Here is a 144,179-nt window from a genome sequence, read left to right as displayed (position 1 = left end):
TGTAGTACACTTCACCTCTTGCCTGATCTCACACTCATGCTTTTTCTCACATCATTGTTCTAAAAAAGATGCTCCTACCTATCAACATCTAATTACCACATATAAAACCAAAAACATCCTCATTCTGTTTCTGTATCTAGAGACTGGGACATTTCAGAATCTGCTTGCTAAAATTAAAACAGTAATCAGATACTATTTTCATGCAAAAGATTGACAAACCAAACAAAAATTCAGAAGGGAATGCTCCTGCACTGTTGCTGGGACTGTAAGTTAGTACAACCACCATGGAAAATAGTATGGAGTATTACATCCAGTGCCAGTGAGGATGAGTAGAAATTGTCATTCTTGTACAATGCTGATGTGTGAGCTGCTAGAAACTTCTGGGAAAATAATCAGAAAGTATCTGTTAAAATTATAAAAGCATACATACATATATATATATATATATATGTTATTCTCTTCTAGAACCTACTCTGCAGCAAAAAATGTATCAGTATATAAAAATGTGTGCAAGACTATTTACATGTATTTTTTGTAATGACAAAAATCTGGAAATAATCTGAATGTTTATCAGAAGGAGGATGCATGAATACATCATAATTTACATGGATTATTATGAACTTATTAAACAGAATGAGTTAGAACTTTATTGATGTCTAGAAAGGTGTTCAAATATTATTATTATGTGAAAAAAGCCAGGTACATACATGTGATTTTTTAAAAAATGTATGTTTTTGTATAAACATGAGAAAATATAAAGGGAGGTGGGTGTCAAAGTGTTGGGGCAAATCCTCTTAGAAGGGGCTCTGAGCACAAGAGGGCACCTTGATTGGTGGGTGCCATCTTGCACTGCAGTAAAGGCTCTTGGCTCTGCTGTCCTTTCTTCTAAAAATGGATCTCCTAGTTTTGTACCTGGTGTTAAATTAGGAAATGGATTTTGTACCTGGAGGGATGCTGGTAATGTATTTTCAGAATTTCAGGATATGGTTGTGATGGAAACTAAAGTTTAGCAAGCCACTCATACCAGATGAGATTAGCTATTTGCAGAAGCAACACCATTTCCTAATGGACTGAAGATGCAATGATTGTCCTACCTCTCTAGCTGGGCCGTATTCTCAGAAGGACATGTCTGGCATTAAGTAACGATCAATTACAGTTCATTCCACCTTTCACTCAGTCACTCATTCTACACCTGTGGGGCACCCACCAAGTCTAACAGGGGGTGGAAGACAGCCCTGTGGCTGGCTCAGGTAATTCACTAAAAAGGGAGTTAGAAAATAAACACCTGTCTGTTTTTATTCAGCCCAATACAGGAGAGAGAGAGAGAGAGAGATTGAGAGACAGAGGTCTGAACATTGATGTATCAATGATGTACCAATGTCTGGTAATTATTGTTGGTCATCAATAATCAATATGACGATTAGAAATTAGTTAGCAAGTAATGTGGTTTTGATGTTATGTGGCCTTATATTTAAAAGTGAATCATAATTCCTGGGGGATTTCATAAGAATTAGAGAAAATAGATGTCTGGCTTGGTGCCTGGGTGCTATTGCTTTTAGGCAGCATTTTCCCTGGAGTGGAAAGTGGCAATTCATTCTGTTCCTTTTGCTCTTACTTTATGTTCATTAAGCAACTTTCTGACACCTAATTTGCTTCTTTAAGGTAATCGTTCCAGGAGAGAGTGTTCTGAATGACCAATGTGAATTATCCTGCAAGATATATCTCCCACAGTCAATTGATAAATCAATGAACATATCAGTGTTCTGGTTGGTAAATTAGGCTTCTGCTGATTTGGTTACATGAGTAAGTTCCCCAAGGATGGCCTATTCCAAGTGAACTGGTTCAATCACATTTTAGGATTCCCAAATTTGAGGACTGGAGTAGTAACTAACACCTGCTGGGCACTGTCAATCCCAAGGGTCAATCTGAGCAGGCTGCCTGCCTAGCTCTGGTGTTACTACCTGAAAAGGGACAATTGTGTATGTGACTTATGCTAGGCTGGTTGAAACAGGGAGGTCCTGGATACAGATGCCCATATTAGGCCTCTTGCAATAGACCAGGTAAGAGGTAAAACTGGCCTGAACTAAGGTGGTAGCAATGGGCATGGAAACAAGGGAAGGAACTGGGGAAGATTTGATAGAGTTTAGAATCATAACTTTGTAAAACTTCTCAATGAGAGATGATGCAGGTCATCCCCCTGGTGTGCTCAGGCTCTGCATCAAGTACCTGTGGTCCAGGTAGCCGTCAGGTATCTGTGGTCCCATCCACCGCTCAGGGCCCTGGTGGACATACTGCATTGCCTGCCTCCTAAATGGTCCTATTATAGCCTCGAGTGTTTTGATCAAACACATCCCACAATAGCTATCTCAAGTATGCCCAGGCATGGCTTGAGCTATGGATATGTATGCTGGGTGTATTAATCAAGTTTAATAGACCCCAATGTTTGAAACAATGCCTTAAATTTTTTTTTCAGAGACTGCACAGAAGTGTGGCATTGTACAGCAAATAAAAGTGTTGCTACAATGCCTGTAAATCAGAGCTTTAAACTATGTTTCAATTATCCTTCTATTATCCAGCTGGTATTTAAGCATGTTTATTATTCAAATCAGCAGTGCATGTGCTGCTGTTGTGTAAACAACTGTCAATTGCTGAAACAATGATTAGGAGGCACCATTCCTTTCAGGTGTACTTAGCAGTACTTATACCCCGGCCACTTGTATTTAAATATCATGTAAACACAATGCTTGAGTGACTGCTTTCACTCCCATTCCCAATGCCTCATGCCAATTCTATTACATTAAGAGGGAAATCTATTAAATTTTTCATTTATACACATCCGTACACTGTTTTTACCCATTGTATCATTAAGGCTTGTATTAATATAATAGATATGCTGAGAGATACAGTGTGCATTGAAAAAGCCTGTTCAGAATAAAAGCCAATTTCTCTGCATTATTTGGGGGTGTTGGAAAGCTTTTGTGAAAACAATGCAAAGAAAATTATTTTCTGAATAAAAAGCATGACATGGAGAAAAGAAAAATTTGGCCCCCAGAAAGAGCAATCTTGAACTTTTATTAGCTCCATTACCAATTCAGTACAGAAAAAAGATGGAGAGCCAGAAAATAGGACATTTGTAGAAAGAATTTGTATCTCTTTTGAAGGTTCTCTGCTGTTTCTGGGAAGGAGTGTGTGTGTGTGTGTGTGTGTGTGTGTGTGTTGGGACACGGGTCTGTGGTGGTGGTTGTGGACAGAGCTTGGGTTTGCTATTAGACTATGCTCTCAATGGGTTTTTTGTCTTTTCTTAAGCCTCAGTTTCCACATATAAACCAGGAAGACATAATTTCAAGGGCAAGGGCATTGTAAACGGTGAGGAATCGTTATCTGATCAAATGATTGATACTACCAGTGTTTTTGCCTCATCTCGGGTATGTTTTTGGGGACTCAATAAGTTCTCACTGGCTGAGCCCAGTTGCTAACCTGCAGATGATATCTAGTGTGTTTAGGGAAGCACTGACAGACAGGGGTGGATGCTAAAGGCAGGCATGTAATGGGAAGATTTTGATTTGGGATTGGAAATGCAAACTCAGCAAATTCCTGGATGGAGATTTCGGTACCTGGTAAAACCTTCCAAGTGCATTGCAAAAAAGCTGTGACTTCATCGTTGGGGATAATGTGAATAATGCCCAAAATACTGCCTTCTAATTGATTTCAAAATACAATAAATTCATAGTTATTTATAACCTGTAACATGTAGGGTAGCCATATAATTTAGTATACAACTTGGGATATTTTGAGAGTGAGTGTTTAATAATTACATGAAGACATTAGGTGTAAACCAGCACTGTCCTGGACAAACCAGTACATAGATCAACCTAAAATCACATGGCTAAAGACCAAATCTGGCCAAGACTTAAAGCAAGGAAGGAGAATGAAAGAGTAGAGACTTGGGAATCTGTTTATACCCTTCTTTTGAGGTTGGTCAATGTTTTATCTTTAAAGAAAGACAGTTAAATTTTTGTTTTTGAGTAATTAGAACCCACAAAGGCAAGTAAACTCTATTTTCAGAAAACAGAATAAGTGAAAACCCATTTTTACACATTAGACAAATGATGGTTGTTCAATTTTCAAAATAATTACTCCATAATGAAAAGACTCACCAGAATCTTAGCCTGCAACCATTTTTGTATGTGATTTAATTTAGTCGCACCTTTCCTAGAGGATATCTGTTGCAAAAATGTGAAGTTTTTACATTTCACACAGGGACTTGGGCTCAAGTGTCGAATAACGACACTTGGAATCGGCGCATATGGTATCAAACCAATAGATACCAATTCTTAGGTGTTACAGGGCAAGCAGTCCCTTTACTAATGGATTTTATGATGTTCTTCCTGCAGCAGACATCACCCAGACATCACAAACTTTAATGCTGGCATGTAAAAATCTTCTTCGTCCCTTAGATAACCGATTTCTATTCTGATGCCCTATGATTCCTGCAGCCGTTTTTAGCTCTTTTATTATGTCCATAGGTGTATTTCTTCTATTGAAGCACGTGCTCTGAAATTTTTTTTTCATTGATGGAAGATGAATGTCAGTAAGTTTGTTGTGTTACACATTAATCAAACAGCAGAATATCTGGTCTCTTTCCCATCTGGGCAGACTGATTCTCACAATTCTATCTCTAAAATTTTGGGAGGCTTCTTTACTAACAACTTCTCGGGCTCCGACTTACGATAGGGTGTTAATTAATTTACTGGAGGGCTAATTGCCAAGGTAACATGCAACAGCATTGTTACACCTCTTGGTATAAATGCACAGCAACCAAGGTAATGCCCCCTTCAATTACACGACCTGTTGTCTCCTGAGCCGCATACATTACCTGCACATGTCCATAAGCAAGTTTTCCTTCATTATTTACTTGTGGTAATTCCTAGTGCCAATCACCAGCTCCTGAAGACCTACAACAACCCCTTCAGCATCCCCAAATGCCTGACTTTTTAAATTCTAAAGTTAAACACACTTTCTTATTGTCATGTAAGCTCATTTGATGGAGGCAAGTACTGTGCAGTTTGTTTTTGTTGTTGATAGAACACTGACAGAATTTCTGCTGAGGTATATGCTACACTCCCTAACTTCATGTTGTGAAACTCCAGGCCGGGTTCACTGGCCAAATCATAGGCTTTCACAGGCTGGTTGTAAAAATAACTCCTTGGTTTTGCAATCACTGAGCAATACAAATTGTAGCTGTCAATTATTCTATATGTCCCTCTGTAATGGAGTATTGAGGCTCTGTGAGTCTGGTTTGACCCTGCTCATTCCTTCAAGGCCTCCATACAAGTTCACGTCCTTTTTTCTTTAGGAAACCATTCCACTGTTTGACCCCATCCAGTTCCACCCTGAATTCATAGGAGCCAGAGTTTGTAATGTCCAATTCCTGTGCTTAACTATATGCTACCATTATTTGATGCTATTTCACAGACTTCCCTTATCTACCAAATACGTTATTAGCTTCTATGTGCACGTAGGGGCTCACCTTTTACTTTGACTGCTTCGGTTCCCAGCACACAGCTGACGTCATAGGGAATTAACAAATTAATTTAGCCAGTGTTGATCGAGTACTTACCATGTGCAAAGTGTGGTGCTCACTATTGGAGAAAGAACATATTCTCTTCTGCTAGAGTAGTTTCCAAAATAGAATAAACACAAATGAGAGGTGAGAAAAGAATCCAAACTTTAAAGTCATACAGCTAGACTTCAAAGGAATAGTATGCTCATGGAAAATGGAGCTTTGAGAGATGTAACTAAAGAAAAATCTAGGATTGTAGGATAAGTAAGTCCATTAGAAATTTTAAAATGTCGGGGGATGTCTTTTTTTAGAAATAATAATGGTTTGCTAGCCTGGCACCATGACCAAAAGCTGGAGGAGCCATTTTCTTGGGAGGCTATGACAGTCTATGTCGAAGCTGTGTGCCTTTGGGAACCGGCTGTGGAAGGGCAGGATTGGGCAGGGAAGACCATACCTGCATGGCTCTGCTCTGGCAAGCTGGGGCCAGCCATCCAGGAGCCTCGGGAGCAGCAGCCTGGCCAGGCATTGGCATTTTCGCCTAGGTCATTGATGGTGGAGGTAGGGACAGGTGTCTTGATGAGGAGGGTTTGTTCCATGGAAGAACCAGCCAACTTGTAGGCATTGTTTTGGGTTCCCTGAAGCAGGTAGGGAGACTTGAGATGTAGGGATGGCATTCCTTGACTCCTCTGCTCCAAGTCCTCCAGCAGCTCTTCATTCCTCTTGGAAGAAAGGCCAGAGTTTCTGTAATACCCTATAAGACCCATAGAGTCCAGTCGCCTCTTATTCTTATGTCTTCATCTACTACTCTCCCTTCTCCAGCTACACGGAAGTCCTTACTTTTCGGGAATAAGCTAGATACTGCCCTGCCTCCAGACCTTTGCACTAGTAGCTGTTGCTTATCTCTGGGTTTCATTCTGGCTCATTCTCTCACCTTCCTCAAGCCTTTGTTTAAATGTCACCTTCCCCAGAAGGTGTCCCTTCACTACTTCCCCGCCCCCCCCAGCATTCCTCATTTCCCTTTCCTTGCTCTATCTTCTTCCATGCACTTGACACGACACCTTCTAATATATAACTTACTTGTTTTGTTTCTTTTCAGTCTGTCCACTCATGTTAGCTCCATAAGGTGTGGAGTTTTGCCCATCTGTTCTCTGGTGCACTGCCTTGGCTAGACAGCACCCATGTGTGCTCAGTAAGTATTTTGAAGGAGTGGGTGAGGAGGTGGGGCCTTGATTAGGGATAGTGATAGTGATAGTCAATTTTTAATGTTACCCTGACTTTATTTGCACTCTTAGCTGGTTGTGCTTGGGACATTCATGTGACAATTTTAATGTGGCTCTGTCTTCATGTCTGATTGATTTTTAAAGAGTATGTCTTAAGATTCCATTAAAAAATTTCTCTATTACTTGTCACGCTGGAAGCAATTTCTGGTTTGTAAACAACCTTTAAATGCCCAAAGGAAGAACCTGGCAGAAAACTTCAGAGTGAATATTTTTAAAAAGGGAGAGCTCCTTTACTATTTTGAACAATTACTGCCTGCACACATGGAGCCAAATAAATCAACTTTTAGGGGATAACATTCTTGCCCCAATTTAGGGTCTTTTATAAAGCGAGAAGACTCCACTCATTTTCAGTGCTGTAACTAGAGCCACACAGCTCCCCCAGCCTGCTACTTAAGAAGCTGCTGATCGCTGGCTTATTAGCCCATTAGCAGCTGCTTGAGCCCATTAGTAGACATGTGAGTGGTACAAACTGCTGGAATTCCAGCAGGACTAGGGCTGGTTGACTTCAGTGCTGTGATTCCTTGCTTGGCAAATTATCTATGTGGGTGAGGGCAGATTTCCTCATGCAGCATTTACCCCTAATGAGGCATACCTGCCCTTCATTTTCCATTTGGGGTGGAATTTTTATAGTGATTATTTGAAAAGGAGTAGTTTTGTCCCTGTAAACTACAAGAACCTCAAGTGCCAATGGCCTGACCATTAGCCACCATCTCTAGTTACCAACTCCTTCTCTCTCTAGTCACTCTCCCCACCCACCTACCCTGACCAGGACATAAGAATTGGTTCAAAATCCTGGTGATTACCAGAGATCTGCCCGAATTTGGAAGGGTGACCTGTATGTGGACTGCAAGGAGTTAGCCCACATTGATTCTTGGATCTGATTGTACCTATGATAGGCAGAATAATGCCTGCCCTGCCTCCACAAAGATGAGCATGTCCTAATCCCCGGAACATGTGAATATGTCACCTTACATGGCAAAAGGGACTTTGTGGTTGGGATCGGATAAGAACCTTGAAACGGGGAGATTTTCCTGGATTATCCCAGTGGGCCCAATGTCATCAAGGGTCCTAAAGTGTGGAAGAGGGAAGCAGAAGAGGAGGTCAGAGTGATGCAATGTGATAAGACCATCTTGCTATTGCTGGCTTTGAAGATGTAGGAGAAGAGCTGTGGGCCAAGGAACATGGGCAGACTCTTCCTTCTCCAAGAAAGGGCAAGGGAAAGACTCCACCTACAGAGCCTCTAAAAAGGAACACAGCCTGCTGACACCTTGATTTTAGCTCAGCAAGACCCTCTTCTGACTTCTGACCTCTAGGACTGTAAGATAATACATTTATGTTGTTTTAAAGCAACCGCATTTGTGATAATTTGTTATAGCAGCAAGAGGAAACTAATACAACACCCAAGGTGGTCAGGGGACTATGTGGTCAGGCAGTTGAAGAAACAGAGAACGTAGTCCTTTCCCTTAAGGTGTTGGGTAGCAGAAAATAGGCACAAAAAGCAGGTGTTCTACACACTCTTTGGAGAGGACAAACTTTAGTCTCCACCCCCATCTAATCCTTTTCTCAATGTGTTGCTTTAGCAGGAGTTAAAAAGAAAACAAATCCCAAACCAAAAGCAGCACACGCACGCAAACCCCAAACTTTCCACCTGAGTGCCTGGTGTACACAGCATTTTAATGGGGAAGGATAAATACATTTACACCTAAAATAGCTTGGAACACACAGATACACGATCAAAAGCAACTATCATGAGAACAAGATAATAGTGCACAAGGTACGTGAAAAAGTGACACAATGATACAAAGTGACACTGATGAGCAGCTTTATCAGTATGATGCGCACATTCCAGCTGTCTTAACAGCCATCGGTAAAATAGATTCTGCCATGGCTTTGCAAGCCCGGTATCTGGTGCTGCAGTGCCCACATCTGCTGCAGGTGCTGTGTTCTCTGTGCTGCTATGGCTTATTGATTGTTCTCACCCAGCACATCACCTGGTTAGTCCTGTGCTGTTTCACTCATCTTCTCATTTCCAGCCATTCTTCACTTTCTTTCCTGTTCTCCAAAGACCTTTGGTGTCTGGGGGTTTATTTTGGTTTTAGAATCATTTTGACAAATCCTAAGATATTTCTTTTATGACTTCTCAGCATTCTTATACCTAATTCACCAATTTCAAATCAAACTTTTAACCTCCAATTAATAAGTAAATACTGAGGAAGGCATAATCATTATAACTAGTCTTTGGCATTGTATTAAGTTCAAAATTAGTGATAAGTACCTGACATTACACATATAAAAATTCTAAATTTTATAAAACCTTCAGAACAGCGTATGTTGTCATTGTAGTGAATTGAATGGTGACCCCCTAAGATATGTGTGCATGTCTCCTTGAACCTGTGAATATGACTTAAAGAGTTTTTGCAGACGTAATTAAGTGAAGGTTCTGAAGATAAGTTTATTCCGGATTATCCAGTGGGTTCTATACCCAATGGCAAGTGTCCTCATAAGGGAGAGAAGAGGAGAAAACACAGACAGGGAGTGGTAAACCATGTGAAGAGGGAGGTAGAGGTTGGAGTTATTCAGCTACAGGACAAGGAGCCCTGGGGCCACCAGAAGAGGCAAGAAAGGAGCCTCCACTAGAGCCTTTGCAGGAGCGTGACCCTGCTGACACATCGATTTCAGACTTTTGGCCTCCAGACAGAGAATGAGTTTCTATTGTTTTAAGTCACCAATTTTGTGGCGATTTGTTATGGCAGGTACTGGAAACTAACACAGTCATAAAACATTCAGTACCTACCTGTTACCTGTTAATGTCAACATTTATAAATTATCAGGCATGGTTTTCATGAGATCGTTGAATTACTTACTACTAGACCACACTCGTTGACTGGAATAATTATATGAAAAACCTCACCCAGCTGAACCTTTCATAAATACGCTTAAGTGTTATGCATATATAGGTGGCGGATACCAGTAAATGTAATAGTGTTTCTTCACCTATGTGTACCCATGTGAGGCCATGGAGTGGGGGTGGGGTTATAAAGAAAAGGGCGATTGCAGGTGAACTGTGAATAAGACCTACATGCCTATATCCCAGAGGGAGAAAAGTAGGAGGGGTGTCCCAGCTGATCCATTCATTTTGTAAGAAAATTTAATTACTGGCTCCAGGAAGCATTTTCTCTGAATTTTGCATAACAACTGCATTCTCAGCAGATCGAGGGAGGTAGACCTTGGGGGCAAGCAAACGGGAAAACAACCTATAAACTGTGTTCACAAAATATGACTGTTATTCCATCCTGGAACTTAATAGAAATCCTTTGACTGTTTTTCTGCATCAACAAGACTCATCTAATTGGTGACCATGGTAACAAAATCAGGTCATACGGACGTTCATGCTGAGATCAAGCATATGTAGATCTCCTAGTTCAAATATACACAAAGATAAGAACCTGTTGGTAAGAGGCTGTAATGTTAGGCTGAAGATGGGCTCTTCTCTGTTAGGCCCATCACACTGAGAAAATCATCGCTGGTTTGCAGTAGCCATACGTTTTGCAGAAAAGGAAGAGGCTTTTCAAATTCACTGGGGGGAAGAGATAATTCAGAAATGTGAGACAAGGATGAGTGCATAGATGTTGCTTCATAGATCTGTGTAATTTACTCCCTGGGGTTTGTAGTGTGTCTGACTTATATTTTAGACATAATTAAGTAATCAGCAGTGTACATTGTAAAATGAATGTTTAGGCTGCTTGAGGTTAAATTTTCACAGCCACAGCAGCTGCGTGGTACTAGCGACCACCCCTCCTCACAGCCAAATCCTCTCCCCTGCATACAGTCAGTTATTTAAAATCTGTGAATGGGCCTAAAATTATTTCCACAGTCACCATTTTTTCAGCAGATCTAAAGAGCAGCCTCATGGTAACCACTGGATACCGGATGACTGCACTTCATGCCAGTGAGCATTGTCTGCTCTGGCTCAGGAACTGCAGTGACAATCATAATATCAATTATAGTGTGAATGATACTTTTATTTATGTAGGGTCTCATTTGATCCTCACAAGACTGTGTGCTAGGAAACTTCCCCATGATACAGATGAGAATACTGAGGTGATGAAAGGTTGCAGTTTTGAGAGGTCACACAGCTTCTGCCTTTTAAAATGCAGAATGAAGGATTAAAACCCTTATTTTGAGCTAACATATATAAAAGTTCCAAACCAAGGGTTGGCATATGATAACAGGAGTTATGATCATTGCTGCAGCTCTTATCATTCTGGGTCCAAACTCTGTGCTGTTCTGTCCATCTCACTGGCGCATGCACTTTCTACCTGGCGGATTCCCTTCCTTTCCTCTGCTGATGACCCTTCCTCAGCCACCCTAGGGGACATATGGGGAAGAAAGGGACATAGAAGGGCTCCTTTTCTTTTTCCTTTTTTCCTCCCTTCAATCTTCCCTCCTGTTTCCCTACCTTCTTTTCTTTAGTTCCTTTCTTTTTTTTTTTTTTTTTTTCATCAAACTTGACTCATATTCTCTTTCCCCACCAAATTCAAGAGGAGATGAAGCAGGAGTGGGGACAGGTGGGAGGTGAGAGATGATTTAGAACGGTTGCAACTTTCTCAAAGGAAGCACAAGCCTAGGATTAATTAGGTTTATTGGAGGATTTTCAAGGAGATGGGTGAGTGCTCTCTCTCTTAAGACAAAACAAAATATAACATTTATTCATTTTTTTAATTGCCAAAGAAATAGTTGTTGCTTGTAAGAAATGTTCAAACAATACAGACACATAGTAAGAAAAACATAAGAGTCCTCCCTTTCCTTGCCTGCTCGCTAGAGTTACTGTCATTAGCAGTTTGATGTGTGTAGTCTTAGGTTTCTTTCTATATTTGGTGCATTGTGTATAATACATATAATATTCAATATGGGTATGCATTTAAAAGGTAAATTGTCTTTATTCTCCATATTCTGTTCTGCAATTTACTTTTTTCACTTAGTTTTGGATCATTCCCTATTAGTACACATAAATCTACCTCTCTGTTCTTTAATAGCTGAATAGTATTCCACTGCAAGAGATGTACCAAGATTTAATGAACAAAGTACAAACGTGTTCCAAATTTTCAAGCTTCAGTGAAAATCTTTGTGTGTGTGTGTGTGCACATTTGACTTTGCAGATTCATGAAAGGATCAATTCTTAGAATGAAACTGCTAGGTCAGAAAAATGCACACATTAAAACATTTTCATAAGACCTTCTCGTCTGGCTCCCCTATGCAGTCCCATCCTGCATCATGCTCCCTCTTGCCATCAGTAATTCCTTTATTCTGGCCTATAACAGACCATGAGCTTGTCCCATTCCCTGCCACTGTGGAGACTGCACAGTCCCTTCTTCCCCGTTTGGAACACTCTTCTTTCTTCTTTGCACTGTTAGCACCTCCTTCTTTAGGTGTCAGCCCTGATTGCTCCAACCAGGGTAAATCACCCCACTCTCATGGCACTGTGCACTTCCCTTTCACAGCACTTTTCACAGTTATAACTTTATGTGATTTGTGTCATTAACTGATTAATATCTGTCCTTTCCAGAGAACCATAAGCTCCAGGAAGGCAAAACTTGCACCTGATTTTGCTCACTGATGTGGTCCCAATGTCGAGTTCCTAATGCCTGGTCCATAGTCAAAACTCTCTGTGTGTATATAACTTGAATGAGTGAATGAATGAATGAATGCTTTGATTTAATTATATTCCTATCACCAGTGGACTTTCCAAGGGAGTTCTAAAGGCTAATGGGTAATCAGCACCCAAAGTTTTTTCTGTCAACACTTCCATAAACCAGAGCCACTGTGTTTTCTTTGTTGTTCATACTTCTCAGGCATGGGGCTATTGAGAGGACCCAGGGCAAAAGCCTGTCCAGGACTCAGGGTGTGGGCCCGGATGAGCCACAGAAGTCAGGGCTGATGTCATCAAGCCAACCTCCTCATACTATAAATGAGGCTACTGGGGCATGGAAAGAGGGAAAACGCTACAGTGAATGGTAAAAGCAGAATGAGGACTCATGTTTCTCAATTTGGAGCCAATGGTCTTTCTACTCTTTTTTCCCCAATGTCAAGATCACATCAAAGGGGTCTGAAGCTAGGTCATGATTTGCAAAATGGGAAGGTTCTGGGAATTCTGTCCAGTTTCTGCAGAGCACTCCCCACCTAATCCAATAGGGTATAAGTTTCCTTAGTACTATGCCACCTACCCACTGGTTGCGTGCCCAAAGTCTGGGTTCTAGTCCCATTGTGGCCACAAATTTCAGGAGGTCAAGGAAAGATGGTAGGTCTGGGAAGCAGGCTTTGTCACTTACTGGCCCCAGGCCCCTGGCCAAGCCACAGTTTTGCTGTTTTGTAAAGTAGGATAAACATGTCTGTTATATATACGGTTGACCTTTCAACAATGCGGGGGTTCCATTGACCTTTGTGCAGTGGAAAAATTTACTGTATACCCTGCCCCCCTTAAGTAGTTAAATACTTAAGTATTTGGCCCTGTGGAACCGCTCATATGAAAAGTCAGCCCTCCATATATGCGGGGTCTGCATCCCATAAGTACTCTATATTCTATATTGCATACTGTGTATTGGTTAAATATGTGAATGCTGAACCCATGCATATAGAGGGCGGACTGTATTTATTGAAAAAAATCCACATATATGCGGACCCACACAGTTCAAATCTATGTTGTTCAAGGGTTGACTGTATTAGCAGATTATTGCAAAGAATGAACCATGATTTAAAGTGGTTTGTAAACTGTAAAATACTGCAAATTGTAAGGTATCAGCAGGAGCAAAACCTGACCCATCTCTTAATTAGCTTTCTCCTCTGCGTGTGTGACTGGGCAAAGTAAGTTAAAGAGACGTAGTTCCAGACCTCTAAGGAGCTTTGCAAATGCAGACTTTCAAAATATTCATTAGATTTTGAGCTTCTCAGATTTTGGGACCAAGTCTTATACATATTTAGGGCACCCTCCCACTTTACCCCAATAACTTGCCCAAGGCATCTCTTTTGGATGAATGGGGTGAAGCAGAGAATGGATGTCAATTAAATGACCAGTGAGGTATCCAGGAACCAGGAACCCTCAGGATGCTAGTATAAATTAAAGAAACATACAGAATGCAATGTTGATTATATTTAAGAGCAAACAGTAACTTAAATTGGGCTAATCAAGTATTTCCAAGCAGAGCTTTTGCCTCAGTTTCATAAATTACCTTCACGTCCACCATCTCACTCCCATAACTGTCCTGTGGGGTGGACTATAACTCCCATTTTATAGATGTGGAAGTGGGGCTCAGGGATTAGAGGTGGCGTAGGCACACACAGTTGTAATGGAAGAGCCAGAACTGGAACGTGGAGTTTGCATTGCTGTGTCAGGACTATTTCTAAGTTTTCCTTCTTTCTGTACCTACAGATTTCATTCTTTGAGCACACATGCCTTCATCTTCCTCACCCCGGTCTCCCTCCATTATGTCTGCCTGGCAAAATCCTAGCCCCAGTTCAATTCAGCTCCCTTCCCTCCTATGCTTCACCCAGACAGCTACACCTCGCTGGAGAGAACCTCCAGCATGCTGACTGCCTCACTTTAAGTCATGACTGACCACTCTCACAGGGGCCTCCTGTCTACAATGCTTGCCTCGTCCAGCACCCTCCCTGTCTCCAAGCTTTCCACCTTCCAGCACCCTCTTGACTCTCTGATGATGGGCTTGCTTCACTGAGAAAATGATGCAAATAGAAGAGAACAGGTAAACATTCAGTTTAACACACCTTTCAGCCCAGCTGCATTTTGCCCCAGCCCATCTGCACCCTCCTCTCTTGCTCACTTTTGGCCATCACTCCTACAGTCACCCTTTCATTCTCCTGCCATTTTCCCTCTCAATCAGACTATTTTTGCCAGTGATCAAACATGCTGTAAAATTTCTGTTAAAAAAAAAAAAAAAAGGCAAACTAAGACCTTCCCTGGACCCTGCGTCTCCCTCCAGGAAGACCTCATTCTTTCTCCCCATTAGCAGCACAGTTCCTTCAAGATGTCATCCACTCCCACTGTTTCCACTTTCTGTCCTTGTGTTTTCTCTTGAACCCACTCTATTCCACTCCACCAAATAAAACTCTTTCAAAGGAACCAGTGACCTCACATGCCAAGTGCAATGCCAGGCCTCAGTCATCGTCTTACTAGGACAGCAGCCCCGCACTTGCTGCAGTTGACAACAGCCCCCTCTGCCAGGGAGCCCTGGCTTCATTTGTCACCTAAGACAGCGATTGCTCTCTGTTCTCCTGCTACCACTTTGGCCGCTCCTTTTTGTTTTTCTTGGTGGGTTTCTGTCCAGCTTCTGATTTCTAAGTATGGGAGAGTCCAGAGGCTCAGTCTTGGGACCTTTTCTCTCTCTCCACTCCAGTCTCTAATAATCTCATCTAAACCCTCTGGCTTTCAATTCAGATTTATATCCCCAGCTGGTACCTCTCTCTGAACTCCAGACATTTACATACCTGCTTACTTACGGTTCCTAACATCGGGAACTCCTGATTTCCTCTCTATACCTGTCTCATCCCTAGTCAGTAAATGGAAACTTCATCCTTCCGGTTGCTGAGCCTTGTACTTCGGGGTTATCCCTAACTCCTCTCTTTCTCTTTCACCCCCCACAGCTGATCTTTCAGTAAATACCCTCTCTCTACCTTCAAAATATGTCCAGAATCCAAGCGCTTCTCTCCACTTGTGCTGCCCTGACCTGAGCACCCTCCTTTGCCTGGCTTACCACAGAGCACTTCCATTGGTTTCTCTGTTTCCACTCTGCCCCAGGAGCCAGAGTGATCTTTTTATAACCCAAGTTAAGATAATCATTATTATCATCGCAAACATTTCCTGGATGTCAGGAACTTCACAGATACTAACCCATTTAATCTTCGTGACAACCCTTCAACAGAGGATTTAGTAAATCCACATTTTGGAGATGAGGAAACTGAGGCAGAAAGTGGTTATGTCACTCACCCAAGGCCACACAACTACTAATTTAGGAAATGATCTGGTGAGAAGCAATTCTGAGAGGCTCCAAGTGGGGGTGGTTAGCTCCGCCTTTCTAAAGTGGTTGATTTCCCCTTGCCCAGTGTGGCTCAAACAGCCATGCTCTCGACCCTTTATTGAGCACATGTGCTGCATGAAGAGCTTTGCACACATTATCCATCTCTCATCCTCTTGGGATAGCCCTGTGAGTAAGTAGCATGAGCGCCATGTTACAGATGAGAATGCGTCTTAGCATTCTGAGGCTTCACAGTAAGTGGCAGGGATGGGATTTGTACCTTGGCCTTTGAGACCCTGCAGCTGGTACTTTTCCCACTGGGCAGATAGACACTCAATGGGGGAGGTTGGGGATCTGAGGACCTCAGAGGAAGCTTGGAGGAAAAGTCTTGTGTTGCTTCTCAGGCCACAGTTCTCTCAGAAGGAAGGTTAGTGGATCTGCTGAGCTGGAGACTCATGCTGCAGGGCTGGGCCTGGGGCTGGGGCTGAAGCTGGCTTCTCCTTTTGGGGAAGTAGGTGACTTGGCTGATGAGATCCATGTGACCCTGTCTGAGAAAAGCGAGAACATTGCAGAGCTGACTGGTCTGGGCGGGGTCGGGACTGGGCTTCCTGGGCGATGGTGAGGATCAGGGAGGGAAACAGAGTTCCTTTTCTTCTGGGGCTGGCAGCATGCCTGGGCTCTGCTGGCACTTATGGGGCTCACCAGTTCCAGATCATGGTAGAGTCACGTTGGGTGTCTCCAGCAGCCATCAGCCTACTATGGGCAGAGAAGCTGGTTCTCCCAAGTCTTTTTTCCACTTTATTCCGACATGATGAGGACCATAGTTCAGCCTTTTCTTGCCTCCTGGGACTTCCTGTTTCAGTCTTGTGCTCTTGGGGAGTCATCAACAATCCTTTGGGATCAACTTTTAGCTATGACTTTGGACTTGCCTCAGGGACTTTACACAAGCAATCTCCTCTGCCTGGAACACCTGTCTCGCCCACCCACTCATACCCCCGTGCCAGGGCTAGTGCCCAGGCAGCTCTCAGTTCTCAGCCCTAAGTCCATTTCCTCAGTGAAGCCCTTTCTGATCCCACTGACTAGGTCAGGACCCCAGGTTTTCACTCTCACAGCACCGTGAGTGACTTTTGCTTACGGAGCTGCTATGGTTTGAATGCTTGTCCTGTTTGGAACTCATGTTGAGACTTAGTTGAGGTGCGGCCTTTGGGAGGTAATTAGGATTAGATAAGGTCACCAGGGTGAGGCTCCATGATGGGACTGGTGGCTTTATAAGAAGAGGAAGAGAGACCTGAGCTGACACACATGCTCTCACCCTTTTGCCACGTGACACCTCCCTATGTAATAATGCAGCAAGAAAGCTGCACCAGATGCAGCCCACCCTCAGGACTGTAGGAAATAGATTTCTGTTCATTATAAATTATCCACTCTGTGGTATTCTGTTATAGTGACAGAAAACAGACTAACATGGGTGCTTATCACTTACCACTTATCAGCTCGAAATTATTTTCTGTACCTATCTTTGATTAATCTCTGCCGGCCCCCCAAACTTTGAAACTAATAATAAAAAATAATAATCATGGTAAGTATAACAGTGACAACCACCACAACAATAGCAGCTAGCATTCATTGAGCCCGTGTTCTGAGCACCCTGCTAAGCTTTTTCGTGTATAACCAGACCTAATTCTTACAATAACCCTTTAAATCATGTATTCCTTTTATTCCCATTTCACAGCTGGGTAAATTGAGCTTACACGACTTGTCTGGGCTCACCCAGCTCCTCTGTGGAGTTGCTAGGCTCTGAGTTCAGGCGTCTTCACTCCAGGGCTTGCTTTAAGCTCCATGAGAGTCAGGACTGTGTGTGTTTTAGCTCACCGTTGATCCCCGGCACAAACTCACAATAGGAACATACTAAATGTTTTGTGAATTGAATTGAGTAATTCCTGGTGGGCCAATCCTCCTCCAGGTCTCCTGCAGACATGAAAGCTAGATTTTGCTTGAGACTGGGAGATCCATCCCACCTACTCTATTTTAGGACCTTTTGTACCCCTTGGAGATACAAGGGCCCGCACTCAATGAATGTCCTGAAAGTCTAAGAACAGCTCTTACACAAATTTTTCTCTACTTCCAAGACTGACTCCTCCATTTTTATCCCCTGGCCCATCCCAAATCTCTTCTTTCCCCAACTCACTTGCCTTAAGTGAGCAGGATCTCCCCTGGGTTTTCTTCCAGTGTTTTGCTGCTCTTTCTTTCCGTCTTTCCTACCTTATCTGGTACTTAGCGCAGCTCCTCGGGGGAAATCCCCTGGGCATCGCTGGCATATCTGAGTTGCCTCTTGGGCTTTCAGCTATGGACTTATGATCCTATTCCTACACATGGCATGCCAGCTTCCAGATCTGTTCTCAGTTATGTCACTCAACCTTCAAATCCAATGGGCCACCATTAATGTAGCTCCACGAAACCAGATGGGTCAGAACAGCTGCCCAAATCGGCTTTTCATGCCTGTCTTGTTTTCTAATGCCAACAAGGCTCTTAGGGTCAATGAGTGCATCACAAGCACGCCCCCCTTGCTGGAATGCACATGGTTCTCCTCTCAGGGCCTCATGGTGGGAGGCAGGCCTGGCTGATGAGGTCGGCGCATGAGCACTGACCAAACGTGGAGGGCAAAGACAAGAGAAAGTCATGTTTCCTGAGCTCTTTGTATCATTTTAGTTGGAGCTTCAATCCAGCCTGGCCTGTTTAAGGGCTATTTGAGCTTCCTTCTTCCTCCTGGGCTGAAAGCCTGAGGAGCAGGACAAGGCACACCTGTGTCACCTTTACTCTGCCCAGCACTGCTGTTGGTGCTTTACAGACACTGTGATATATGATCAAGAGAATGTCTAGGATTTGGTGTAGGAATGTCTCTTGTGTATGCAGATTGGACACTTAGATGATGAGAACTGGCTATATATTTTCCTTGCTAATTTTTATTTTTGTAAGCAGCCATGGTGGAGGAGTTGGAATGAAAGAGTAGGAAGATATTGGTGAGCTGAGCTGGGGACTGAGTTCAGACCGTGAGCAGTTACTGGAAAGAGGCTGTATCAGTCTGTTTCTGCTGCTACAACAGACTACCTGAGACTGGGCAATTTATAAAGAACAGAGGTTTATTTGCTTATGATTCAGGGACAGCTGCATCTGGCACAAGCCTCAGGCTGCTTCTACCCATGGCGGAAAGCGGCAGGCAACCGGCGGGTACAAGCAGATCACATGGTGAGAGGAAGCAAGGGGGGGGAGGTGCCAAAGTCCTTTAAACAATGAGCTTTCAGGGAAACTAATAAAGTGAGAACTCACTCACTACCCCCGCCCCCGGGGAGTTAATCTATTCATAAGGGATCCACGCCTAAAACCCAGACTACTCCTGACATTACCAAGTTGGGGATCAGATTTTGACATGAGTTTTGGGTGGACAACACACCCAAACTCTATCAGAGGCACTGACGTGGGAATGCAGAGATGGAAGGGGGCCTCTTAGAAAGGCAACCCTGGGGCCCTCCTCTCCTGTTTCTATTTTTCTTTCTCCTCCTTCCTCTCCCCTACTGTCTTTACTTTGGAATCTCTTCTGCTGTTTACTCCCAATGACTTATTCCTAGACTGACATCTATAATCTCGTTTGGCTCCTGAAGCATCTTTCCTGTTTGGAATGGAGAATGAAGGAAGACAGGGCAGGGCAGGGAAGGAGACTCTGATGTAACAAGCACCTACTGTGTGTCAGGCACCACCCTGGGCACTTATGTTGTCTAATTTCATTCTCTTGATGATCCAATCAGATAGGTGTGGTTACCCATTTTAGAGATGAGGAGCCTGAGGCTCAGGCAAGGTCATAACTTGCTCGAGGTCAATTGGTCAGTAAGTGGTGATGAGCTATAAAACCAGGTCTGTCTGGCTCTGGAGCTGGGCTCACGTCCTAGCTAGAAAACAGCAATTCTCCAAGACAGGAGGACAAGTGAAGAAGCAGAAGCCTCCAGGTAAGTTGGACGTGTCTCATCAGGGTTCTAAGCATCAGGCTATCAGTGGAAAGTACTTTCCTACACTCAGCCTGGCCTTCTCTTGGCTTCTCTTCTTTGGCTTGGAGATAAGGTCGTGTCTGTGCTGAACTGTACCTGTGCTGCAGGCCTCCAGCTGGGCACCTTTTCCTGAGTGAGTGCAGACTAGTTTTAGAGGACAAAGCCACAGAGCAATTCCAGTGCCAGGCACAGGCATGGTTCTGAGCCTGACTGACCAAACCCCTCTAGGTTGTGGTTGTCCATAAGGAAACCCAAGGAGGATGGTGCTCTGGGAGCGTCCTCTCTCCTGCCCTTGTCCCCAGCTCAAGCATGCTCTTCTTGGCACTGGAGAGTCAACAGGTGTGAACAAGTGTACGGAGACTGGGCATGCCAGGCCTGGCACCGCTCATAGCCTTCACTCATGAGAGATGGCAATTGCCACCCTCTGCAGGCTGCCCATCAAAACACATTGTTGCCTGGCACCTCCATGGGCTCCAACCAACTTGTGAGCAGGCACCATGCCATCCCAGCAGATGGGCAGAAGGGGTGGGGAACGGCCAAAGCAGACCCATCCTGGAGGTGCATAAAGTGGAGGTGGCGAGGGTTTGATTTCCAACTGAGAATGTGCTAGGATAACTCTTTCTACCTTAGATTTATAGGGCAGGAGTTAAGGGAGGAAGGAGCCTGTGGTGAAGCTTGCACCCAGCTGGCTGGGAGATTTTTTTTTTTTTTAAGGAAAAAAAAGTTACTTGGAACCCATCAGAATACTGTGGCTTTGACTTTAGTGACCTTAAAAGGAATTTGGGAAATCAGGGAACAATACTGAAGGTAGTAGTAGATAAATAAGGACAAGAGAGGGTTCTAAAGAGGTTTCTACCTACTGTGACCCCTCTGCCAACCTCTTTCCCACTGCACCCCAGTATCCTAACAGCAGACTGGCAGAGTCCACACTGCTATCAGGCCAGACCAATCGGGGTTAGGGGTGCTTCTGGAGGAGCCCTTGCCTGGTGGTTGGTAGCACAGGAAAGGGGATGTCTCAGAGGCAGGAGCAGCTCTTGCAGGCCTTCAGAAGGAGGCCTACAGGGCTCCCACTGCCCATGCAATGGTGCCATGGATTTTGGGATGCAAGGGGGTGACTGTTAGCCTGTGAAAACATCTTGAAGGAGTCACCCATGCCTGGCCTACAGACTCTGTGCGGAAGCTGCCGAGGTGAGAAATAGCCATGCAGAGGCTCCGGGAGGGGAGAGTGTGTCCCAGGAGTAGTTCAGAGCTCAGGAGCAGCTCGGGGGCCATCTGGGGAGAGAAGAGGGTGAAGGCAGTGGCAGCCGGTAGAGCCGGCCTTCACGGGCAGCTGTGGGAGCCTGGGAGCGCTTCAGTAGAGAAGCACTTGCATCTTGCATCAGAGCTTCCCTGAGAAGTCAGTGGGAGGGGAGCACGCGGGAGAGCAGAAGCAAGGGGTCCAGGCCAGTGACTGCCCTGATGGTTCATAAGCAAGTGAGGTCAGTGGCAAGCGGATGACATGAAAAGAGGGAGCAAGCCTTCACCAGGACGTGCTGGTGATGGGTGAGCATGTGTGGAGGGGGGATGAAAGAAGCCTTCTGAGTGACTGAGAGAACAGTGGGGTGTGACAGAGAGGGGACATCAGGAGGCTCTGGCTGGGTGGAAGGTCTATCATCTGGGCCATTGCAGTCAATATAGTAAGTGTTACTTTGTCTTGTTTGTGGATTCTCATGATCCAGGGTATTCCTTTCCTTCCAGAACATGGGTAACTACAACTTTCTGTAGTTTATGATTCTCACAAGGAAACTAAGGTTCCTGGTAAATGAGAACACACAGACCTCTCCCAGGCCTGAGCTCCAGCTGCCCTGTTGTATTTCTGCTCCAATATGTTCTTCCCTTTTATAGAAGGTTTTCTGGACTACCCTCGCTTGAAAGCCAGCCTCTTGTTTCCCTGAAACGTTCTCTCCCCTTCGACATGTTGCTGTAATCTTTTGGTTATCATGTGGAATAATTTACCATCTCTGCCAGTCTGAAATCACACGTGGGGTTGTTCTGTTTGAGGCCTTCCCGGCAATTAGCCACACACCATTCCATCACTGTAGTTACACTGCAAAGGGAGAACACAGTCAAGCCATCATCCCGGGGAAGATCTGAGGAACAGCAAAGTCTCAAAGGTCTGTGTCTGGAGGGGGTCAGTCGATCGCAATGGGACCCAGGATGGCACTGAGGGTCTCAGACAGATAGACTCCCTTCCTTTCTGTGACCTCACTACCCTTTCCTGCATCTGTTCATTGACAAGCACAGAATCTTTAAGGTGATCTCTTCCCAGGACAGCAGATAGATTTCATGTCTTCCATTGAGTCTGAAAAACTAGTAGTGGCTGCCTGGAGTATCGCCCTGGGAAAGATTTTAAGGCTATGACTGGACTCAGTGGGAGAGTGCGGTGATCAGTTAGTGGTGTCTGTCTTGCGCAGAAAATGAGAAGGCAGGGATGAATGCTGTGTATCTCACATCTCTCATTCAGTCCAAACCTGACTCTCCAGCAATCAGAGATTAAGGCCTAGAACTACATGGCAACTTATTAAAGATAATGAAAGCTAACCGGAATGTATAGTGTGTGCTAGGGAGTTACACACAGGTATACACGTTATGCATAGGTATACATGTTATGCAAAGGTATACACGTTATGCACAGGTATACACGTTATGCACACATTTACCTTGTTTTATTGAACTTCACTTTAATGTGCTTCACAGATATTGTGTTTTGTTTTTTTTTTTCTTGTTTTACAAATTGAAGGTTTGGGGCAACCCTCCATTGAGCAAGTTTGCCAGCACGTGCTCACTTCCTGTCTCTGCATCACATTTTGGTAATTCTCACAGCATTTCAAAATTTTTCACTGTCATCATATCTGTTATGGGGACCAGTGATCTCTGATGCTACTATTGCAGTTGTTTTGGGGTGCCATGAACTGTGTGCATGTGAGATGGCAAACTTAATTCATGAATGTTGTGTGTGTTCTGACCATCCACTGACTGGCAGCTCCTGCATCTCTCTCTCCCCTCAGGCTTCCTTCTCTGGGACACAATAAAATTAAAATCAGGCCAGTTAACAACCACACAGTGGTCTCAAGTGAAAGGAAGAGTCGCACATTCTCACCTTAAATCAAAAGCTAGAAATGGTTGCACTTAGTGAGGAAGGCGTGTCGAAAGCCAAGATAGGCCAAAAACAAGGTCTCTTGCTTCAAACAGTTAGCCAAGATGTGAACACAAAGGAAAAGTTCTCAAAGGGAATTAAAAGTGCTGCTCCAGTGATGACACACATGGTAAGAAGTGAAGCAGCCTTACCGCTGATGTGGAGAAAGCGTCAGGGTCTGGAGAGAAGGTGAAACCAGCCACCGCACTCTCTTAAGCCAAAGCCTGATCCAGAGCAAGGCCCTCGCTCTCTGCAGTTCTCTGAAGGCTGAGAGAGGTGAGGAAGCTGCAGAAGGAAAGTCTGAAGCCAGCAGAGGTTGGCTCCTGAGGGTTGAGGAAAGAAGCCGTCTCCATGACATCAAAGTGCAGGTGAGGCAGCGAGTGCTGATGGAGAAGCCGCAGCGAGTTACCCAGGAGATCCAGCTGAGATCACACACGGAGGTGGCTATACTAACAGATTTTCGGTGTAGACGAAACAGCCTTACGTTGGAATAAGATGCCATCTAGAACCTTCATACCTAGAGAGGAAAAGTCAATACCTGGCTTCAGTGCTTCAAAGGCCAGGCTGACTCTCTTGCTAGGAACAAATGCAGGTGGTGAATTTAAGTTGAAGCCAGTGCTTATTTATTATCTTGAAAATCCTAGGACCCTTGTCTACTCCACTTGTGCTCTATAAGTAGAACAGCAAAGTCTGGATGAGGGCACATTTGTTTACAGAATGGTTTACTGAATATTTGAAGCCAACTGTTGAAACTTACTGCTCAGAAAAAAAGATTCCTTTCAAAATATTGCTGCTCATTGACAATGCATCTGGTCATCACCCAAGAGCTCTGATGGAGATTTACAAGAAGATAAATGCTTTCATGCCTGCTCACACAACATCCAGTCTGCAGCTCATGGATCAAGGAGGCATTTTGACTTTCAAGTCTTATTATTTAAGAAATATATATTGTAAGGCTACGGCTGCCATAGATAGGGATTCCTCTGATGGATCTGGGCAAAGTCTATTGAAAACCTTCTGAAAAGGAATCTCCATTCTAGATGCCATTAAGAACATTGGTGGTTCACGGAAGGAGATCAAACTATCAACATTAACTGGAGGAGTTGGGAAGAAGTTGATTTCAACCCTCATGGATAACTTTGAGGGGTTCAAGATGTCAGTGGAGGAAGTAAAGGCAGGTATGGTGGAAATAGCAAGAGAACTAGCATTAGAAGTGGAACCTGAAGATATGACTGAAGTACTGCAATTTCATGGTCAAACTTGAACAGATGAGGAGTTGCTCCTTATGGATGAGCAAAGAAAGTGGTGTCTAGAGATGGAATCTGCTCCAGGTGAAGATGATCTGAACATTGTTGAATTGACAACAAAGAACTTAGATTATTATATAAACTTAGTTGATAAATCAGCAGCAGGTTTTGAGATGATTGATTCCAGTTTTGAAAGAAATTCTACTGTGGGTAAAATGCTAATAGCATCACATGCTACAGAGAAACCTTCCGTGAAAGGAAGAGTCAATCAAAGTGGCAAACTTCATTGTTGTCTTCTTTGAAGAAATTTCCATAATCACCCCAGCCTTCAGCAGTCACCACCCTGATCAGTCAGTGGCTGCCAACATGGAGGCAAGACCCCCCACCAGCAAAAGATTACGACTCACTGAAGACTCAGATGATCGTTAACATTTTTAGAAATAAGGTATTTTTTAATTAAGGTCTGTACATTTTTAAAGATATAATGCTATCACATATTTAATAGAGTACAGTATAGTGTAACACGACTTTATTTGCCCCAGGAAACCAAAAATTTGTGTGACTCTCTTTATGGCGGTATTTGCTTTATTGTGGTGGTCAGGAGCTCAACCTGCAGTCTCTCTAAGACATGCCTATTTAGTAAGTCAATACGCACAACGCTCCACAGGCGTTTACCCTCATTTTATGGAGGAGGAAATACATGAAGCACAGAAAAGTTAAAAGATTACCTAAAGACATAGCAGGAAGAGGAGTCAGTGTTCAAATAGAGATGATTTGACTTAACCCACTTCCTTCAACCGCCACTCTTCTGTCTGTGTGCAAATCACACAGCTCCTTAGCAGACAGGCCCAGAGCCCAGTGCTCCTGATTTCCAGCCCAGAGTTCTTTTCTCCTGTGGAAACATAAACCGATATCCTTTCCCTTGTTCATAGTTGTATGCCTCAAAATTGGAAAGAAAACAAAGAATAGCACTGAGAAAAATTTACTGAGTATTTAGGGTGTGCCAGGCATTTTGGTAGAAGTTGAGGAGTCAAAAATAAATAAGCACTACTCACCATCCTCAAGAAGCTCATACTTCAGAATGGAAAAGGCTCATCTGAAGACCCACTTAACTCATGAAGTCTTTGCTTGCTACAGCCTACCTTGATTGCAGGTCAGTCTGCATTCCTGGGCCTGCTGATCACGTTCTCCTCTCCTGCACTCTCAGAGTCACTGCCACCTCCTTCTCCCCCCATCATGGCTAATTTTATGATTAACTTCGCACTGAGGACACACATGTCAACACCGAGTAGAGTTCTAAGCATAATCCTCCATCCTACTGACCCTGAAAACTATCTAGTGGCTTGACATCATGGGGATTTGTGCATTTTGCTTTGAGAAAGCTGATCAGTTTAGGTCATCAGGCTCCATCTGGAGGTTTGTTTTATTAATTTCTGTTTAGATGCTGGTCTGATGGCTATGTTATCAGTTCATTTGTTCATGCCTCATCTCTTTTTCAGGAAGAACCTAAAGTGGCCATGCACAGTAAGATGAGTGGAACAGAAAAAAATAGAAAATCTTGGTTGAGACAACAAAGAGAAAACAAATATTGCCAATTGTGTGGGTTAACACTGTTCTGACACAGCAACAGGTCTGGTCGTGTGCTTCCTGGCGGCCAGAGAAGGATGGAAAGCAGCTTTCATTCTTGGGAAGAAGAAAACGTATGACTCTTCAGGGGGCTCCACTTCATCAAAGTCAAGACAGATGCATTTATCTTATGTTGTCTGCTAGGTTTGGGTCATATAGTCATTACTGAACCAATCAGGAATGGGATGCCACCAATCCCAGGAGCTGGGGTGGGTGATGAGAGGCTCCTGGCTGCTTCTGGTTGGAGGAAGCAAGGACAAAGTGAGGTTCTGTTAGCATGGAAGAGAAGGGGAAGTGGATGCTGAAAAGGAACCAGTAGTGCTCACCCACTTGTCAAGTAATATGCACATTTGTTTTTCAGTCTGTGTGCTTTCAGAGGCATCTGCTAGAGGCATAGGTGAGATAAAGTCAAAGAATCTGGCAGATAGTTCAGAATATTCCTATCAAATTCAGGGTGATCAAAAATGATACAGGGTGTTTCCACCCTTCAAGTCTGTTTGTACTATATAAAACTGATTAAATAAATTGAAGGTGGGGGGGGGGGTAAGGATGCTTTTAATGGGAAAAAGCCCAAAAAGAAGATTGAAAAAGAAGGTATCTCTGGAGCAGAGAAACATTTTGAAGGCTATGATAAGTAATACCTCCTGGGAACTCAGAGTCGTTCTGGGGACTGGAGTGACAGTGGTGGGAAAGACAGTATCCTTTCCATTATGGAACTTAGACATTGGGAGGGTGGGGGTGGGGGGCAGACAATCAGCAAACAAGTAAATGAGCAATATAATTTAAATAATGATAATGAATATAAGCTGCATGAGGGCTTTTGTCTGGTTTGTGTGCCATGGTCTCTGGTGCCTAGGACAATGCTGGGGGTATAGTGAGGCTTCAGCCAATGCTGAATAAACAAATGAGTGAAAATGCTATGAGAAGAATAGGACAGGGAAGGCAGGGCAGTGCATCCCACCTTGGTAAAGGTGCACAGTCTGAGTGTGAGTGAGTGTACCTGGGGCCTGGGAGCCTGGAACATTATGTGAGAGCTGATTGAAAGCCTAAGAGACAGCATTGTCAGTGTTCAACTTGCAAGCTGGCATCTCCTTTCCTCCTTGACATGTGCCACTTTTGCCTTCCTCTGTCCCACTGCACACGATGTTGGTTTATATCATTGGAAGGGGGTTAGATTTGAGAGTTTGAACGGATACTGGCTGCAGCCGTAATCTCTGCATACCAGCTGTGTGCCTTGGGCCATTTCTCTGAGCCTCAGTTTACCTGTGACCCATGTCACAGGTGTGTTATGAAGATTCAATGAAACACATTATGTGACAGTGCCTGTTGTTTGACACAGAAGCCCTAAAAAATGGTGCTTTTTTCCCTTCACCTGTCAGGGGTCTGAGCTGGAGTCCCAAGTCAACCACTTTCCTCTTAATACTCTAGAAACCTCCACAGCCCAGAGATAGTTACACGGAATTCTAACCCCACAGGGAAGGTGGGCACGCGAGTTTGTGTTCAAACTGGCTGCAGTGTTTGAGGGCAATTAGATACTTACTTCTGGGAACTTGCCACAGCTTTCATGCTTAAGGACATTTTCACTACCTGAGATGTTCATATAATTCATGATCTGCAAAACAAGGTGCTAGTTGCTCTGCATAAATGTATCAGCTCCCACAAACCTGGTAACTGGTTGGTTTTACTATTTGTTAGAAGAGGTTAAGTATGAGGAGTAACAGGGTTGGGATCACCCTATGTGAGAGAGGGCTGAGTCTTTGATTTGGGGTGGATCCACCTGAAGCAAGGGAGTTCGAGGGGGTTGGGAGGATGGCCACACAGGGGGATTTTAACTCCCAGGAGCCTTTCCCTGCAGGATGACCATTAACGGGGAAGGTCAGCTCCCTACCAGGGCCTTAGCAGGAAGGAATTCATTCCTTTGCGAAAATCCTTGGTTCCCAGGTTTAGTGGGGTAAGAAACACCCATGTGGTGAGATAACTGAGCAGGAAGGAAGGTTGACTCTTTGCAAGCTGGCAGAATAAGCACCGGGCTGGGCATTTTCTTTAACCTGGAGTACTTCAGGATTTTTGATAATGACCCTTTCATTCTAGGACATACTCTCTTGTTCTTTGTGTGAGAAATCTATCTCTTATTGAGTAATACTCACAGAATCAGAGCTGGGCCGAGCACTTCATTGGGTTGAGGAGGACAGAAATCTGTCAAATGACCCCATCCATGCCAAGTGAGCACGTGAGTGAGTTGTGACCGTGGCTGCACATGGTGTGCATGGTAGTGAAGAGCTGCCCAGCAAAAGGGAGATTTTAAGGAGGAGTGAGAAAATACTTTTGTGGATTTGAAGTGACCCTACCAGGAAGATTAGGATTTGGATTACTGTAAAGATGAGGGGACGGTGTCTCTGGAGCGGAGCATCCACCTGCACAGAGCCTGTAGGTAGGAATGAGCATGTCTTGAGGAGGGATCATAGGAAGATGGCAGGACCCACCAAAGATGAGTTTGTTTGGAGGATTGGGCACTGTTCCGGATTCTCGCCTTTAGAAGGCCTGCATTCTACTGAGACTCCGCCAGTCACGTCATCTGCAAATAGGGAAAGTTTGACTTCATCTTTTCCAGTATGGATTCCCTTTGCTTCCTTCTCTTGCCTGATTGCTCTAGCTAGTACCTCCAGTACTATGTTGAATAGAAGTGGTGAGAGTGGACATCCTTGTCTTGTTCCTGTCCTTAAGGGGAAGGCCTTCGATTTTTCCCTATTCAGAATAATACTGGTGGTGGGCTTGTCATAAATAGCTTTTATTGTGTTAAGATATTTTCCTTCTATACCTAATTTGTTGAGAGTCTTTATCATGAAGGAATGTTGAATTTTGTCAAATGCTTTTTCAGCATCTATTGAGATAATCATATGGTCTTTGTCCTTGAGCCTGTTGATGTGATGTATCACATTTATTGAATTTCGTATGTTAAACCATCCTTGCATCCTTGGGATGAATCCCACTTGATCATAGCATATAATTTTTTTAATATGTTGCTGTATTCTGATTGCTAATATTTTGTAGAGGATTTTAGCATGTAGGTTCTTCAAGGATATTGACCTATAATTTTCTTTCTTTGTTGTGTCTTTATCTGGTTTTGGTATCAGAGTTACGTTGGCCGCATAGAATGAGTTTGGAAGAGTAGCATCTGTTTCAATTATTTGGAATAGTTTGAGGAGAATTGGTATAATTTTTCTTTAAAAGTTTGATAGAATTTAGCTGTAAAGCCATCCGGACGTGGACGTTTTTTGTTGGAAGATTGCTAATTACCGCTTCCATGTCCTTGCTTGTTATTGGTCTGTTCATGTTTTCTATCTCTTCTTGGTAATTTATATGTGTCTAGAAACATCCATATCTTCTAGATTTTCATATTTGTTGTCATACAGTTGTTTATAATAGTCTCTAATGATTCTTTGTATTTCTGTGGTACCAGTTGCAATGTTTCCCTTTTCATTTCTAATTTTTGTTATTTGGGTCTTCTCTCTCCTTTTTTTCGTTAATCTAGGTAATGGTGTGTCTATTTTGTTTATCTTCTTGAAAAAAACAACTTTTAGTTTTGTTGATCTTTTCTATTGATTTTTGGGTCTCTGTTTCATTTAGTTCTGCTCTGATCTTAATTATTTCTTTTTGCCCACTGCCTTTAGGTTTGGATTGTTGTTTTTCAAGTTCTTTGAGGCATAGTGTTAGGTTGTTTATTTGAAGTCTCCATTTTTTTGATATAAGCATTTACTGCAATAAATTTGCCTCTTAGTACTGCTTTTGCAGTATCCCAGAGGTTTTGGTATGATGTATCTTTATTTTCATTAGTTTCTAGGAATTTTTTGATTTCCTGTTTAATTTCTTCTTGGACCCATAGGTCATTCAGGAGCCTATTATTTAGTTTCCATGTATTTGTATAGCTTCCAGTGTTTTGCTTATTGTTTATTCCAGTTTTAGTCCATTGTGGTCTGAAAAGATTGTTGGAATGATTTCAATTTTTTAAAATTTGCTGAGACTAGATTTGTGAACTAATATGTGGTCTATCCTGGAGAATGTACCATGAGCTGATGAGAGGAAAGTGTATTCTCTAGCTGTTGGGTGAAATGTTCTGTATAAATCTGCCAAGTCCAGTTGGTCTAGAGTTTAGATTAAATCCTGTATCTCTTTGTTGACTTGTTGCCTGGACTTCCTGTCCCATACCGAGAAAGGGGTGTTCAGATCACCCACTATTAATGTATTAGGTCCTATCTCCTTCTTTGGGTCTAAGAGTGTTTGCTTGATATATCTGGGTGCTCTGGTATTGGGTGCATCCATGTTTATGATTGTTATGTCTTCTATCTGGATAGTTCCCTTTATCATTAAATAATGGCCTACTTTGTCTTTTTAAATGTTTCTTGGGTTAAAGTCTATTTTGTCTGATATAAGAATAGCTACTCCTGCTCATTTTTGGTTTCCATTTGCATGGTATATCATTTTCCATCCCTTCACTTTTAGTCTATGTGTGTCCTTACAGGTGAGGTGGGTCTCTTGAAGGCAGCCTGTACTTGGGTCTAGCTTTTTAATCCAGTCAGTTAGTCTGTGTCTTTTGAATGGGGAGTTTAGTCCATTCACATTTAGAGTAGTTGTTGAGAAGTGTTGTTTAATTCCTGTCATTTAGTTGCTACTTGTTTAGGTGGTTTAATTATCTTTTGATTATTATTTCTCCATTTATTTCTCTTCTTCAATGTGAGTTGAGAATTTAAGGTGGAATGATTTAGCTTCTTTCTCTTTCTTGATGGCATTTTTGTTTTAACTGTGGGTTTTGCCCTTTCTTGTGTATTTGTGATGATGGTCACCATTATTTAGATTCCAGATGAATGACTCCCTTGAGAATTTCTTGCAGGGCTGGTCGTGTGGTGGTGAACTCCCACAACTTTTGTTTGTCTGGGAAATACACTATTTCTCCCTCATTGCTTTGCTGGGTAAAGAATTCTTGGCTGGCAGTTATTTTTTTTTCTTTTTGTATTTTGAATATATCATTCCACTTTCTTCTGGCCTGTAGGGTTTTGGTTGAGAAGTCTGCTGTTAGTTTGATGGGGGTTCCTCTATGAGTGACCTGATGCTTTTCTCTTGCTGCTTGTAGAATTCTCTGTTTGTCTTTGAGCTTTGCGAATTTAACTATACTAGATCAAGGATTGAAACAGCGTGCAAATCTGAATGTGTGTGTATGCCGGGCAAAGAGGCTGAGGCGGGAGAGGCAGAGGCAGAGGCAGCAGCTGCTACGGGAAAGCAGAGCTCTATGGTGCCTTGAGTTACTCCTCAGAAAACATGTTTCCGACAGTTTCAAGATGGCGGCGGCTGCGGCGGCTGGTGCGGAGTAGCTGAGGTGGAAAAGGTGGCCACTGGGCCTCAGGCAGCCGGGAAACTTGTGGACCTTCCTCTGGCCATCTCTTAAGGGAGGACTGCTGTTGCTGGCCGGTCGTGGGGGCTCAACGCCACTTTGCCCCCGGCAGGAGAGGCTGCCTCATTTACAGGCAACAGCTTTGAAGTGTGGAGCAGGAAAAGAACTGTTTCTTAGCTGCAAAAGCGAGTCTCGAAACAGGGAACACGGCACCAGGGCTGCTGTGGATGCAGCCAGGATCCCGGAGGCTGGGGCCGCACTGAAGGCGGCCAGCTGCCCTATTCAGGATTCGAGGTTTCAGGCCGGCATTAAAGAAGATTCCTGGGAGCGCCTGAGCGGCGCCGCGACTGAACAGCCCGAGGCGGCAGCGCCGAGAACACGGAAGGCAACAAACCAGAGACAGAGCGAGCGCCCGACCTGGCACAGCACTGTGAGTGATCCCTGGCACAGCTCTGTTCGGGGGGTGGATGCTCACGCGGCTCCCGCCTGCACCACCAGGCCACTCACTGCCCCGGTGCTGCCTCCATTTTCCCAGGTGCGGGCAGCTCCGCCCTGCTCGGCCATCACTGAGCCCATTTGCTTGGCCTGGCGCGGGGCTTTCCGGACCCTGCGGGCCGGCCTCCTCTCCCACTCCCTCCGCGGTTCTCTGGCGGGGCTGGGGGTGTGGGGCGTCCCGACCAGTGTTGGGAGGGCTAGGAAGTACTGGCGGGCCGACTGTCACTCCACCACACCCTGGACTCCGGCCCCAGTAAACTTCCTGTTACTGGGAGGCAGATACCATCTCTGCGACCACCAGTTTGGAAAAAAGCCTAACGAATTTCTGGTTGGGAATAGTGTGGTAGGAGAGTTCCCAGGTCCGCTTGAACCTGCCGGAGAGCAGGCTGCAGGCGGGCACTAGACTCGGTTTATACCGGGGGGATACAAAGGTGAACAAGACCCAAGAAAGATCTACACAGTGCTACAAAGGCACCCAGAGAGACCGGTCGTCTGTGCCTAGCAGAAACCTGGTAGACTTCGTGGGCGAGGCGGTGCTGAGCAGGGTCTTGAAGGCCCAGCTGATAGACGAGGGGTGCAGAAGACACGCCCCAGCCCAGCACAGTGTGCACAGAGGGGGGAGACGTGCGGCCAGGGAGGCGGAGACTCGACAGAAACCACACACCCGGTGGAGTCGCCACTGCACGATCTAACAGCCTGGGCCAGAGCACACGGAAAGGGGAGAAGTCCTGTACAGAAAGTGAAAGCTCAACAGAGATCACACACCCTGTGGTACGGGATCCACCAGCCCAGCAGAGTACAAGCTGACCAGAAAGGTGGATCCCCGGAGAAGCCCAAGACCCGAGGCAACCACACACACAAGACACTAGAGGCCAACTGAGCAGTCACGGTGGGAGCCATACCAAATTGGCAACCACAGCAACATCCTAGTTAGTCATTAGTCTCAAACCGGTGGACTGTGAAACCCCCTGCCACAATGAATAAACATCAAAAAAAAGACACCAGAAATACAAAAAATCAAGAAAGTACACCACCAAAAGTTAATAAATCTCATACTCTAGATCCTATAGAACAAGAAGCCCTTGAAATAACTGACAAGGAATTTCGAGTGATAATTCTAAGGAAACTGAATGAGATACAAGAAAACTCAGCTAGACATCATGATGAAATGAGGAAAAGTATACAGGATCTGAAAGAGGAAATATACAAGGAAATCAATGTCCTGAAAAAAAATGTAGCAGAACTTGCTGAACTGAGGAAGTTATTCAGCGAAATAAAAAACACAACGGAGAGTTTAACCAGCAGGCTTGTCGAAGTTGAAGAGAGAACCTCTGAACTTGAAGATGGGCTGTTTGAAATAACACAAGCAAACAAAAAGAAAGAAAAAAGAATCAAGGACATGGAAGAAAATCTGAGAGAGATATCAGACAACCTCAAGCGCTCAAATATCCGAGTCATGGGTATTCCAGAAGGGGAGGAAAATGGAGATTCCATAGAAAACATATTCAACAAAATAGTGGCAGAAAACTTCCCAGGTATACGAATTTAACTATACTATGTCTTGGGGAGGATGTTTTTGGGTTGAATCTGTTTGGGGACCTTTGAGCTTCCTGGATCTGAAGGTCTGTATCCTGCCCTATACCTGGGAGATTTTCTGTTACTATTTCCTTGAGTAGGTTTTTGATACCTTTTCCTTTCTCCCGCCCTTCAGGAATACCCACAATTTGGATGTTAGAGTGCTTGAGGTTGTCTGCTATCTCTCTTAGATTTTCCTCATTATTTTAAAATCTTTTTTCCTTTTTTTGTCTGCCTGACTTATTTCAAAAAGACCATCTTCAAACTCTGAACTTCTTTCTTCTGCTTGCTCTACCCTGCTGCTCAAGCTCTCAGTTTTTTAAAAATTTCATTGAGTGAGTCTTTCATTTCTAGACATTCTGCTATACTCTTTTTTATGGTATTAATCTCTTTGTAGATTTCCTCCTTCATATTCTGGATGTTTTTTCTTCTTTCATTGTGTTCTCTAACTGAGTCTTCCTTTTTCCTTCAAGTTTTCTTAAGATCATTGCTTGAAATTCTTTTCCAGACATTTCAAGGATTCCCTGTTCCGTGGAGTCTGACTTTAGAGCATTACTGTACCCTTTTGTTGGTGTCATTTCTTCTTGATTGTTTGTACTTCTGGTATTTTTTTTGCTGACACTTGGTCATTTGGTAGGTGGTTTGCTTCTTCTATTACTCTGAGGTTGGCTGTGGAGTGGCCCTGTTGGTACTGTGGGGGGTGAATCATATTTGCTTGACAGTAGGTGTGGTGGTGGTTTTGTTAAACCACCTTGGTTCCTGTTCTAGACTCTGTGGTCATAGAATGAGCCCCTAGTGCTGTGGAATTCTGCTGGGCCAAACTCAGTGGGTTGGATCCATAGGCTGGTGCTCCCCGCTGGGTCTGAGATGGGTAGAGGAGCTGCATCCAGCCACACAGTTCCTCTGGCTGGTGCTGCTGCTGACTGCCTCCAGCAAGCTCACCTTCGCGTTGCTGGTTCAGGGCATGGGGGCAGGGCCTAGATCTCCCACCCCCTGTCTGGGTCCGAGGTGGCGGGGTGAGGGGGCCACGTGAAGCCGTGTGGTTCCGCTGGCTGGTACCGCTCTAGAACAGCTTTAGATTTACAGAAATATTGACCTGATAGTACAGGAGCTCCTATGTCCCCCACCACCCCCTCCACACCATTTCTCCTACTATTAACATCTCGCATCAGTATGGTACATTTGTTACAACTGGTAAACCAATATTGATACATTTTTATTAATAAAGTCCATAATTTATTCCAATTTCTACTGGATCAGTTATTTAGACCTTTGGCATGGCCATGGAATGCACACACGGCTCCAGCTGATGCACTTCTACTATTCCAGGGTCCCATCTAGGATGCTACATTACATTTATTTGTCATGTCTCTGTAGGTTTCTCTTGGCTATGACAGTTTTCCAGACTTTCCTGTTTTTAATGACTCTGACAGTTTTGAGAAGGTGTGGTCAGGTATATGGTAGTATGCCCCTCTGTTGGAGTTTGTCTGTTGTTTTTTTCATTAGACTAGGGTTATGGGTTTTGGGAGGAAGACCACAGAGGTGAAGTGCCATTTTGTTTTATCATGTCATATTAAGGATACCTGTTATCAACTTGATGTATGACTGTTGATGTTGATCTAAGCCATGCTATTTTAATAAATAAAATAACATATCCAGCTATATTTTACATGTGAGTTTGACTTTTAAGCTTTACGGATTTATTTTCCTGAATATAGGTGTTTCCCCTTTTATTTTTAACATATTTAAATGTTTCTACCTATAAACTTCTGCCACAGGCAGTACCAAATGCTGACAAGAATGTGGAGCAAGAGAAACTCTTACACAATGCTCCTGGGGGTCTAAAATGTTACTACTATTTTAGAAAACCGTTTTGACATTATCCAGAAAAGTTGAAGGTGCTCTATCCCAGTAACAAAAAGATTCACTCTAGGGATGTACCCAAGAAAAGTGTCAACATATGTACACCAAGACACGTGTACGAGAGTAGTCATAGAAGTGTTGTTGGTATGGTAAGTGCCAAAAAATAAGGATCGTCTCAAATATCAACCAGAAATAGAATACATAAAAAATATTGTGGTATATTTATATGATACAAAGTTACATAGCAGTAAAAATGAATGAACTATAGCTACTTTTAGTATGATTGAATCTTACAGATATGATGTTGAGCAAAAACTATAAAAAAACAAGTTATAAGGGAAGACTTCTGTATGTCCCATTTATAGACAGGTGAAAGAATTAGGCAAACCCAAATAACATATTTAGTAGTGATACGTGTGTGTGTGTGGTAAAACTATAAAGAAAAGCAAAGGAGTGGTTAATATAAAACATGGAAACTGGTGTGGGGTAGGATTGAGGTGAGGAGGGTCGCACATGTGTTAGTAATGTCTTATTACTTAACGTAGGTGACGAGGGTCATAAATTGATGGGAGATCAATTTATTACAATTCTTTGAACTGTACAGATATGTTTTATATACTTTATTGCATATGGTGATGTATTTTATAATTTTTAGAAACTGCAGACCACATGGGAGTTGTCAGTTAAAGTTCACTAGAAATAAAATCTCTTCAGAGAAAACTAATGCAATTCTGTTTATGGGGGACAACTCCCGTGGACTATAATTCCCTGAGCCCGTATCGGTCTTGCTTGCTCTGTGTAGAGTCTCATCCAATTCCTCTCACTAAACATGGCTGAAAACATGCTTCTGATGGCTCTGATTCCCAAGGTGGGAGTCCCCCAGTGCCACTGGGCCTGAGGAGACAGAACGTGCCTGTGTATGCACCACGGTGGGGAATGCGGATCTGAGTGGAGCACTGCCTCTGCTGGGGTAGCTCTCAGTCTGGGTGGAGATGGGGGCCCTAAGGCAGGGACATTTGAAGATGTCCCTCAAGTAGTGAATGACCTGGGCCAAGAGTGTCTCAGGTGGTGAAGGAAGGTCCTCAGAAGAAAAGTGACTCCAGAATAGACTAGCCAGGGAGGCTTCCTGGAGGAGTAAGGGTTTAAGCTGGCTTGTGAGCAATTGGTTAGTTTAGATAAACAGAGGATTGAAGCATCGAAATCCTTTCAATATTGTTTAATTCTTTGTTTTCTCTTTTGGGTTCTACCCCTTGCTGAGGTCAATAATTGTCTTCAGAAGGAGTATAGAGAAGGACCAAATATGAATGTTCTCTTCTACCTTTCAACTCATCAGAGTAGGACAGGAAAGGGGCAGGGGTCTTATTTTAAATTTTTTTCAGTAGGCAGGGGTGTTAGGGGAGGAAGAATGCCTCCAACAGCATCACCTCCCCATCCTCTGTGTGGGTTTCGGCAGCAGCAATAGGAGTGCAACCTGGGCCAGCTACACTGCCACCTCAGTCTTCTCATCTGAAACAGGAGGTAACAACATGCTTCCTGGGCCTGTCGTGAGTGCCACCCAGCACCAGTGGCTGTTTCAATTGTCATCTGACAAAACACTTGAATATGCCTGGAGCCATCACCGGCTTCACAGAGGCAGGCACCATACCCAGGCTGGCTTCTCCTTTAACTTCTGGGGCATTCAGGCCAGAACAGACAGCATCGTGGGGAGGGGGACAGCAGGAGATAAGCAGGACGGGGTGCAGAGCAGACACACAGGAGCCTGAAAATCATGGTTGTTCTCCTGTTGAAATGATCACAATTGTGTGCTAAAGTCATCATTTAATAAACAGGTCTCATTTACTGAAGTTCCATTCTAGGATCTATGGTACCAAAGCCCTATGTTGTACAGTTTAGAGTCTTGGCACACAGCAGTGGCAAGCAGAGGCGTGGGTGTTATGCAGTACCAGACACCAGGCGAAGAAACGCTATATATTTTTTTGTTTCTTATGAAATCCGCTCGTAAGAGATCTTTCTCAAGCAGGTAAGCACATTATCTTTCTAACAGATATTTTTTTTCCTTGTTGGTAATGATCATTCACTATGGAGACGTTCTCCTCTTTGAAGAAAAGTGCTAAAGGACATTAATTGAGATCATTTCAATATGTTAATCCATCGATTCCTTTCCCCAGTACGTCCGAGGCTGCAGGCTGAAGCTTGCCTCTGCTCTGTACGCACCCGAGCTCCACGCCCGAGGCTTATCACAAGCAATTATCTTACCCAAATAAAAAATGAAAATGGAAAAGTTAAATAAATAACAGGACATCTTGATGGAATCGCAGTAATGCTCATCTTGGTTAACATTAGCCCTGACTTTTGGACAGCTAGATTTGTTAATACGCTTGTCCTTTGTTTAGGCATCTGCAAATCTCGTGAGTTTCCAAAATGATGGATGGCAGCCATCTCTGCTCTCCCCTAAAGATGCATTCTCCAGGAAACTGGAAGATGCAAAATGGACACTGGAACCCTGACCTGAGTATTGCTTAGATTGGAGAAAACCCTCAAAGCAGAATTCACCTAAAAATTATTGCAATTTTCTCCACAACAGGTTCAGCCTTCTGTTGTTCCCCGTTTTCCTGCTGAGTAAGAGAGCTCTGTGTACCTGCACCAGTCAGGACTCAATGAATTTGAAGTAGAAACTGTAGCTTAGGGTGGCAGGGAGGATGGGCCAGGCTGGGTTCTGGCAGCAAACAACCCTAAACGTCAGGGGGTAACATAGCAGTTTTTATTTCTTCTTTATGCCAAGCTGGCTGTAGGTGCTGCCAGTTCGAATAATATTCTACTGTCTGGACTTTTGACCACTGATGGTTATTTCGTTATGAAGTCACCTTTTATATACATATGTATGTATGTATGCATATGTATATCTATGGTTTTTTAGAACAATTTTAGGTTCACAATAAAATCGAGCAGAAAGCACAGGGAGTTCCCATATACCCTACTCCCACACAGGCACAGCCTCCCCTACTGTCAGCACCCCCATCAGAGTGATCCAACTGTTCCAACTGGTGAACCCACACTGACACGTCGTGATCACCCAAAGTCCATAGTTCACATTGGGGTTCACTCTTGGTGATGTTCATTCTATTGGTTTGGACAAATGGGTAATGGCATGTATCTATCTTTATAGTATTAAATGGAGTATTTTCATTACCCCAAAAATCCTGTTCATCCCTCTTCCCCTCAAACCCGGGCAAGCTCTGATCTTTTCACTGTCTTCACAGTTTTGCCTTTTCCGTAATGTCATATAGTTGGCATCATACAGTATGCAGACTTTTCAGATGAGTTTCTTTCACTTAGTAACATGCATTTAAAGTTCCTCCGTGTCTTTTCATGGCTTGATGGCTCATTCTTTTTAGCGCTGAATAATATTCCTTTGTCTGGTGATACCACAGTTTATTTATCCATTCACCTACTGGTTGCTTCCAAGTTTTGGTAATTATTAATAAAGCTGCTATAAACATTCTGTGTGCAGGTTTTTTGGTGAATATAAGTTTTCAGTTCCTTTGGGTAAGTGATGTACTTGCTGGATCATGTGGTAAAAGTATGTTTAATTTTGTAAGAAACTGTCAAAATGTCCTCACGGTGGCTGTACCATTTTGCATTCCCACCAGGAATGAATGAGAATTCCTGTTGCTCCACATCCTTGCCAGCATGTGGTGTTGTCAACGTTTTGGATCTTGGCCATTTTAGTAGGTGTACAGCAGTATCTCATTGTTGTTTTAATTTGCAATTCCCTAATAACATATGACGTTGAAATTTTTTTGTAGTTTATTTGCCATCATGTTTGTTATTTGGTCAGCTGCCTGTTTGTTTTTTGATCAGGTTGTTTGTTTTCTTATTGTTGAGTTTGAAGAGTTCTTTGTCATTTGGGGTAGAGTCCTTTATCAGATATGTCTTTTGCAAATATTTTCTCCCAGGTTGTGTCTTGTGTCTTGAATTTTATAATTTTTAAACTAACTCAAAGTCTCAATCTCTAGGTGTCACCCAATATTCTCATCAATGCCTCTGAAGATTCTGGGAAGTAGAGGGGCTTATATATTTCTTAGTCACCTCTAGCTAAGATTTTCTGTGTCTGGTGGATTTTTGATCTCCACTCTGAGAAGAGCAGACGCAAACATGAAATGTAGCCTTTTCCTTGTAATTCTTTTCCTCTCTAATACCCTTCACCCCCTCCTGCCTCCAGCACCACTGATCCACCGAAGGTTTGGGGCATAAGAGAGAGGTGACAGCATGGCTCCATGTGACGATTTAAGTGTAATATCACCATTCTTCAAAGTGTCTCAGCCGCACTCAGCACCTGACATTCTAAATGGCCACTTTTCTTCCCCCTCCATGCTGCGTGCTGCTTCTCTCCTACCTGCTTCCTGTCCCCCTGGTCTTCTTCACATCTCCAGCATGGTCTCCAGTCTCTGAACCTCTTGTCTAACCCTAACCCCCTTTTGATTGTAGATACAAAAAAAAAAAAAAAGATATTCATTCAATTCTTCCTTTGCTTTTGACTCTTCTTCTAGGATGTACTCTAGGGTCTATCTTTTTATACCCAAATGTTTTATTAGGCATTTTGTCAAATCATAATAAGTTTTGATGTTTTCTCCCATTCAAAATTTTTACTGCTGACTTTTGAAATACCCCCTCCCTCACCTGTATAGGATAATCTTGTTAAATGAGATATAGGGATAGGGTAAAAAAAAAAAGTGTAAAATGTAGAAATAACCCACCCAAGCAAGGCTGCGTGAGCCCTATGTGTCCGGCTTTGGGAGTAGAAGTGGTATTTTATCCATGATGGCCATTCACAAGCACACTTGTTCACAGGAGAACACTCTCATCAGCTGCTCAGCTTTCTTTCTTTTTATTACTCAAATGCTTAACTTTATTTTTTACCTCTTTGATATATACATTTTTAAAATTAATATTATTATTTTTTATATTCTATAATGTTGCGGAGCAGTTGGGAAGGAGAGGGAGAGGGGCAAGGGCAAGAAATGGGATGGAAGAAGGAGGAAGGAGAAGGGGTGGGATTGAGGCCTATGGCACCCCCTCATTCCCACAGGGGAGACCAGGGGGATCCATAGTTGCCTTGGTCATTGCTGGGCTGGGTGCAGATGTCAAGGGGATGTGGCTGAAACTCTTGGCCCCCACCACTCCTGCTTGGGAGAGCCCAGGACCCCTCCTGCAGTGGCTCAATTGTTGTCACTGGGGTGGTTGTATGTGTTGAGGGGGGTGTTTCTGAGGCCTGAGGTCCCCACCCTCGAGACTGGCTTGGTCGCCCAGGGGACTTCTGGTCCTTCTAGGTGTTATAGGTGTTCTTTGGTGAAACTTTGTCTCTGGTTGTGGGTACTCTGTTTTTTCTTGTAGTTCTGTGTTGGATTATTTGCTGTTCCTACCACTTAAACTCTGCACTGAAACTAATTTGTTGTCTTTTGCTTACTTCTAAAGTGGAGGAACTTCCTATGGGGACCAGTACTTGAGCCCTGTGGTTGAGCTAAATTGCTGCTTTGCTGTGGATTCCCTGGGGAAGGCTTTTTGTGCAGTTCAGGTTTTAATTGTTGACTTTATAGGTACTTCCAGGTTTGATGAGATCCAGTGCACCTGGGTTGTGTAGAAACTGTGGTCTCGGCCTGAGTCTTTTCATTAAACTGTACCCTATGCAATTCTATATTCCTAAGTCTCTTCTGAGTGGTCCTACACTGATTGGGGTGCAGATCAGCTGTCCTTGCTGTGCCCCAGTGTTCTCCTGGTGGGCTTGTCTCCTCACTGCACATGCTCCAAACACTTCCCATGGGATGGGCCCTGTGCACTGGTCCTTTGCGATGACTCACTGGCCTCTGAGTGGGTCCTTTTTTTCAGTTGTTGTGGCTCTTCGCTCCTATGTGGGTTCATGGAAACCCTTTTAGTGGTCTTGCTGGCCTGGGAGCCACCAAGGCCTTCTTCTCCCCTGCCACCTCCAAGCAACTTCATCCGAAGGGCACAGCTGCAGCTTTTTGCTAGCTTTTGCTCCATGTGCTCAGCAGCTCCAGCCTTGAAGTGGCTGGGATTTGAAATTGTCAGAGCAGTTTTTTCTTTCTCTCATTGTGGCTTCTCCCATCTTAATGCACTCTGTAGGACTCTCCTCCTCTTCCCGGGATCTCTAGCAGCCCCAGCTTGGCTGTCATTGCTTTTTTATAGTTGTAAATTGATTGATTTGTGGGAGACAGTGATGCTGGTGGCTATCTATTCTGCCATCTTGACTAGAAGTCTCAGCTTGTTTTTAGGACAGTTTATCCAGGAAATCTTGCTAAGATCCTCCATGAGGCTGCTACAAAGAAAAGATATTTGAAATGTTGCAACCTGAAAATGTCATTGAAGAGTTAAAATGGACTGGGGGCCCATTACTTCCATGCCCACCCTCCTCCCTGGCAGCAGTGCCTTTGGCAGTAGACAACACTAGCAAGAGCAACACATGATGAAGTTTTAGGTAGTGCTGCCGAGGCACCCATCTGTTGAGAATGGGCATACCATGCCATTTTATACACTTCAGAACACTGGGAAACTCTAGAGATTGTGTGAATGTTTCTTAGTTGCTGTTTCTTATTAATGTTTACCAACAGTTGATTGGTTTGTAATTACGAATAGTGACATTTCTCTTTTTCTATCTTTCAACAAGTTGTAGTGCTGTGCTGGATACTGTGAAATGTGGTTACTCCTAAGTGTATTTGGAAATCCAAGAAGATTACTATTTTGGATTTTATGTAAACTTATTCCCCTCAATTCTCTCCAAGTAAAATCAATAGTTTCATTCTCCTCTACCACAACTTGAACTATTTTCTCTTCTAGCCCTTTCCCTGGCTCCCTTCCCTCCATCTAAGAAAGCTTGGGAGAGTTGGCAATAGGGCTTCCTCACCACTGTGGTCAGAATGAGCTACCAGACTCCATGTCTTCAGTCTTCTCAGAACTTAATCTCCTTCAAAAGTCAGAGCCACTACCTGGAATTATGTAAAGTTCTCATCACATGTGACATTATTTAAGACATTTTGGTAAAAGAATTCGGTTATTTGATACCTTTTAGTTGAAAGACTCAATAAGTAATTCAGATAATTTATTGGATGCTTTCATGTCTGGGGTAAATATTTTGTCTTTAGCCAGATTTCATTTGAGATTTTAAGAAAAGAGCAGAGTATATGATTTTCCCGTTCTCCTTGCCCTGCCCTGGAATATGTGGGGAGGATAAGGAAGGGGACACAGAGCAGGATGACAAAATTCAGAGAAACATGTAAAGAATACGAGTTATCTGTATTTATTTATTTTTTGCTTTTTAAACCTCTTAATGAAAAGTGGAACAAAATAAGTGATAATAATAATAATAAAGTATTTAAGAGTCTATTATGTAGCAAGCACAGTGTTAGTCACTTTGTACTGGTTACCACATAAAATTTGAACAGTTAAGGAATGAAGGCTATTTCTTTTTGCAGAGGGAGCAGGCTGGTTTCGTCTGCTGCTGCAAGGAACAGAAGAAATGCATCAGTGGATGGAAACTACAATAGGGAAAATATTAAGAATATAAAGAAAATTTTAAGCAGTTGTCCTGGTCTGATCATTGCTGTGCTGCCCTGGAGCAAAGTGATTTTTCTGGCTGCAGATTTAGAGATTTGTCCTAAGGACTGTTCACAAGACAGGCCAGACATCGTCACCATCTAAAAAAAACCTATCTATCTTCTATACTTTTATAATCAGAAAAAAAATTATTTTAAAAGGCATTAAGTTTCCTTGTTCACCTTGAGCTATGATAGAGAATGTGCTGTGGGAAAGCCCCAAGCACGAAGGCCTTTGCCCTCTGGAAACTGTCAGGTCAGGAGGCTAACAGGATGGACAGGACGTCATTCCTTATTGCTTTTAATACCTCCATTTCAGACTCAGGGACCAGTAATGGAGCTCAGGTTTGTCAGGGGGGATGGGGACGAGTGGAGGTTATTTCCTCTCCCAGAGTCGGGACACTCTTCCTGGGCCTGAACAGTAGTAGCATGCTTGGGGGTAAATGGAGAGGTAGAGGCGTGAGGGTCCATCTTGAGAGGAGGCCCCAGGGCTGCAAATAAGAGGGTGAGATCAGCACCGCCCTTAGGCCCAGACTAGAGGCATCCTTGCCCTGGCCCTGCTTTTAGGACCCTGCTTTGGCCTTCGTCTGCCTGTGCTCCTCTACTCAAGGCGAAGGATCTGTGGCACTAAGGACATGTGTCCACTCGGAGCACATGCCTTTCCATCCCACTCTCCAGATCATGGTTTGGGGTTAGAAACTCAGAATCCCTTGGGTTTTGGAGGCACTTTCCTGGGTCAGGCCTGCAGAGAACAGAAGGTGATGCTCTTGAGCACACAGGAGGCCTGCAGGCTTGGCAAGGGGCAGCTGTTTGTGGAGGAAATGTTTGGAGCTCGGGTGTGTGGGCTGGGATGGCTACACATGTGGGAGGCTCGTGCTGTGCAGGACGTAGCCATGATGGGAAGGGCAGAGGAAGCATGAAGGAACCCTGGGATCGCCTCTTGACATAACTCCATGTCCAGTGCAGAAATCTCAGGAGCCTGAGAGCTCTAAATGTGAGACTGGCCTTCCAGCTTGATCTGTGTTGGTAAGGTATGAGAATAGAAAATATTTTATTTAACATGTTGGTATTTAAAAAATGTCAGCTTGAGCATATTAGACTTGGAGAATTTGGTCTCCATTTGTATGCCTGCCCTGGGCATGCCAATGTTATCTCTTGTCCTCAAGATTATTTTTGAGAATTTTCCTTTAGAAGGAATTGTTCATGCAGCAGAGGACAAAGCAGCAGAGATCTGGCTGCCTCTTCCCCCTGAGCCAATCAGATGCACTGTGGTCAAGATGCCATATGAGTCCTAACAAGTAAGGCTAAGTCATGAGCTCCTTTCTCTGTGTGTTCGGCTTGTCGCAAGGGGCCAGTCATCGTTTTGTGATAACTGTGTGAGAGTGGTATGCCGCGAGTTCCCTAATTCCTCCAACACTTTCTGATGGAGAAGAAAAACTTTTTAGAAGGATGAATTGCAAGAGAGATCTGCCGGTCTGCATCCTCCTGTGTTGCACACACACACGCACATGTACACACACATGTACACACACCTTGGGGAGCTTCCTTTCCTACCCTTTCCCTATTTAAACTTGGGAGGCTTTACAGAGGCTTTTCTCCCACCTGTTTGCATCGGCTACAAAAGGAGCTTGCAAAGAGAGTTGCTATGGCACATCTTTGCAGATAACAGGAGTTGGCAGATGTTTTTTAATTAAAGAAATTCAGGTTATGAAAAAGATGTCATGGGTAGAGAGTGGGAACTTGCCAGCCGCAAACCCCTGCTCGCATTCACTCAGCCCCAGCTTGCGGCATCTGCCTCTGGATTCTACAAAATGCCACTGTCAGGAGAGGAAGGGAGTGGGGAGCAGATGTAAGTGTCGGGACGCTGCCAGCTCTTGATTATCTACCGTTTGGGGGACGGGGCCAAAACTGGAATGATCTACATCCGTAGAGAACACAAAGCAACACTGTAGCCAAATGTTTTGACTTCCTTCTTTGACAAACTACCCATCGGAGCTTTTTAGGACCTAAGAGTCTTCTTCTTGTCTCTCTTTCCTTTCCTTTCTGTCCAATTACAGCAAGGGAAATAAGGTGCAAACAGCAGAGAAGCAATATCTTCAAGTCCTACCCTTCCCTGATTGATTTAGCCAGCAAAACCATCAAACTGAAATATTTAGAGGGGACTTGGATGCCTTCGAGCTCCATGCTGCACTTTGCCATTGAGGAAACAGCGCCCACTGACTTGCTCAAGGTCTCCCGTTGCTCAGTGACAGAGCTTGGTCTAGAACCAGGTCTCCTGACTCATGGCCACCACACTGCCTAGTGAGGACCCCTTTGTTTTGAAACTCTCCTACAGCCCTTTGGAGCTGTGCAAGTTAACATTTGATTAAATGCTATCCTTTCATAGCCCTCCTGTGTTAGTATCTTTTCATATGCCCAATGAAAGTGTAAGTGTGACTCTAAGGGCCACAAAATTGAAATGCTTGCAGAAGCCAGGTAGGTAAAATAAATGTGTAAGTGAGCCAGATGAAAGACAGTGGGGAATGGTGAGGCCTGTGGCATACTGCAGTATGTATGCTCCACCTAAAGGCATTTAAATAATAGCAAAATCTGGACATCGTGTTTGCCAAACAAAACATTTGGATAACACAGTTGGCTCTCGTGCTGCTGGACTACAACCCCTGCCCTAGGTCCTAGGACTTCAGTATTACCTGGGCATATGGACCAGCACTGTTAGAAATGTAATGCAAACTTCTTCCGTATGTAATTTAAACATTTTCTAGTAACCACATTAAACAATAAAATAATTGGGTAAAATTAATTTTAATAATACATCTTACTTAACCCAATATTCTAAAATATTGTCATTTCAGCATGTAATATATATACTAAGCCTTTTTTTCATACTAAGTCTTCAAAATCCAGTGTGTATTTTATGGCAGGTCTGAGATTTGATTTTACCCTTCTTGTAAGCTACCCTCATTCTTTCACAGATGCTGGCAGAAGGGGTGAAACTCTTGGGTCAGGGATAAGGGACTTCATTACTCATGACGCAGTAAGCAGCAGGAGCATCAGCGTTGTTTGTGTTAGTTCTCCTGTACCCTATGATAGGCAGAATTCCAAGATTGCCCCAGTGATCCCAGGCCCTGACATGCACACAGTGGCAAAAAATGCAGGTGGCCTCTATCAGCTGTGAGTGGACCCTGCTGGAAGCCAGCAAGGAAAATGAGGACTTCAGTTATACAATCACAAAGAATTAAATTCTGCCAGCAACCTGGATTGCTTTGAGACCCCGATCAGAGAACTCTGCCTGGCCTCGTGACTGACAGAGCTATAAGCTAATACATGGGTATTATTTTAAGCTGCCACTTTTGTGATAATTTGTTACTCTGTGATAGAAAACTAATACAAGTCCTGAATCTCGTAAGGGTGATGTGAGGGCCCAGACGGAGGCTGCACGTGTAGTGGATTTGTGCTGCACCGAGGAACACTGAGCCCAGGGAACTCACCCTCTTACTGCAAGTGGCAGGCAAACCTGCTTTTTGTCTCAGAGGGAGATCTTATCCCTCCAGGTCTCTCGCTGTAAATAGATCTCTGACAAATGCCCCAGGTAAAAAGCAGTCAGAGCCTTAAATTATTGGCATACCAAACAAAACATGTGGCAGCAAGAGAGAACCACGAAGTGTCTCTCAACATTTAATACAACCAGCACATCTCTATTCAGACCAGCCGTGTTTCAAGCCACAATATGCTACCATATTGTACAGCACAGATGTAGAAAGTGTCAAGTAAGTATTTGATGAGGGGTCGACTAGAAAATTGAGAGCTGAGTTCTATGGCCCTTTATTAATATGACTGATGCCTTTTCTTGAAATCTAAAATCTGGTAATGAAGGAGAAGTTAGTTAACAAGACTGGCCACTGACTAGGTGTAGGATTACATTGGAAACGGGCTGGTCACTGGACTCAAATGTACCTGTCTACTTGGGTATTACCCCCTAGAGCAGCATTCCTCAATCTTTTTTTCCCATTATTGTCCCCTTATGGAGTCATTTAGACTCTTTTTTTTTCTAATTTTCTTCCCTCCCCAATGTAATTTTATACGACAGATGTATTGTATATCTATTTATTTGTTGTGATACTTTGGAAAGCCACAAACCATTGTCATATCTGAGTTTTCTTGCTGTCTCTTGGACCAAAGTTTGCTTCCCTTGGGACAATATTACCCCATTGAGAATGTATGCTCTAAAGAACCAAAGTTATATTTACTGAACTCACCAGAGGCAGACTGATAAATTGGGTTGCAGGTATATTTCATTTAAGGTGGAATAGCTTCCTCTGCCATGTGTACAAGGATGCCCTCGTGGTGGGTCAGGTGCTCAAGCAAGAAGATGCTGGGTGTGTGCAGATTAGGACACAGGGAGCTGGGCTCCCTTACTATCGGTGCCCTGAGTCCATGTTCTCTTCTCTCTTTTCTGGGATCAGGGCCCTCTTCTTTAGGGACAGCTCTGGAAAAACATGGAAGCATTTTAATTCTTAGGGTCCCCCTGACCCATCAGCTAACACATCCCAGTCTCAGTAAGCAGCCCCTTTTATCACAAGTATTTTGGAGAGCAGATAGACCAGATTAGTTCTGAGAGATTTACTTTGTCTTTTGGGACAGTGGGAGGAAAACCTTCTACCTGGATGTGTGTCAGCCCCAGCAAAAATATGATAAGCCAATCTTTTTAGGTGAAAGTACTTTTAAACTTCTGGAAGTCAATTGTTGTGGGTAACAAGCCCAGTGGAGTCAAGGTTGCACACTCAGTAATCTCAGAGGCCAGGTTCCTTCCCTCTGTTCTGGTATGACTGATGTCCTCTTTGACCTTGGGCAGTCATCTACAAAATGCTAGCTGCTAGTGAATGAGGAACTGGGCTTGGTGGTGTCAATGAGGTGGATGAAAACTAGCACTGTTGAAGCTCATATGCTCTGTCAGGAGACGTGTTATGCACTTTACTTAGGAATATGCTTTTAAAATCTTCAAAAACTTTTTGTAATTAACTTATGACTTATTTGTATAATGGTTAGGGTATTTAGTCTCTATGAGTATAATTTTTAGTATTTATTGAAATTTATTTTGCAGCCTAGTGAATGACCAAGTTTTATTAATGTTCTATGTGTTCTTTAAAGGAATATATTCTATAGAATTGCCTGAAAAATTCTTTACAGATTTTAAAGTTTGTTAATTGTGTTGTTGAATCTTTTATATCTTCACTAATTTTTCTGTCTGCTCGATTTACTACTTTGAAAGAAGTATATTATCATCTCTCACCATGATGTTGAATTTGTTGATTTCTCTTTGAAAGTCTATTACTTTCTGTTTTATATATTTCAAAATTGTTATTTATATACATAGACATTTATAATTGTCTTATTTTCCTGATGAATTGTTTTATTTTGTCACTATAAAGTGCCACTCTTTATCTCTAACAATTCTTAAGGTCTTTTTCATCTGATATCAATATGGTGACACCAGCTTTCTATTAGTTGATATTTATCTAGTATGTCTTTTTCCATTCTTTTACTTTTAATATTTCTGTGCTCTTCTACTTTAGCCATGTCTTTTGGACAGATTATACTCTTGTAGCTGATATTTTAAAAGAAAATAAGAAAATCTCTGTTTCTTACTTAGGAAGTTTAGATCATTTATATTTTTTGGAATTGATAAATTTAGATTTATTTCTCCCAAAGATTTTTGTGTTTTGCACTTGTGATTTAAAAAAAATTTCTTTCTTTTCTCTTCCTACTTTACTTTGAGTTGATCAAACTTTCTTTATTCTCTCTTCTCTATTCTACTGATTTTAAGGTTGTTTATTCTCTTTCTGTTCTTTAAAGGAAAACCTAGCATTATAGCATATATACCTGACTTAGGTAGTGTCATCCAGGATTGTGTTGTACACTGCCAGTAAGTATCAATTACATTGTTTTCTGGATTGTGAAGTGGTAAGGCCTTGATCTCTACCTGCTGTCAAAAATATAAGGAGTATAAAACCTTTTAACTCTGATCATTTCTTCCCATTTCCATATGGTTGTCTAATATTTTAATTACCCTTTACTTTTATACTCCAAATTAGTTATTTTCATCATTATTGATTCATACTGTCATTTCTTATTTATAATTATAAGTTACCAATTTTTTGTTTACCATTTATTTATCCATAAGTTTACAAATTCCTTTGTTTATCAGTTTTGTTTTGCTGTTGTTTATTTTTTTGCATTTTACTTTTTCTTTCTTTCTGTATTCCGTTTTCTCCTTCTTGAGGGGAAGCACTTTAGTAGTTCTTGCGCTGATAATCTGTTAGTCAGTATTGTGCCTTCATTCTTAAGTGATAGTTTAAGTGGGTATAAAACTCTAAATTCATAGGTATATTTTTTTCTCAGCACTTTGAAGATATTTGTGTCTGTTATTAATTTATTGCCTCACAGCTTTGAAACCACCCTTCCTCGCCATACTTTATGATATGGGATCTGAACACTGTAGATTACATCTCTTCCTTGCTAGATGGCTCCATGTTAGGCTCTGCCAACAGAGGGCACAAGAGGGACGCTGCAAGGCTGGAAAAGGAAGAAGGAAAAAGGAACATTTTTCCTTCTGGTGATCTATGTTTTAGCTGGTCAGTGAGCAGGTCAGGGTGTAGGGCTTCTTGTTCATTTGTGGTGTCCTCCAGTCATTTTCTTTGTTACCACATTGAGGGATGGCTCTCAGCTCTCGTGGCTTATCAGTGGCCAGTGTCTTTGTCACCACATCAAGAGGTACCATGTTCCTGTGGCAACCTTGCCCTGTCTCAGAGGCCTGAATTTCAGCTTTGCAGTATCCCCTCCCTGAGATTTTAATTTTCATTCTTTTTCACTTTCCTCTGAGCCTAAAGAGTAGTAGTTTCTATAGTTCGTACTTCTCTGTACCTTACAGCTTGCTTTGCACATTTTGGTGGCTAACCACCATTTATTAGTTAAATTTTTCCTGTTTAAATTATTGGTGTGGTTTCAGTCTCCTGACTCGACTCTGACTGATGAAATATTATTCTATTGTCTTCTGTTTCATTTTGTTGCTATTCAAAAGTGTGTTGTCAGCAGATGATTCGATTAGATGCTTCATAAAAGAAGATATATGACTGGCCAATAAATCCATAAAAAAGCATTTAACATTATTAGTCATCAGAGAAATGCAAATTAAAACTACAATGTAATACCACTACACATCCACCAGAATGACCAGAATTAAAAAGATCAGCAACAGTAAATGTCAACAAAGATGTGTAACAACTGGAACTCTCATATATTGCTGGGAATGTAAAAGTGTACAACAAATTCAGAGAAAGGGCTGGCAGTCTGTATGACCTGGTGATTCCAGTCTCACATATCTACCAAGAGAAATAAAGACATGCATTCACAAAAATGTTTATAGCAGCTTTATTCATAGTATCCCCAAAATGCAGAGGCCAGGTGTCCATCAATAAGGGGATGGATAAATAAACTGGTGTATTTATATAATGGAAAACTATTTAGCAATAAAAAAGGAATGAACTACTGATACATGCAACACTGTGGATGAACCTCAAATCTGTATGCTATGTGAAAGAAGCCTTGTACAAAAATGTAGGATTCCACTTATGTGCAACTCTAGAACAAGTAAAGCTAATCTATAGTAAAAAGATATCAGAAAAGTGGTTGACTTTGAGGGGATAAGAGTGGATTTTGACTGGAAAAGGACACAAGGGAACTCTCTAGGGGGATGGCACTGTTTTATATTTGACAGATGTTTTGGTTACACAGCAATATACAATATATGATTTATGCACTTCATTTTATGTAAATGTTACATCAAAAGATAGCACCTATAAACAAATATTGAACTCTATTAATGTATTAATGATATCCTTGCTGAAGCATTTGGGGGAAGTATAGTAATGTCTATAATTTGCTTTGAAATGCACACACACACCCCCAAACAAAATAGCAACAACAGAAATCAAATGAGGGATTGGTGGATGAATCCAAAGATGGATAGATATGTCCAATAAAGCAAATACAGTAAAATTGAGGAAGATGTTAATGGTAGAGTCTACGTGGTGGTAATACAGGTGTTCGCTATTAATTTCCATTAACTCTGTTCTGTGCTTGAAAATTTTATAACAAAATGTTGGAAGAGGATCTGCCGTCAGTCTAATAATTATTTTTTTAAAGTAATCTGTATTTTCTCTGTGGTTTTAGCATGTATTCTTTGTTTTTGTGTGTTCTGCACTTCCACTGCCATGTGCTTAGGAATGAATGAACATTTATTGCACTCAGGGCTCATGAACTTACATCTTTTCTCAATTCTTGAAAATTCTCTGCCCTTATTTCTTTGAATATTACTTTTATTCTCTTCCTCTGGAACTCCCATTAGATCTGTGTTGAAATTTCTTGTCCTAACATCCTCACATCTCAGCCTCTTTTCCACATTCCTTCATCTTTCAGTGCTGCAATTCGGGTACCCTCAATTTGGTATTGCAACTTGGGTGCCTTTAGATCTTTCATGCTCAGATTTGTTTTACAGTTTTCTCTCTTTAGCTGTGTCTAGTCTGCTGATTTGACTATGTTTTCTATTTCAAGAAATTTCTTTTAATTCTTTTCTCTATATAATTTTCATTTTATTGTGTCTTGTCTTTTTGATTCTCTTGTGTTTAATCATTTTAAACATACTTCGTTTTTAGCTTCATTCTGATAGTTTATTTAAGTAGATGTTACCAGGGGTTAAATTCTGCTATTGCTGTGCCTGCTGACTCTTGATCACTGTGGATTTTTCCTCCTTGTGTGCTTCTTCATAAGTTGGAATCGTAACTTATGGTCAATGGACATTTATCTGAGAGACTCTTCCAGCTTGAGGAAGGTTACGTCTCTCCAGAGCAATTTTTTCATTTGTTTCTGCCAGGCACACATGGTCATAGGCCCTAGTCACTTTTTATATTAATTTTCTGTATCATGCATCCAGAGTAAAGTTGAACCAAAATCCACATGAAGGCAGGTCTGTGCTCATGAGTTGTCAGAGGAGACCATTTCTTTTCTTCATCCAGAGCCTAGTATGTGACACTAAGCTTCTTCATCATCTTCCCGAGTCTGAGTGTTGGTTGTGTTTATTTCATCCTATAACTAAGGTAGCACTTCAAGGCTTCTGGCTTTATCATGGGGGTAGGAGAGGGGGGAATTTCATTTCACTTCTTTGCATCATGTGGATTCAAGGGCTAATCTCCTGCCCTAATGTGGGCATTTACACCCATGCCCTTTCATTACTAAATCTGGCAGCCCTCCCATGGGCAGCGCAGTATCAGCTCAGGGTTCTTACTATGGTTTTTAGGTCTCCCATCGTTTTGAGTTTCTGGAAATTGCCCTTACTTTCTTATAAACCCAGTTAATGCTTTTAAAAGAATGTTTATTATAATCTATTCCGCATTTTTTAGGTTTTTCATATTGGGAGGGTCTTTAAGTAATCTGATCTCCCATAATACCAGAAATGAAAGCTGTGTTAGGCATTTTGTACAGATTAATGTATTAATTCTTTACAACAACCTTATATTATATGTATTGTTATTGCAGGAAACCCAGGCATAGAGGGATTAGCAGCTTCTCCAGGTCTTACAAGCGAGTAAATGTGCCAGAGTTGGAATTCTCCCAATGTTTGAATGATTCCAATGTCCAGGCTTTCTCTCTCTCTCTCTCTCTCTCTTTTTTTTCTTTCTTTTTTTCAAGGGTAGAGAAACCCACCCCTGGCCTGGGAAGGTAACTTTCCTGTGTCAGCAATGTCAGTAGATTAGTTCTGTAACAGCCTCACTTCTGGGTGTTCATTCGCTCTCTTCTCATTCAGCAGCCGGACCTGAAGAGTGTTCTTTGTGCCATAACCAACAGGTGCCTTTTGGAATCTTCTCACTGCCCCTCATGGTCAGTGTGTGGACTGGCTGGAAGAACAGCATTGGAGGTCCCATATGAGAACCTCCCAAGTGACCCTCTGTTGCCTGACAGGGACATGGAGCCACAAGAGCATGGGAATCCTGTGTCTCATGTGCATTTTTGACTCAGTTTTATTTAAGTCACTTGCTCTTATTCGCAAATCGGACAAGAGATGGGCTTTTTGTTTGGCTGAGAAGACAAAAAGGTGGTCAATTCCCTGGTTTGCCTGGGATGATATGTTTCCTGGGACATGGTACTTTCAGTGCTAGCACTGGGAGAATTCTGGGTAAACCATGAGGTTAGTCACTCTACAGATTGCTCTCAAGTGTTGTTAACCAGATCAGTGCCAGTCCTTTCCATGAGAGGCTATACTTTCCTCTGGTTTCCAGATTTCCCCCGAGATGAAAGGAGGTAGGTTTAATAGTGAGAAGAGGAGAGCAGAGGACAGAAGATTCATTTCAAGGACATATGGAATGAAGTAAAACTTCATCAGGTATTTCCCAGCTGTTCCTAGTTATTCCCAACAGAAGACGGAACAGCTTCGTGGGACAAAGAGTGAGGGCGACAGGTAAAGGAACAGAGATTTATAGAGCATGTTCTTTTGTGCCAGGTATTTGGTTAGGTTCTTAGTCTATGTCTGATCATTTAGTCCTGACTATAACTCTATGAGGCAGACCATAGTATGCCCATTTTAAAGAGAAGGAAACAGAAACTCTGAATGATTAAGTCACTTGCCCAATATCATAGGTTTGCAAATAATGATGCCTGGATTCAAATCCTGGTGGGCCTGGCTCTGAAGCAGGGCTTTTCCTACTTGACAATGTGCAGGGATGTGGACCAGCACTCTTTACACAAGCACTGAGTTTGGTAATTGTGAGTCAAGGGGGAAAGATGGAAAAGAGGCAGGCTCTGCAAACTGTCACAGGCCTTGCAAACAACCACTGCTCATGAGGAGTGGCAGATGTGGCCACGGTTCCAGTGGCACCATCAGGCCTGAGAGACTCAGGGAAAAGGCAGGAGAGCATGGGGCAGTCTCTGCCAGTACTCAACTCCCTTTTTACTCTCCCTTCCCCAGCATACTTCTCCCTACTGTAGGGGTTGTGTGGAATGGTCGGGGACATAGGCATGGAGATGAAGTTTTCCTTTCGCTTTGTCTGAGATGTTCCTAGGCCCTTTGGCACCGGGGTCTTTTCTCCTTACTCTTGGGGCCTTGCTGCCTGGTCTGAAGTTGTGAGCTTGGACGATCATGTACCCACATGCTTATCTTCAGAAAAGCAGCATTCCTATTACCTGTCTGTTGCATTGTAAATGCTGTATGAACAGTAAGCATTATAAGGACATCCTTGCCTAACAAACACATCCTAAGGATCCAGTGATCAAGGCTGCTTTTAAAGGCCTCTCCTAATATTTACCTAACCAGCTTCCTTCTATGCTCTTAGCTGTGTTTTTCTGAAACAGCTGCCTCCAGAACAGAAGGTTCTTTTGTGTAAACTCATAAGTCACCTGTACTTATTTTGTGTATCCAGGGCTGTTATGGTTTGCAGCAAGTATTTTTTTTTTTTTCAAACAGGAGTTGGGTATTTGATATAATAGATTATTACATGTTCAGCATATAAATTACTAGATCTTAGGAGCAAGAAATGAGTAATTTTGCCCTGAGGTAATATAACAGCTACTGTGGAGTCACTAAAATCAATTAAATAGATCATCTGTGGTCAGGGCAGAAGGGTGGAATTACTACCTGAAGGGCATTCAGCAGTCATTCCCTCATTTAATCATTCAACAAACAGGTACTGAGAACTCGAGGTGAGTTTGAGACATTATCTAAGAGATGGGCAGGGCTACAAAGAAATAGAAAGCATACTGCCTCAAACAGACTAAAGATTTTATCCAAATCCTTTCCATAGGAAGTTAATTGAAGTCATTATTCTCTTTGATTGATAAATTAAGTGTGAGGGAAGCGGGCTTTCTTAGAAAGCAATTGGACTTGGAACCAGATTGTGAGGGTACCCCTCATGGTTTTGTTTAGGAGGCACGGAGTGAGGAAGAGGAGGTAGCATTGACCAGGTGCTGGAGACTGTGCCTTGAGGACAGTTGTAACGCAGCAGGTACAAGTATTTGTGGCCCAGGGGTCTGGGTGTGAAGTCCAGCTCTGTCGCTTATTGGCTGAATGATTTAGGGCAAGTTGCTTAAGCTCCTTACATTCTGGTTTTCTCACCCTTCAAAAGGGATAATGATAGTATTTACGTCAGAGTTATTGTCAGGATGAAATGTGATATTGTACATGAAATGCCTGGCACATAGTAGGCACTCAAAAAGGAAAGTGACCCTGATGTGTGTAATGCAGGCCCACATGAAAGAGTTGGGTGCCACTCTCACCTGCTTAGCAGACCAGGGCTCCAGGGTCTAATTCTGCCCTTGTTAATGAGCTGAGTCCCAAGTGAAAAGGAGACCCCAGTTTTCTCACAATCTCAAAAGAAGAATCCACTTTTTCATGACAGTCATGGAAACGGTAGCATCCTCTGTCCAGGACAGGAGACCATTTGCTACTGGTTTGTTTTTTTTGTCCCCCCTGGGAAACACTTCATTCTTTGCCACTGAGGGATTTTTATTTGCCTCTGTAATTGGAATGGGACCTCTGGGTCACTGGGTAAGTATCATCTGGCCTGTGAGTCACCCAGGGCAGTTGTCCACTTTTTATCAAGTGAGTCAAGAATGTATTGACTCAGGTCAAATGGCATAGAGGGGTGAGAACTTATCTAATGAATCTGAGCAATCTAGCCCCACTCCTGCACCACTTTAGGGGGCAAACACCCTTCAACATTGATCCCACCCACGCTTCCTTGTCACTGTAAAATCAGCCTAATGAGAATGGGCAAACCAAATTGGACTTTTATTAAAGCACCAACAAGGGACACACACTGCAACTCTTTATGTCAGAAACCAAAGTTAAAATAATGTCATACTCTGATAATTAATACTATCAGCCTTGACGGCAGAATATGCTAAATAAATTAGTCTTTAAATGCTTATGTGTCTTCCAATTATAGGTTTTTGGTCTAATAATTGCTTCAGCAAAGAGATGAATCGCCTCAGCATTCTGCTTACTTTCGCCTGTGAAGATGTAGCCTTTATAGACGAATATGAAATAGAAATACCTTTTCTTCCCTGCCTCCATCTGTAAAATGGAGGGCTTTTTTGAAAGAAATTTAAAGAAATTTGTGAGAATGACTCTGATTCAACCAACTGATTTTTATTGGATGTCTTCTCAGCATAAGGAACAGGGCCAGCCACTGGAGAGGACATGGAGATAGCGATGCCAGTCCCTGTCCTTAGGGAACTTGTGTCAGAAAAGGGAAGGGGCTTTGGGTGGAGTAAGAGGCAGAACGGGCCTTGAGGTGTGCGAGCAAAGCAGCATTTCCAAAATGCCTTGTAGACGGCTGGACCTTGGGAAGCAGAGAGGAGGGCAGGGCAGAGTTTTCTGAGTCAAGGACACGGCGTGGACGTGGGAGGATGGAGGGTAGCAGGGCCTCAAAGAAGGCCGTCCCCCCGCTCTGTGAGAGGCTGGAATGTAGACATTTCCCTGAATATTTAGAACCTCCGTGTCCCCTTAGCTCATTTCTCACCAGCTCACGGCCATCAGCCAAAATTGCCACCTTGATCTGTCTGGCTCCAAAGCTGATGCTTCTGCATCACATCCCCGGTCCTCAGACTTGGGCAGAGCAGAATCACCTGGGGGCACTTATGAGAAATGGAATCCAGGATGTCACTTTAGGCCATCTGTAGAAGCTCAGAGTTGGAGCCTGGGCAGTGCTTGGAACATTCTGTGCACCCCAGTCCCCCTTATTAAAATGTAGGTTTGGATTCAATGGGTTTGGGCAGGGCTTGAGATTCTGCATTTCCTACAAGCTTCCTGGTGATGCTGAACCTGCTGGTCCCTGACCGCTCTTAAGCCAGCAGGATCCTGGGGTCTCTGAATCTCCCTCAAAGTTGAGAATCATTGTCCTGGTCTCTATGGTTTCCTGTTTAGCCTTCTCTAGATATAGATAACGTCCATATCCAGAGGAGGCAAAGAAGCAAGGAGGAAAGCAGGATGGAGCTGGGCGTGGAGTCCAAGCCAGTAGTGCGTTTCAAGGTGGAGGGACGGGCAGTCAAAGCTGCCTGCTTCAGAGAGGTCTGGAGGCCAAGCTCTGTGGAAGGCAGGGCCGGAGCTATGATTCTGTCGCTGATAGATCCCACACGCAAGACCCTCAGAAGGACCCACTGATTAAATAAATGTGTTCCCAATGCGGGAGGAAAATCCCAGGTTTATAACTAATTTCCTTCTGAGGGGCTCTTCCTCCCTTCTCCAGGAGAGACACACACAGACATTTTCAGAGGAAATAACCTGGAGCTTTAAAACAAACCCACATGAAGGAAACACATACGGACGTTGATAGAAAGATGGTTCTCCTGATTTTCTCTGGTTCCCAGGCTGGGGAAATATTATTGTGTTCCAGTTACGTTGAAATGAAACACATTTTAAAGTTGTGTTTTTTTAATAATGGAAAAAAGCAGGTAATCTGAAGCAAATATAATTCCTTTAAACAGTCTTAAAAATAAATGAATTTAGTTTGTTTTAAAATCAGGAAATAGCTTCATGGTTTGAGTTTAGCTATAATTAAACTATTGATCTGGCCTCATTAGAAAGTGAATCTTTATCAAAGAAGCAGGGACACTGAGATGGGGTATGGATTGGGGGGAGACAAAGGCTTTATCCAGGTACATAGTGTTAATTTCTTTATAAAAAGATAAAAATTGGGATTAGAGTGTGGCCTCAAAAGGAGGTGTAGCGAATGCCTTCTCATTTTCCTAAAAGCCCCTATCTTGGCAATATTGTGTTGCTTAGAAACTAACAAAAACATGTCTCTCTGTGTGTGTTTCTCTCTTTCTCTCTTTCTTTTTTTTAATGGTCCCTTTGTGCCCTGATATTTTTCCAAGTTGGCAGCTGTGAGAAAAAAACAATGTGATTTGGTTAGATGCAGGCTCCCGCTCTCAAGTCTGGAGCAGAATAGATAAGAACTTGTATGTCAGAATACAAAGTTTACTCAGCACCCGTCAAAAGCTTTTGATGTTGCCTGCCCAATCTGGCCTCCCATCTTTGAAGTTCTATTACACATGCTAGGGTTCCGTCAATAAGAAACAGACCTTTCTTTCCCCTGCTAGTTAAAACATCTGCCTCCTGGAAACGCCCCACATTAAAGCAGGCCACAATAGTCGCAGGGCTAATGGACACCGGGGCTTTGCCACATTAGTAATGAGAAGAGAAACATTTAAGGAATTGAAGACATATAAGAAAACCCTCAAGGACATGTGGGTGATGATATTTTCCCATTCCAAGATTTTATAGAAAAAGATTCGGCTTGGTTGGAGCTCTCATAGCCAGAGCGACTGACCAGGGCCGCCTTTTCCTGAGGCTGTTTATACAGTGCTGTGTATTCATGTTATAAGTCACATGTGATCTGCACTCTTTATCTGAGGCATTAGCTGTTTCTCAGTGAAAAGAAGCAGGGAAAACAAGCTCATCAGTTTGTAGTGTCACTTTTTGCAATGTCATTTAAACTGCTCAGCAAATGGCTTATTTGTCAAAGAATATTGCTTTTTCCTGGAACAAACCCCAGGTACTGATTGCTAAAGCCTATGGATAAAAATGGTATCAAGATGTGCTTCACTTGATACACGGTGGTGCCCTTTGAAGGGACAGAGGTGGGGGAGGAGAGACTTTGTTCCTGGAAGTGAAAGCATCTAAACAATAGACCATATGAAGGACCTCAGATGCCAGGCTCCGTGTCCCAATCTCTAGCTTGAAACCAAAGCCTTCCTCTAAGAGAGTCTTGTTCTGGAAATGTCAGAGGTGGTGGTGATGGGAAGGTGGGGCAGACAGGCAGGTAGACTGCAGGTTGATAGTCCCAGTGTGAGTCCTGACCTTATGGCTCTAGATCTGCTTCATCATCTGCTAGAAGAGTGGGGAGTGAAAATCAGAAGGAAAAAGTACCCTAACCCATGCCCCAGCAAATCTTTGCCAAAATGCTGAGCTCAATATGCAAGTGGCAGAAACAGGGCATATTGGTGTGTCACAGAGCAACAAAATCATCGGGCAGATAAGTTGTTCTGGGGCAGCACTAGCGTCCCCTGTCGATGCTCTTTTCCTCCCTTGATTGTGTCTTTCATCTGTCTCAATCCCTAAGTTTGGTGCCCTTATGCTCCTCTGTTCTCCTCCTTTCTCTGCCTCCTCTAAACCCTGATGTCAGGTTAGGATCCTATCAGCTTATCCATTCTAAGAATAAATAACTGGAAGTACTTGAATGGTTAGTTCTCCTAAAAGCATTTTCATTTTAAGAGAAGACAAAAATAAGTCAAAGAAATGAATCTCTAATGACAGAATTTTAGGCATCAATGGGCCAGACTTTCATTGCCCTGGAACTACTGAGGGAAGACATACAGCCCTTTCCTTCTGTAAGCTTGCAATCTAATCAGGAAGAAAGCACAAAAGAGACGAGAATTCTTATATAAAACACTTATGGGATATACTAGGCCATGGTCATATTACGATACAAACAGTGAAAGATAAATTGAGGGGCGGAGGGGCAGGCAGTCCTGACCCAGATTTTAGGGATGTGGTAACACGGCAGGAAGTCCGAGGCCCCAAACACCGCATGTGGGTTGACTTGGTATCAACCAAAGACAAACCATGTAAGGGTTCTGGAAGAGGGCAGGGAGACAAGGACCCTGATCCCCATGCCTGGGGTGCGGGCTGGCATGCCTAGAGAGGAACCTGATGGCGTCCACGTCTGATGACAGCCACGGTGGGTGGGATTGGAGGAGGTGGGGTGGAGGGTGGAGGCGGAGACTGGCTGGGGAGGTACCGGAGGCAGCAAGGGTGGTGGTTGGGAGCACAGCTCTACAGCCTGACTGCGGGCTTAAACCCACCTGTGCCATCCTACCGCTGCGTGACTTTGAGCAGGTTATTTAATATCTCTGAGTCACAGGACCTCCTCTGTAAGATGGGGATAATATTAGTATCTGTCTGTCAGGGCTCTTCTGATGATTGCATGAGTTTTAATATGTATGTATTTTATCACATGAAGCACTTCGGTCTGCACCCAGCACATAGTGCTGGTACATCGGTGTCCCCGTTCATCGCTGTTATTCAAGTGAGGGGAGGAAGCACCTGCCCTCGGTGTCCACCAGGGGCGCTGCGGAGACAGCCCATCAGCCCTCCAGTGAGTCTTCCCGTCATACACGGGAGAGAAGTGACATGTGATGTGGCTGAGAAGGGGCAGGCCCGGCAGATGCACGATGCAGCCTGTGGCCTTGTCAAGGAACGCCTTTATCCCCCTTCATTCTTCAGATAGCTTTTGAGGACTTTAGCACCGAGCTCAGCAGGAGGATGCCCAACTTCAGCTCTGCCTTCACATTCCCACCTAGAGAAAAAGAAGTGGGCTGAACCTGCGACAGACAGAGAAGCACGGGCTGCAGGATGTGGTTCCCAAGAGTAAAATGGGAATTGTAGGACACTTCATTCCCAAGATTGAGATGGATTGCCAGCACCCCTGGATGGCTTAGGTGACGACTTGCTAAAGGGGATGGGAGGTGTGAGTTGCATTGTCTGGGCTGTGTTTTCCAAGGCAGGGCATGGTGACAGGGACTGGGAGAACAGTTTTGGCACCTGAAGACTTCACTTTCTGCTCACAGCTTCAAAGGACCAATGACTGGAGTTAAACTGACACCCTGTGAAGAGACGTGGCCTCTCAGACCCACCTCTGCTGTTCCCTGTCCCCCACCTCTCCCTGCCATCTGTCATTAAAATGACGTTTTTATGTTGCATTTTTCCTTAGTTGCCAATCAGAGTCTATCCATCTGCCCCTTTCTACATTGTTTTGGTTCACAAGACAGCTTCTTATGGGGCTAGAAATCCAGGAAAAGGAGCTATTTATCTATGGAAGGAAACAGGGTACTTTGGAGCAGTTGTCCTAGGTGGGGAGAGTCGCCTGAGCAACAGCCTGGACGTGAGAAGGTTTGGACTGTGTTTGACGAGCCACAACTAGTGCTGTCTGTCTGGAATATAATTGACCAGGCACTTACTGGATATCTAGCCATTTAAATCTACTCTTGTTCATCCTTAGAAGCCACTAAAGATAGAAATTGTATCCCCATTTTATAAATAAGTATACAGTATAAGGCTGTTTCATCTACATTGAAAACCTGTCAGTGTAGCCGCCTCTGTCAGTGATCTCAGCTGGATCTCCTGGGTAACTCGCTGCGGCTTCTCCATCAGCACTCGCAGCCTCACCTGCACTTTGATGTCATGGAGACGGCTTCTTTCCTCAACCCTCATGAGCCAACCTCTGCTGGCTTCAGACTTTCCTTCCGCAGCTTCCTCACCTCTCTCAGCCTTCAGAGAACTGCAGAGAGCGAGGGCCTTGCTCTTGATCAGGCTTTGGCTTTAGGGAGTGCGGTGGCTGGTTTCACCTTCTCTCCAGACCCTGACACTTTCTCCACATCAGCGGTAAGTCTGCTTCATTTCTTATCACGTGTGTGATCACTGGAGCAGCACTCTAATGTCCTTCAAGAACTTTTCCTTTGCATTCACATTTTGAGTAACCGTTCGGTGTAAGAGGCCTAGCTTTTGGCCTGTCCTAGCTTGAAACACCGGCCTCACTAAGCTTCACCATTTCTAGCTTTTGATTTAAAGTGAGAGAGACATGTGACTCTTCTTTTCACTTGAATGCTTAGAGGCCACTGTAGGGTTATTCATTGGCCTAATTTCAATATTGTTGTGTCTCAGGGAATAGGGAGGCTGGAGGAGAGGGAGAGATGGGGGAACATCTGGTTGGGGAAGCAGTCAGATCACACACATTTATCAATTAAGTTCACTATCTTATATGGGAACCAATTGTGATGCCCAAAAATGATTACACAAATAACATTAAGGATCACTGATCGCAGATCCCCATAACAGATATTACAACAATAAAAAAGTCTGAAAGGTGAGAATTACCAAAATGTGATGCAGAGATGCAAAGTGAGCACGTGCTGTAGGAAAAATCGTGCCGATAGCCTCACTCATGCAGGGTGGCCACAAACCTTCCGTTTGTGAAAACACAAAACCGTGAAGCACAATGAAGTGAAGTACTGTAATACAAGGTGCACCTGTGCTAATTTAGGGACATGTAAGTACCGGTGTAAGGTGGCACTGCTACTACATAGCCCCAACTTCCCTCCCCGCTGTGCCTCTTAATGGTTTGTAAGGAAAAATAGGGGCGAGTCTGGAAAGAGAAGTTGTGGCAAGATTGAGAAGGGACTTGAATGGTCAAGTTACTTGATTCTGATGGCCACAGGGAGCAACAGAGACTTTAGAGTAAGGGAGTGATGTAGCCAGAGATCTGCATTAGAAAGGATGGTGGGGAAACGTGAGGAGGCTTGTTTTGTAGAGAGCAGGGGAACTGTGTGGAAGCAAATACCCAGCCCCGCCACAAGGTCGTGCTCTGTTGGGGGCACAGGGACGCAGGCGTGGAGGGGAAGGGACCAGCACGAAGACCACTGGGGAGCTGAACCGAGCAGCAGATGATCTGGGTGCTGAAGGATTAGGAGGTGGAGGAGAGGAAAAGGGAAGGATGGGGTCAGGGTCCCCTGTGGCACAGAGAAGTAGATCCGTCCACAGAGGCAGGGCAGGCAGCAAGACAGGTGCTAACGTGGAGGGGGCTTATTTCATACAAATTCTTGTTTTCTCCCCAGACTGGGGCTTGTGGAGAACAAAGTGAGGGAAAAAGGAAAGAAACCATAAACAGACAGGCAGCCCCGGGCAATGTTTGAGGGGTCAAAGTTGCCACTTGTAGTTTTGTCTAGAGGATGAAGCTCAGGCTTCATTGGGATTCTCAGTTGGATTTCTGTGAAGTAGCCTCTGAGATGGAGGTTTTTATGCAAGTGTTTATTAAGGGTGAGCTCTCAGAGGATGCCTGCCAGGGGGCAAGTGAGGGGAGCAGAATAGGGCAGAAGAAACCAGAGACTTTCAGGAGATGCGTGCAGTCCCAGTCCAATCCAAGGACGAGCTGTGGAGCAGGAATTGCGCTGCAGAGGTTGTCCTGCCCAGAGACCAGGGGCTCAGCACTGCAGATCAGCTAGCCATGGGCTACAGGTCTTCTCCCCGCGATGCGGGGGCACAAAGGCCCGGGCATCTCTAGCTGAGTGCTTCAATCAGCCAAGAACAACCTCCGTAAAAGAGCGCTAGTGGGAGTTCCTAAAAGCCAATATCTGCAGCAGGTAGGGAATGGGGCTCTGGCCCTTAAGGCATGTCTACAGCCTCATATAAGGCATTTCCGTCTGCCTACTTTTGATCTTGACTCTCACCTTCAAGTTTTTGCATTCCCTGGAGTTATTATGCTTTTTCAAGCTTCCGTGCCTTTCCACATGCTATTCCCTGCACTTGAAGCCGTCTTTCCCCTTTTCTCTTAATCATCACTGCAGATGCAGCTCAAATGTCTCTGTGGAGCCTTCCTCACTTCTCCCAAGCCAGAGCTGATTCTAACTTCCTCTGCCACCCACAGCATTTGGTACCTGCCCACATCATAGCATTACAAAATGTTGTTTTGATTTATTTTTTCTTATGGATCTGTGTTTCCAATAAACTTTGAGCTATTGAAGGGCAGGAACTTTTTTTTTTTTTGAAAACCCAATGGCTGTCCTGTGTACCTGGCACATATTCTAAACATGTGCTAAATGAGACTTTATTGACTACATGAATGAAGGTGCTGCAACTGTAAGGTGCAACTGAAAGGTAAAGGGGACCCCTGTTTCCCACATACCTGTCTGGGGGATTTGGGGTAAGTAGCTTAATTCCTTGGTATTATAATTCACTATCATTCCCAGCTAAGCTCTCTTCTCCAGTGGCTTTTGGATCCTCCTGCCAAACAAAAATGAAACCCAAGCAAAGATGGCCTCTGTCTATATTTGCCAAAAACACCTAAAATCCTTCCTGAGTGCATATGATCTTACTGCTATCCTTGGTCAACCAGGATCACATTATCCATGGTGAACATGTCCTTGAAACACCAAGAACATTTGAAGATTGATGTAAACATTTTAACTGTGACATTGACCTGTTTAATGGGGCTTCTAGGTTTTTAAAGTACAGAAGGATAGTTTGTGGTGAGAGGCACAGTGGAATATTGGAAACTACTCTGGACTGGGAAGAGGAGAAGGGAACAGGGAAGTTAAGTAATTTGGCCAAGGTCACATAGCTAATAAATGATGAGGCTATTTTAAACTTAAAAAATATATAAAAAATCAATTTTATTGAGTTATAATTTACATGCAATAAAATGCACCCATTTTAAGTGTAGTTTGATGAGTTTTGACAAATGTATGCACCTTGTAATACCACCAATATCAAGAAAGTTTTCATTGCTGTGTAGTATTCCAAAGTGTAAGTGTTCGCATCTGTCATCCATTCACCTGGTGATGGACTTGGGCTTGTTTCCAGTCTGGGACTGTGAGGAATAAAGCTGCGATGGGCATTCGTGCACGAGTCTGTGTGAACATGTTTTCATTTCAATTGGGTAAATACCTAGCAATGGAATTGCTGGGTCATGTAGTACATGTTTGTTTAGTTTTATAAAAAACTGTCAAACTGCTTTTCAAAGTGGTTGAACCATTTTGCACTCCAAGCAGCAGTGTCTGAGAGTTCAATTGTGGAGCTTTGTTCTGAGCTCAGGGCCACCTGATTGGGAAGCCCAGGTCCTCTCTACCATACATAGCAGGTGCATTCCCAAATCTGAGTGTATGTCAGAATCATCCAGGGAACTTGTTATAAAGACAGATTCCAGGACCCCATCCCCCAGAGCATCTGATTCAGTAAGTATGGAGTAAAGCTTGGGAATTTATATCTTTAACAAGTGCCCCAGAGATTTTGGATACTGGTGGTCCACAGAACACTCTTTGAGAAACTGTGCTATGTGGTTCACCAGATATTCCAGAGAAAATTCTCCAACAGGAATATCTGGTATTCGAACAGGGAAATGGCTGCAGTTAACAAACGCCAACATCTGGCTCTTCCAGCTGTTTCTGTATTATATTTATCTGTCTATGGGTGCTCTGGCTGCAGAGATAAATGGCACCGAACGGTGGATAATTTCCAGGTCTTTCTGAAGTGACTTTGAAAGGTGTGTTTACCCTTATTTTCCCAATATTGTGTTCTAGGAATTCAGATCAAGCAAACAGGGAGGTTACTTTTAAGGAGAGAACTCAGGAATTGCTGGAACACTGCATAATTCCTCCAGGACACCGATTACATGCTTTGGAGAGATGAGTGGTCCCCACACATTCTGTGCATAAGAAACTCCTCAGGCATGTGTTAATGAAGGGAATGGTTAATGGACATCTGTGGTCAGCACCCAAGAACATGTTCACTTGGTGAACTCGCATACAAGTAAACAACCAAGAAATGTCAAGGATTGCAAACAATCCTTGAGAACGTTTGAAGTTGTGAGAACACTTTCTTGGGATGTTCCCAGGAGGCGCATTATAGATAAACAAGTGCTTGAGAAGGGAGGTAATGGCCTTCTGCTCTTGAGAAAAAATATAACAGAATTTATGCATTAATGCTTATCTTGCATGCACTAGCTTGCTAAATGTAATAAAAGCTGTAACAGCAGCTGGGTCGGGGCTACTCGCCTGAGAGCGCAGTGGCCCCCCGCTCTTCACCTGCATCTCGTCTGCTGCATCTTCCTTCGCATCTCCGATCATTTTAATCTACATCTGGCGCCTAAACGAGGGGCACAAAAGGTAAGACATGGGAACGGACGGGACTGAGGAGGTTTTTTTTACTGATGGCGAAGAGTTATGCCATCTCTTCGGGAAATTTAGAGTCGGGGCATGATGGAGAGGTCCTGTCAGTGTTAAGTGATTATATGGCAGTATTGAAATCATTGTTGACTGCTTCAGGATTAAAAATTAAAGAGAAGGTTTTACTTTCATCATTTCAAAAGATACAGAAACATTGCTATTGGTTTACTCCAGACAATAAGAACCAATTCGATTTAAAGATTTGGAGGCAGGTCGGTAAAGCTTTACGGAGAGCTCATCAGGCTGGAGAAGTTATATCAGCAGAGGAATGGGCAGCTTTTCACATGGTGGCTTTAGCCTTGCAACCTTTTCAATCTGATTCAGATGATAGCGGTCAGCATTCTCAATCTGATTCAGAAAAGCCACAAAAGAAAATTCTTTCTTCACATATATATGAGACTCCTCCTGAGCCTCTGCCTCTCCCATGCCCAGTTCAGAGTCTGATGATCGTTCTGATTTTTCCAATGATGAGACTGAGATTCCAAGACCTGAATTAGAAGACAAATGTCTGATTCAATCTAAATCATACCCACCATTACCTAAGACCCCTGACGATCCAAAATTGGATGTTTTGGACGATCTTATTCAAACACTGGAGGCTTGCTTACAGGATGCACAAGCTTTCCCTGTTGTACAGCAGAAATCAATCCCTCCGTCTGCTGCTGCCCCTGGCATTCCACATCATATTTTTAAATTTCCAAATTCGCCTCAAACGACAAAGACTATGTTAGATGCTGATTCAGGGGCTCCCCAAAAGACTCTTCCTGACATGCCTCCTAATAGATTTTTTAATTTTCCCATTTTAAGACAGGAAATGCCTCCTAATGAAGAATTTCCTAATGGATTTTTTCAAGTGCAATATGATCCCGTCAGTTTTCAATATTTAAAGATCCTTAAGCAGGCTGTTAGTACTTATGGTATTACCTCCCCTTAGGTTACTGGACTTTTAATGTTTTTTGCTGAGGACAATTTACTTATCCCAAAAGATTGAGAAATGCTTGCTCATACGACTTTGGAATCTCCTCATTACATACAGTTTGAATCATGGTGGTGAGATGAAGCAGAAAGGGTGTCTCGCCTAAACGCTTATCAGCGTAACGGAGGGCCTGATGTGGAACAACTTACAGGTACTGGTGCCTGGGCTGATCTTCAACAGCAATGTCAAATGAACCCTGCTGCCCTTGCCCAATTAAAGGCAGTTTGCCTTACGGCTTGGCAGCGGATTCAAAACTCAGGACAATGCCCCCAAACTTTTGTTAAGATAATGCAAGGTCCTAATGAACCCTATACTGATTTTTTGGCTCGGCTTCTTGTTGCTGTCAAAAGAGCAATTAGTAATGAGCAAGCTCAGGCTGTTATGCTCGAGACTCTTGCATATGAAAATGCTAATGCAGACTGCAAAAGGCTAATACAACCAATCAAACAATCTGGAGGAGGTATTGATCAATTTATAAAGGTGTGTCGAGATGTTGGTTCAGGAACATTCAATGCCAGTCTTCTTGCTGCTTGCTGCCCTCTGTTTTGGGTTACGGGCAGACAGACTAAAATGTTATAAATGTGGAAAGAAGGGTCATATTAAAAAAGACTGTCTTAAGGGCAATAATCCTCCTCCAATGGCACCAGCCATACTGCCCGGAGTTTGTAGATGATGTAAAAAAGGAAAACATTGTACTAACGAATGCCGATCTAAGAAAGACAGAGATGGTAATTTACTGCCCGATTTACCATTGGGAAACGGGCAAGGGGGCCTGGCTCAGGGCCCCAAGAAAAACAATACAAGCTCTTTCAAGTTCCAATATCCAGTGACTCCCACCATGCAGGAAACCAATTTAAAAAGGGAGTACACGATCTTTTTCTTGCAACGCCAGGAAGTGCTGCCCTAGATATTCCCTGCATACAGGATTTCTCACTTTCTCCTGAAGATGGCATTAAATTAATTCCTACAAATGTTTACGGCCTGTTACCAAATAATTCAACGGGGTTGTTAATTGGCCGAAGTAGCTTAACTAAACAAGATGTAACTGTGCATATTGGAGTTATTGGTTCTGATTTTACTGGTCATATACAAATTATGATGTCAGCTAGCAGACCAGTTAATTTTAAAATTGGACAAAGAATTGCTCAATTGTTGCTTTTGCCCTATTTAAAAGGATGAACCACTCCACACCGACAGGACGGTGGATTTGGAAGTACTAATGCTCATGTTTTTCGGCAGCAATTTATTAAGGACCAGAGACCACAATTGACTGTGTCATTTAAAGATGCGACTAACTTGCAAGGGCTTGTGGATATGGGCGCTGATGTTTCTATAATTTCTTTACAACATTGGCCCCAAGCATGGAAAGCTCATCGTATTTCTACCACCTTCATAGGTGTAGGAACCTTATCCAATATTTTACAGAAAGACATACCTATAGAATGTTTTGGTCCTGAAGGACAAAAGCCCATTCTTCAACCTTTTTGTGCTAACATCACTATTACCCTGTGGGGGAGGGACCTATTGCGCCAATGGGGTGCTATGATTACTATTCCACTCATTTGGGAAACAGCTAACGAGTTAATGTTTAAGGAAGGTTTGATCCATCTACACCTTCCATAACACACTTACACCCCAGTGCCTTATAATGAATCTTATTGGGACAAAGTTAAAATGCGTTTACTGTATCATAATAATCTAACACAAGAGATTTTGCAGCTACAATCTCAAATTCAAAACACTTTTCAAAAGGAATTTCAACCTCTCTCAGAACAAAATGTTTTTAAAGGTCTGCTTGATAAGTTATATCAATTAAATCCTATCCCTCATTTGAAGGCTGCTTTCGGGTCTGTTGCCAGTATGCTTATAATAATTGTATGCTTACTTTTCCTTTTAAATATAGTCTGCAAAAGCTGCCGAGAACAAGGACGAATGAGTGAGCAAAGGCACACTATCTTCTCTGTCATATACCGCAAATGGCAAAAACAAAAAAGGGGAGATGAAGGAAATGGTTAATGGACATCTGTGGTCAGCACCCAAGGATGAGTTCACTTGGTGAACTTGCATACAAGTAAACAACCAAGAAATATCAAGGATTGCAAGCAATCCTTGGGAACGCTTGAAGTTGTGAGAACACTTTCTTGGGATGTTCCCAGGAGGCACATTGTAGATAACCAAGTGCTTGAGAAGGGAGGTAACGGCCTTCTGCTCTTGAGAAAAAATATAACAGAATTTATGCATTAATGCTTATCTTGCATGCACTAGCTTGCTAAATGTAATAAAAGCTGTAACAGCGGCTGGGTCGGGGCTACTCGCCTGAGAGAGCAGTGGCCCCCCGCTCTTCACCTGCATCTCGTCTGCTGCGTCTTCCTTCGCGTCTCCGATCATTTTAATCTACATGTTAATGTGGAGATTTGGGGGCTCTCACCAGGAAACTGCATTTAAGCAACATCCCAGTGATTCCCGATGATGGTGGTGGGCTCCTAACCACACTTTGAGAAACACTGAAACTAACCGTTGTTTCTTAGTCTCTCCCCAGGACAGAAGGTAATAATCAACTGTCTGGGTTCCAGCCAGTTTTCTTAGTAGTGAGGTGTGAGAAACTGGCCTTGGGACCAGAACTGAATTCAAGTTTCAGCAGCATCACTTACTAGCTGTGTAATCTTGGACCAGTTCAGTAGTATCCTCAACCTCAGTTGCCTCATTGGTAAAATGGTAATGGTTACATCCACTTCATTTACCTTCCTTAATTTTCAGTGGCTGTGAAGATTAATTGGGATCCCGCTCCAAGCATGGCATATGGCTAGCCTCAGTGAGCTGTCAGGTGGTACCAGTAGTGTTTCCTGCCCTCATTCCCCGCCCCCATGTCACTCTGAGGTTGCGGATGGTGAATTCTCATCTGCAGACTTTCCCTCTGCAGGGCCTGGGTCTTCAGGGATACACAGGGGTTGGTAGGTCTTTCTCCCCTCTGACAAGTGCATGCTTGGGTGAAGTATTTATTCCACAACAGCTCCCTGCTCCCAGGAGAATGAGAAGCATCCCACTCCCACACCCACACCCTGTAAGTCCCTCAGCCCATTTCCCCAGTGAGCCAGAGCTTATTGCTACTTGTCACTTCTTATCTGATCTCCAAATAACACAAAGGCAAGTCATGCCCAGTCTGAAGGTCTGATTGCAAGTGACCTTCAGACACCCGGGCGTGTGAATGTGTGAGAACAGCCCAGGCCGGCGCAAGGGATCTGTGTTCCTCCAGCACGCCTGGCTTCCCGGAGGGAGGCTTTCTGTCTCCTGCCGCCTCAGGGCCCCCAACCCCAGGAGGCTGTCTGCAGAGAGGAAAAGGAGCACACTTTTCTGGGCCTCTCTACCCAGAGACATGGAAGAGCTCAACTTGCCCTTTGCAAAGGGTCCTGTGCAAAGAAAGAGTGGGTGCCTGGGACAATCTTCAGATAAGTGGCCAGGGCTGCGTTTTCTCAGGGTTTCTCAAGCTCAGGCGGAGAGGGGCGTGCTGCATTGAGAGCCAGGGGTCCCACCATCAGAATTCGACTCCACTTCCCAATATCCTGTTTCCCCCATACCAACTCTGGGGTTCCTTCCTTTTCAATCCCATCCCGTCTCTCCAGGAGAACAATCTTTCTTTGGAATTCTTTGCTTCTGCTCTGAAGTGCATCCCCCACCCCCCCTCCCCTTGGCCATCCGTGGTGACCTTGGCTTGTCTGCCAACACTCAACATCGTGAGGCTTTATAAACCTCATATCTCCGAAGGGGCTGACATTACATTACAAGAGGATCTGTAAACCTCCCCGGGATGACTGATGTCTTTTTTAAACAACAGACCAAGACTTCATTTAAATTAGTAACATGGAGATTAGAGGTGCTCTCTCAGCCCCTGGCTCGGCCATGCCACGACGCTGGGAATATCAGTCACATGAAAGCTGTTAAGTTTGAGATGGAAATAAATCTGGGAGCCTGTAAAAACTGTCAGCAGGTCAGGGAAGTTTATGAACTCTTGCTGTATCTAATCATAAATCATCAGAATAAGCTAAAACTGAGAAGAAAAATGTCCTCTTTTGTAATCTAATGCTGTCTGTTAGGGCAATAAAACTCAAATGAAATGCATGCATTGCAATTTTTAGCTGATACTTTACATTATTAGCAAAGTGAGGGAAGAGACTCCAACTTAAAAGAAGGAGACGGATGAGAGGAAGGCCACTGTCCTACAGCGCTGAGCTCTCAATCCTCTGGCTCCGCTACTCTTCTCCCCCCCTCCCCCCCGCCTCCTTGGGCCTCGAAACAGGGAAGTAGGTGATACGGGTCCCAGGGACTTGGGTGCTATGTGACAGGTAGTGAGAGTGTCCTCATGGTGGCCTTGAGATAGGTCACATGACCCAGTCTCTGCTCCCAGCAGAGGTTCCCACAGGGCCTTATTGACCCAGTTCATATTCCCACACTTTTGGTCTGTGGAGGGGGCAGGTGTGTGCCAGCCAGGCTCAAATCTCCAGCCTTCCTCATTCTCATTAGCCTGGACATGTGCCCTAATCCTCCAAGCCCTTTGGGGGTGACTCACTTCCAAGCTGGGGTTCTTGGGCAATCCTCTGTATCCTTGGAAACCTTTGGCAATAACTCACCTATCCCACCCTTTTCTTTCATTGTCTGTGATGTTTCATGTTAAAGATCACATTTTGCCTTTATGTTTCCTGGGACCTGCCCAGGGATTGGCAAAGCCCAATCAGGCACGGACACTGTGTGAGAAACAGGGTTGTTCCATCTATATCAACTATTTATTGAGTGCCAGATCTGCGCTGAGTGCCAGAGACCCAAAAGGAAGTAAGTCGATACTCCGTAAGGGGGTGGAGGGAAGGCAGGGCAGCCCTGGAATCCCCCTCTAAATATTAAGGCTGGCATCCTCTGCTGCAGCCTTTTGTGGCTCTTCCTAAATACTGGGAAAGCATGAAAGGTCAGAGATGGAGCTGGACAAGAGACATAGAGATGTCTGGAAACATGCCTTCAGCAAGATGAAGGGTTTTTATGAGTTGCTGGTGACCTAGTGTCGTCTGTGTCTGCAGATAATACTGCAAGAGAAACCAGGCCTAACCAATGTTTGGCTGTTGCAGGCATTGGAGTATTTGATAAATAAAAAAATAAATGAATTGAATGGATTTAAGGTAAAGCAGCCAAGACTTTGATTGGCTGTCTGGTAGAACTTCCTAGTCTTTGATATGTTCAAACATTAGTATATAGGACCCAGGGAACCTGAGAAGACCCAATCCCTGAAGACCATCCAGGAGATATTAAATGCCCATTTGTATGAGGTTAGATATCTTTCTGCAAAAAAGCAAAAGTCTGAGTAAGCTAATCTCTGGAAGTTCCATCGACCATTCCCTCTCCACCCTCAAATCAAACCAAATCGTACAGTGGGAAATCCTCCTCCAAGCAGGTAGTGTCTTAGTCCATTCCTGCTGCTATAACAAAATACCTCATACTGGGTTTATAACCAAGAGAAATTTATTGCTCACAGTTCTGGAGGCTGGGAAGTCCAAGATAAAGGTCCTACTATATTTGGCATCTGGGGAGGGCCCATTCCTCATAGATGGCACCGTCCATCTGTCCTCACATGGTGGAAGGGGTGAACGAGCTCCCTTGGGCCTCTTCTATAAGGGCACTGATCCCATTCATGAGGGTGGAGCCCTTTTGACCTAATAACCTCCTGAAGGCCCCACCTCTTAATACTGTCACACTGGGTATTAGGTTACAACTTATGAATTTTGGGGGACACCAACACTTAGACCATAGTGACATCTCCAATATGCCTGGTCTCCAAAGCAGCTTCTCCCTGGGCTCTAGTCACTGATGCTGTGTCGTTCCTTTCCCCCAATTGAAATAGTATAAAGGGCAGGCCCCTCTGCAGGACGTACATAAACCTTGGCTTGGGGTAGGAGTCAGCATGGTGGGTGACCATCTCCGTTAGCTCCCAGGTTGGGGGACACAGTTGAACCTTATAAAGTGTGAACTTCCCAGAGAGTAGGCTCCCAGAAAGAGCAAACAGAGGGGAGGGAAATGCAGAAGCAGGTAGCTTTCTTGCAGCTCTATCAGCAACATGGGGAGGCAGCTGCTGGAAGAGCAGCCCTAGTTTGGCCTACAGCAGAAGAGGGAGGCAGTGAGAGTCCCCAGCAGAGATTTAACTCCTCCAGGAGCCTCCTTCTCTGGTGGTTCAGGAGCCTTGACCAGAGAAAAGAGACCTGAGTCATCTGTGGGCTCCAAGGCAGCCTGAGACCCCTAAATCATATTCACCTGCACTTTCTCAGATTTAGATTTTAACTGTAGGCAGCAAATACATCAGAAGAGAAAATTCGAAGGGAAGTTTGCCTTTATGGATATGTCCCATTTCTTATTAACTTCCTCATTTTAGTAGTTAGTTTAGCCTGAGTCCTGGGAAGAGGACTGGTTGGTCAAGGATTATTCTCTTACTTTTATAAATGGGGAAACAGAGATCTTGCTTGAGAATAGCTAATCTGTGACATAATCATACCTAAAATCCAGCCTCTCTGCTCTTAGATTGCTATGTTTTCCATTACATTACACCTCCCTTCTAAGACTTTGTTGGTCATATGGGATCAGAGAATTATTGTGAGATGAAAAATGGGAGTTGGCTGTGCTGCCCAGAGACTGGAGGTTATCAAGCAATGGGCTAAAAGATGGGGGTAAGATGGAATTCACATATATTTTGTGAGTATGGGTTTTTGCCTTATCTTTGTGATAAGTAGTGTGTGTGTGTATGTATATACTTGTATGTATAGACCAGCAGTGAGAAGGAATGGAGAAAGGATAACACTACAAAATGTAAATTTTTGTGAGGAATTAGAGAAACTTTTGGTTTCTTCTTGGCTCGAGAAGACCATTTGCCATAGAAGTTACCCATATTACCCATTATCATATTTCCTGGGGGTAGACAAGAGAAATTAATGCTTTACCCCTGGGAATGTGGAAAATGTGGAAAGTAAGAGAGCAGTCTGTTTATCAGGTGTTGGTGTAAAATCCTTGAGGGACGGGAGGAGGAAGAGGAGGTCCAGAGGTGGCGGCAGAAGCCATCAGAGAGGTGGCAGGAATGCAGCGGTTGAGCATTGCATCCGCGTGTGGAGGGTTGAATTTTCTGGGAAGCAGACCCTGAGCTGAAACGAACATCCAGAAGGATTTTAGGGAGTGTTTTTGGAATCAATGCCAGCAGAAGAGAAGACAAGAAGAGGGTCTGGGAGGGAGATGCTGAGCTGGGATGCCATCTCAGCCAAGCCCTCAGCCGACATGTGGGATCTCCACAGCTGAGACGACCCTTCAGAGATGGCCTGAGCTGCAGTGGGGGAACCAAGCTGTTATACCTCTACAATGGACAGCCACTCAGAGTGGGCTGCTCTGGGGAGAGGGTGTGACCAGGGTGAGGCTGCTCCTCCGTGGAGGCCATCTCCCAAGGGAACTGGCAACCTGGGGCTATCTGCTGGCAGTGCCCCCAGTGCTAAGGGTTGGCAAGAAGTCCCTTGTTCCTGAAGGGAATCTGGGCAGTGTGTTCCAGTGTTCACCACTGTCCACCCCTGTGCCCGTTGGAGCCACTTCTCGTATGTTCTGGGAGCAGCTCCTCTGGGTCCAATGGGCCTCTCTTCCTGAGGAAGTCTTGGAAGTTAATGAGATAAACTGCAGCCCCCACCACTGCAGCTTGTCTCGGGGTTGTACTGATCTTCTTCCTCTCTCCTGCTCCTCCCATCCTCGTTTCCCTTCTCCATCAGCTAGTATTTCTACTGGTCTTGTTGGCTTACCTGGTGCCATGAGCCAAACCCTCTCATGGCTGAGGTCTGAGCCACTGGATACCAAGTCCCTCTCAGATGAGAGCTGATGTGTGTCCAATTATTGTCAAAATTGGGCAAGCCAGAAGCAAGAGAACCCAAGTGCGTCACCTGGGTGCTGAACTGATATAGATTGAATTGTGTCCCCCAAGTTTTATGTATTGAAACTTAATCCCCATTGTACCTGTCGAGGGTGGGAAATCCTATTATGGTCATTGAAAGGTGGGGCCTTGAAGAGGTGATTAGGTTCTGAGGACCACGCTGTAGTGAATGGGTTAATAATGGTGGTCATGGGTGTGGTTCTGAGGGTTTTAAAAGGAGAGCGCATGAGAAGCTCTCTCTCTCTCTCTCCCTCTGCTCTGCCATTTTCTGCCCTGTGAGACCCCTGTATTGCTGTAAAGTCACCACCAAAGAAAACCTCACCAGATGTGTTCCTTGAACTTTGGATTTCCCAGCCTCTGAAACTATAAGTAATTAATTTTATTTTCTTACAAATTACCCACTTTCAGATATTTATGTTATAAGCAACAGAAACTAATACATGAGTATTCTTTCCTTCCTTTCTGTAACATCAGCCCTGTCTCCTCCTGAAGGTCATGGCCAATTCCCCTTGCCAAGGTGGTGACTCCTCTTCTTGACTGTTGATCCTTGCACACAAGATGCCCAAAGTGCTGATTACTCATGCTGAGTCTTTTGTTATCTTTCTTCACAGCCTCAGTTGAGCTTCCCAAGAGCCACCAAATTCCACTTCCTTATAATTACATTTCCCATCATGTTTCTCCAGTACCTGATATACTGCCCCAGCTTGTGCATCTCCAGCACACCATCTCACGTCACCAAGTGGGGAAGTTGTAAGAATGGTGCTTTGACCTTGTGCCAGGGGCTAGCCGTGCTTCACCCCTACCAGGGATGGGGTCCTTGGTGCCAGCCAGATGTTGGAAGAGCCAGCTCCAAATTCTCACTTCTTCTGCCAACAGTCACACTTGGGGTCCCTGAGTAGTAGACTCTGAGATGAAGGTTATATGTTGGAGATGTGTTAGGGGGTGCTTTTAGGAGTGATGCTTGGAAAGGGAAGGTTAATGGAACAGGCCTAGGTAGAGGGAGAAATTGAGTTGTGCTTGACTTACAATTGAGGCCTCGACTGACCCTATGGGGAACTCCAAAGTGGGCATACCCCTTCAGAGCTTTCCTGAGTTGGGGCAAGAGGGGCAGGACTTTGTCAATGTGGGCCACCTCAGGAAATGGGCATGACCATGGGCGAGGTGGCTCTCTACAGCTTAGACAACCCCAAAGGGGGTTGAGAAACAAGGGATCTCTGCAGGCAATATCCCAGCAGCATGGTGGTGTCATTCCTGAAGGGGGATCTTGGGGGTGCCTTTCACCACCCACTGCATGACTGATTCCCATGGTATAAAACGATCACTGAAAATGAAGATCGAATAAAAAGTCATTAGATTTGGTCCTGAAAAACCCTAATGACTTCTAAGCTACTGGGCTAAAGGGAGAAATAAAAGAGGAATGTAAAAAGGAAAAAAAAAAAGAGAGAGAGAAAATTGTGAGTTTCAGGTTGTTTTTAGTCAAAGGTTCAACTGAAATTGAGGAAGAAATAAAAATTAAACCAAAGGCATTAGAATTCAGAGTTGAAAACAGGTATGCTAAATATGCCCAGCCAGTCTTGCTTTTTTTTTTTTTGTCTGTACAGTTTTAATAATTAGAACATTTTATAAGGATGTTCAAACATCCAGCTTTTCTTGAAATATCAGAGGTTCAGGTGGCACTAGGCCATATTCTTGTGAGGCAGCAATGACTGAGGTTTCGCCTCTTGTAGATGGAGCTGGCACTCTCCACCTGGCCGCAGTCCCCAGCCTTCCCTGCTGTACCTCATTCGCATGCTACCTGCACAGTGCCTGTGGGGACTGTCATTTGCAACCATTATTCTAGCTTCCTCGTGAATCATGATTCTGATTTAGCACTCCCTTAGTATATTAGTGGGTTTTACGAAACTGTGAGAGTTACATGGGATTTTCTATTAAAGAATTAATTTCAAATACTAATCAAGAATTGCTACTGTGCTAGGCCTTCAGGTCCGGAGGTATCCACGGACAGGAGGGGCAAGCTCCCTGCTGACATTCTAGTGGGCGGCAGACATTAAACAAGCCAATCAGTGAACGAGATCATTTTAAACAGTTGTAAGAAAAGATGATCAGAAGATCAAGAAAACTGTAAGAACAGATAAAACAAACAGGGAGCTGTGCAGGAGAGCGAGTCCGGGGCTTAGGAGTGGAGCCGAAGCTAACGGGAGGTCAGCCGAGGACCTCACACATAAGAAGAAACCAACCAAGTGAGGATCCAGGGTGGAGCGAACATTACAGGCACCCACATGCACTCAGCAAACACACGTGCAAATAGTGCGGATCGACTATGACAGAGCCTTGGGCACAGCAGGCTGGAGGGAAAGCCAAGTTGTCAGGAGAGAGCTGTTGCTAAAGGCTTCAGGGAGGAGTGAGTTCGGAGTGCGAGGAGGCAGCAGAAGGGCCCTGAAAGAAAAGGAAGGCATTCCAGGGACAGGGGAAGGGGTGAGCAGAGGTCCACGGTGGGAAGGATCTAGTGCAGGGCGGTAAGGAGAGCGCGGCTGGGCAGAGCGTGCTGTAGGAGGGGCGGAGCGTGCTGTAGGAGGGGCGGAGCGTGCTGTAGGAGGGGCGGGGCGTGCTGTAGGAGGGGCGGGGCGTGCTGCAGGAGGGGCGGGGCGTGCTGTAGGAGGGGCGGGGCATGCTGTAGGAGGGGCGGGGCGTGCTGTAGGAGGGGCGGAACGTGCTGCAGGAGGGGCGGGGCGTGCTGTAGGAGGGGCGGAGCGTGCTGTAGGAGGGGCGGGGCGGGGCAGGGCTGAGAGGCCAAGTCAGCGGTCCACTGAGACCTGCAGCGTTCCAATACGTGGCTGCCAGCCACCTGTGGCCATTGAGCACTTGAGAGGTGGCAGGTGTGACTGAGGAACTGAACTTTACATTTTACGTAATTCAACTTTCCTTCAATTTAAAATTAAAAATTGAAAAAATGAGGACTATTTTTCCGTGAAACAAAACCTTACCATTTCAGTAGGATTACATTTGATTTTTACCGTTGAAAAATTAGCATCCAAACTGAGATGTGCTGTCTGTAAAATACACACCAGGTTTGAAAGACTTAGCACAGAATGGGATAAAATATCTCTTAATTTTATACTGGTTACATGATGAAATGATAATGTTTTGGATACGTGGGTAAAATAAGATATGTTATTAAAATTAATTTCACCTTTTTAATTTTAAAAATGTGATTACTAGAAAATTTAGCATTATGTGTGTGGCTCCCATGTTATTTTTATTTGACAGCCCAGCCCTAGAGAGCCAAGGTGAGGAGCTCCTATAATTTCTCCTCTGTTAATTTAGAATTGACTTGTAATCAAGGTCCTCAAGTAGTGATTGTTTGTACCCTTCCAATCTTCATAAGAAGAACAAAATCCATTAATAAATCATCTCCTATAATACTATTAAGTAACATTTACACATTCATACTATTAGCACATTTGTGCTGGATGCTGCGTGAAGCACTCTCCACATATACGTACATGTATATTCGATCCTCAGAGCGCCACGAAGACCCATCGAGGCATGGGCCCTTTGGTGAGTCTAACCAAGTGGAATGTACTGTTACTGCTGGGAAGGGCCAAGCAGGGCCAGGGACAAGAGGCTGGAAGGCAGAAAAAGTCCTGAACAGGAAGTGGGGTGGGGGGTGGGGAGAAAGAAGATGTCAAAAAGAGGACTTTCTGCTTGGAAAAATGGCTGGGGCTAGATTTTATCTAAAAAAAAAAAAAAAAAAATCTTGGCCCTTCTGGCTTGGGGTGCGGTAATGCATTAGAAACATCAAATAGAAGAAGGAAAAGAGCCATTCCAGAACAATGCTTTATTTCCCACCTTAAGCTGTGAAAAGAAAAATTTCCTGTTTATTGAATTAAAATTGGCTTCCATTCTGGGGCTGCGGTGACACCCACAAACACCGGTTCCAGACTCTTCCTCTTCTTTGTGTTGACTTTCAAGGTGAAGCGCTACCATTATCTGTATCATACACAGTGACACAAATATACAAGTCTGGCCTCACAGACCTAGACACAAGCACATGGGTCAAAGAACTTCTTTTCCTTTCCTGCTGAAATTTCCACCTCCAACCATTGTACCCCGGAGTGAGTGACCCATGTTGGGTTAATGACAGCGACTTCCTCCTGTAGCCTCCAAAACACAGTTGATACTTGCTCTCCAGTCCCCAGCAGAGCATCGGGGCAGAGGGAAAGGTGAGGAAACAGCCTCTTGTCCATTTCTCCTCATTGTTGTGGTGAGAGGACATTGTAACTGCATTTCCTCTGCAAACAGCAGGCAGGAGAAAGGAGCAGACAGGCATACAGGTATCCTCTTCCTGACCACGGATGGCCAGGACACAGGCTGTCACTCCCCCACACTCTCCTCAGCTGCTTTCAAAAGCCAGTGCCGTGTGCCAGTCCCCCAATTTGTGCCTTGCTCAGGACACCAAGGCAGGGGTTCTGCCAACTTTTTGCAGGATGTACACAATGCCTTTACCTGCGGAATCACTGTAAAACTGAAGTTGAACAGAGTGCTTATAACATGACTTTAAGCCTGTGACATTCTCTGTATTAGACCATTTTTGAATTACCAAAATGGTAACTTCACAGGTCTTAACCTATTAATATCTGGAACTGTGTAAGCCTTAGCTGAGTGGGACCTTCCCACATTTTAGCGCTTCCTGGGGAGTCACTAAATGTGTCAGAATGCCCAGTTCCCCAAGAATTTTGTTATACTGAAGGTTTCTTCTCTTTTTTCATTTTTGTTTTTGTTTTGTTTTATTTTGGTTTTAAATGCTGGCAAGCAAGGTAGAAATGTAGAGAGAAAAGGATGTGAAAACATAACTGTAGCAGGTTAAATTAATTATATATGCCAGATAGCTCAAGCCTGAGGTACAAAAATGATAGGAATTGGCAAAGGATCACTTGATGAGAAAGAGGAAGACAATGTCACGAAGTAGACCGAAAAGCCTTGCCAATTAAGACAGGCTAAGAAGAGGGGTGGGAGGACTTGGAGAATCTTTGTAGGAAGTAAAGAATGTTCCTTCTCTCTCTAGTCATGCTGTGGGGTGCCCCTCGGGGCAGTGCCCTGGGCTGATGGGAGGCAGTGTGCGAGGCTTTCCTGCCTGGAGGTTTGATGGCCCCACAAGCTCCTTTGCTCCAGCAGTCCAGAGGGAAGTGGTTATCTTCTGTCTTTAAAGGGCTCTTTCTCCACCAGCCATGTAAACGAGGTCCAGTTGAGGAAGAGAAGGCAGAAGACAGTAGAAGGCAGTAAGACCAGCCACTGAAAGAGCCAGTTTTCGTGGATTTGATGGCGATGGAAGGAAGGGTCAGCTTTTCACTATGCACGATGTATCGACGTGTCTGCCTTGTCAGGAAGGGGACCCTTCGGTGACATCACCCTGCTGCTCAGTGGGGTGAGGGGTGCCCATTGCTCCCAGTCTTGTCTGTTAGATTATTTTGGCTAATTGTTCATTAGCATTGATAATTTGCAGCTGATCGTAAAGCCTTACTTTGGAAGAATTCAAATATTGACATTGTTTTCCTCTCATTTGGCCTCATGACTTTCATTTTCTTGACTCTCCATTACTCAGTACTTCTCGATCCAGCACCATGCCAAGAGCAGAAGGCACAGTTTTTGCCCTTGTGAACTCAAATATTGAGATACATACTGAGTAAAACAATTAGAGAATTATTAATTACTTTATTCAGAGTCAGTCTATACCCTGCCTCTGTCAGCTAGGGTGGCCGTGTGGACACAGTCACTATGACTGGGGTTAGACGCAGGCATTTCTCAAAGGGGAGCCAAAGCCAGTGTCAGGACAGACAGTTCGAGACCAAGTTATTCATTGAGAGGCTGGACAGACTAAGCGCCGAGGAAGATGGCGTGTCTGAACAAGGGAATGGAACTATGTGAATTCTTTTTTTTAACATAGAGATGTTTCAATTCTTTCTCTGTGATTAAACCTATTATTCCTTTGTGGTTTCTTTCATTGCTTTTAGGTTTAGAGAGTTCTTTCCCATGCATACATTTAGGAAACAGATAAACATTCACCTCTGTTTTTTTCTAGTTAGGAAAATGTAAAGCTATGTCGAATATGCAAGAGGTAACCTTGCAAAGACACGGAGAGATGTAGGTTGATGCTCAGGGGCAAGGTGAGAGCGGGCTCACAGGTGTGGCTTCATAAGCCATGTAGGAGTGAGTGAAGAGGCCACAGGCCACATGCTGCAGAGACAATGCTCCAGGGCGTCCAGGGAACGTGATGAGAAGAAGGAACAGAAGACCAGCCAGGCAAGAGGACCCAGAAAGAGCATGTTGTGGAAGCCAGGCAGGAGGGCATTTCACAAGAGAGGGATGAATGCCCACACCACGTTTGGCAGGACACTCCATTTCAGATATTCTTTGAGACAGGAAGCAGAAATGAGAGATCAGAGAGACTTCACGACTAAGTTACTCAGAGAGTCAGCTGCAGTTTGGGTCCAAAACTCAGTGACAGAGGCAGCTCTGACCTCTAAATGCTTTAGGAGTTCACAGATTTGTTCCACCTGGACCCACTGAACGCAGAGAAGCCCAGAGCAGCTCTGACCAAAGGGCCCAATTACTTTGTGGTTAATTAGGAAAGATTGTCACAGAACAACGCAGTCACTGGGCAATGTAAAAAGTAAAGGACAGAGCCAGGACTAGGGTCAGGCTAGGGAGGAGCCGGGGTGCAGTGCTGAAGGAGGCACTTGCCTCACTCTGAGAGTCAGCAGCTCGTAATGAAGTCTCTTTTCAATCTCAGGATTGTTTTTTTAAAAAGCACAGAAAAAAGAAAGCACAGAGTGATAGCTTGGCTCAAGACGCGTGAAAGAAAAACAAGCAACTTTTAGAAACACGGTCTCACCAGCCTCAGGAGAATAACCATGTTAGGAAGTGTATCTTTGTCCTCCAGAGCTACAGATATTGTATGACCCATCTTTTGTGTTTCCTAGAAATGGCAAGAGAAGGTGCCAGGGAAGTCACACTCTCCAACAGCACATAGGAGGGAAATGACCGGCTAGATTAAAGGGTACACAATCTTGTGTTACAAAGAGAACTTCCCTCTGTTTAAAGCCACTCACTCCATTCAAAAACTAACCCAGATTTTAACTCACCTAACCAGGGTGTTGATCAATCTAGAGTTATATACGAGTTCTAATCCCAGTTCTGCAAATGGTTATCCACATGACCTTGGAAAATTCACTTCATCTCTCTGGGGCCTCAGCTTTCCTAGTGATAAAATGGGTGTGTTGGATTAAATGATGTCCCATGTCCCCATTCAACTTTAACAATCTACAATTAGAGAAATCAAAAAATGAAGAAAAATCAGAACTCTCCTGGAAAAAATGAATTTGGGGACTTGTTATTTCAAACCTTCAAAGAAGACCGCATCTTACATTTAGAATCTGGTGATGTTTTAGATTATTGTGACTTCTCAAATTTCATGTGATCAAAATATATGGTGTTTCATTTGCCCTACCTGATGTCTGGTGGTGGGTGTGCAGCTAAGACATGAGGGCAGCCTGTTACTGTTTTTGCACGTCCATGATCACTGGTTGCATTTGTTATAAACAGCTCTGTTCTATTTAGGGAGCTGGTGATGAATAAGGCAGATAATATTTTCATCATATCCAAAAAGACTAATGCTGTGAAGACAGCCTGTTGAGGGGCCTCTGTTTTCTTAGCAGCTTCACAATTTCCTGCAGACCGTCTCCCATCCAGGCTCTTTTCTTTGCTGGGTCTGTCCTCCGTTCCAAGCAGCAGAAAAATCATACACAGTCATTTGTTAATGCTGGAAGAAAAAAAAAAAAAAAAAAGTGTCGCTTCTGGTAGAACTAGGGAAAAAAAAATTCATGGCAAGATTTTCTTTTTCCATATTTCCAAACAGTGGGGGGAAAATAATAGAATGTTTGCCTTGAATTTTGTGTTGCTTTGGCTGCAATGAGGAGATAGTTTCTTGAAGGCAAAAATCTGTCTTTTGTCTTATTATTGCCATCTTCCATCACAGGAAAATCTGTTCTAGCTGGCGTTTTTGCATTATTCCTTTTTTTCCCTCAAATCTGTCACTCGCACCAATTGCGGAGTGTCTTGATTCAAACATGGATTTGAAGGGCATGGCGAGGACAGTGGCTGGTGCAGCGCATCAGAATGGTGGACTCCCTCCCCATTGTCTCCTCCTGACAGACAGCTCTGGAAGCCCTGACCTGGGTTAGGTCTTCAGCATCACAGCTGTGGGGCGAAGAATGCCCCGGCTTCATCTCAGAAGCTCCTTTCCCTCCTGGGCAGAACGCTCAGGACACTCCGCACACCGCAGGAGCATCCAGCCTTCACAGAAATCACGTTTTAAAGCAGATATAGAGGCATGAGGTGTCATTGTCATTTTGGTAATTGTATTCTGAGAAAATAACTTATTTTTCTACACAGGCCTATGGTAATAGGGGAGCCAGAGACAGAGAGCACTTGAACTCCTTGTCTGACCCATTTCTCTGGAGCTCTGGAGTTTTCCCTTTGCCTTCTCTTTTTTCTCTACAAAGCACAAAGGGACACGAGAGGGGTCTGTTTGGAGACGGGGCAAAGCATGCACTCTCCCCTGTCCATCTCCACCTGAGGTCACTGAGAATCATCCCAAAGTCACCCTTCCCTGCACTTCTCCCCACTACAAGGTAGTCGCCAGAATTTGAACTGAATTTCTCATACTTTTAAAATAAGCAACCGTAGTATGTATCTTTTTGATTACTTTCCTGGATGAGATAGTCTCAATGTAACAGCTGTCACATCTGAGTCACCTGGTAGTATTTGTCAGGTGGATGAATGAAGGAATAAGCGGTAGGATGTTATAGGACCCAAACATTGTCCAACTTTGTGAGAGGCCTGAGAAAGATCTGTTCCATCCCAGGCTGGGAGGGGGGATGAGGCAGCCTGCCTTGCCTTGAAGCCTCTGGATGAAGCTGTGCTTTCTAAGATGGAAGGAAATTACGAGGCAAGAACAGAGAAGTGAGAGAAGACTGACACATCCATTCTGGGTTTTCAGAAGCAGTTGAAAAATGCCACAAAACAAATTGATTTTCTTTTTCCAAAACAAAAGTCTGATTCCATCAAAATGAATTAAATTCAAGGCAGTAGTTCATATTTATCTTTATTTGACTTGAAAATGTTCCTATATATATATATTTATATATATGTCCTTAAGACATGAAAAGGTCTCAGATACTCAGGGACTAAGACGACAGTCACAGGCCTGGGGAATGGAGAGCTTCAGAAGGTTAGTTGACTTCAGATGGCCTTGACTCTTCACAACTTGGGAGTCAAGATGGAGAAGAAAGCTCCTTTCCTGGTGCCATGCTGCTCCCACGCTTGGCCTGGGGTTGGGGAATCGGGACTGGACGCTGGGCTGGGAGCATGTGGTGCCCTGGGTCAGGCAGTGACTCACCACCCGGTGTAAGTGGGAGTAGAAGGGCTGGGTGGGAGGCTGGCTCAGGAGGTGGTCAAGGTCTGACAAGTCCAGTTTTAGGAAGGAGGCTGGTGACGGGGTCTTCAGGGAAGGAAAGGCAGGAGGGAGGACTGGACAGAGGTTCTGGTCTGTTGGGTCTGTAACAGTTTCATTCAATACCTAATGTGGCTCTCTGAGAGCAAAGCTCCTTGGATGAGAAACTTAACACTGAGCAAGTATTATTCTCAGAACTCCAAGCCTCCATAGTGGATTCTGTCCTCCCTCTCCGGTTCTTTGGTTATTTAAATGGCCATATTAGTTTAATGCTATATTTAGCTCCTAAGGGGCTGGAGGATAATTCTCATTCCTTTAAATAAAACTTCTAGTCTTCATTTACTCTTTCCTTTCCTTCTTTCACACTCTTTCTTTCTTTCACATAAGATCTCTATACTTAACAAACAATAGTATTTTATAGTCTTCTTTGGGGCTCCTCAGGATCTCTGGGAGAAGCAGTTATCTTAGAGTTGATTTTTCAATGAATCTTCTGAAGCTCTATATTTCCCAGGTCATGACCTGAGGCTCAGACCAAGGTGAGGGTCTTTGGAAAGCAGAGATGTATCAACATCTTAGCTAGAAATAGTGGATGCCAAGCAGAAATCGCAAAGGACTTTTCTCATTAGTTTTCTTTAGCTCCCTTGCAGCCTTAGAGACTGGGGGCTTTATTTCATGGAATTTCCCTAATGGCGACAGCAAGAGATACTCATTTACATTCCTGCATGGAGATGGAGATCAGAGCCACATGGTCTGTTGGTATGAGAGTTCTTGCAAGTACAGAGGCTTAACTGCAGTGTGTAAAGGTGATGTGTCTTATGGAGCTCGAGAGATCTCTGACACCCTCCAGAAATGTGTCTTGTTGTATCAGAACCTCCAACGAGTGGGTAGTAACAGCAAACTTGACATATGCATCGCTCTGTAGTTTACAAAGCACAACCAAGCAGTTTATCTCATTAAAGCCTCACGACAACCCAGTAGGGCAGATATTGTTATTTCTCCCTACTTTATAAGTGAGGAAATGAGCTCAGTCATGGCTTGTCCAAACTCACTCAGCTGGCTGGAGACAGAGTCAGGGTTCAAAGCCAGGCTGCTGGCCCCAGACCCCACACTCTGTCACTAACCCAGATGGTGCCATCCTGATGCTTCTGCTGCAGCTTCTGACCTCACCTCCTGGGTAATCCTCATCAGACACTCGGAGCTTCAGAGAGAGTTTGAGCAGTGCCCGCACCAGGGAAAAGATGGAATATCTGGCCGAACCATGAGAAGGGTTTGCAGCAGGGGCGTAGCCAGGTTGCTGGTCTTTTATTTTTTATCCTTCCTAATTCCAAGCTGGCCTTGATGTTATACAAACATCCATGTAGCCCCATATCCTGTCTCCTAATAGTTGACCTTCCATGTTTGTAGAGAGAACCACTCACCTGGGGAGATCAATTTCCCTTTTGAGTTGGGTCTGCGCTGGGAAAGGTTATTTCTTTAAGTGGCTTTTAGTTTTGCTTCTTTTTCATTAAGGAAACCAAGGCGATACTTTTGTTTTTTGTTTGTTTGTTTTTTTACTTTAGAAAATTTGGAAAATACAGAAAACTAGGAAAACAAAAATTAAAATTAACTACACCATGCCCATTTTGATAATATTTGGCTATATATCTTTTCAGTCATTTAAATTTTTTTCTTTCCTCTCTGCTGTTTCTAACTACCTACACCAAATAAGCAGTTTATTCTGTGAATTAGGTTTTAACTTGCTGTTCCAATTTAATAATATGCACAATTTAGAGAATTTTACCATATTATCACAAGGTCTTACAGAACATGTTTTTTTCATGCTGCACAGTATTCAACGGTGTAGTTTTGCCATAATTCATTTCCTGATCTCTGCCTGTGGACGTTAATGTTGTTTCTGGTTTTCACCTATTGTAAATAAACTGCTTTCTCTTAGCTGGTCCCTCTTGCTCTGGTGCCTGTTCTTGTAACTGGGCTCCTACCTTGTTCTTTGTCATTGAACCCCCGCCCTGTGCCCCATTTCTGGGAACTGTGTCCCTGCTTGGTTTCCTGCTCAGGGCCTCAGTTCCTTCCAGGGACTGGAGTCCTGCCTCTGAAATCCAGTCCCTCCCTGGCTGGCTCCCTGTCACCTGCAGCCAGACCTGCCATGTGTGCTGCTGATGCCCGCCACTCCTGCCTGCTTCCCGGCACCCATGGGGCAACCATCTGCCTGGCCCCACTCCAGTAGTCTTGTCATACCTTTTGGTCTTGATTTTCCCTGCTGAGGCCTGATCCCAGGCCTTGGAAGCCTGGCAATAGGAGGGAAGATGGTGGTCAGGATTTGGGGAGGGAGAGGGGTCTGCAAGTGAGTGAGAGGGCACAGGTGCAGCAGGGTGTGGGAAGGGTGTCTGACTGCAGGTGACTGAGAAATCAGCACGTACTAGACCACCTACAGCTCCCCAATTCACCCTGTTCTCTCTCCTACGTTGGCCTTGGCTATCCGGTTGCTTGGTCTGGAACATTCTTTCCTTTTCTCTCAGCCCAACTAACAAATTCTTCTCATACTTCAGGTCTCAGCTTTGATCAGAAATTCCCACACTTTCTCTATCATGGTGCTGTTAGAGTCTTAGTAATTTTTTCATGGAGCTTTGAGGCTGAAAGAAATCCCTAACATTTACTCTGATTAGGTAGTGAGGGCTGAACAATATAGTTTTATGCCCTAATAAACTTAGGCCATTTGAAAAATAACTCTCACAAATGGAAGGAAATAGAGGATTTAAAATTCGTTCTTAACCACAATTACTTACCCATGGGATTGACAGGGCTGTTGGCATCTGTACACCTTCTCAAACTTCAGAATCAGACAGGACACCGCATGGGTTTTCTAAGGTACTTTTTATCACAGCACCTGCTGAAAATCCAGCTTTGTGGATACAACATCACTGAAGGAATGTCCTGTCATCTAATGTTGAAATGTACACTACCTCAAGCTGGTAGGTCATGGTGTGTCTGACAGATGGTGGGTATGGCTGTGTGCCCCTCAAAGACTTACACTGTCCCACAGAACCCCTGAGAGTTTGCTGGGACAGTGGGGGCCTTCCAGGCTCCCCACCCAGCACTGTCTGTCCACATGTCTCTTTCCTGCTCGTGTCATTGAGGGCAGGCAGCTTGTCTGTCCCGCCCACCTGGAGCAGTCCTCCCGGAATGGATGAGCGGAGCCCATGGCTTTCTCATGCCAGGTCTGAAGAAGGCAAGGTTGGGGAGTTGGAAGCTAACTAGCCGAAGTGCTGGGTTTGGGGAGAGCGAGGACAGCAGTCCCAATTTCAGAGGCTCTGGTGGACAAGAGGGGAAGCCATCAAGGTTATGACAGAGGACAGTGCAGGGGCTCCACCACCAGGTACGAGAAGGAGGCCACTGGTTGCAGAGCAGGGCGAGCGAGTGCAGACCACGATAAGAAAAGCCCAAGGAGAGGATGAAGAAGAAGATTGCAGCAAGGTCAAGGCTGATAATGAGAAATGCTTCTCATACACGGGAACGTCTACTCAGGGAGGACGGCGCGGTGCCCCCTCTAAGACAGAGCAAAGGCAATTTATTGCCAGACACAGCTTCTGAAAATTAAATGAATCTTCGCCTTGGTATGTTCACAAAAGAGGGCAGAGGACAGATCCCACAAAGACACAAATTTCCCAAGGGACAGAGAAGACATATCTTGGAAGACATGGAGGGTGGTGGAAAAGAGAAAAAAAACTTATTTTTGTAGCATGGCTCCTGACCTTCTGGGGCCGGCAGACAGGGTCCAAATGGGACATCAATTGAGGAAACCAATCTCTTATCGCTGGCCCTGCTGGCCCCAAAGCTGCTAATGGTTTGGTGCCCACATCAGTCCCACAGGGACTTAGTTTGTCACATTCTGTTCCTGGGTCTGAGGCGAACTGCTCCAAACAGGCTTCCTTGCCAAGCCAGGGCAGTGAGAGAGCTGGGTGTTTGAAGTTGCTATTAGTGTCTTCCTCAGCTGATTTCTATAAGGTATTGTTTTCCGGTAAAGGAGGAATAAGGGAAATACTTAAACAATAACTGCTTGAGGGAGCATGCACAGGGAAATCATTATCTCTTATTGTGCCAATAAGTTTCGAGGCAAGGAGCCAAGCTGTTCTCACGCTGCGGGAGCCGGGACCACACTCTGAGGTCAAAACCCGCACCGAGCAGGGAGCTGGCGTGAGTTGCCCCCTAGAGATGCCCAAACTGTCAGAGGCATCTTGGAGACCAACTGTTCTTCTCATTGTGGAGATTATGGTTTCAAATTCTGTACTTCAGGGGAGAAAAGATATCCTCACAATGATAATAAAAAGCAAGAACTGATGTTACTGAGCCCTTACTCTGCAGAAGGCATTGTGATAAATGCTTTATGTATAATCTCATTTCAACCAATAGAAGAGGGTATGATTATCTCCACTTACAGATAAGGAAACTGAGAGCAGAATCTACCCGGGTCTGTTTGTTTACAAAGTTTAGGCCTTACCCATGAAGTGATGCCCAGACCATCCACTCAGCCCAGCCTTCCTGTTTCCTGAGCACATATTACGAGTGGAGCAATGTTTTCGGGATTGAGGCCATGCACAGAATGTCCTCCTCTGCACCCTCCTCCAAGAACTTATCGGGAAGACAAAACTACCTCCGAAGAAGCAAGCATCAAATCCGGTGCCAAACTGGCCAAGCAGGAAATAAGGACAATTTCAGGAAGAGTTTTGGGGTGTGAAAATATTATTACAAATGGGAAAATCACTCTCAAATTTTAGAAAGAAAATGGGATATAAGCCCAAAGAACTATATGAGAGTACTTTAAAAAGTTTGTGGAAAAATAGAATTGAGAGACAAAACAAATCTTTCCATGAACTTTTTGAAGTACCCTTGTATAGTTTTAGAGTAATGAGGGATTTGGAAATTTAGTATAATCTTCTTTGTTTTGCAGAGGAGGAGATGAAGGCCCAGAATGGTTAAGTCACACAGTTGAACTGGGAGAGACCTGTCTCTGGCGGTCTGTATTCAAGCATTTACAATGAACTCCCAGATCACCCATGACTTGCAGCCTGTCAGCCTAATGCTGGAGAACATGAGGACGATGATGCCCTTTCCCACCACCCTAAGTCTCTGTGCATGACATGGGAGGAAACAGGCGGGAGGGAGCACACACCAGGGGAAAACGTGAAGGATGCTAGTCTGTTACATGGAAGAGTTTCTAAAACAATGACAACAGCAATAACAACAAAACAAGTAGTTTTCTTTCCTTCTTGCAACTGTCCAGTGCGTGTTAGGGGTTGGAAGTGCACAGAAGTTCTCATCCAAATCTGCACATTTCATTTCTAGTTTGAGTAAGAGGTGTGATCTTGGCGGCCTTTGCAGAAAAGAGAACCTTGTAGTAACTGACATGGTTTTATTTGCTTTCTGCTTCTGTCCCCACATGTCTTCTATTTCCAGAAGTCAGGTGCCAGATACACTGCCTTTGGAGATTCTTCTCTGGGCTCACTTTGCCAACTTCCTATTAAAAATGAAGACTTTTAAAAGGGTGAAAGTTGGTGTGAAGTAATTGATCAGATCTTTTCCCAGGAAGTGAGAGACAGTGAATGAACATGCATGGTGGAATGTGGGGAGGGAAGTGGTAACAGCCATGAAATGGGGTATTTGCAGCTCACAGAGGGCCATACATGCACCCAACCCAGCCAAAGCCTGCAGGGAGAAGGCGGGTGGGTCCGCTCGGCTTTTGTAAGAGCACCTGTGTTGCTCCCCTGGGGAAGCTACTCTCTTGGAGGCCCCCAAAAGAAACAGCTTCATGGTTAGGATGAGGCCTGCAGGGTTGCTCTAGGGAACCCAAAGGTCAGAAGGTACTGAAGGGAAACTGCACTTGGAAAGCACGAGTCCACTGTGGTGAGAGGCTGGAGGATCCATTTGTGGATGACGTCAAAGGCTGCCAGGGCGTCGCTTCCTCATGGAAACACAGACCCGGACAAAGGGACAGACATGTTTAGACTTTAAACAAGTTTTTCCTGATTGTAAAAGTGATCCCTGATCATTGTAGGAAAAAAATGAAAATGTAAACGAAAAAAATCCTCACCCAGAATTTCACCAAACATAAATAACTACAGTTAATACTTTGGTAGTTTTCTATCTTTTTTATATGTGCATGTATATATGTATCATATATTTATAGAATAATCATACTATATTTATAATTTCATACCTTGCTTTTCCATTAATATTTCATTGAGCATTTTTCACTAAAATTCTTTATTAATATAAAATAGTTTCATTCATGTGGGTATAATTTAAATATATTTATCCCTATATGGTATGGATATACCATAATTCATTTGATATTTCCCTGATGTTTAGAATTTAGGTTATCTTCATTTTTAGGTGTATAAATATTTGTTGATATTTCTAATTTTTTTAACACTAGATTTATGGATGTGGAATTACTAAAACAAAGAATATCTATTTGATAGTCTATGATACAAAAATAAAAATAAAAGGAGAGATTGAGAGAAAAAAATTGAAATTGAGGTGGGGAGAAAGAGAATTAAAATTATCCTTAATTCTACTATCCAAAGCAGATTCATCTCTAACATTTTTGTGGTCTGAGGCCAGCACAGAGTGGAGACCCACATACCACATACAGGATAAGCCTGTTTCGTCTACACCGAAAATCTTGTTAGTGTAGCCGCCTCCGTCAGTGATCTGAGCTGGATCTCCTGGGTAACTCGCTGCGGCTTCTCCGTCAGCACTCGCTGCCTCACCTGCACTTTGATGTCATGGAGACGGCTTCTTTCCTCAACCCTCATGAGCCAACCTCTGCTGGCTTCAGACTTTCCTTCCGCAGCTTCCTCACCTCTCTCAGCCTTCAGAGAACTGCAGAGAGTGAGGGCCTTGCTCTAGATCAGGCTTTGGCTTAAGAGAGTGCGGTGGCTGGTTTCACCTTCTCTCCAGACCCTGTCGCTTTCTCCACATCAGCGGTAAGGCTGCTTCATTTCTTATCATGTGTGTGATCACTGGAGCAGCACTCTAATGTCCTTCAAGAACTTTTCCTTTGCATTCACTACTTGGCTAACTGTTGCAAGAGGCCTAGCTTTTGGCCCATCTAGCTTTTGATTTAAGGTGAGAGACATGTGACTCTTCCCTTCACTCAACACTCAGAGGCCACTGTAGGGTTATTCATTGGCCTAATTTCAATATTGTTGTGTCTCAGGGAATAGGGAGGCCCCAGGAGAGGGAGAGACAGGAGAATGGAAGGGTGATCGGCGCAGCAGTCAGAACACACACGACATTTATTAAGTTTGCCGTCTTACGTGGGTGTGGTTTGTGGTGCCCCAAAACAATTATAATAGTAACATCAAACATCACTGATCACAGTTCAGCATAACAGATATAATAATAATGCAAAATTATAGTTCTGTACGTGCTATTTTATAACCTTCTTTAAAAGCCACACATACTGTGAACATATTTCCAGACTAATAAATATACATGCATGAACACTTTTAGTGAGATTTTACAAAGAATCTTCCAGTAAGGTTTCACATTCTCATCAGCCATACCTTGTGTTAAACTACCCTCTTGCTCACACTGAGCATTTTAATGTTTGTTTTATTGCTCATGTGATAAGTAACATTTATTGTTTAGTCATAGTGAGGTAGAACGTGGTTCTGTGTGTTCATGAGCCGTTTATTTTCTACTCGAGGCACCATCTCTTCATGTCCTTTGCCTATTCATCAAAGGTGTTCCAAAGTGCTTTTGAAGGCCTGAGAAGGGACAAGTGACAGTGGACTAGTGGTGGAGACGGACAGATGACTGCTGAGAAGCTGAGGGCACCCCATCCCATTGCTGGTCAAGGACAACTGCTTTGCCTGAGAGCACTGAGACTCGGGAGAGTCCCCAGAGGAAAACCAGGGGAACTAGTGTCTGTACTCAGGACTGAGGAGATGTAGCGGAAGCCTCGACCATCAGGGACACAAGATCTGCCTCCACAAAGGAAGCAGAGTTGACTCGTTTCCTGACCCCTGGATGTCTTAGGGCTTCCTATATAATGATTCAGCCTTTCTCCCTCAGGAAAATATAATTTGGCTTGTGACCTTGAAGTTTATTCCCATCATGGAAGGTGATTATGGTCTGGAACACACTCCCCAGGGCGGCAATTGTTTAAGTGCTTCCCTTATCCTGGACGGCAGGAAAACAATACATCACGTATGTCGGTTGACTACACATGTGAGCCAGTCAGGTAGGAAAACGTCGTTCTCTGAGGGTCAGTTGGCTCCAATGGGACATATTTGTTTGTGCAAGGATTCAATGGATCAAGTCAGTTGGTGTCACCTGCATTTGGCAGCAGGAGACTAAGACTCTTTCCTGTTCTCCAGATCATCTGCTGGGACACATTGACTTCAGTGACATCCAAACGTGTGAAGCATTTCCTATTAATGATAAATCTCTTCTTGGGTTGAGTAATGGTCAGTTTTCTGTTGCTTATAACAGATTACCTAAAACTGGGTAATTTATAAAGAAAGAAAATTTATTTCTTACAGTTTTGGAGGCTGAAGTCCTTGGTCCTGGGGGCACATCTGCTGAGGACTTTCTACTGAGTAGGGACTCTCTACCAGGTCCCATGGGTGTCTCATGGTGAGAATGGTATGAGCAAGAGAGCTAACCTTCTCACTGCCCTCCTTATAAAGCCATCAGAACCACATGCATGACAACCCATTAAAGCATCAATCCATTACTCCATAAACGGATCAATCCATTCACAAGGGCACAGTCTTCGTGACCCAATCACCTCTTAAAGGCCACTTCCATATTGGGGGTTAAGTTGCAACATGAGCTTGGAGAGGGGACACTCAAACAACAGCAGGTTGCCTACAGGGTTGACACCATAAATGCTAATATAATGTCTTGTATTTCCTTGCGTGTGAATCTAAGCCATGTTCCTTGACACTATTGTAAGTTCTTTGGGGGCAGGTTTTCTGTCTCTTTGATTATTCCTCAGCCCTATTGGTGGTGGGAGCAAAGGGATGCTTCTTCCCCTCCTCGTTTTCTGTCACGTGGAGGGAGCTGTCAATGCTCCTGGCCTCTCTCTGTCTCCTCCTCAGTCTTTTCTAGGAGAGCAGGAATGACCCATCTGCTTGGTAAATTTGATAGAAATTCCCTTCTCCTTCTTGGATCTGGCTGCCCCCATGAAGCACATGTTCTGCTCTTGTCCCCGCGCTGTGGTTTTCCAACCACAGCCCTATGTGTGGTCGCTGGGGGAGGGTGGTTAGGGAGTATACTGGAAACTGAGGAGCCACCCAGCCAGCTCCGTAGGGCTTGCCAACTCACAACTTCATGGGACGTTTCCTCACACGTATTTATCAGAATGTTTTTATTCCATGAAATGATAGTGTTACCCAGGAAAGGGGAGGGGTCTGTAGCCATGTAAAGTTGGGAGGAACTATGTTAAACAAAGTTAAAACCCTGCAGGACTTCTTGGTGTCTTGGGTGTTCTAAGGTGCATCTTGAGTCCTGTAGGGAAGGCTGGGCGACTGTGGTATGGTCTGATGTTTAGTCACCAGAGCTGATTAGTAAAGTTGCTCCTGTGACTAAAGCTTATGTTCCTTATTTTTGTCTTGAAGTCTTTGATGTTTCTCGCTATCCACAGTGGAAGGCAAGAATTCATAATTGGAGCCATCAAGCTGGAATCTCACTAAACTGGTGACATGTCATCACTAGTGTGAGATATGAAGTAGGTGGGAGGGAAGGAGGCTAGCTAACGACATTCTTACTACAGGCTTTTTTGGGGGGAAACTTCAGCAACAGTGGGGCTGGGAGATGAGGCAAAAATCCTGTGTTGAATTTGTGCAGAGGCAGATGGATGGATCAGACCACAGACAGATGCAGTGGAGGGAACCCTTAAGGTGCTTTCAGCTGAATGAGAAAATCCCTAGGTCAGTGGTTCCTAAGTGGGTCCCTCAGCCAGAAGTATCAGCAGCCCCTGGGAACTTGTTAGAAATCCAACTTCTTGGGCCCCACCCCAGACCTATTAGTTCTGGGTCTCTGGGAGGTGGAGCCTAGCAATGTGTGGAGAACAAGCCCTCCAGGGGATTCTGAGCATGCTCAAGTATGAGAACCACTTGTCCTACAAATACCCAAGTCTGCGTCCTGGTTCAGTTATAGCCCCTGCATCAAACATGTCTATAATCAATTACTCCAGTCACAACCAGCTTCAAGATGAATTCTGCGAATTAAATGACCTCAGAAATTTAACTCCCTGTGATGGAGGGGTAAGAGCTGAGTGACTGAGGTAGACCTAAGTTAAAGCCTCAGTTGCTGAGGGTCCTTCAATAATTCAGTAAAGTGGAGGGATTAACAGCTGCCCTACATGGCTCATGGGATTATGTAAAAAGTAAATGGGAAAATATAAGTGAAGTTGCTAGATAAACTGTAAAGTGATTCACATGTGCAGAGATTGATATTGGGTCAATACAATTTGAATCTGATTTTGGCAAAATACAATCTCTCTTTCCAATTATAGTCTCAGTATAAATCCAAAGTTTTTTGGATTCAGGCTTAGCTTTTACCCTGAGACTTTACCTAAAAATAACCACTTGAGTTTTAATGAGGATACTGGGAGGTCCTTTTCCAACACATATCATAAAGTATATTGGCTTTGGAAAGGAAGATGTATCTTTATCAAATTGTTCTTGGTGTAACGTTTAGCTTCTCCTTTAGAGGATAAAAAGAAAATGTATTTTCTATCTTTCTATGTCGCTTCCCAAACAGAACCCATTGTGATGAGAATTGAGGGACTCAACACACCTTTCCCCTGGGATGGTGCCTGTCATCACTTTCATGTCTGTGGCTCATGTCATCAGCAATTATAACTGACTATCTCCCACCTCCCTCTCCCCCACCACTCAAGAAAGCATTTGTTGTATAAAATTCATTAAGATGTCATCACATTTTTATGGGGTTAGTCATTATTATGAATGGAGGAAATTAGCAAGGTTGTCCTTATGAGTAAGAGGAATTGGTGGCCCCTGGGTGGAATAATTTTGAGATAATTCGTTCTGTACCAAAATTGCACCACCCAGCATCACTGTGCTGGACTCTTTGCCAGAAGATCATTACTCATATAGGTTAATCTTTGTTGTTTCTTGCTCTTCTCTGTGAAGAGGTAACACCAGTCACTACCCACCTCCGAGTGTGGGTTAGACTTTGGGCTAGTGTAAGGCTTGAATAAGAGTAAGGGTTAGAGTAAGGGCCCTGGAGCAGTGTGCAGGCTCCAGCTATCACTTAACATGAATTAGGACAAAAACATGAAAAAAAAAATTTTTAAAGGCTCAGAAAGGGAATGTGGCAGGCCACTTGTCAACTTCATGAAACACTGTCTCTGGCCTTAGAACTGATGTGATAACTGGCAGCGGCCAGTGTTGCAGTAAAAATGCATCTATTGGCCTCTCCTTTTTAAAAACGAAGGTTCCCGAATGGTGAACCTGAGGCAGAAGACCTGCACTTGCAGACAAGGGCTTTGGAGTAGCTGTGAGCTGGCTGTGGGTGAGGCCACAGTCCTCAGCGTCTCTGTGCTGGAATCGCACCACCTGCACAGAGCAGGACACGGGTGAGGACACTGGGCACCAGACAGGACATGCCCTCCCCAGTCTCTCAGGGGATTGTTCTTATACCAGCATCATCACCCCTGAGGCAGTGTGGTTGGTTCACTCATTCAGGTCAGCTGTGCTCCAGAGTCCCTGAGTTTTACCAAGTGACCACAGGCATTTTTCACAGCTGCAGAGAATACATATCCAAGACAGCGGGAAATGGGCTTTTACTGGAGCTGGATGGAGAAAAGATCTTTCCATCTTGTATGAAATACCAGTGAGGTTCTCTCTAATCCTCTTTTTTTCTGGATGTGTGTCTGTCCCCAGCCAAGTTTGCTAAGTCACAAAACCATTGACTGGGTATGACCACTTTTGTCCATATTCCACTGTAGTAGCTGAGGATCCTGCCTCCCAGAGGGGTGAACCAGCTCAGCCTAAGTCACGTGGCAGAATCATGTCAATCCCCATTCCAGTTTTTCTAAATTTACATGGATGTAAGGATATTAGAGCAGGAAAAACTTCCCCAGGGCATAAAGGGCACATTTGGAGAGCCCTGTGCACCACTGTGGCTTCTGCAGAGGGTGGACCTGGAGGGCTACAAACCCAGCTTAAGGGAGTTAAGTCACTTAAAAGGCAAATTAACAGCACACCCCTAACTTTGACAGCCACATCCTAGAGAACAATGCCTGACTCTGCTGCAAACTGCCGTTATTGCTTTTGGTCAAAACCAGAACTGTGAGGGTCTCTTTGGTGGTGGGAATTCACATCTCCCTCTACCACAGTGTCAGATGTCTTGTGCAGCTTATTCAGGTCTGCCGGCCTTGTCTCAGCATTATTCCCAATTCAGACTCTTGGAGGGCAGAAACCACTTCATCATTTCTTGGTCTCGCATGTCCTTGATCTTAGCAGGTGTTTCCTGGTCAAAGGAGAGGACTAGTCAGTTTTGAAGAAGTGTCCCATGCTGCCCCAGAAGGTCACCATGCCAGAAACCAGAGTCGGGGCAACACTTGGCTCTTCCAGCCTGTGACATGGGGGACTACAAACCCTTGGGATCTTGACACACAGGAGGATATGCATTTTACATCGTCGTGTGTGTGTGTAACAAAAAAATCTAAGGAAACCATACTATTCCTATGTGTGATACACTGAAATGTTCTACTTAATTCTATTTCATTAAAACAGTTGCTAGTTGTGACCTGGTAAGTTGATTTTATGTCCCATTGAGGGGTCAGAACCCCACAATTTGAAAACTACTGCTACAGAGAACATACCTTCAGCACCCTTTGAAACAGCATGGGGAGTGGGGGGCTGTCGAGGGGAGAGGCTGGAGCTTTGGACAGCCCGGGTGGCTGCTTCGGGAGCTCCGGAGCCAGCAGCACATGGAAGGAATGGTACAGGGCTCTTGCATTGGCCAATGTCCTCGTTCTGTGGATAAACAGAAGACACCAGCCTCCAGTGCCTGCAATCTGCTACCTTTCAAGAGCTTTCCAACTCAGCCTGAGTGAGGAAGGAAGGCAGGCTTGATTAGAAAGAAGAAAGCAACCTCCTTTGCCTGACATGTCTCCAGCACTGCAGGCTGGATGTGGCTAAGGCTTTCTTTTGCCATCAGAATGCCTGTTAAGAGCAAGACATCTTGCAAAAGGGCCAGGATGAAGGGACGAGTGATTTGGTAGCACTCATCCCCCAGGCTGCTCTCTCCCTCGCTTGTGCCTCCCTACATTGCCACGTGTTCCACAGAACACGCCATCTGGGGGCCTTGGTGCAGGAGATGGCTGGGACTTTTGGAGCCAGCTGAGCTGCTGAGACAGAATGTGTCCCTGTGAGAATGCGCACCAAGTCCAGGGGGAGGCGTCCAGCCTGCCTCTCTTTGAGACAGCTCTGCCAATCTCCATGGGGACATGACAGAGCGATTCCCCACAAGGGGCTGCTGGCGGACATGGAAGTATCCCACCTCAGTGGCTACTCTGGGGGAGCGGTAGGAAGGTGAAATGATTTCTAAAACAGAGGATAGCCATTTGGTGGGCCAATTCTAGTTCTATGGCCAAAGTGAGCAAAGCCCCTCGTGGGTCAGGTGCTTCAGTGAATCCTTCCATACTGTGTGTCCTCTCCACTCCCCGACAGCAATAGCCTGGAGTCTGGGGAAGGACAGGTCGGAGAAAGCAGAATAAGCGAAAGGCAAGGCATGGCTCCAGCTTCTAAGGAGCTTACAATCCAATCAGAGAAAGAATATCAAAAATAGAAAGCTATTAATGCACATACATGAGAGAACAGAGGCAAATGCTGCAATAAGGGGGGCAGAATGTACAGGCTGCAGGAGTTCAGGAAAGAGGAGCCCATGGGGGCCAAGCCAGCACTGGGGGAAAGGAGGGAGGCCATCAGAGGTGGGCAGCGGGAGAAAGGGCCGGCGGTGGGAAAAGTGAGAAGACCCCGGTGCTGTGCACTGCGGAGGCACACAGGGACTGAGGAGGGGTCAAGGTGGAGGGCGAAGCAGTTGTTGGAGACCCTGGATGCACAGCTGATAAATGTCCTCAGGGAATGTAAAATCTAGAGCCTTAATCTTTGGGTGACATGTATGACATGTGCAACAGATTACCCATAGCACAAAGTGGACTCCAGGGTGGGAAGTGGATACCGTGGCAGGGCAGCCTCGGTAGGTATCTGATGGGACTAGGATGAACTTCCAGAGCTGGGGCCATTGGGGCATCCCTGGCCCGGGAGGACAGGGCTGTGAGCAGTGGCAGGGTGTGATGGCACATGCACGGGCTCTGCAGGCACACAAGCCTGCATCAGATCCTAGCTCCACGAGTTCTGAGCTGTGAGGTCTTGCTCACCTCTGTAGGCCTCAGCGTCCTCATTGGTAGGAAGGGAGGCTGCACAATAATCCCGGTAGGTCACCCGTCACACAGCAATGCGATGGCCTGGCACATTCTCAGGCCTGCAAGAAAGACAGTTTCTATACTGTTATCATTCCATTTCTGTCTCTCTAGCCTGGCCCCCATCTCCTCATGCAAGATGCCAGGCTGCTCCAAAGTTCCACGTTTCATGGGTGACCCGGGGTGTGTCACGTGAGATCACTGCGTGGTGGCTGCGTGGCATCCTTCCCCTTCTGGGGCTGGGGGCTCACCATATCTGGTTGGAACAACAACCATATCCTGCCGGGTCCCACTGCCAGGGCCTGGCACTGGGCCCCACTAGAGTAAACTGAGTCTGTGTCAGCCAAATGTATTAACTGACACCAGGGAGAAGAGAGGCAGGGTGGGGCATGGACCTGGATGTGAAGATGGAAGGAGGAACGTCAACCTGGCCTTACTTTGTTTAATTAAAGCAATGCATTAAGTGCCTTTTCTGTGCTTAGGATTGTGCTACCTATGTGCTGCTGTATTGGGGACACAAGCCATTAGGTAGTTCCATATTGGAAGCTTACTATGAGTGAGTTATGAGTGCATAAATAGTGTGCTTTAGATAATCCATGAAAGGAGGTTTTTATTTTTAAGGGGAATGTTGAGTGGGAAAACTCACATGCTCTGGTGAGATTTGAAGGCGTGTCTCTACTGACTGTCTTATCCGCAGGCATTGGGTGATGTCTGCTCTGTCCTCACTTCCCAGGGACCCATTGAGTGGCTGTCAATGAGTGCTGATCACTTGATTCATTAGAACAAGGACATTCCATCGTCCTCAAGCCCAGGATGGAAGGAGAGAGATGCTCTAGAGAATGAGATTTCTCTTATTACTCTAGCTCTGTCTCCATCAAAGAGGTTTTGACAGAGGGGTCTTCTCAGAATGAAAAATGTGAGAGGGGCTGGAAATTAGGGAATTGCTATCCACAGCCTTGTTTCTTTGGGGAATTGGTTCTTCCTTGTGATTTATTTTTTCACTTTGAAATATTTCATTCATTCATCCCACAATTCATTTATGGCATTTCATCAACGTGCCACTATGAAAAACGGGGCCAACTTAATTTTTTTCCTTTAACACTAAAAAAAAGTTCTTCAATTCAGTCACATTAGGTTATTTTCCCTTCTAAAAATTGTTTTCTTATTTAAAATGAATTTTTAAAACAATAAACTGGAAGATGGGTGGAGGGGGAGAAGAACTCTATAATGATCCCAGTGTAACTTATATTTAATTAGAAGCATAAATGATATCACAACAATGTGGCCAATCATACCCACAGCTCCTCTGAGAACACTGAGTGAGATCATGTGCACAGACGCATGTTGACAAGTAAGAAGAGCTTAGAAAGGGGTTTTCAGGGAGAAAAATGGGAAAAGTCCAGGCTGAGGGGCCAGACACTTGGGTTCAAATCCTGACTTTGTTGTTTACTGGCGATGTGACCTCTAGCAAGTTATCTATCCCTGTAAATTGGGGATGATGCATATACAGAGGTGTTTCGGATACTATAGGTTCAGCTAGTGGTAACCATCGTTATTATGCAAAGGCAAGACATTACTATAATCATTATAATGATTATTTTTTATTATTTTCAGTCTTGGAGTGAGTCATGTGGCCTTTCTGCAACCTTCTTAATGATATTTCATTCGGGTTAATATCAAAATGAGGTTGTGTTCCAAAACTACTGATGTTAGTGAGAGGTGAGGTCAAGGAGTGCAAAGTATCAAGAGGCAGTTCTCCAAGGTCAAACCTCGACAGGGGAGAATGCCTGAAGTGGCTTAAATTTAATTATTCTGTAATTGAAAACCCTTAGGGTGAGTTCACTTTAGCTCATAAAAGTTTGTTATCACTTGCTATATATCAGGTGGAGGGAATGTGCAGAATAAACCTCAAGAGGTACCTGACCAGGGGAGGCAGATGTGTAACCACAGGATAATGTGGGGAGTGCAGAGATGAGGAGATGCACATGGTTTATGGATAGACGAGAGGAAGGGCATCTGAATCCACAATAGGATGCTCTTGGCCACTAGTAACAGAAAGCTTGACTAAAAATGGCTTAAACAATGTATTAAATGGCTTAAAAGATGTATTATCTTTCATAAAAAGAAGTCCTGGGCCAGCCCCATGGCTCACTCGGGAGAGTGCGGTGCTGGTAGCACTGAGGCCGTGGGTTCGGCTCCTATATAGAGATGGCTGGTGCGCTCACTGGCTGAGCGTGGTGCAGACCACACTGTGCTGAGAAAAGTTTTCAATTAGCAATAATCGTGCCTCGGATAAACCTCATTGGCTACAATACTTCCACACTGTGCTGAGAGTTGCGATCCCCTTACTGGTCAGAAAAAAAAAAAAAAAAAGAAAGTAAATAAAAGAAGTCCTAATATAGGAAAGTTCAGGTAAGAGTTAATTTAGTGACTCAACAAAGACCCAGGTCAGGTTTTTTTTTGTGGGGGGATTTTTGGGGAGCTGGCCCATACTGGGATCTCAACACTTGACCTTGGTGTTACAACACTGCACCGTAATCAACTGAGCTAACTGGCCAGCCCTTTTTATCCTCTCAGTCTGTCATCCTCACTCAGTATATTGGCTAGATCCCCTCATGATCACAAGACGGCTGCAGTAGCTCCAGGCATCATGTATCAACAGACTAACATCTAGGGCCAAATAAAGGTCTGTTTCCCCATGTGTGTCTCTTTTTAAGAGTGAAGAAAACTTTCTTAGAAACTTAACACAGCAAACTTCTCCTAACATTTCCTAACCAAGTTACCTGGCAAAGAAAAGGAAACACCAAAAGTGGCATTTAGATCTATTATAATGGGAGAAGTCACTGGGGGAAGGAGACCTTGAAATAAAACTAGGATTTTGCCAACACTAAATAAAATAAAGTTGGCCAATAGATAGACAGCCAAAAGAGTGTGCAATAGCATCTAACTAAGCAGCCTTGGGGTGAGAGAGTGGGGGTCAGAAAGGCTTTCTGAAGTAGGCGGTATCTGAGCTGAGATTAGCCCTGCTACTCAAAGTGTGGTCTATGGACCAGCAGCATAAGCATCATCAGGGGGCTTGTTAGAAATGCAGAATTTTAGGTCTGTCCCAGACCTATTGAATCAGAATCTGCCTTTTTACAAGATGCGCTTGTGAACTGTGTACACACTGATGTTTGAGAAGCACTGATAGATAGCATGAATAGGAGGTGTCTGGTAAAAGGATTTAGAAAATGAAATGGGGACAGAAAATAAAGAGGACACTGCATAAGCAGAGGTAGCAGAAGGAAAAGTAATATGATACATGGGATTAAGTACAATGAGCTTAGGGTTGTGAATTTTTAGGTTTACTTTCCAGTGTTTTAAAATATTCAGAAAATCTAATCTATTCAATATTACCAATGCAAGGACTCATACGTCCCTGAAGAATTTGGGAGAACTAACACTTATTGAATGTCTGCTGTGTTCTAGGCTCTGTACTAATGTTCTGTGTGGGATGTCCTATGTAGTGCTGTATAGGTTGTTCCATTTATTATGTATGGCTACTTAACAAAACTAAGTACATTAAAACAACAACCATTTTACTGTACCTTCCAATTGTATGGGTCAGAAATTTGGGTAGGGCTCTGTTGGGCGATTCTTCAGCTTCACATTGTGTCAGCTGGGGTCACTCAGTGATATTCAGCTGGTGGCTGGGCTGGTCTTTGGGGTCCAAAATGACTTGATTCACATGCTTGTTGCCTTGGTGGAGTGGCTTGAAGGCTGGGTTCAGTGGAGCCCCTCTTTTTCTCCTTGTGGTCTCACGGTCTCTCTGCATAGCTTCTCCAATGAGGCAATCAGCCTTCTTGGTTCAAAACTTCAAGAGACTAAGATGGAAACTGCCAGTTCACATAAATGTTAGGCCCAGAACTGGTGAGTTTCACTTCAGCCCTACTCTACTGGCCAAAGCTAAAGTGGCCAGCCTAGATTCAAGAGAACAGGAGAATAAAAATTCCACTTCTCAATGGGAGGAATGTCAAAGAATTTGCAGCCATCTTCAATCCACCATTATACCGGTCAGGGTTCTGCAGAGAGACAGAACCAATAGGATGTGTACATAAATATATAAGAGGGGATTTATTAGGAGAATTGGCTCACATGATTGTGAAGGCTGAGGAGTCCCAGTGTACAAAGTGAATGCCAATAGCATGGTTCAGTCCAAGTCCAGAAGCCTCAGAACCAGGAAAGCTAGTGGTGCTGTGGTGTAAGTCCTGGAACCCAAAAGCTGAAGAGTCTAGTTCTGATGGCCACGGACAGGAGAGCAGAGGGTATCCCAGCTCCAACAGATAGAAAGAGAGAGATTTGCCTTTTCCTCCACTTTTGTTCTCTCCAGACCATCAGCAGATTGGATGTTACCCACCCATAGGTGGATCTTTCCACTCAGGCCACATGTTATTCTCTTCTGGAAATACCCTCATAGACACACCCATAAAGATAGCTTTACCAGGTTTCTGGGTATTCCTTAATCCAATCAAGTTGACACCTAGAATTAACCATTGCAACCATATAGATACTAATTCCTTCCCCCAATAACTCTGAGGTAGTTATTAAGTCATTGGTTTACAGATACAGAAATGGAGCCATGGTGTGGTTAAGTAATTTCTCCAAGGTTAACGCTTAGTAAGGGAAAGAGTCAGGATTAGAATTCAACCCCTCTGGCTCCTGCAACCATACTTAACCACTATACCCTTACTGCCTCTCATGAGGAAGGCCACATTTACCAAAGAATTAGTTAGAGAGAGTAGGTTTCTGTAGTTTTAAACCACAAGAAGGAACCATTTCACAGGCCTCCTGTTGGCTAACATTCTCCACAACACATGTGTCGGATAGCCCACGTACACTTTTAATACCCCAGTTTGGGTCCCACATTTTTAAAGCTTCTGATCTCTTCTTTCTGTGTCCAGTAAGTAACCCTAGCCTGGCTGTGGAGGATCCAGCAGCAGATTAAATGCATTTCAGATAATGAGAAGACACAACCCTGCCTTCACTGCCCCCACTACTCTCCTGGATTGTTGAAGGATTATTTACTGTGTTTGCCTTGACTTGAGCTATTTAATTTTTCCAAAACAGATGCAGCCGATTGATTAATGGCATTCTCCACTAAAAGTCAGAAATGTCAGCAAGACGCACAGAAGCCAGTGTCATTCTGGACTAGCACAATAGATACGGCTGAGAAGCAGGGACCTGTGCCAAGTATTCTTGAGGCTGGGAGGTCATGTGCCACTTTTCTGCTAGGAGACAGATATATATAAGGGCAGGGGAAGAGGAGTTTGGGGGGGGGGATTGGCTAGGCATGTGCTAATAATAGGGTGGAATCACATGACACCTAAGTCACCTCAAAAGAGGCTTAGTTGGTGGAGGTGAATTAAAGTGCTCAGAATTAAGGACATTTCTTCAAATATTCCCCAATGGGTAAAAATAGACTGAAGGAAATAACATGTGGGATGAAGAGGGGATTGTGAGGTTAGACTGACCTCCGTGCAGAGGGCTTTTTGTGACTTGTTAGGGGGTAGTTGAGAGCAGGACCAGCTACAGAATTTGTGGGCCCCAGTGAAAAATGAAAATTTGATTTCAAGGTTCCAGACACTGAGGTGTAAATGACTTGGGAATGTTTGGAGTGTTCCTCCTGCATGTTTGTATTTTTATAGACTTCAAAGCTTCAGGCACTATCTGGCTCATGGGAAAAGTAACTTTTTGTTGTTGTTTAAGCTGGGAGGTTTGCCCAGAGCCCTTGAGATCAAATCGTCAGAAGCACCCACTTATTTTGCCAGTTGTGTAGGCCCGTGGCTCTCTGCTTTTAGAGGTATTAGTCCCCGAGCAAGTTGCAGCCTCTTTTTTTGTGAATAGAACTGGATGAACCCCTTCTTCCACATCTGTGGGCTGGACAGTCAGGCATGCTTAAATAATGTCCACAGGAAGTGTCTACAGTCTAAATTCTATTCTGCTGGCACATCTATAGTCTCAGTCTCTCACTCCATCGCTGCCTCCCTTCCCGCCCCCCAATACCCACTCAGCTATTTCAGAGTGCATAGCTCATAACTCGGCAGTCCTGAGCTGTCCTTTCCTTGACACTCTCTCTGAATACCAGAGACACCCCTGGAGTTGGCTGCACATAGGTCTCTGGGCATTCCCTCCCTCTAGCCCACAACAAGCACTTGACCCAGTGGGGGTCTTGCTGCTAGAAGGGATGGGGCTGGGAAGTCACCTCTGGATATCCCAAACCGGGCTTTGCTCCCTTTTTCTTGGACCTGCTGTGGATTACTTGTCTTTCCCCAGGCTTAATGTCAGAGGAAACGCCTTCTGAAACCACAAACCACTAGGGCCTCCCTTATTTCTCAGATTGACTTGTCTTCTAGAAAATGGCTGTGGCCTACAAAGCCACGGCATGAGTCCAGGAGAAAATCATTTCAGTCGCGCAGGCCAGATAGAAGCTCAGCCTCACACAGGAGGTTAATAATAGGGCCTGTCCTAGAGGTAGTCCAGGAAAGCCTTTGGAATTTTCTACCTTCAGATATGCCTCGGATCGACCCACTCAGAAGCATTTTGTTCTCTAGGCCTCTTCTCTGTGGCAACCTGGCTCTAGAAGGAAGGGGATTGCAGTTCTCGTTTTGAAACCTCATGCATGACTGTTTTAGGGTTTGAAGCCAAAACATATTGAGCAAATGAAAACCTCTGACTCACCAGGAATCACTCTTCGATTTCAAACACATCAATCAGTCTGTCAACAGCATTGACTGAAGGTCTATTCTGTGAAGAACCGTGGACTGGGCACTGTGGGGAAATTTGCAGACCCATGTATAAATAGTTTCATTCATCCATCCATCCATTTATCTAACCATTTAATTCAATTTAGTGAATTGAGTCAAATCAGAAATACCCCCGGAGCCTTACTAGCCACAAAACCCTGCCCTCGAGGGATGCCAGAAATATAAAGAGAGATAGCAATGTATAAAAAGTCACCCTTCAGCACTTACAGTCTAATGAGAGGTGGTGGCAAAGGCGAGTGCATAAATAGATTAGACCATAGAAACTATGACAAATGTAACAACAGAAGCTGACCAGAGGTGCTCCAAAGACTCAGAAAAGGGAACTTTCACACTGAGTTGGAAGAATTACAAAATGCGGTTTCTTATTAGAAACTCATTATTAGGCATGTTAGGTATTCAATAAGTAATATGTTGAATATGGTCAAATAAAGTGGGCTTGGATATGGGCCTTGGAGGACTGGTAGGCGTTCTGTAGTAGAGGCAACGAGAGGCAAAGGCTCCCTAGGTGGCAGTTACTACTAGTAACAAGTCTGGTGAGGTCTCTGGAGGGCAGCAAGCTGTCTCGCTTATTCCATCAGCTTTCCTTCCATTCACTCACCCATCCATCCATCCATCAATCCATCCAAGATGTCGCACTTGGCAGTGAGGAGCAAAACCACGGAGACCAACCGACACTGAGTAAGCAGTGAGTACGAACTAAAAAATGTTTTTAAACTAAGAAGCAGCATTGTGGGTGGGGGCCAAGAGAATGGAGGTGTGATGACCCACTGGAGGCTTCATTACAGATGGGGAAGGGGCCAGAAGTACAACCAAAACCACAGGCCACGGGCCTGAGACCGGACAGGGAAATGAGGTGCTGATACAGACCCCCCAGATGTGGGCCCTGAGTCTCTGTAGCTGAATCTCCAGAGGGGCACTTAGGCCTGACACTAATTTTAAAGGGCTGGCATATGATGTTACATATATTAAGACATCAGGCACTTGCTCGTGTACTCAGCATTGTGCCAGATGAGAAAAAGATCCAAGAGAAATGCATGGAATGGTCTATGTCCTGACAGTATAGAATCCAGTTGAGCAAACTAGGATGAATGGAAAAGAAACAAGTAGAGAATGATACGAAAGCAATAGAGTGTATACATGCAGGGTATGAATGAGTTGTGGGAATCTGAAAAATTAGTTGCAGTCCAGACTCATAAATATGGAAGGGCTCCTGGTTGCTAAAGGCCATCACGGAAAGGCTGTTGGGGGAGCTGAGTTTTTTTATGTATTTTTTATTTTTTAATTTTAATTTTAATTTTTTAATTTTTATTGAATCAAAATTGGTTATACAAATTTGGGGGGGTCCAACATTGAGATATGTTGATCAAATCAATATTACTAGCAGATATATTGTTATAAATCATAATTATTATGTATGCCCCTTGTCCAATTCCTCCCCATCCCCCTTTCCCTCCCCCCACCCCCCTCTAATCACCCTATATTTCTTCTCATCCTCTGAAAGAATAATGGTTACTCTGTTCATTTGCTGCCCAAAAGATCTGTCCAATACTGAGAGGTGTGATCAGGTCCCCCGGTACTATCATAGAGCAGATGCCTCTTCCATCACTCTGGAATGGGCTTTGTGGAGAGAGAGATCCTCCTCCTTTCTTTATCTCTGCTGGTGACTCTCCTTGTGTTAAGGCACTCCAGTGGCTGGTGGACGATCTGCGTGGTGGTTGTGGCATCCAGCTGCCTTCATAGCAGCCATGGTTATGGTGGTGGCTGTCGTGGGCCACCCACAAGGAGAAGACTTTTTTGGCATGCTCCTTGGTGCTAGTGGTGTGCCTGGTTGTGGAGAATGGCCAATCCCCAGCTCCATATCCCAGGTCCCCGAGTGGGTCCTGAGACACTGGCATGGTGTGCCTGGTTGTGGGAGGGGGGTCTGGTCCCCTTCTCCATGCCCCGGGTCCCTGAGTGGGCTCTGAGGCACTGGCACAGGGTGCCTGGTTGTGGGAGGTGGGTCCAGTCCCCTTCTCCATGCCCTGAGATCCTGGATGGGCCCCAAGGTGCTGACATGGTGAGCCTGGTTGTGGGAGGTAGGTCCAGCCCCCGGGAACTGAGTTTTGAACCAGACTTTCAGGAGTGGCCAGTCAGGGCTGATCAGGCGGGTAAGCCCAGGCCTGAGCTGGGGACCTCTGCCTCAGTCTCCAGTGCTGCCCACAGACCCTGGATGACCAAGAGGGTGAGCAGGGGTGAGGAGGCTCCTGGACCAGTGGTGCACTAGGCTGGCTCACCTGGTTTGCATTGGCTCAAATTGGCTTGGAAGAGCCAATACTGTACTTCTCTTCAACTCATTTCCATGTAACAGCATGTTGGTAGATTAAAATTGACCATGATGGGAGTATTTACACCACAGACATCTGCAAATACTACACATCCAGGATTTTTTTTTTTTTCCCCTGGAGAGCTGGCTAGTCAGCAGAACTTGCCCCTGGCCCATTTCACCCTGTCAGGGAATGTGGGAATCAGCACCTCCAGGATGAGAATTCTCAACCTGGATCTGATTGAGATTTTAATGTGAAATAATTCAACAAGAAGTTCAAGTTCATTTCAAAAAACTTGCCCTTTGGAGTAATTCCCCATGCCACGTACTGTGCCAACAACAGGAGTACAAAGGGGTGGGTGTGATACCCAAAGGAGTATCCACTAAGCAGTGAGGACAAAGAGACACACAAATCGATGTCAAAGTCAACTGGCAAGGACTTTGATGGAGGTATTTGTAGGGTGCTGGGGAACACAGAGGAGGGGCACTAGAGTGGACCAGGACTCAGGAAAGGTTTTCTGAGAAAGCAGTATCTGTCCTAATTCTTGAAAGGGAATTCCAGGCAGAGAAAAAATACCAGCAAAAGCAAATGGATATTAGAGAGCTTTCTACTGTGGACACCATCGTTTTTAAGGCTGGAGTGTGATAGAAGAGCCAAAGGGAGAGGCTGGACAGGTAGTCAGAAGGCCTCCTGATGGGGCTGACAGCATTTTCACATTGTCCTGGAGGTGAAGGTGAGTCAGAGTGGGTGCAGGGAAGCTGCCAGGACCAGAATGAGGCAAGCCTCGCAGCTACATCTGCCTGGTCTCCGTTTTCCTACCAGTTCTTTCCCTGCTTTTATGAGGACCTTTCATGGCTTCTCACTAGGGATAGTGGGGCCTGGAGAGAAGTCAGAGCTCCCTGCTTACAGCAGGTGTGGGGCAGATCCTGTTCTCTGACTTCCCAAGCCCCATTCCTGCTCACCCAGCTCCATGGTGACTGCATGTCTCTGGTGCCTCACTCTGCGCCTTTGGAGATGGCTGACCTCCCAAATGTCCTCTTCTTTCTTTCTCTGTCCTAGAGTGTTCTACTCTGTCTGGCTGCCATTAACAAAATCCTATAGACTGAGTGGCTTATAAACAACAGAAATATATTTCTCACAGTTCTGGAGGCTGGGAAGTCCTAGATCAAAGTGCTGGCAGATTCGGTGTCTGGTGAGGTCCTGCTTCCCGGCTCATAGACAGGTGTCTTCTCTCTGCGTCCTCATGTGGTGGAAGGGATGGGGAGAGCTCTCTGGAGGCCCTTTTGTAAGGCACTAATCCCATCACTAGGGCTCTACCTCCTTAAGCACCTCCCAAAGCCACATCTCCAAATACCACCACAATGTCACAATGCGGGTTAGGTTTCAACATATGAATTTTAGGGGGACATAAACATTCAGTCTATAGCATAGAGTAAATGTATTCCCTCTAAAACAATTATTATTTGTAACACAAAAATTAATGCATTAATACATTTTCAGTGTAAAAAAATAAAGGAAGGGCCGAGCCCGTGGCGCACTTGGGAGAGTGCAGCACTGGGAGTGCGGCGACGCTCCCGCCGCGGGTTCGGATCCTATATAGGAATGGCCGGTGCACTCACTGGCTGAGTGCCGGTCACGAAAAAGACAAAAAAAAATAAAAATAAAAATAAATAAATAAATAAAGGAAAAAAGTCTCTTCAGATTCTTCATCTATTCTGAGGAGTAAATACTATTACTAACTTATTGTATCTTATAGACGTTTTACTATATTTTTACGTGTATACTTATAAAATATTCTTTTTTTATATAAATGATGACATGCTATATGCACTGATTTGCAATTTTTTTCTTTCCTGCTTAAAAATATGTGTTGGAGCTCTTTCCATGCTACTGCCAATAGATTTGCCTCACTTTTCTTAAGTGGTGCATTGTATTCCAGAGTGTAGATGTATATGCTCTTAGTGATTTCTCTATTGACAGACTGTAGGATGTTTCCAATTTTTTGTGGCTACAAACAATGCGAGAATGAAGATCCCTGTAAACACCTCCTTGGGCATGTATTTGAGTGTTTTTCTATACAGTAATTATAATTACTGGGTCATAAAGTATATTTAATATTCTAATAGCTAAATTTTCTTTTAAAATGGCTTACCAATTTGTCTCCCACCAGTAGGCTTTTAGCATTATCAGTTTCTCCTGAACTCTTTCCTTAATAACGGCTATTATTGTGTTAATTTTTGCTAATCCAATGGGTATAAAAATGGTATCTCCCTATTTTTCTTTTATTTAGAAAGTTATTTTTAAAAACAGGATTGTTTTGCCCTATGAAATTTAAAAATCATCATACAATAAAATAGTTTTTTTTCCCTTTGTTGTACATGTCTATGAATTTTAACACATGTACAATGAAGACACCCTTTCCCATTCCTAACCCCTGACAACTACTGATCCATTCTCCAGCACTATGGAGCTGTCTTTTTGAGAATGTCATATACATGGAATTGTATGGTATGTAACCTTTTAAGGCCGATTTATTTTACTCAGCATAATTCTTTTTAGATTTGTGATAGGTGCTGTGTAATGCAATAGTTTGTTATTATCACTAAGTAATATTCCACTGTATGGATATACCAGAATTTGTTCATCCATTCACCCAATGCAGGACATTTGGAATGTTTCTAGTTTTGGGCAGTTACAATGCATCTGCTCTAAACATTCGTGTACAGATTTTTATGTGAACATATATTTTCTTTTCTCTAGAGAACATACAGAGGAGCGGGGTTACTGGGTGAAATAAGTGCATATTTAAATCTCAGAAACTGCCAAACTCTTTTCCAGTGTGGCTGTGCTGTTTTACTTGTCCTTCTGCAATGTACGGGAAATGCATTTGCTCTGCGTCCTCACCAGCTAGCACCTGGTAATGCCAGAATTTCTTTATTTTAGCCATTCTAATAAGTGCATAGCCATCACCATGATTAGGTTTCAAATGGTTGTGAATTCCATTTTGCTAGCAGACGCTCCCTCTCTCTCTCTCTTTGGCTTTGATGAAGCAAGTTGCCATGATGGAGAGGGGTCCTTTGCAGACAACTGAGGTTTTGGTCTCAAGCCGGCAGTCAGCAAGGAACTGACCTGCTCAGTCCAGCAAGCTCGAGGATTGACCCTGACACCAACCATGTGAGTGAACTTGGAATTGGATCCTCCCTTGTCATGTCTTTGGATAAGACCTCATCAGGGGCCAACACCTTGACAGCAAGCAACCTTGAGTGAGACCTGAAGCAGAGAACGCAGCTAAATTATAACAGGATGCCTAACTCATAGAAATGGTGAGCTAATAAATGTGTATACTTTTAAGCCACTGAGTTTGGGGTAATCTGTTACGCACTAGATAATTAGTAAACCCTTCTCCAGCTTTTCTGTTTGATTTGTGTATGCATGGCATATCTTTAGTTAATCCTTTTACTTTTAACCTACCTATATTTATAGTGAATTTGTTATAGGCCACATACAGTTGAATCATTTTTTAAAAATCCACTCTGATAGTCTGTCTTTTAATTGGTAATTCTGCTTCCCCTCCCCTCTTTTTTTTTTTTTTTTTTGACTGGTAAGGGGATCGCAACCCTCGGCACAGTGTGGTCCGCACCACCCTCAGCCAGTGAGCACACCGGCCATCTCTATATAGGATCCGAACCCACAGCCTTGGCGCTCCCAGCACCACATTCTCACGAGTGAGCCACGGGGTCGGCCCGCCCCTTTATTTTTTGTTTATCTGTTTCCTTTTCCTGCCTTCTTTTGGGTTGTTTGAACATTTTTAGTATACTGTTTTAACTTATCTATTGTGATTTTGATTATATTTCTTTGAATATATATTTCGTAGTTATTCTAGGAAAAACAAATATATCCTTAACTTTTCATGTCTAGGAAAAACAAATATATCCTAACTCTTCATGTCTACTTAGAATTGATTTTTATAATGTAGAAAAGTTACCGTCATGTAGGTCCCTTTGCCTTCTGTGCTTTATGCTATAGTTGTCTTGTATACTATATCTATATGTAACATATATATATTGAAACTCCATCAGATACTGCTATAATTTTTGCTTATAACTGTCACCATGTTTTAAATAACTCCAAGAAGAATAGTTTATTGTATTTACCCTTATATTTATCCATTCTGTTATACTTGGATTATTCCTAATGTTTCAAGGTTCTTTGTGGTATCTTTTCTATCTAAAGAACTTTCTTTAGCAATTTTTTAGAGAATGTCTGTGGGCTAGGAAGTTTTTCAGTTTTCTTTCATCTGAAAATGTCTTTACTTCACCTGCATTCCTGAAGGATATTTTTGCTGGAAGTAGACTCCTAGGGTGACAATTGTTTTATTCCAGCCCTTTAAAAGGGTTGCACCTCTTCCTTCCAGCCTCCATGGTTTCTGATAAGAGATCTGAAGTAATGTGAATTGTTTTTCTCCATAGATAAGATGCTGTTTTCTCTTGTCACTTTCAAGTGCTTGTCTTTAATTTTCAGTAGTTTCATTATGATTTGTCTGGGTGTGGATTTCTTAGCTTAATCCTGTTTAGGATTCACTTAACTTCCTGAACCATTAGGTTCCCGTCTTTTGCCAAACCTGGGAGGTTTTCATCCATTATTTCTTCAAGTTCCTCTTTCTTCTCTCCATCTAGGTGCCTGATGACACATATTAGACTTTTTGTTGCTGTCCCAGAGGTCCCCGAGGCTCTGTTCTTTTTTTCCAATCTTTTTTCTTTGTGTTGTCCACATTGAAATTTTTTACTGATCTATCTTCAAGTTCATTGATTCCTCTGTCATCTTCAATCTGTTAGTAAGTCCACCCAGTTCATTTTAAAATTTCATTTGTTATTTTTCAGGTCTAAAATTTTCATTTAATTCATTTTATCTTTTCTTTCTTTGCTGTTTCTTTCTCTTTTAACATTTGTTTCGAGAGTGTCTACATTGCTCTTCAAGCATTTTTATAATTGCCTTAAGGTATTTCTCATAGAATTCCAATATCTGTGTCATCTCCTTCTTGGTGTCTATTGTCCTTTTCCACGTGAGTTAAGAATTTTACGGTTCATCACATACTGAGCAATTTTGGATTGTGTTTGTGACATTTTGAATATTAACTTTTGAGACCATGGGCCTTGTTTGAATCATATGGACATTGTGATATTTTCGTTTTAGCAGGCAATCGATGATTAGATTTAGACCACACGTTTCATCCTGTCTTCTGTAGGCTGTGGTTACAATGTCAGTTCAGTTTTCAGTCTTTGCAATGCTATTCAGACCTGTCCCATGCATGCGCCACCAAGTGGCCATTCTGGGACCCTGGTAGAGGTCTACTTGTCAGCTCAGTTTTCAAAGTCTTCAATATACTTATTAGGACTAGATCCAGGCCCATGTGGGTTGGGGGTGAGCCCAGAAGTTTACTGGGTCACTTTCCTGAGCTCTTTTGTCTCACTGATCTCTCCGGTACATCTAGTTCCCTAGGGCTCCCCTTTTTGGTCTTCCATGAAAAAACCACCCACTTCTACAGTTGCAGTGTTTCTGGGCCCAAGAGAAGAAAAGACAGAAAGGAAACTATAAAAAAGCAATGGGGTTTGCCCCCACCTTTATGGAACCCCTGCTCCACCAAATGTAGAGGAAAGTTCTCCTCCCTTAGAGTTTTTGTCTCCCAAAGGCTACCATTGCTGCTATTATTGGTGGCCACTGCCACCGCCACAGGATTGCTTGAGGTGTGTGTAAAAGAATGAAGAAAAAGGAAAGAGGAAAATGGAGAATTTCCCCACTCTGAGCTTTAGAACTTCCCTGACTCCTTCAGGGAGGACTAGAGGGTTTCTCCTGGAGCAATTCTTGTCTACTGCAGTGCTCACTGCAGGTTTTCCAGCTGAGTTAAGGCCAGTACACAGGAGGGAAAAAATTGGTACACTTACTGCCAGTTTGATGATATTCTGACATTTGGTGTCCCACCCTGATCTGCCTACTGCTATTTACCTTTCAGAGTCCTCTGGTGGTTGGGCCAGGCCTTCTGTCCATGTGTCATAGTTGCGGTCAGTTAAGTGAAAGTGTTTTGTGTGCTGGCTTCATCTTACCTGGAACTAGTGTCCTTGTTGTTTTAATATATATTTTTCTACACATTTTACTAATGATGTTGAGCATATTTTCATATGATTATCTCATGTCACACTTTCTGTTCTGTGAATTGTATTCATATCTTGTACCTATTTTAATGCTTGGGTCGTTTGCTTTTTTTTTTGATTAATTGTAGGAGTTCTTTAATCCTGAATGTTGTCTTTAATTATGATATTCTTTATTGCAATAAAGTATATAAGTTTGATAAATTAATCACATTTATTAGTGTTTTCCTTTGGTTTCTGCTTTTGGTAACCTCTTTTTGGGGGGTTGGTCTTTTTAACTCTGAGGTCGCCATCATATTTGCCTATTATTTATAATACTTATAAGTATTTTTTTATTTAGACCTTTTATCCATTAGGATTTATTTTTATGAATGATGTGTGGTAGGGATATAACTTGCTATTTTCTTCCAAATATTTCACCATTTTTTCAACACCATCTATTGCATGTTCTTTCATCTGCTGATTTTATCAAACACTAAATTCCCATATATACAATGTTTTGTTTCGGAACTGTGTTATATTCCATTGATATATTTATCTACTCTTTCAGATATATTTTATTATTTTAATAAACATGGCTTTATAATATGCTTTAATACCTAATGGGTCAAGGGCTTCCTTGATGATTTTTATTTCTCAAAATTGTCCTTACTATTCTTGGCGTTTATATATTTTCATGTGAGCTTTAGAGTCAATTGTCAAGTTACATGAAAAAATCTTTGGGATTTTGACTATAATTGCATTCAATTTATAAATTAATTTAGAGAGAATTATCATATATGCAATTTGAATCTTCTCATCCATGGACATGGTATACACTTTCATTTATTCAAGTTATTCAAATCTCCTTTTATGTCCTTCAGGAGAGCTTTATAGTTTCTTTTCTTTTCATGAAGATTTTGCACACATCTTATAAAGCATTTTCCTAGATATTTCATAGTTTTATTGATATTTTGAAGGAAATAATTTTTTTAAATTTAATTTTATTTTGTCAATATACAGTGTGGTTGATTATTGTGGCCCATTACTGAAACCTTCCCTCCTCTCTCTCCCCCCTCCATCCCAACAATCTCCTTTCTGTTCGCTTGTTGTATCAACATCAAGGAATTGTAATTGTTGTGTCTTCCCCCCCATTGTTTGTGTACTTATTTATTTATTTTTAGCTGCCACAAATAAGCAAGAACATGTGATACTTCTCTTTTTGTGCCTGACTTGTTTCATTTAATATAATTCTCTTTAGGTCTATCCATGTTGTTGCAAATGGCAGTATTTCATTCTTTTTTATAGCAGAGTAATATTCCATTGCGTAGATATACCACATTTTCCATATCCATTCATCTGATGATGGACATTTGGGCTGGTTCCAACTCTTGGCTATTGTAAAGAGTGCTGCGATGAACATTGGGGAACAGGTATACCTTTGACTTGATGATTTGCATTCCTCTGGGTATATTCCCAGCAGTGGGATAGCTGGGTCAGATGGTAAATCTATCTGCAATTGTTTGAGGAACCTCCATACCATTTTCCATAGAGGCTGCACCATTTTGCAGTCCCACCAACAATGTATGAGAGTTCCTTTTTCTCTGCAACCTCGCCAGCATTTATCATTCACGGTTTTTTGGATATTAGCCATCCTAACTGGAGTGAGATGGTATCTCAGTATAGTTTTGATTTGCATTTCCCGGATGCTGAGTGATGTTGAGCATTTTTTCATGTGTCTGTTGTCCATTCGTATATCTTCCTTTGAGAAATGCCTGTTTAGCTCTTTTGCCCATGTTTTAATTGGGTTACTTGTTTTTTTGTTGTAAAGTTGTTTCAGTTCCTTGTATATTCTGGATATTAATTCTTTGTCAGATGTATATTTTGCAAATATTTTCTCCCACTCTGTTGGTTGTCTTTTAACTCTGCTAATTGTTTCTTTTGCTGTGCAGAAGCTTTTTAGTTTGATATAATTCCATTTGTTTATTTTTCCTTTGGTTGCCCATGCTTTTGGGGTCATTTTCATGAAGTCTCTGTCCAGTGCTATTTCCCAGAGTGTTTCTGACAACACCAAGTCAAGGGTTAAGATCCCTTTACTGGTCATCTTTAAAAAAAAAATGTATTATGTTTCACTATTAAGTATGATGCTTGCTGTAGATTTCTAGTAGATAGCATTCATCAACTTCTAGAAAGTGTTTAATTTATGCTAGCTAATAATTTCTAAAACATTATAAATGGATATAGAAATGATCGATCAAATGATTGTTCAGCATGTATTCAGAGAGTTGCAATTTTTAAACCTATTATTTTCTTGTATTGAACCATCCTTGCACTCTTAGGATAAATCATACAATGTCATGATGAATTTCTTTTATATAGAACAGGGCTCAATTTGTTAATAATTTTAAAAAAATCTTTTCATCTATATTTATAAATGAAATTGGCTTATAAATTTTTCTCATAGTGCTTTTATGCACTATTAATATCAGATTTTCCCTCACGATAGGGTACAAATATTTTTGGTTTCTTATATATCCATTTAAAAATACTTTAAGCTTATACAAGCAAACACATAAACACACATACAATTTATTTAATGGACTTTAGTTTTTAAGCAGTCCTAGGCTCACCCCAAAATTGACCAGATGGTACAGAGAGTTTGAATATTTTCCCTGCTCCTTCATATACACAGACTCTCTCATTATCAACATCCTTACCAGAGGGGCGCATTTGTTGCAATCAAGGAACCTACATTGACACTTCATTATCACCCAAAGTTCATAGTTTATATTAGGGTTTCCTCTTGATGTTTTTACATTCTATGAGTTTGGAAAAATGTGTAATAACATGTATCCACCATTATAACAGGGTCATACAGAGTAGTTCTACTGCCCTAAAAATCCTCTCAGTTCTATTTATCCCTGCTTCCCCCCAACTCCAGGCAACCATTGATCTTTCTACTGTCTCCATAGTTTGCTTTTTCCAGAATGTCATATAGCTGTAATTATGCAATATGGAGCCTTTTCAGGTTGTCTACTTTCACTTAGTAATATGCATGTAAGTTTTCTCCATGTGTTTTCATGGCTTGATAGTTCATTTCTTTTTATCGCTAAATAATTTTCCACTGTTTGGATGAACCATAGTTTAACCATTTAGAAAAACATATTGTTTCCTTCTAAGTTTTGGCAATTATAGATAAAGCTGCCATAAACATATATGTGCAGATTTCTGCATGGACAGAAGTTTCAACTCCTTCAGGTAAATACCAAGGAGCACACTTGCTGCACCATACGGTAAGAGTTTGTTTACTTTGGTAAGAAATCACCAAATTGCCTTCTAAAGTGGCCGTGCCATTTTTGCATTCCCACCAGCAATGAACCAGAGTTCCTGTCGCTCCACTTCCGCACCAGCATTTGATGTTGTCAATGTTCTGGATTCTGGCCATTCTAATAGGCCTGTAGTGGTATCTCATCACTGTTTTAATTTGAATTTCCCTGATGACATATGATGTGGAACATCTTTTCATATGCTTATTTTCCATCTGTGTATATCTTCTTTTTGTGAGGTGTTGGTTCAGGTCTTTGGCCCATTTTTTAATTGGGTTGTCTGTGTTCTTATTGTTGAGTTTTAAGTGATCTTTGTATAGTTTGGATAACAGTCTTTTATCAGATGAGTCTTTTGCAAATACTACCTTTTTGTCTGTGGCTTGTTTTTCATTCTAGTAACACACATACAATTTTATTTCCTCTGTTTTTATAAATGTATATGTAAACATACAAACATATTTGTGTATATGCATATATGCATATATATAACCCCTTATGTATATTTATGTCCTTTATATTTATTACATGTGAGTACATGAACTTGTATACAGATATATATATACACACATACATATATCCCTTATATATGACGTGTGAGTGAGTATATATACTCATACTAAATACACACACACACACACACACACACACACACACACACACACACACACACACACACACACACATGAACTTCCTTTTCTGTGGTCTTTTTACTTAGCAATATATCTGTAAGATCATTTCATATCAGAATAAAAAGTACTCACTCTTTATGAGTTTTTTAATGGCCTCATGATATTCCATTGTATAAATGAACCATAATTTATTTAATTAATCACCTTCTGTCGAACTGTTATGAACATTTCTATAACACATAAATGCTTACTATATCATTTCACACAGAGGGGAGTATATATACTCCAGGGTACTTCAAAAACTTTGTGGAAAATAGAATTGAAAGGTAATATGAATCTTTCTATGGACTTTTTGAAGAGCCTCTATGTGTGTATATACCCCCATATATGCATATTTCCTAGGAGTGGGAGTGCTCAGTGAAAGGACATATGCACTTGTGATTTAGATAAATTTTGCTAAATTGCCCTTCATAGTCATACAAATTTATATTCCCACAGGAATTTTTGAAGTCTTCCTTTTACTCAGACCCTTCCCAACACAGAGTTATCAAACATTTTGAGTTTTGGCAATCTGATCACTAAAGAAAAGGGTACTTTGGCGTAATTTTTTTTATCGAAACAGAATTGATTATACATATGTGTGGGGTACAGAGTTGACGATTGCCATTTGGTATAATTATAATTTCTTGTATTAGAGGGCACTGTGACTAGCTAAGATTATGCACTTTGCAGAATCCCTTGTAGACAGGGGGTGACAATGTGATATTTTTCTGCCAGTGAGATGTAAGAAAAAGTCATTGGGTACAGCTTCCAAGTAAGCAATTTAGGAGGGAGGTGGGTGATAAGGGTTCAGCTTAGCAATCTCCATTTTCATCTTGAGCCTCTTCCTTCCTGTCTGGAATGTAGTAACACGATGTTGAAGGTGATGACCACATGCTGAAGGTGACTGAGCAGAAAGAGAGGTGGAGAGATGACTGTGCCAGGAACATTGTTTTGTTTTAGGTTTTGTTTTTTGCTATGTCAATTCTATTCCAAGTGTTATGAGTGTCATGGTGTACTTTGGGCAAGCAGACAGTAATTAGGTAAACAAAAACCATTACGGGTAAAAAAAGAAAATCCATTGATAAATATTTCATAAAACTGTTCTGACACACAGGGATAACAACGCTAGTTAAAAACACCAGTTACCTTTTAGGGCTGCTGTGAGAATTAAATGAGACGGTGTATAGAAAAGTGCCTGGACCAAAGAGAGAGCACTCAAAGTTTATCCACTGTTACTATCATGAGCTGTTGTCCCTGGCTGCAGCCCCTCTGCCCCAGGCCATCCACTTGCTCTGGAAAGGGTCTGTACCTGGACTATGTATTAACAGTGATGGTGCAGTGTTAGAGATGGGAGAGGGCAGGGAGTCACGGCTTCATGACAGTGGCTCCGTTTTCTTAAAGGCTTCAGTGCAAAGCCTCTGATACAATTTGTTAGCCCACCCAACCCTGCAAATCAGAAATTGAGTTTATATTTGATCAGTTTGGCTGGGCCACTGAAGCTTCGTGTGTCAATAGCAGCACTACTTATCATCGTAAAGCTCTCAAATTCCTGACCTGCCTCTCCAGCTTCTGGTTCAGCCTCCCACCATCTTGAACTGGAAAGAAATTGGGCCACACTTGTTGGTGTCGTTTCTGGGTCGGAGACTGTCACAGACAACTCAGCCATTCTTTGGAAACAGTGGCCATCATAGCTTGAGAGAGACAGAAAGGCAAATATAGCATTTGCAGCTGGAGTTTTGAGAAATCACTTCGTTTTTCACACATTTGTCTTTCTTTAGGTAGTAAAGTGTATGCTTCAACATGGAGAGTTTTGAATATTCTAAAGCAACCCTAAAGTTTTATGATTTGTGGTAAACATGCAGCAGGGCATGGTCGATACCTTGATTAATTTGGAGAGATCTATAGGATTGTGAGAAGCCAGGTTCTGGGGCTACTTTAGTGAGTTGTGACAAAGGAATTAAATTCTCCAATGATCAAAGTGGGAGCAATTTGGAATTTTCTGCCTGGGGTTAGGTGTTGGACTTCGGAAGAGATGGTGTAGAGACCAGGGCGTGGCCTGTGGAAGATGGTAGAAAGCGAATCCAGGAGAGCACGACCACTGAGAAATGTCCTGTGGGGAGGAAGGGCTAGTGGCTTCAGACAGTGATTCCTAATACTTAAGTTTAAGTCGATTCCTACTCTGTGCTGATCCTGCTGTTGCCTTTGGGAATTAAATCAGAAGAAGAGTTGTACCCCACACTTGTGACCACCCGTAATAGGCATAGGCAAGAACCACTGTGGGAGGCGAGATGCAGAGCGCAACCAGCCGCTGACCCACGTGGAACGAAGGAGCGAGAGGAAGGAAATCAGGGCCCCTCCCCTCCCCCTCAGCCTCCCTGAGCTCTCCCAGAATCATCGGGGGTCCTGGGGAAGGCACTGAATCTCCCTCAGTACATGGGATAGGCACTTAAGTTAGCTCATCTGGTTATAAAAAGTGACTCTAGGATAACGTGTTTGCTTCTCTAATTTTTCTGAATCGTGATTTGAAGGAGATTGCTACCACTTACTTATGAGGTTCTTGCACAGTGACAGCAAGTGAGGCTGTGTCATGGTTAATAGGACCAAATATCAGTTGTGGCCCACATCAAGGAGGAGCAGCTAGCATGTTCCTGAGCTAGAATTTGTTTTCATTTCTGCAAATAAGGATTTAGAGAGAAAATGAATTAATCTTTAATTATTATTATTGCAGAACTTATACAAGTGAATTAGGTTACTTGTTTTCAGCAGAAGGGGACATTAGACAGGATTCTAGTTCTTGTTCTACTAACAGCTGATGACCTTTGACAAGGTCCCTTAACCTTGCTTAGCTGTGTCCTCTGTAAAATGAGAGCAATGATCTCTAAGTTTCCTTCCAATCTAACTTTGTGTGATTTTAAAAAATTATAACAGAAGCCCAAGCTTGGATAACCCATTAACCCAAAGCTTACCAAGCTTCCTTTGTTCACAGAGTCTTTAGTGCCTTAGTGAATTTTTTTTCATGGTACCCTAGGTCAAAAGAAATACCCCAAAGTTCCATTTGTTAAGTGTTTAGGTCCAAACAGCCTAATAAGTATTTATGTCCTAATAACTTAGTAGCCATTTGGAGAAACAGTACACGTAAATTGAAAAAACAGTGATATTTTTATTTCATCCCTGCATAACCACATTGACTTGCTCATGGGTGTGTGCACCTTGAGAGCACTGCGTGACTTCTCCAACCTTGGAATCAAACTGGACCCCACCACCTTCATTCCTGTTCCACACCAATCTTCACTCGGTACTTGCTTTTTGTCATGGCAACCACCGCCACCTTAGCTTTGCAAGGACGTGATGTCATCGAAAGAAACGTAGCACCATGTATCCTGAAACTGTGAACTCCCTCAAACTGATAGTCTGTGTAGTGTCTGACAAATGTTGCTGTGCTTCCCCCAGATTAACCCCCCCCATAGCACCCTGTTAGCTTGCTGCACTGCCCCCAGGTGCCTAGGTGCACAATTTGGGAATGGCGGCTTTAATCAATGGATAAGGTCTCCCTCCCATTTTTTGATGGAGCCACGTGCACATCCCTGGTGCAGACATTTTCAGACTCCATGGGCCAACCACAGAATAGGACACTTTTCAAAACTTTGGTGCAATGTCTGCTAAATCCTGCACTATTAATGAGTGATATAATCATCCAGATGACGGCCTACCTGTGCCCTAGCCTCAAATTTGCTGTGGACATTCCAGAGACCAAAAAGTTTCATCCTCACTCCACTGTAGTGACCACTCCCTGGCCACCCACTGGGCTTTGTCAGCCCTTGGAGCTCACCCCCACCCTGTGCAGTCACGCCCTCCTCCCACCAGCAGCTCAGTCCCTTGCTCCCAGTCCCCTGGCTGTCTCTATTTTTCTTGTTGATCTCCTCAGGAGGCTTCACTTCTCCCGACACCCCTATGATGAATCCCTTTCACCTTCTCTCCATCATCCTTAATGTCTTCATGTCCTTCCCTCCACCAGACAATCCCACAGAACCTCATCCCTGAACCATTCTAACCACTTGCCTCATGCCTCCCCTCAACTGAGTTCAGATGAAGTAATTCCCAAAATGGTGCTTTGGGGCCACTGCTGGTGTATGATCTGTGGCCTCAGGTTCCTGGACATCCCTTTGACGTAGCCAAGCAAACCCGCCCTCTCCCAGAAAAACATTTCATGTTTCTCCTCTCTCTCCTCTTATCCAGCCTCTCTGGCTCAGCAGATACCCTGCTATCTAGCTCATGGAGGAAGTCAAAGCTCTCAGGAATGAGACCTGATACACTGTGCTCACCCACAGACACTCCCTTTTGCACTACTGGCCTCACTCGAGAGGCCAGGCTGGGAGGAAGGAGCATCGTCCTCCATGCTAAGGTGCACCCTTGCCCTGGGCTCTTGGTCCCCACCCTTCCCATGATCGCTGGACCATCTGACTCCTCTGGGTAGTTCCTCTCCCTCCCATGTTTGCAGCTTCTCCTCCTTTACTGGTTTCTCCCATGCAGCCTATGAGCATGTTCGTGTTGTCTGCTTTTTAAAAATGATCTCCAGCAACATCTCTCCAACACCTAATGCCTGATCATCTTCCTCCCTTTGGTGGACAGATTCCCTGAAGAAGAGCCTGCACTCCCTGCCTCTGTCTCTGATGACTCCACGGCCCCTCGCGGTCCTCGGCCTCCCCTCACTTCACGCCCCCCCAGCCCTGCAGCCCCAGGAGCCGTGGCCGTTCTCAGAATGGGCTGTGCAGCCCACACTTTGATGCTGCTGTCCCCTGTCCACCTGGCCAGCGGCACTCCTTTCAGAACATTCTCCCAGAAGCCTGTTTCGACCCTCCCTGCCCCGCCCTCCAGGGAGAGATGGTCACTCCTCTCTTGTGTTCTCAGCTGTCCTTTGAGCCGCAGGTCTGTGACCACTTACTTTCTGTGATTCTGTGCTTTTCTCCAACAAATATTGTAAGCTCCTGGGACACGAGGACTGTGTCTTAATTATACCTGCTTTCTTGGTGCCTGGCACACCTGGCACCTCTCCACAACCTGTGTTCAGTGAGTGAGCGAGTGAAGTCTGTACAGGTGCAAAGAACTCCTGCTGCCCATGGCTGTCTGCTCTGTGATATTCCTGTAGCAGCACTCACGGGCACTTCGGAGATGTTCTGTCATTCTTCCTCACAGTGACTCTGAGGTGGGTATCCGGGCACCTGTTTCACAGATGAGGAAACTGAGGCTCAGAGAGAAGTGAGTTGGCCTGGTCGTACAGCTAATAGTGGTGGAAGCCGGTCCCAGCTCAGGTTCGGCTCCCTTCTATATACCTAGGCGCTCCCTCCATGGCCCAACCAGTGTGTGCTCACTGACCACCACCTCATTTAAATGTCAGCCTGTGGAAACATCATAAAGATGGCGAGGTACAAGCAAAAACATCAGCAGTGCATTCAGAAACCCGGTAGTCACACATGCTTGAAAGTTAACAGTGATTGGGGCCATGGATTTCTGCTACAAATTTCACCTGTCCACTGGCTTTAGTTTTAGTTTGATAACTATCATTCCTTCAACTAAATATTCAGCCTTAGGGAAACATTGGACTTGAGCAGAACTGTCAGCAGTGATATCCTGGAAAGCCTTTTACCATGGTTCGTGGAGGCACAACCTGTCCTTCCTCATCTTTCCTAATGCATCCAACCAGGAACAGTTCAAGAAGTCTCCTCTAAGTTTACACCACCTGGTAGCCTCTCAACCTTTCAACATTTGTCCTGAAGTCCCCATCCAGGTCCCCTCTGCTGCCAGTTTCTCTTTTGCTGGTTAGAGCTGAATTGAAACCGAGGGATGGGGTGGGGTGGGGGGGTTGGAGGAGAGATCTGTCCCTTCAAGGAAACTTGGACATGTCTCTCTCACCTCCTGAGCACATCGAATCATCTTCTCCTCCCCATCCCATTCCCTTTTTGTTTAGTTTGACCTTGGTCACTGATGACAAGGCTTCTTTTCCTGCCAAACCAATCAATAAGCTAAACAGACAGAAGATGAGTATTTAGAATATGGGAAGCCAAACTCAAACACAGATAGGTTATCAGCCTAGCCCAGAGCAGACTTCTGAGCAAATATTTCATTAACAAATTTTTCATGGCAACTTGCATGTTAAAAAAAAAAAAGAGGGGAGGGAGAGAGAAAGAGAAAACAGTGGTGGTTGGGGGTGGGGGGTGGGGTTAAGAGACAGGCTGGCTGCAGCCCTTAAGCTCAACTGCCCTGTGAGGAAGTGCTTCTCGGGAGTGTGGGGCAGAGTAGGGAGAAGGGTGGAATGGCAGAGAGAAGACCCCCAGAAAGGGGAGTCCTATCCCCTTAAGACCTTTCATCTTTAAACCTACTCCTCTCATTGCAGGACTGGCCAGTGTAGCTCATCTTCAGTCATCCCTATGGGGCTGGGGCAGGTCAAATGTCCCTGACACAAACTCCAGTCAGGCAGTCAGCAATGGGGGTGTGGAGCCTGGTCTGGTCACCTAGAGAGGCAGCTTGGAAGGACAGAGGAGATACAGTCCTTGGAGAGCCCCACGAGGGAGCTGGGGAGAGCCAGAGGGAAGGCTGAGCATAAACAGTAACAGCAAGAGCATCTGTTAATCAGCTGCCACCGTGATGGGCACCCGGGAGGCTCTTCAGCACGTGAGGTCATTCACTCCTCACAGCCAGGCCCGACACCCTGCAGTGGACACTGGTGCACATGCCCGTCGGCGTCTGTTCTCACTGCACGACATTTTGAGTATCATACCCTGTTTACAACAACCCTAAAAGTAAGGTCCTTTGGCTTTAATTTATAGCCTGAGCTTCAGGGAGGTTGAGAAACTTGTTCAAGTCTGCACAGCTGGTAGATGTAGAAGCAGAATGGGAGCTAGCCATCCCGATTCCAAAGGCAAGGAGTTTTCTCCTCCTTTCTACTGCTTCCCTAATGGCTTTAACTACACTTTCAAAGAAAAGGAGGCAAAACATGGAATTAATAATGTTCATCTCTTGCAAGCAAGTGCTGAGGGAACGAAAGAATGAATAGATTGAATTTTCAGCTCCCTGTGTGCTGAGCTCCTTCCCACCGTGGCCTGTGTTCCTGCCTCCTGGAAATCCCTTCCTGCCTCCATCTGGGTCCATGTGGATAGTGTTCAGGCCTCAGCTTATGGTCATTTCTCAGGGAAGGTTCCCAACTCACCCTGAACCCTTTGTTCTTATTGCTGTCTATTTTTCTTTTAGAGTACTTCTGCTAATTAGTAAATTTTAATTTATGCTAACTGCTAGCATAAATTAGCACTTACATTAATTAATTAATATTAATTTATAAATATTTAACACAATAAATATCTTCGTGTGCAATTTATTGAGGAGTGTTTGACTCCCTGATAGACTGGATGAACAGTATCAATAATAATAATAGCTAACCTCTATTCAGTGCTTACTACAAGCCTGGCACTGTTTTAAGGGCTTTACTTGTGTTAATTTCTTTAGTCCTTGCAGTGCTTCTGTGAAGTGGTAACTGTTAATGTTCCCACTTTACAGATAAAGTAACTGAGGTACACAGAGGTAAAGGAACTTGTCTGATGCTACTTAGCTCATGAGTGAGTGACCAAGCAGATTATCAACCCAGGCAGTCTTTGGTTCCAGAATCCATGCTCTTAATCGTGATGTTTGGCAGACTATAAAATATGGCCATAAATTGCTATTATCTTGGGATGTATACTCCTTAGAGGTGGAGTCTCTTTCCCACCTCTTGAATCTGGGATGCTCATGTGATTTCCTTTGAACAGCAAAATGCAATGAAAGTAATGTTATAGGACTTCCAAGGCTAGGCCTTAAGAGGCTTTGCAGCTGCTTCTTTCTCCCTCTTGGACCGCTGCTCTGAGATCACATGTAAGGAAGCTGGTCTGGCCTATGACTGCATGTGAGGCCACGTGGAGGAGATCCGAGACACCGCTGCCAACAGCCTGCACCAACGGCTTGGGCACACGAGTGAGGCAGCCCAGCCAGCCCCCTCCACCTGAATGCAAGCATGTGACTGAACCAGGTAAACTCAGCAGAGAACCAGCCAGCCAGCCCACAGAATCATGAAAATTAATAAATCATGGTCGTTCTGAGCCACTATGTTTTGAGGTTTGCTGTGACGCAAAGGCTAACTCAGAAAGAACTGATATTGTATTCATCATATTGTATCCCTAGTGCCTACCAAGATGTCCGGTACATAGCACTTTGACTGTAAAAATGTGTTGGCTGAATGAATAAACAGAAGTGAGACTGAACCAGGGAGAGTCCTGGAAAATGCTGGCTAACTTTACAATATATTATGGAACCTATTCCATGTGATACATTCTCAAATTCCAGAAAAGTTAATAGTTAAAAAATATTGGCACTCAATTTTCTGTTGTTGCTTTCAAGTCTGCATCGACTTAATTTCAGAATATGTTCTAAAGTCATTTGTTGACGTTTTAATTTTTTCTTTTGTGTTCTCTTCTTTCTTAGGCTCTTCAGCCATTATCCTGATATAATTTCATGTTTGTTTATATAGTTATTTGATCAATGCTATTTTCCCCTTTAGATCATAAACTTGGAAAGGACAGGAACCCTGTCTGATTTTGCTCTTGGTTGTAGCCCTTTTTCTGGCTCATACTAGAATGGACTGAATTAAAAGTGTGGATTTACTTATTTTAATCTCCAGTTTCCTTAAGCTGGTGATATGCAATTTTGAGTTTAACTTTCCAATTTTGAATCATAGAATGTTAGAGGTGGCAGAGACTATGAACTCCCGCTTTTACAGGAAAGTGAAGTTCAAAGGATGGCATTTCTTCCCATTGTCACACAGCTAGTTTACAGCAGAGGCACAATGTGAGGGCACGTCTTCAATGCCACTGACTTTCCACTCTTCCACAGTGGTGGACTCTGGAGTCCCCATTGTACAGATGGGCAAAATGGGGCAGAACCAGGGCCAGACCACCCAGTAATTGTCTCTCAGCAGAAGGCTATCTCCATGAGCCCCAGCTGACTCTTGGGTTAAGCTTCTGACAGCTCCAAGTATTTTTTTCTCTTTCATGTTTCTCTCAAATATATTTCTATCCCTGTCAGACCGTCCCCCTTGTTCCCATTTAACCTGAGAAAGTTAAACCCACTTTTGATCATCATGTGAAAATCTGAAGCGAAGTGCTTCCTTCAAGGCAGATGTTTGGAAATGCTGAGCTGCAGGCGCTCAACTTGTCAAGTAACTTTTCAAATGATGAAAAAAGGGAAATGTAGGTCAGAAAGCAATAAACTATATTCACATCCAATATATCCTTCTGGTTAAGGAGCCGACTTTGAATCTCCACCTTTTACTAAAATGAAACAAAAATCCAAATCCAACCCAAAGCATTACAGCTTTAAGTACTGAAAGTATTTATTATTTCTATTCAAGTAATCCAAAAGCATAATCTCAAGAACATCCATGCTCTAGGAATGTCTCAAAACACCATGGATTTGACATGATTTCTTTATCCAGATGTTTGTAGAAAAGACTTTGGAGGGCATGAGGGGAATTAAAGATTTATTTTTAATATTTGAAAAAGTCATATTTCTAATAACAGGGAGCCTTGAAAACGTGACCCCAGTCTTTGCTGCCTCTCAGATCTTTCTCATTATTATTTTCTTAAATAACAGCTCTATGCTTCTAAATCATCAGCCTGTATGTTTTCAGACATAAAAATTTAGGTATTAGAAAGACAAGGTAGCTGAGGAGCTCTCACTGTAACAATGATATTCACATCAACTTTATTTCAAGAGACAATTTTCACCCCTTGAGTAAGTTACAATCCAGTTTTACAAAACATCATTTCTCACGAGGCAAAATCTCCAGCAAATTGCCCAAGTCTCCCATCCTTGCAGAGTTGTGTGATTTTACCTTTCAAGACTATATTTCTGAATGTTCCTTAAATCTGAATGAGTCACACCAAAGACTCTAGACATCCAACAATAAGATATCTGGGAGTCATGAGCACCTTATTATTTGAAGGCATCCCCCTCATACATGATCCCCTCACCTGTAGAGAAGCACATTTTAAAACATGCTAGATTTTGTGAGTTGACCAAGCTCACCTGCTGGAGACAGTACATTTCAGATTCTAGTGGCATAGAGAAACTTAAAATTAGGTCACCTCTTGGTTACAAGTTGTATCTATAACAGAAACGAAAAGGTCTCAGAGATCATACATATTTTCTGGTAGAGAACCCTCACTTTAAAGGAACCTCCTGTGAAACATTCTTCAATTTGTTACACTCTAAACAAATAAATATATACTAAATATTTCTTTGGAAACTGAAATTTTGATGTAAAATAACATAGCTGGGTTAAAATCTAAGATCTGAGTCCCCCACAGGAGCAGTGTGTGGTGGTTTTAGGGGATGGCAGACTTTGTGTAATGATTTTAGGGAGACTCCCAGCCTCTAAACTTTTTAGTTTGCTGTTCTTTGAAACTGATTCATTAAAATTCAGCCTTTTATTTCAAGATTTGGAGACCTCTTATATACAAATACGTCTTTTCTTCGGCTAGTTTACTTCCTGCTAGATATTATTCTGCTTCGTGCGTGTTAGTTTACTTAATCCTCCCAGAAGCCTTCTGACTTAAGTACCCATGTTGTCCCCATTTTGCACATGAGAAACAGGGGCACAGAGAGGCCTAGCAACACATGAAAGGTCACAGAGCTGTATGTGAAGCCAGGAAGTCCGACTCCAGGGCCGGCTGCCTTCAGCACAACGTCAAGAGCTCCCCACTTGTTGGGAGGCTGGGGAGGGTGAAGGGGGCTTGCACATCACAAAACATGACTGGGAGGGAACGAAGTAGGCTGGGGAGGAAGAGATGCCTGGAAGAGGTGAAAAGAACAAAAGGGAAATTGTGAATAATGAGGACACAGTTTGCTTATGTCTTAATTATACCAGCAGCTGACAGAAAATTGTCACAAAGGGACACCCTTAGAATCCCAGGTGGGACCTTTGATTATGGAGTTCAATCTCTCATCTTTACAGATGAGAAAACTGAGGCTGAAGGAGCAGACTGAGAACAAGAGAAAGGATGGTGCTGAGATTACACAACCAGTCAGTGGCCAAGCCAGGACTGGGGCTCCAAGCCACTGCCCTGGTTCTGAATCCAGGGTCCATCCCTCCAAAAGCATCCTCGTGGGCTCCAAATCATTGGGGGCTGGAGGAAGCTCAGCAAAAAGGAGCCTTTCTCTTTCTGTGGTTTGCATTGCACGGGTTTGCTGACCGGGTGGTATTTGTTTAGACAATGACACGGAGAAGAGAATTTCCTCCCTACGAGGTACCAGGATCTCTTTCTTATAGATATGTTTTCTGGGAAGAGAACAGCATCTTCTTCCCTGCCTCATGCTACTTTGTGGGAGCAGGTAATGCAGCTGAGGCTAGGAGCAGAGTCCACTGTCACTATCCTGTGTCACAAAGACGCCCTGCATTGCTGACAGCATCGGAGGGGCCAGGTGGAAGCAGACGGGCTGAAGTGAGGGAAGGCATGAAGAACACGGTTGGAAATGAAAAGTATTCAAATATAAATTAATATCAACCTGGGGGTCATCGTGTATGCAGGCCTGGCAATAAGAGAATCTGCAATGTGGATGGTCAAGTGAAAAAAAGTAATCAAAAGTAAGAAAGAGGCATATGTGAGGCATTCAGCATCAGGGACAGAGGCGGCTGGGGAAGATTATGGAACAAAGTCCAGGGAGTGTAAAAAAAAGATAAGAAAGGCAACGGTGGCGAGTGAAAGGGAGATTGCACTGGAGGTTAAGATAAATAATGGGGAATTTTCAAGCGCATAAGGAACATGGGGGTCATTGAAGGAGACAGCTGGATGACTACGGCACAGCAAGGGCAATTTATTGAAAAAAAGAGGTAGAGGTGGCTAAAAATATTAAGGAAGATGGAGACAAGTGTTAGAAACATTTCCTGAGAGGACTTGAAGAAATACTGAAGAATAACGGGATCGTGCCACCACAAGAGATTCAGAAATTGACTGGAAAATAGAAAAAAAAAAAAAAAAAGTAGAGAACCCAGTCTAAGGTAGAACCAATGCAGACACGTGAATAATAAGCAACAGGAACTTAAAAGTGAGAATTTGCAAAACAAAAGTTTTTGGTGGAAAAAATTCCTAAGGTAGACGATTGGTGCTGCCTCCTAGCTCCTTATGGCATGAGACCCACCTTCTTGATTTCTTTCCCTCCTCCCTTTCTATTTTCCTTTCACAAATATTTATTAAAAGTCTGCTAAATGCTGGGCATCACAATATATGTTGGGAGGTAAGTAGATGAAGAAGATATGGCCTGTGGTCCCTGCCTCAATAAGTTTGCGTTTCAGTACAGTGGACATGCCCTGCACACGAATGGTTGTGTGACAGCCACGGGCTGACGTGCTGTGTTGTGCTTGGGCTGAGAGGCACAGGAGGCGGGGGTTCGGGAGGTCATTTTGGATTGGGACAATCAAATTCCACCTTTAGGGAGAAAAAGAAGAATGTAATGTTTGTTAGAATAATAAAGAGCAATCCTTCCAGAGTTTTTGGTTTTATTTTGTTTCATGTAATGTTAAAGTGTCCCCATAAAGTCAGGTGTCAGTGATGTGGGTTACTTAGGGGGAGATATTCTAGGAACCCCTATTATTACGTTCATGATGTGGGGTAACTTCTGCAGACGCTTGGGGGATCTGCTTGTGGATGAGGCTGGGAAACTTGTCATGTCACTGATTCTAAGACACAGGCAAGGGGGCTGACATTTGGCCAACAGGAAAAGGAGTGTGGTGTGGGGCCGAGCACTCTTGTCTGGGGACCGACTCTCTGCCACAGAGTAAGGGAAGGACCCTGGGAGCTGGTGAGGGAGAAACAAGGTGGCCAGTAAGAAGGACATAAAACTCTCTGTGCTCACTGAAGAGAGGCAGGTAATTTGATTATCAAATTCAGCACAGTAACAATAAGGTAATGAGGCTGGGGACACGAAATCTAGAGGTAAAACAGATCCTCCGTGGTCAACAGGCAATTGACTTGAGAGGATGAATCCAAGTGCAGAGACAGATAAAATTTTAATGTCTCTGGCACCAGGTTCTGGAACAGTGAAAGAAATCAAACGTTATTCTGCATTGCATAAATAGAGGGATTGTGAAAAAGTCAAAGGTAACTAGCTCAGAGTTGTAAAAGGGAATGCTTGGTAGTGTTTGACCAAGGAAACTGGGGGAGATGTCTGCTAAGATTTTCCCATTCCCTGCCTCTCTTTCCATCTAGCTCCTCTCCTTGCTTGGGTTCATTGAATACAACTTGACTGTGGTTCTGTTTCCAGCCCTACGCATTTAAGAGCAAACATTCATTAGTGAGAGTTGTTCATTCAGCTGATATTCTTAAAGAAAAGCAAGGCTGAGGTAAGACTGGCAAGCTTGTGTTGTTTGAATCCTCCTCTAACCCTTGTGATTCTGATATACTTTGCTAGGACCCAGGTACCTCCATGCTATTCAAGAATTCTTGCTTTAGAACCCTTTCCACTGCTATAAAATATAGATTCAAGAAACTGATTATTGATTTCTTCTGCTCAGTCTGTCTTCTATGACTACCAGGCACCAAAGAATAATTTCTTAGAAAGAAATAACTTTTCATCAGGTATAACTGTATTATGAGTGACTAGAAAGGAAGTTGGTACAAAATTTAAATTCAAATAAAAATTAATGACTTCGTTCATTTAAGAATGTCTCTTCAGGGGGTTTTACTGCTCACTGGTATAAATGTTCAAGTTTCAATTTGTTACAATGAAGCTCTCTTAACATTAATTCCCCAAACAATAATTACATGTAAATATATCAGAAATGCACGTGTGCCTGGAGATGCACATTGTTCCAGCACTAGTCAGAAGTAAGTACCTTTGGATCAATTAAGTTTTAAAAAAAGAAAATGATAGGGAAAAGGGAAGTAGTTTATCTAACTCCCGGCATCATATCTCTTCCCCTCCTTGCTTATACCTGATAATACATCCACCAATTAAGTGTTGCACTTATTTTTCTAAGGTCAGGTTGCAAAGGGGTCAGGGTGTTAGGGAAAATTTCACGTGGGAAATCCACCTTATACCTACAGCAGGGTGTGTGTCTTGGCTGGGAGAATAAACTGTCTCAGGTGTGGTGGCCCCTAGGTGTTCTCTTGGAGAACATTAATTTAATATTAGCTTTGGGCACATCAGCCTGGCTACGGGAGACCCTAAAGCTACTCTCTCCAGGAGACGACTTTATTTTGAAATGAACATGTGCGGCACATGTTTAGATAATACATTTAGTTGGAGAGACAGGGAGGAGGAATGGGAAGGTACTAAAATTTAAATGTAAGCCAATATCTCTAGAGAATGTGAAGCATGTCGAGCTTCATGTCCAGAAGCCTTATGGGATTTTAATGCCAGTGAGCTCATTTTGGACTCTGCCACCACCTGCCCCCCGTCAGAAGGCCTCTGGGCACAGGCCTGGAATGCAGAAGGGACGCAGTGATGTGTTTCACCCTAGAGTGAAGCCCCCAGATTTCCATTTAGAACAAGTTCCATTTAGAAAAACCCAAATCAGTTGTTGCTCACAGCTCCAGTTTAATTTATTTATTGCCTACTCTGTGCAAAGCTAACTACTGAACATTGTGGAAGATTCGTGGTGGCTCCATTTTAAGGAGTTTAGGAAGACAGATGAGTACATAAATAACTCAAATACACTGAGAGCTGTACTAGTGACTACAATGGGAGAATGAAATGAGAGATTCATGTTCACTAACTGTGGTTGATTGATTCCTTTATTTAGTCTTCCTTCTATCAGTCACCGATCTTTAACATAGCTGTGCCTAAAAATCTGATGGAGTAACTTTGCAGAGAAGGCAACACCACTCTCCCCAATGTACACAGTAGAGAAATGAAATAAGGCAACTGGTTTTATTGTGTGTTGGGAAAAATCCCTCTGATTGATTATGATCATGTGACACATTTCCCCAGTGTGAAAATTAGCATGGTCTTTGAGTCCTACAGCTAGAATTCAGAGGTCTTTTTGCCTTTAGAGACTAGCCCAGAGCAGTGAAGCTCTGTTCTATATTTTTAACCTTGAGAGCAGAAGTTTCCACGACCTTTCCTGCTTGTCTATGTCAGCCTAGAACAAGTTTCATCTTAAGGAAATTCTTTATGTGTGGTTGAGGTCCCTCAGGCTGCTGGTTAACTTTCTCCCTGCTTCCAGATCCCAGAGCTTAAGGTGCCCCCTTCTTTCTACCCTAGCAAATGGGGAATCCTTTTCCAGACATGCAGTCTTTCTGAAGTTACGAATAAGTCGATAACTACAGGACGGACCCAATGAGTGGCATGTGAACCGGGTGAGACTGAGCCATGTCCTGTTGTGGAATCCAGGGGCCAGTGTCAGGATCTCAGGTAGAGGGAAGATAAAAGCGATAGACTCGGCTGAGTGCCGGGGCAATCTTCCCTGGAAGTCAGTGGGGTGGAATGGACTTGGTGAGCCTCCTTGTCAGGCCTCCAACAGCCCTTTTCTGAGTGTGGACAGACCTTACAAAGAGGCACTTACCTCGCCTTTCAGATGACTAGCATCTCGCCATGATAACTAACCCTGCAGGGATTTCTTTACAGTGATGCATGGTAAAGGTCAGTCCGAATCAGGAAGAAGTCAGAAATGGAGGAGGAGCTTAAGACATGTGGTTTTATTACTTTTGAGAGCACATGATAACTCAAGCACACAAACTGTGTCCTGTTTGGTACTGAAAGGACCTCCTGGAATGAAAAAAACAAAAGGGATTTACAAAGAACATGACATCAGCCATTTTATGTAAATGATGCTTATAAGGATGTGCAGGGATTACATAAAAATATTTTACTCAAATGTGATAGATAGCCCCTTAAAATATTTAAACTTGCAATTTATGCTAGTTTATGAAGCATGAATTTGCTTAAATAAAAGTAAATTTTTGCCTAGCCATTTAGAAGGATCACAAATTCTGAGTTAGTGGAGATTGAATTAATGTGATACCACTATTTTCATGTTAAGATTCTGACTAGCTATATTCAGAAAACTGTAATGTAGATGCTACTGAATTCATATTATGTGACTGGAACTGGGCTGAAATTTCGACGAAAGCGTTGACCAAATCTATTAGTGGTATAACTAAGGGTCATCGCAGGTGTTTCCAGATCTTTCCCAGAATCCTTTTCATGCTCCTGCCTGCCCTCTCAACATAAGATGCAGTTCCACTGTGTGACTTTGGTATTTGTGATACCGCTTTTGTTTCCCCCAGAAACACAGGCTGAGCACCTGAGAGCCATCTTTTATTATTTACCCCTTCCCCTCCTCACGCATCTGTAAAGTCCTATTTATTCCTTTCCCTCCCCTTCTTGGAGACTTCATTTCCTGCTGTCCAGACGATGTTGGGGCTTTCTCACATGTCCTTGTCCTCTGTTTCTTCTGTCTCTGATCCACTCAACTCCCTATCAACCAATTAACTTTTCTAAAGCATGACTTTGATCATATCATAAGCATCACCTGCTTATAAATGTTCAGAGGCTCAAGATTACCCACCCAATACAGTATAAAACCCTCTGCCTGGAGCTCTTAATTTCTGATCTAATTGGCCTCCTGCTCCCTCTAAGTATCTTCAGCTCCAACCAAGCTGGTCTGTTTCCCAAGTCCCGAGCTCACCCTGCCCTTTTTTGTCACAGCCTTTCATGAATGATCTGTCTGTATGTTTGCCTCCCTAGATATCTCCTTTAAATCCAATTTACTTTCATTGCTTCGTTTTGTCATTTATTCACTATGTTCATTCAGCAAATGTTCAAGGAGTAGCCACTGATCTCTGGGCCATGCCATCCAAGATGCATTCACTCATTTCCCTAGCTGGATGTAGCCTGTCCAGCCTCACCAGTGTTTTAGAGTTTCATACCACTATGAGAAGATTTATTCACAGGCTGCAAGTTGGCCTTGGCTCTGCCAACTGCACTGTCTAGATCTCTGTTCCCCCATCTGCAAACTAATAGTTCCTTCCTCATGGGGTCGTTGGGTTTCTGTGATCATGTGATCATGTGGCAAAGTGCTCAGCATGGGTCAGTGCCCTTTGGTCACTTGTTATTGTTCTTACTATTATTATTTATTGCGTTATTACACACCACTTAATTCTCCTTGAGAAAAGGGCTATGACTTATGAAACTCCGTGTCTTCTCTAGCACCTGTTGCTCAGAGGGTACACACGTTGATCATTCATTTAAGTGGGTTCATTTAGTTGCAAGATGCAGAGACCCTCTTATATTACCTCACAAAAGTGTTGATTATAAGGACAGCCCTGAACTGGACTCCTCAGGCTCCTTGGTATTTCTGATACTGCTTGCCATGTTTCAAGTCCTCTCTCTACATCTATTCTGTTTTATTTTCCCTTCTAATGACTTCTGCTGGTGACCTAAGGGTCAAGACCTGCTACATAATTTACTACATCCATCGCAAAATGAGCATGAGGGGCCGCTTGTGCAAAAAGCCGGAAAAAGGTGCTGATAAAGGCACTGAAATATAAAGCTTTTCACTTTCTTCCTCTCTGTCTCTGTCTCCACCTGCCCTGATTTTTTTATTTGCTGTTTAATAATGGCCTTCCTCGGGTGTGGAGATACATATGCCTAGCATCCGGGCCCTATGACATGTCACCCACATCTGGGTTCCCCTTCCCCACCAAGGCCCGGTGAGAGGTGGGGAGGTTGAGCCTGGCATCTCCCTTTCCCATGAGCCCATGGCCCTGGTCTGAGGCAGACAGACAGTCCCCAAGGCCCAGTGGTATTGCCACCTCCATGCCATGGTGCACTAGGTACTCAGATCAGGGGAGAGCCAGAGACTTGCTCCACCGAATCTGCCACTAAATGAGCCATGATGTGCCAGCCTGGGGCGGGGACAGTGGTCACCACACCCCATCTGCAGATGCCACATGTCACAGGAGTCCGACCCTCCCTGGCCCACACCCAGTTCCCTGTTGCACCCAGGTCTGGGTGGTATGGGGAGGTGGGGGGGGAAGTGGATCTGAGTACTCAAGACATGGAGGGGGAAGCTGGAGGCAGGACTGTGGCCACCAAGGCTCCAGCCCCTGGTGCACGTTCCACTGTCCCATTGACATCACTAACAAAACCCAAATTCAAAAACAAAATAAAGCATTAAATCCAAGCATGAGGCCCTTGTAAAACATGAGCCCTACTTGACCACTGGTTACATAGCCGTGAAGCTAGGCTTTCTTAAACCGGCAGCATACACACAGAAGAGCACGTCTGTCTCCACCTAGCTCTCTATGCTATGACCCTTCTGTTGCAGCTGCTACTGCTAACTGGTTTATTTTTCCAGTTTCCAAAACTAAATAAAAAAGAAATCGGATTGGCTCCACTCATTTTTGTTCTTTACTTTTTTTTTTTTTTTTTTTTAATAAGCCACATAGGCCACAGGTTGCTGTCCAGGCGATGGTTTGGCTGCCATGGGGTCAGGTGCAATCATTTGGAACCTGGAGGGCAGAGTCATGCTGTGTACCCGTGGCCTCCTGGCCCACTGTGTTAGGGGGCTCTGGAAAGGATGGTGATCATTAGCATCTTTAGGAAGTTGCTCAACCAATACGTTTGAATGAGTGAATTTGATTTTTTTAAATTATAAAAGGTCAAATGAGCGCTCTATTTGGCAATGTTTGTCGCCAAATTCATTGTTATAAAACTTTGAATGTGAAAGGATGAAACTTTTTTGTTAACATGTATACTTCAGTATACATTATTTTCAGTAATTTATTCTGGCTGCCATAAATTTTGTCTGAATTAATGAGGTTTTAGATCATGTAAAGTCATGGGCTTCATCAGATTATGGTATTCAGCTTTTACCATTCTATTTTATTTTTGGCAGCTGGCTAGTACGGGAATCCCAACCTGTGACCTTGGTGTTATAAGGCTGGGCTCTAACCGACTGAACTAACTGGCCAGCCCAATCATTTTAGAAACATAGAATGTATTTATTAGGCTATGACAAAATATGGCAATTAAAGCACAATGCCAAAGCCAGAAAGAGTACAGGGATATCTTAATAAATGAAACTATCAAAACAGAAAAAAATACCCACACACATTTCTCTATATCAAAATTTTAAAAATTAAAAGTCTAACAAGAGTATTTAAAATTTATAGATAAAGGGTAAACATTCAATTCTATAAAGAATTCAAATAAAACAATAAGGGGAAAATAATAAGAAAATGGACAATAAGCATGAATGGACAATTTACACATGCACACTCACACACAAATACAAATTGCCAGTAAAAGTTAAACTTCATTGTTTAAAAAAATTTTAAGTTAAAACAACAGCCGATACAATTTTTCTCTAAGTTGGCGAAGATGAGAAAGAATTATAAAACCCAGGTGTGTTCTTGTTAGATGAAACAGGAATACACATATGTTTGGAAGGATATTTTGGAACGGCCTTTTATGGTCAAGTTGACAATATTTATCAAAATGTGAAAAAGACAACAGTTTTGACGCTAAATTTTTACTTCTAGGGTTGACTTCAAAGAAGCACTTATTGATGTGTACGATGGTGTATGTACACAAGGACTCACTGCACTGTTGTTTGTAAAACTGACAAATTTGAAACATCCAACCACCCATCAATAGAAGAAAAATTAAATAAACTTATGTTACTTTATTCCATACTATAAAATATCATGAAGTCAATACAAAGAATATGGAAGGTCAATGTACAGGAACATGGAAAGATGTCTAAGTTATATTGTTAAATTAAATATCTAACAAAACTATTTAAAACTTACAGATAAAGGGTTAAGATCTATAATATATAAAACATTCAAATAAAACAATAAAGGAAAAATCAACAGAAAAATGGACAGTAAGCATAAACAGACAATTCACACACATACACATACAAATTGCCAGTAAAAGTTTTTAAAAAGTTTTTAAAAATCTATATTATGAACCCATTAATATAAAATATACTACTATATATGTTAGTTAATGTCCATTAATATTATGTATAACAATATAAAATATAGAATGCTATACTGCAGTTTTATGAAATAGCATGCATTCCGCGTATACTTGAGAGTGCATATAAAGAATGCTGTTCTCGCTGCCCTCTCAGCAGTGGGCTGGGGGTCACAGCACATTGTCCCTGACCTCAAGGGCTTACAGTCTAAGAAAGGGGATGAAGCTGGCTGGTTCTTCAAAGGACAAACAGTATAGGAAAGTGTGCTGTTGGGTACTTATTGAATGAAGCATTTTTATGCTCACAAAAACCTTGAGAAGTAGGTGTTTTATCCCCATTTTTCAGATGACAAAATTGAGTCTTATCCCAAAACACAAGTGGTGCTAAGTACATGACCAATGGTTCCCCCAGAATCCTTAGCCAAGCAGAATTTTAACTTCCACACTCACATGTCCCTTGCTGCGGTGGCCCATCACCTCCAATGTAAAAGTAGTCCAGCCATATTCTTTTTTTTTCTTATTCCTTTTTTTAAAAAATGTATTATTTATTAATATTATTTTTTTACATTCTAAGATGTTGTTGCAGAGCAGTTGGGGGAGAGGGGAAGAGGGAAAGAGGGAGGGAAATAGGGTGGGAGGAGTAGGAAGGAGGGCATGATCAAGGCCTGTGGCACACCCCTCATTCCAGCAGGGAAGACCTGGGTGCTTCCAGCAGTGGCTTGGTCATTGCTGGGCTGGATGCAGATGTCAGGAGCATGTGGCTGAAGCCCTCAGTCCCCTACTGCCCTGGCCTAGGCACCCAGGGTGTTTCCGGTGGCAGTACAGTGGTCATCACTGGGCTGGTTGCAGATGTTGGGGGGGCGTGGCTAAGGCTTTTATCCCCCCACCACCCTGGCTTGGGAACCCAGGGTGTTTCCAGCCCAGCCATATTCTGATTACATATATAAAATTTTGCAGAACTATTAGGAGAATTCTATATTCCCTCCCATTTTCTCTCTGCTGTAACTGCATGGAACTTTTTTTTTCTCTTTTCCATTTTACTCAATATTTACAGTGATGAGATCCTTTGAGAAGCCCTGGATTCCAGGGCTGGTTCTGTCATTTGCTGCTTCTGGGACTTGGGCAAGCCCAACAGTAGCAGTGTGACTGACAAATCTGTTTTGTTTGTCCACTTCACAGATGGAACAAGGTATGGGTGAGCTCCTTGAACCTGGTAAAACAATGAAGAGGACAAGCTTCTCCTCCACAGGTCTTGGGTCTGGGCTTTTCTCTTCCCATCTCTCTGATTGAAGCATCGTCACACAAACCAGAAAACAAGGACATTTCTCTGTAACAACCAGCTCACGTGCCTCTCGCTGCAACATATGGAGCTCTTTCTTTGGAGAGCTTGGTTGGCCAGGTGAACAGCTGTTGCCGGGCATCCTTATGTATAAGCAGCAATAACTCTGCTGGAGTGAGCTTAAGAAGACAGCTTAACTACTTTGCTGTAAGAGCAGGCTTGTTTTTCCTTAGCTTGTGCCATCCCTGGATTTATTTCTCCTGCTTTTGTGTATTTGGTGATCACGTAACTGGCATTCACTGAGAAAAATGCCCTTTGGGAACTCCACATATTGTAACTTGACGAAATATATAGGGGCTAGAAAAATGTACAGAAAAACAAGTTTTTATGAAATAGAATTAGATAGGTAAATACCCATGTGTATTAAATGCCTTAAAATATATCCACCTTTTTATTTTGTCCCAGGAATTCCATTGTTAGGGCTTTTATCCCTCAAATAATACTGGATAACTGTGTAAATATATATTTTTTAAGGATGTTTATTGCAATATTATTTATCATGGTAAGAATGAGAAATAATGTAATTGTCCAATAATAGGGGATTGGTTAAATAAATGAAGGCACCCCCATATAATAAAGTATATGCAATTATTAAAAATGACGTGGCAGACGTGTGTATTCATACACACACACAGATATGTGGAGATGCCATCTGTTGTTAAGACTGGGTTATAAAACAGTATGTGTAGTTAAATCTTATTTTGTTTTAAAGTCTATATCTTCATTTCTATATGTAGTCTGGAAAATTATACACCAAAAGGTGAACAATAATTATCCCCGGGTGATGCTATAGGGTACACACACATACACATATCTCCTCAATTTTCCAAAATGACCTTATTTTTTGTTGCACTAAAAAAATCTATCGTTTCTTTAAAAATAGAACTATGAGTTTCTATTTTTTTTAATAAAGATCAAATGTATGAACACAAAACAATCTCCAGTTACTATTTGATAGCTCTAGGGAGGTAAGTAAGTACACTCATAAGTAATGAAGACCTCAGCTCTACCAGGAATTACTATCCTGGAAGCAAATCTGCAGGAATTTTAGAACCCTACATTACTTTTCAGCAATTTACCTAGTCCTAAATCTCTGATATGTCTTTGACAGTTTTCTCCCTCCTTTTAATCCTTAGACAATGGATTTTGCACATAGCCTTTTCAAAGATTTTTTCCACTGTATTATAAGTGCCAAGTTAGTGTTTTCCTCCATAGACTGAGCTCCTTGTGGGCAGGGTGCCTATCAGAGGGTATGGTATCTAGGGGCTCTCTGTAAATGTTGGTTGAATAGATGCTGTGACACAGAGAGAAGTAAAATATGTTTATGTTTATGAGAGGTTTATGGCAGGAGAGAAATCAATGTGAAAAATTATGAAGTGAGTTACAGAGAAGACAACATTTGACATGAACTTTGAAGGATTTATACAGAAAAAGATGCAGAGAAATAGGCCATCCATTCCAAGCAGAGGGAACAGTAGGGTGACCAAGTGACCCGGTGTGTTTAGCACTGAGGTGTTTCCTGGGATGTGGCACTTTTAGTGCTAAAAATAGACTGTCCTTGGCAAACCAGGATGAGTGGTCACTCTGAGGCTGGAACAGTGTAATCGAAGGCAGAAAGATAGAAAAGTAAATTCAGGTGACATGTTATTCAGTTTGACTACAGTATGGCTTAAGAGTAGAAAAGCAAGTACAGTAAGCCTAGGAGGCTTAGGTGGGGACTTACTGAAGAGGGCCTGGAATGCCACACTGAGACTCTTGTTCTTAATATTGTGGAAACAGCAAGACCAGAGGCATTTCAAATCCTAATGCTCCACTCTGTTAGCACTTATACATATTAAACCCTCTCTCTCTCTCTGTCTCTCTCTCTGTGTCTCTCTTTGTCTCTGTCCCTCCATCTCTGTCACTGTCTCTCTCACTTTGTCTTCAGTATCTCCATTCAAAGGCATCCTTATACATTTGGCTTTTATCCCTTGACCTGTTTTCTTCCCCTTATAAAGCACATCTTGGGTTTTCAAATGTAATAATCAAATCCAAGCAAGAATCAATCACCCTCCCCTATAGGAGGGAAGTTGCTTTTCCACCGGTGGAGACAGACTCTGCTGAGCCCTCCGTCTTCACGCCCAGCCCCTCTGTGACCAGTGGTATGCATGACAGGTGACTGGCTGAGAGTCAAGAGGGAACAGAACAGAGGTGGGGTGCCTAGGGAGCGAGAGCTGGTGACCTTGGCTGCATTAGCATGGTGGTGCTGAGCAGGAGCCACGGGCCATGCCTGCAGCATCTGAGGAGGAGCTCAGAGTGGTACAGCATAGGGGTCTACACAGAAGGCCGTTGCCATCCTCATCCTGGTCTCTCTGTCTGTGCACTATAAAAACTGACGAAAAGGGCCTCACTGCTGAGTTTCAGACTGAATGTTTAATGCAATTAATGTATATTTCATAGCACAGTAACTGCCAGTGCTTTGCTCTGTCATCCTCCCTGGCCAAGTTATTTACACAGCCATTTTGAGCCTCGTCACAGAGGAAGTTGACAAATGAGTATCTATGCAACATGTCTGGTCTTTTCCCACGCAGATCAGGGCCTTTGCAACTTCAAAAAGTCCCTGAGCAGCATCTCAAACCCACCCTACTTAGCTGGGTGAGTATGTCTACCCTGGGAACCACGCATCAGAAATCCCTTGCCTTCCATCCTTCCCTCTTCTTCCCTCCCAAGCCCCAAGTAAAGTACAAAAAGGAGGTTTTATGCTAATATCATCACACCTGAAATGGATCTTAGGGATTTTTTTCATTACAAAACCGTAAAAATCCCCCGAGCTGTCCCCCGGTCAGTGACTTCATTTATTCATTGATCAGTTCTGACAGTCCTTTTGCAAGGCGGCTCTGCCCCTAGGATGGTCTGACGTAAATCAGGGGCTCCTCAGCTCACCTGCTTATCACAAGTGATGGATCTGGCATGTGTTCAGGTTCCTGTGAAACAGATCTCCAGAGCAGGAGAGCCAGACTGGGACTCAGGCAGCATGCAGCATGAGAAGAATATGGACTCCTTCACATCTCATGCCATTTTTCACTTAATAGGCACAAATCCAGCCTTTGAGTCTTAATTGTAACCTGCAGTTCAACATCACAAAGGTTCATGTGTACTTCTTCTGCAGTAGTTGTATCCCTGAAAAGTTGTAGGTAATACGATTTCTTTGGGTGAGCGTGATCCTGTGTTTCTAGCAACTCATTATTATTTAGAGATATTCTGGGTTTTTCTTTCTTTAACATGTGAACTTTTTCTGCCTCTCTTTTCCTACTCCAGTCTCTTTGAAGAATATTTAATGAAAGAAAAAGAAACAAATTTAGGAAAGAACACTTAAAAAGAACATTGAAGAAAATCCTTTTTTATAAAGTATATGTATTTTGTCACTATGGACTCTTTAGTGTTCCTAAATAGAGGCACATCTACAATTAAGCACCCTAGCAAGTTAAAATGGCTGGCTGTGTTATTTCTTAATGAATATACAAAGCTAAATTCATAAAGTTTGATTTGATGAAAGATGGATTCTTTAAAGCAAAATCTTGTTTAGCAAGCTCTCCTTTACACACTCCTCTCAGGTTTTAAGTCCTGCCATGGGAAAAAGCAGTAGGATAATGGAAGGAACCAGGCCTTGGATTCAAAAACTGGAGTCAAATCTGACACTTGGGCATGAGGGAAAACAGTATTTAGCCTGCTGGCCAATGCGGGGGAGGGGGTTTGATTAGATAAGGAACTGCGGGTTTGTGGAATTCTGATGGACTGCAATGACATGAGGCACTGTGTAGTTACGGCTTTCTCCTCTGAAGTCCTGTAGGCCCAGGTTTGAATGCTGGCTCCACCTTCTACCAGCTTCGGGACTCTGAGTTACTTGCCCTCTGTAAGCCTTACTTTCCTAACTGTGAAATGGGTATAAAATAGAACCTACCTAGAATGCCACTGTGAGGGTTATATGAGATAATGCACAAAAGCCACTTGGCATGAGGCCTGTTGCAAGCATTTAATAACTACCACTTAAACAAGGGAGAACAGTGGGCTGTGTGTTTTTAATCTTCTCAAACTCTACGTGAGAATGGCAGAACACAGGACATTATTACTCCCATTTTTCATAAAAGGACGTTGAAACCCAGAGGTGGAAGTTCTTACCAGAACACACAATGAGTGAAGTGGGAATAAAGGCCAAGTTCTAAGAGCACAAGGACTGCACTTTAACTTGACCTTTGACACTAAGAGACAGTTCATAAGACGAAAGTCCTCACTTCCTTCCCTGGTGTCCGGTTGTCTATCCTGATCTGACCAAGCCTAGATAGGGAGGGACCCTTAGACTCCTTAGACATCAGGCTGCTGAGGCCATTCTCCAGGATGGAAGGAACACTTAGACAGCCACAGTTTCTGGTCACTGGGGGACTACTTTCTGCTGGGGATTCTGCTGAAGTTTTACCCACGGTAGAAGCACCCTTTGTGGATTTTACAAATGACAAAACAGGGTCAGAGAGGTAGGGTGACTTGCTGAAAAGAAATGGCTTGTCAGTTGTCACATCATGACTGAAATCAGGCATCTTGACTCCAGGTAGAAATCTAAATCACCTCATGCTGTGGTGGCTGAAGTTCAGGTTTAAGGTTCTCTCGAGCAGAAATGACCAAACCTGACTGATCATCAGAATCACCTGATGCACTTTTAAAATAATGCAGATTCCTAGGTACCACCCTTGCAGATTCTGCCTCAGTAGGTCTGGGCTGGACCAAGAATCAGGATTTTAAAAAACCCTCAGGTGAGTCTTGTGATCAGCCAGGTATGGAAAGTCTGCTTTAGCCCGGCTGCCCTCTGGGAGGATCTGACTTTGGTAGGTTAATTCACTACTTTCTTGTCCTACTAGACCATTTCTATTTCTGGTACCTTCCTCACATTCGGGCTCAGAGTTTCAGTTCATGCATCAAGCATTTACTGAGTGCCTACTCTGTCCAGGACCCTCTAGGATGCCCTCAGCTTAAGAGACCAATAAGC

At 43.5% G+C, this 144,179-nt stretch overlaps 1 pseudogene; it reads right to left on the bottom strand.

Moving 5' to 3' along the window:
• Nucleotides 1-100,838: 100,838 nt before the first annotated feature.
• Nucleotides 100,839-100,922, bottom strand: LOC134391478 (U4 spliceosomal RNA; annotated as a pseudogene).
• Nucleotides 100,923-144,179: the final 43,257 nt, after the last annotated feature.

Source organism: Cynocephalus volans, chromosome 11, assembly GCF_027409185.1.
Source record: "Cynocephalus volans isolate mCynVol1 chromosome 11, mCynVol1.pri, whole genome shotgun sequence".
NCBI classification, from domain to species: Eukaryota; Metazoa; Chordata; class Mammalia; order Dermoptera; family Cynocephalidae; genus Cynocephalus; species Cynocephalus volans.
Note: the sequence above shows the minus strand (reverse complement) of the source record. Positions and strands in the feature narration are given on the sequence as shown.